Below are 144179 nucleotides of genomic sequence, written 5' to 3'. Positions count from 1 at the left end.
TTATGTCTTGTTGGTCCTTTAGGTACTCTTCTAGCAAATAGTGCTTCAAGTTGCTCAAACTCATCATCTTCTCTTTCATATCTTCCAATTCCTTTGCATATAAAGCTTTCCAGTCTCGCTTGCTGGTTGTAGATGTAGATGCATGAAAACCAGGTTCAGAGTTCACAACTCCAGAAGGTCCAAATTCTTCAAGCTCAAAAGTAGATAGTTTCCCAACCAAAATATCTATGTTGACAGATGTATTAGCCATTGTTCTCAACTCATTAATAGAAGTAGCCTTCATTTTGTAAGCCAATGGTAGGGCTCTCGGGACTTTAGAAACAATTTCATCTTTGCTAGGAGTTTCACCACAACATTGAATTCCCATAACAATCTCATTTACCCTTTCCATGAATGCAGTAATCCTTTCATCTTCTTCCATCTTCAGGTTTTCATATCTCACCCAGTAACCATCAAGTTTAGCAATCTTCAATGTAGGGTCACCTTCATTAAGAGTCTCCAACTTATCCCATATAGCCTTTCCAGATGATTTGTCGATTAATCCCATTATTTGCTGATTAGAAAGTGCACACAAGAGGGCTTCTCTTTCTCTACAATCATTCTCAAGCTCCTTGTTCAAGTTTACCAGAGGAGGATTACTAGATCCCGAATTATAGGGTGTGACACCATTATGTGTGATCTCCCAAATCTCCTTGCCAAGACATCTCAAATGAGTCTCCATCTGAATCTTCCATACTATGTAATTTGTTCCATCAAGCCTCAGAATATCCCTTTGAAAGATAGCTCCAGAATAATTGGATGAACTTGAGCTATTAGTCACCATAAGATCTTCCTCAAGTGGTTAATCTTTTTGCAAAGAGGACCAAAGCTCTAAAACCAATTGTTAGATAGTTCAAATAACTAGAACACAACTGAGAGGGGGGGTGAATTAGTTGTCACAGATTATCGGAACCATAGGAAATTTAAACTTTAGTACCAAAACCCAAAACATTAATATCAAAATAGCATTTAAACCAATTAAGCGTAAAAAATAATCATAGAATAAATACCATCCACATAACACCAAGATTTGTACGTGGAAAACCCGGTAAAGGGAAAAACCATAGTGGGAATCGTACCCACAGTCAGATAATACTTTTGTAGTAAGTATGTGAGTTACAATTGAGGGGCCTACACTTGTAGGAAGTCCACCAGCCTAGAGTGCAATTCTCACCACAAAAGGAGCCTCACTGACTACATATAAATCCAAGCTACGATCGGGAGAAGTGTTGAACTGCAAAAGATAGTATCTCCTATAGTTTCAGTTTAAGCTCAATACTAGAGGACTAAATCCTCTTACATAAACCCAATTCTATCTCCAATGATCAACCAACTCCTTTGCCTGAATGATATTGCATTATTCACACATTACATTCCTTGACCATGACCTCTAATAATAACCAAGATGATCTACAATGAGATCTTACACCTATATTTACAAACCCTCGATCATAAACAATCTGGTCGACCACTAGACAATAAATCAATTACATAATTACAAACCATGTCGGCCTTAGACCAAACAAATAATATCAACACATAAGACATCTTGAAAATACATCAATAGGTCATATCCATACATTACATTAAAGTTGGTCCATAACCTAGATCAATCGGGACCCAGTATAGGTCCACATGCTACAACAATGATCTCCATCCCCCAAGTCTCGAGCATGATCATCAACAACATCCTGAAACTCTACCAGAAGATGCACCAAGACCACTTATGCAATTCATCAAAGATCTCCACCAAAATCTCTGTCGGTGAAACCCTCGCAGGAACCAGAAACTAAGCTTCTAAGCAAGTAGGATAGCATTTGATCACTGCACCAAACCAAACTGTCCAAAAATGAGCATGAGTATCATGAACAAGACAATTCCATCACCAAACTATACTAGAGCCTACCAAATCATGTCAGATCCAAGTTAACCAGAAACCACTCAACCTACTGGGACCAGATTGGTGTTGGTAAAGCATCCAGACAACTAGTGCTGGCATCAACAACAAAACATCAATGCAACACATAATCAATTCTACCAAATGGCCAACAAAACTGAATTGCATTCATGGGTAGAATTAAATCACCAAAGGGAAAGCAACTAAAACCCTAGCCAAAAAAAACCACCAATGGGAATATTCGATTAAAAAATATTCCCCTACTACCAACTTAATGAAATTTGAAAATCTAGTTTCCCATTTTCTTTCATGAGATTTTAAAATAAATCAAAATAAAAAATCGAACATTAGGATATAAAAATAGGACATTTATTTATAATTCACCCCCTTTTTGACATTATTATTCTATTTCCACTTATTAAAATATACTAATAAATAAACTTGATTAAATAGTCAAATAGATCGATTAATTAAATAATTGAACTCCACCATAATAGCTAACTAGAAACTAAATTCAACATTAAATAAATAATATAATTAAAGTAATCAAAGTAAATAATTAATTAAAGATTAAAATTGTCAATAAGTAAATAAAATTAATAAAGCGAAATAAATAAATAACTCAATAAATCAAATCAACTAAAAACATTAATTATTAAATAAAATATCACTAATCCAAATAAATATTACTTTAAACTCAATTGCGAGAAATAATTGAATAGAAAAAAATTGTTAAATCTTAATAAATTAAAATAATGCTACCACAAATAAAATCATACATTATTATTAAACAATTGCTCAATCGCAATAAATCATGTATCACCAATTAAATAAATTAATCCTTTACATCAAATAGGTCAAATAAAATCTAAACATATTCATCATCATAACAAAGCATACATAATCTATCGACACACGAACATTGTATAGAATCTAACAAGTCATATGGTTAGCAGAGTTACACTGTCATCTGTACAATCATCGAACAACATAAACTCGCATAATGTCTAGTGTCACACTAAGCAACTGAAATACACGAAATCCTAGCCTTAGCTGGAAACACCATATTGGAACCTTGCAATGCCCATTGTGAGTGTCACATCGACTAGATCAAGGAGAGGCACTACACCCAACTTTGTATTGTGCTTTTTTTCATCATCTTTTTTTCTCATTGCAAAGATGAAGAAAAACAGCCACAAACAATTACAGTGTGGGTAGATTGAGGACTGCACCTTGAACATAAGGAACCCAAGCCCTAGCACTACATCGTCCACTTTTTTCAACCCACCACACCATCTCAACTTAATAAATGTTTTGACCACCATCCTAGTGCACTCTTTTAGTTCACCCAAGTCTAACACTACTACAACAAACATTGAAGCAATATTTATGTTAACCATAAGTGTATGAGCCAAAGAAATTTAAAATTATCCCAACACCATTCTCACAACCTATAGCACTACCAAAGAATTTTCTTAAAACACCTTCAACTATAGCTCTAAAATTTGTCCCCTAAAAGCTATTTGCCTCTTTTTTGCTACAAGACATATATTGTTGAATCCGTTTTTTTCATTTGGAGCACTTCTCTTGCCATCTCCAATAAATCTCCCCATCTAAAATCAACATTCAACTTCATCATTTTTTCAATATAAATAGTGTACTATCCTTACATTTCTCACAAGTGACCAACCCTAAAAGTGTAATTGTTAAGAAATTGTAAATAGAATAAAGCAATTACAGACTTGTGATTCCAAGAGATGTCGAAATGTCAAGATAACAAGATTGCATTAAGAGCCCAAAGTAAATCTACAAAAGGATGAATGCTTGTACTATAATTCAAGACTATCTCAAGTGAATGCAAGAGTATCTCAAGTCTAGAATAGTAAATGCAAGCTAGGTAGTGAGTTTCTATAGTACTAGGGAGAGGATGGAGGTGAAAAAACTAGGCAATAGCTAGTGTGACCATTGATATTAAATAAAGTGATTAATAAGTTAAATGTTTCATCTTGTAAAGATGGGGACACCTTAATATCATATCCTAGTTATTAATTAATTAAAAAAAGCTTAAGAAAAGTATATGAAAAACCTATGAGTAAGGGAAAATAATAAAATAAAAACCTACACTAACAACCCACACCCCCCTTAAGCATGGTTTAGGTGGGTGAAAAAATGATGATGGATCTTGGTAAATAAATTCATGTTAGGTACTCATGCACATATAAAATAACCCCAAATAAAAAAAATTACCCTCCTACAACAAGGAAGTATGCTTGACTATAAATAGAGAGAGAAGAGAATTGGAAGGACTAAGAAACTCCCCCGACAAGGTAAATAGCTAATGGCGAGTTCTCAAAACTATTGGCATATGATGAAGCGGTGATAATGTATGTTGTCATTGATGCCAATAAGTTCTCAAGTAGGTGAACCGATATGCATTGGTATGAAGATCGGAAGCGGTTATGGTCAACCGGATGGGTGGACCAGTGTCGGGGTTCACTAAGTGTGACTACCGATTGGTAGTCTCAATTCAGCTCTAGGGTTTCCAGTTTGGCTTGTGCGGTGCAACCGATGATGCTCTATGATGAGTTAGTTAAGAACAAGGATAAGGATCAAGATGCCACATCAGTTGTGTGCACGTGAAGGATTTCTTTGAGGATCTTGCGCGTGAAGATCAAATGCATTGAATGTCTACCTCGGGAATGTGCATTTTTCTTCACGATGTGTGAAGAGCACATGATGGGTTACTGTTTTCCAGATGTGGTGAAGATTGGATGATGCAGAATGACTTGAGATCTGTTTTAGATCATTTCAATCTATGTAATATGTTTTGACAGTCAAGATTGGACTGCTTGTAATTGTAAACCTAAAATGTTTAGGGTTTAGGGTCTATGCTACCGACCTAGTTGTTGTCTATAAGGTTGATGAGTTTTGTTATTGGAGTGGTTGGAAAAAGTTGTGTTTGAGTCTGCGTGTTGGAGATTTGATACTTGCCAAACCAGAGTGAGGAATCTACAGAGTGTGGTTGCAGAAGAGAGGAACTGAAAAGGATCTACATTAGAAAGAAGTGTTATTATCAGATTGGAGTGTTTTACCTGTTGTCTTCTAACCATTTCAATAGAAGGTAAATCCCTTGACCGAGTAGCTTTAACAGGATTTGTTGTAAATCCTCTAACCAGGTGGCTCAAGTTCATTGAGTTATTTAAATCCTTTAGTGAGGTAACTCTTAACAGGGTTTCAACCTTTAATAGGGTATATAGCCATCCCTTAACCAGGTGATCCCCAACAGGATCGGTTCCTAACAAAACCTTTATTATAAAGTCTTTAACCAGACTAGGCTCCTAACAAAGTGGACTTCAAAAGAGTTCACAAACAAGCTTGTGGGTATTCATCCCCATCGTGGTTTTTCTTGTTTGGGTGTCCACATGAAAAATATGTGTGTTATGGGTTATGAGTTTTTCATGTTATGATTGTGTAATTCTGATTAAGCTATATATTCATGTAGTGTTAAATGGCTGTGGTATTATTGATACAACTCATGCATGATTATACTGGTGAAGTAGTCATCAAGATCTGAGATCTGTTGAATGTTGTCTAAAGTATTTTTGTTTAAATGGTATAGCTATCTAAAGTATCTATGATTAACCGGTATTTCTATGGTTAAGTATAGTGGTGAAGACAACCAATTAGCTGTGTATTGATATGACAAAGTGTTTGAAGTAGTTTTCTCTATATTGATATGACAAAGTGTTTGAAGTATCTGTCTTCTGCTCTACTGGATCTCCTCCTCACTACTCTATTATTTAGTCCTCTCAACTATCTTCTAGCTAGTACAAACTCCTACCAGTTATCTCCTCAGATGCACTCTAGCTACTATACCAGTTGCCCAAACCATACCGGTTAACTCTCCATTAAACCCTATCACCGGTTTAACCTTCACTCCCTCATTCACTGCTATCCTTAGCTATTTTCCCTCTGACTGATCTATTTCTCTCATGCAACACTCAAACACTTTGTAACCACTCTATTTTCTCCTCTTCAGCAGTAGCAACACTCTCTCAGCCAGCAACACTTAAAAATATCTATACCTTGCATATTTATAGCCCAGTCTTCCCACCAAAAGTCAATTCAAATCATAGGCAGTTAGGGATTTCTCCACTGATCATGAGGCACATTGAATCCAATCAAATCTGATCAGATCACAACTCAAAGATGATTTCCTAAACATATCCACCATTTTCTTGCCTTCCAGAACACGCCTTCCTATTTTAGCAACCTACAATAAATCTGTTGGCACACCCCTTGGTCAATCACCATTAATGGCCTCGATGGATTGCTTCAACAACTTTGATCTACATCCAGACAATCTACATCAATCAATGCATGCCATGGATATGGTTAGATCCATTATGCCTTGAGCCACAACCCCTCTACAATCATCCCTTGAGCTTTGCAGTCACCATTAATGTTGGACCAACTACCAACTACCTCATCGATACTCTACACCGACCTATGCAAGTTTTCCACTTCACCTCTACATGACATTATTGTTGGTATCCACCTTGGCACACTGCTCTGTCAGTTCAACTTAGTCACCGACCACCCACATTACTGGTACACACATACCGATTCACTGACCCTACTAGCACAAATCACCTTGTCAGTTATCCTTCCTGCCATCACCTTTTCTATACGGCCGATGTAACCCTTATGTTTGCACTTCACTGCTCTTCTAGTGAAACACCTCTATGAATATGTTGACTTGCCGACACCATAGAAACTACCGACAACTCTCCTTATCCTTCAGTTTGCTGCACTCCTCTTTATTAAGTGAGAACCTTATCTTCCTTGTCTCTTCTATGATGTTTCACCGGTTGTCATAACATGTCAACTATCACCAATTTAGATTCTGATAGATGTGTCTATTAGTGGACAACATACTTTCCTTCTTGCTAATGAGACACATTGATGACACCAAGTCATCACACTCCAATTGTTTTGCATCAACCTTCATTGGCATCCCCGTATCACCGTGTATATTCCTACAGACTCACTAGCATCCTTCTTCATCAAATCGGTTCTCCTCTCAACTGGTTTGTTAAGATGACAAACACACCATCTCAACATCTCATTCTTCCTTCAATGTCCCGATAGTAGACTTTGTTTCCACATGCTTATCTGTTGTGTATCTTTGATCACACTTTGGAGGCATAACTTGTTCTCATACTCTGGAAGCTTTCTCATCTTTCACTTGTACATCTCATCTCTACATTCAATCACCTTCCTCTCTCAAGGAATCATTCTCCTAGTACAAGTGTGACTTTACCGAGGGGAGGATACATCTTCAACATGACATATGTCTCGGTGGTTTTCCATATGTCATCCTGCACATAGAGGCAAGATACTCTATCAACCTATCACCTAGCTTGTGATAGCTTCTTCATCCAGTGGGAGTCCTGCTAGTTATCCTTACATTAGCAATCTGGTGGCCTACATAAACTTCACCTCTAGTGTTGATGGGATCCAAATAGCATTCCACCTCTTCAGCATAATCAATACCCATCATGTAGTCTCTTCATTTCGATTGTATGCAACACCATATCAACAACCCTTTTACTGAGTGGTCACTTTATTGCACCTCTATCATAAAGTACATGTCAGTTCATCTTCCATTTTGGTTGACATGAAACTCTAATGCCAACAACCTCTTGTTCACAAGTTGACATCAATGTTAGTGATACTGGTAACATCCTATACCGGTTGACATCAATGACAATACAATGCCAACAATCTCCCCCTTTGGCATTGATGTCAACACATGTAGTATCCAATATACTATATGTTGGAATATGGACACTCCAATGAGACATTGTGTGTGTGATTGAAGATTTTGTCATTGATGGCAACCTTGCAATCCTATGGCACCAGTTAGACATTATACCGGCAAAGCATTATACAGGCAACCTTGCAATCCTATGGCACCGGCAAGACATTATACCGGCAAAGCATTATATAGGCAGCCTTGCAATCCTATGGCACCGGCAAGACATTATACCGGCAAAACATTATACAGGCAACCTTGCAATCCTATGGCATCGGCAAGACATTATACCGGCAAAGTATAACACAGGCAAGATAGTGCACTGGCATCAGAAGATCAATGTACATTGGCATCGACACAAAAGATGTACACTAGCATAGAAGAAAAGATGTATATCGGCATAGAGGCCGACAGAATTTTTGATATGTAATATTTTGTTTATCATTGTAAGCTGACTTGGCAAATTATAAAATGACTCTTGTATATAAAAGAGATCATTGTAGGCATTTGTAGGACATGGATAGAATGCAATAAATATATTATAAGGCAGACCTAATGTGTGAATTGTAGGTCAAGGGTATATGTAAAGAACAGAGCAAGAACCGGTACTGAATCTGGCATTGAAGATGCTATTGTAAAGTAGTACAGAATATTGGATTTTTGTAAATCCTCATTGTAAGTCAGTGTGACTTCTTATTGAGTAGTGAGCTCTAGGCAGTTGGCCTTCCTGCATGTGCAGGCCCCTATTGTAAGTAATATTCTCTTATTGGCCAGTAAGTGAATATTGTGGGTCACAAATCCCACCGAGGTTTTTCCCACACCGGGTTTCCTTGTTAAACATCTTGTTTTATGGTGTTCTTTTCATGTGGATGCTTTTGATTCTATTATTTGCATTAATTCTTGCATACCGGTATACTGTTACTTTATATTCTGCATATTTAGTTTTAAGAAAATTACATTACCGGTCAGATACTGATTCACCCCCCCCTCTTAGTATCTATGCAAACCCTAACAATTGGTATCAAAGCCTAGTCCTCTATTTTTAGAAGCCTAACAGCTTGAGGAAGATCTTGACACCGGTAAAGATGGAAAATCTGATGAAGCAACTTGAAGGAGCTCTTACTGACTATGATGCAGAGAAGTTGAAAAATATGAAATTAGAAGATGATTTAAAAGCAGCTCAGGACATTATTCAGGCACTTCAAGAAAATATTACTGTTACAAGAAACAAGAGAAGATAACTTTGTGAAAAATTGCAAAATGAAAATGATGAAAAGGAATCACTAAATGATATGATAAGCAAATTGAAACAAGAGATCATGACAACAAAAAATGAAATGCAAGATATGACTATGAGATTTTGCAAAGGGATTGAGGACAGAAAGAAGAATGAAGAAGAATTGACCAAAAGACTAACTGATGCAGCAAATGAGAACACAAAACTTAGCTATGAAAATGATATATTGAAGACAAATATGATGCATACTCAAAATGATTCGAATGAACTAATGAGACAAAAAGAGATCTTGGAAAGGGAATTGGAAACTGCAAATCAACACAAAGAAAAATTCTAGAGAAGCTCAGAAGAACTTGGTATCTTATTGAAGAATCAAAAACCCAAAGGTGACTTCTGGAGTTGGATTTGAAGTTGGAGAAAGCTCTAGTACTGCAAATACCCAGGATCAAAGCAAACTGGTAAGACCCTCTAATACTTACAAATTCAATGGAAAATGCTTTAACTGTAATAAATATGGTCATAGGGCAAATGAATGTAGATCTAGGAATTATCAGAACATCAATCCTCCCACCAGTCAATGCACCAAATGCAACAAAATTGGTCATAACTCTGAAAATTGTAGAATGAATGTAAGATGTTATGTTTGTGGAAGATTTGGCCATTTATCAATTAAATGCAGAACACAAACTGGCATAGGTTATGGGAAATTATTCAGAAAAATAATGTAACTTGTTATGCATGTAACAAGATTGGTCATATTGCTAAATTCTATAGAAGTAAAGGTACACCGGTAGATAACAAAAGTACTAGCTTGAAAGGTAACGAAAAGGTTGAAGAGGTTAAGCAAGAATTTTCAAAGCAATGGATTAGAAAAGGTGATCTAAATATTGGGGTTACTCCTCCACCGGTAGAATCAACAAATTCTTCATCAGCAGAACAATATGATGCTCCACCGGTAGGACAAAGCAATGCTCCACTAACAAGATGTTCTTCATCAAAATGAAGAAAATTATCTTGAGGGTTTGGCAATTTAATGACACGTGCTATTATTCCCTCAATTAGAGAAAAGAAGTTGAAAATCCTTCATTACTGGCAAATAAAGTTGAGTTAATACATTACCGAAAGACAATTAATGTGGTAGGTGATAGGAAAGACTTTATAAAATAAGGTTTTTGGCTCCATTTCATTTCACCATGAATTCAAACTTTCAGAGAGGGCGAAGATTTCTGAGCTAAGGCATTCCGAGCAAAGAGGCAAAGTACTTCAGCAATCAATCCATCCAAAGGAAGAAAAAGGTATTTATCATCATGGCATCCTCCTTTGCACCTGAATTCGTAGCAAACCCTATAGTAGTTGAGGTTATAAAATGACCTAGGCCCATGTTTCAGCTAGTTCCTGAGGTAGCTAAGAAAGATGACAACACAGGTGCATTTTCCCAAATTCCAAAGGGTGTTGTTTATGCAGAAGACCCTAGAATGTATATTCATTGCAACATAGAGGAATTAGGTGATGAAGAAATCAAAGACGTATATAAATCTGTTATATGTGACAATGCCGGAAATGTGAAACCTGAACATAAAATTGTTGAAACCCTAGGATTCACTGAAATCCTCTGCATTCCTGAATTTCCCAAGGAAGTGGTTAGGATAGTTCTTAGCAGGGTATATGGCTCATTCTTTTGGCTTGACTCAGTGCATAAAATTACCAAGGTAGCTGTGAAAGCAGTAACAAGGTTACCCTCCACCGGTACCCGACCTGACAAAACCAAGAAGGTCTCCAATGACCTAGTAACAAACTTAACTGGTGCAACATCCAACAAAAGATCATTAAGGGTTAATGATGTGACCGATACAAATGTTAGATTTGTTAGCATGATTCTAGGTTACAAAGCAACTCATGCAAATAGGCTTAACTCTATTTCCAGTTTATGCATAAAGAGTGCTTATAACATGGTTAAGGACAATGTGAAAATTGATATCTGTGAATGGTTAAAAGATGAGTTAATTGACAATTTGGCAAAAATCAAGAAGGATAAGAAAGGAACCTTTAGATTTAGAAATTTACTTGTATGCTTGATGCTACATATAACCAAACAGGCTCCCAGTATAGGCAACAAGGATTTTGGATTTGACATACCGGTAGGAAAATAATTGTCTGACTTATTCAACAACATGGGTGAAAACAAAGAAAAGAATATCCATGAGTATTTTCAAGCACTAAAGGTTAAAATGAATATGAGGATTAGACTATCACAGGAAATTGTCAACAAATACAAGGATGATATATGTTTTGTAATAAAAAAGGATGAGATCTGGATGGAAGCAGTCATCCCAAGAACAATCTGGGTTATAGAGATGGGGTGTGAAACAGATGACCACATAGTGGAAACTTATGCCAAAGCACTTCTGGAAGCCCCCCATGAACCAAAGGAAGAAGTATTCAAATTCAATCTAAAAAGAGAGTAAAGAAAGTTGAGGCATTTGTGAGAAGAGGAACCAAGCAAATAAAAGCCTTAAAAGATGATGTATTAAAGAAAACTGGCATAAGAGAAGAAGAGTTGGCAGCCCAACAACCTGAAACTCATCTATCACCGGTAGATACCTCCTCAGAAGGAGATATGCCAGCAACTTTCAAAAGAGTTGTTAGAAAAAGAGACCCCTCATTGGTATCCACTCCTTCACCTAGAAGGACAAGATAGAAGCAACAAGTTGTAAGGTCTCTGGTCAAGAAAGCCACACCTAAGAAAAAGTTGACCCCCAAAAAGAAGAAGAAGACAGACACTGACTTGGCCCCTTTTGACATATTGCTGAATGAGATCATAGAAGAAGGTAAATTGAAAAACATAGGGAAAATCTATGAGACTCTATCAGATGATGAGAAAGGACAAGTTGAGGAAAGTGTTATACTACACATGGACATGTATAAAAAGTTTTTGATACAAGTCCTAAATGAAATTCCTGATGAATTATATAAAAGAATTGAGGCCAGAAGGCAAGGAATAATTGAGTCAGATAAGAAAATTAAGATAGAAAAATTACTTGCAGTATACCTGGTCAACTCACGTAAGGAAATTGATGATTTGATAGCTCAGGCCAACCGAACAATCTTTTCCACTGCACACCGCCAAATATCACTAATGGTAGGTAGAGTTACTGAAGTTTCAAATGAAATAGAAGATGGTTGGGATAGATTCTTGGTTGAAAAAGAAAAACAAGAAGAATATATGAATCCCAAGCCCATTTTGGTATATCAAAAGGACAAAGGGAAAGGTAAAGTTGGTGGACTACCAAGTATTAAGATTAGAGACAACTTACCCCCACCTCCTGTAAATACTCCACTGGTAAAAACAAAAACTACAGAAGATCAACCAGCAGCTGAGAGCATGGACACAGAGGATAATAATCCTAATCCTAAAGTCCTATATACTGTGAATGTTGATACTCAAAAAATCAACATAGTGGTAGATAAGGATACCACAGATAAATCTGATAACAAAGAGCAACCGGCAACAGGTAACAAAGAGCAACCGACAGTAGATTTAGAGAAAAAGATGGTTTCTGGAACACAAATAGAGCAACAAACAAAGCTAAAGGCTCCAGAATAGACGCCACCAGTAAGAAATGATGTAGGAAAAACTGTGCTTAAAGAGATGGAGACACAAACAAACCTACCAGAGGTCAATACTAGCATGGCCACCTCCATTGGCACTCAGTTTATTGGGTCACCATCAAATGTAACAGAGGTATTGCTCAAATCTATCAAGAAAATAACTGATTATAGCTCACAAGCCTATAAAGCGATAGATGATTCAATTCCAGTTTTGAAATTAATAGCTCCAAATAGTAATATAGCCAACAAAGATTCTTTAGGCCAGTTGGATACACTTTGTAAATATATTTCTAGAAATTTTGAGCAAACAAAGGTAGAAACTGTAAAGGAAAGTATAGAAAAAGAGAAACAAAAATTCTTTGAGGAAGGAATAAAGAAGTGTAACAAGGAATTTGACACACTTCTACTGGAACTGTGTAATTTGTTGAAAGAATACAAAACTCTGTATAAAGACACCTGTAAGATAAACTATTTGACCATGGATGTAGACAAAAAGATGAGCAAGGTACATGAAGAGATTAATAAGCTGGTTGATAATTTTGTTAACTTTCCCGATACACTATCAGTTTTTGAGGAAAAGATAACAAATTTTGAGGAAGAATTGCTCAAATTAGAGAGAGAAAAAGAGAAAATAATAAACAAGGCAAAATTTTTGAGATCTAAACTAAGTCCAAGATTGGACTATTTAGCATCTCTACATAAGGAAATCTCAGAGGCACTAACTCAGGGTAGCAAGACACCGGCAGAGCACTTGCAGCATCTCACTGGTACAATATACAGAACTGAGATAGCAATAAAGGAGAGCAAGAAGTTTATGGATGGTATAAACTTAATTTTGGGAGACATTCTTCAGATAATAACTACCCAACTACAAGGTTGAGGTTATGAATTGGTACAACTACAAAATCTACTAACCTTTGTCATTGATGCCAAAGGGGGAGTAGTAGATGAGAAAATTTAAAACACAGGGATCACATGCTCAAGGGGAGCCCTCACATTTTTGGTAACATTTTTTGGTATACACATTTTTGGATATATTTTTGAAATTTCTCATGAGTGTTGCCATCAATGCCAAAGGGGGAGATTGTTGGCATATGGGCACTCCAATGAGACATTGTGTGTGTGATTGAAGGTTTTGTCATTGATGGCAACCTTGCAATCCTATGGCACCGACAAGACATTATACCGGCAAAGAATTATATAGGCAACCTTGCAATCCTATGGCACCGACAAGACATTATACCGGCAAAGCATTATACAGGCAACCTTGCAATCCTATCGCACCGGCAAGACATTATACCGGCAAAACATTATACAGACAACCTTGCAATCCTATGGCACTGGCAAGACATTATACGAGCAAAGTATAACACAGGCAAGATAGTGCACCAGCATCAGAAGATTAATCTACACCGGCACCGACACAGAAGATGTACACCGGCACAGAAGAAAAGATGTATACCGGCACAGAGGCCAACAAGGTTTTTGATATGTAATATTTTGTTTATCATTGTAAGCCGACTTGGCAAATTGTAAAATGACTCTTGTATATAAAAGAGATCATTGTAGGCATTTGTAGGACATGGATAGAATGCAATAAATATATTATAAGGCAGACCTAATGTGTGAATTGTAGGTCAAGGGTATGTGTAAAGAACAGAGCAAGAACCGATACTAAATCTGGCATTGAAGATGCTATTGTAAAGTAGTACAGAATATTGGATTTTTGTAAATCCTAATTGTAAGTCAGTGCGACTTCTTATTGAGTAGTGAGCTCTAGGCAGTTGGCCTTCCTGCATGTGCAGGCCCCTATTGTAAGTAATATTCTCTTATTGGCCAGTAAGTGAATATTGTGGGTCACAAATCCCACTGAGGTTTTTCCCACACCGGGTTTCCTCGTTAAACATCTTGTGTTATGGTGTTCTTTTCATGTGGATGCTTTTGATTCTATTATTTGCATTAATTCTTGCATACCAGTATATTGTTACTTTATATTCTGCATATTCAGCTTTAAGAAAATTACATTACCGGTCAAATACTGATTCACCCCCCCCTCTCAGTATCTGTGGGAACCCTAACACTATAGTATCTTTCTCCCCCTTTGAAAACAATGGCAAAGGGAATTGTCAAGATAACATTCCTTCTTGTATCTACTGGGCACTGACAAAATTATTTCTCCCCCTTTTTACTAGGTGTGTCTCCCCTTTCGAAGATAATGCACAACATCATCTCAAAAATCAACACTTGAGATGGAAAGCTCAGGTACCAAACAACCCTTAGCAACACACATCAGTTTCTCTCCTTCTTTCACTTAGAACCAGTTGAGGAATGAATTTCTTCTCTTGTGCATGTGGTCCTACCAGTTTTCAAAACTTCTCTTACTTTCAACTAATGACGCATAGTCAAATGAGCAATTTATTTTCTAGTATTATTAAGCATCCTCTTGATCTGTTTCTATGTTCATTATATTTTATATCAATTTGAAAATATGGCTCGAACTCCCCGTGAAACATAGACCTCTAATCTTCATCTATTTAGTCAGGCCCTAAGCTGAGACTCACATCTATACCCATGACATCCACCATCATGACTGTAATGGCAACTGCAGGTCACATATCCAATCGGTTGATACATAAAGAAGTATGCTTATAAGATTAGCTACCAAACCAACACATGTCATTTAGGTCCTTTCCTATATCACCTAAGACATTACCTCGGTTAGACACAATGCACCACTGAGAGGGGGAAGGGGTGAATCAGTGGTTCTCAAATCTTTTCCTCTTTAACTAACTTTATGAGCATACTAGTTTATGGATCAAACACAATGCAGACTTACCAATTAGTGAGGAGACTAACTCAAGTACACACACACAAGGGGACATCACATAACACTAGGATGTATGAGGAAAACCCAAGATGGGAAAAACCTTGGTGAGCAATGCTGCTGGAGTCTACTGCTCCAATCCAGCCTCACAATGAAAGCTATTACAATGTTTAGGGCACCAACCCCTGACTTTATGGGCTACAACCCAAAGGAGCTACAACCCCTAGCTTTAGGGCATCTACCCAAGGAGCACCAACCCCTGCACCGAGCTACAACTCAGTGTTCACAATATAAAAATCAAATACATAAGTAGTTATCTTGTTACAAGTAAATCTTGTAACCTTATCATATATCTTACTCTATCGGTGAGATACCATCTCTGCCACATTGACTCACTCTTTTGCTGCTCAATTGTCAGTAAACTCCACTAGTACACTTATCCTCTTCTTCCTCTATGTTGGATCTCCACCTTACTCTCTTCTCTTCACCGATATAACACTTTGTTGGTTCTCTATCTACCTTCTCTCCTACCGGTTGAACACTTCAACAAAGTTCTCCGTCACTCTCAGTCACTTCTCAGATGCTTATTAAGCACTTGGATTATTTTGTCTTACATGCAGAAGTATCACACTTTGCAATAGCACAATATTCTTCTATATAGTAGCAACATCTAACAATGTCTTTTGCCTTCATATTTATAGCTAGGTTTTCCCACCAAAGCCCAATTCAAAATCTAGGTGGTTAGGGCTTCCTCACCATCCTTGAGGCAAATCAAATCTAATCAGATCTTGCTCAATCTGATCTCCCTGAAATCCATCTACACAACTCTTCCATCCTTCTTCAGCAACCTGCAAACAATGTGTCAGCTTTGCTTAATTAGTCGCCATAAATGGCTCAGTTGTTTCCTTTGCCTATTTTGATCCGCACAATCAATATTTCCTAGATCTCGAGCCACACAACTCTGCAACTTTACCTTGAGCTTTGCAGTCACCATTAATGTCAAACAAATCTACAACTACCCCGTCAGTGTACATTCCATCTTCATCCAATGTAGGTTTGCCACCTTGATTCCATGTGGTATCCAAGTCAACTAGCTCTGCCACCTTGACTCTTCATGTTGGTCCACATAGGATCACCGACCAAACATTCTACCAGTTCTTCCTTTCTACTGGTTTACTAACCCTGTCAGCATCTCACATTCTACCAGTTAACTCCTCAGATTTTCCCTTTGCCATACTAAAGGTGGAATACCTAAACTGGTCTTCAAACATGACTAACCTAAGCATGCACATTCCCATCAAGTGGGAAGTCTTCTGCATCTATACCTTGTCCATATTACTGGTAAACATACATACCAGTAAGCACTCTTGATGACATAAGTCATCAACCTTCAATAGGCATTATCTTTAGTCAGGCCACTTCCTTGCTCATCCTTGCCTTCTCCTTGATAAGATCTGACCATATCTCAGCCAGTTTGTCAAGTTGACAAACACATCACTTCTTCTGTGTCAGCATCTCAACATGCCTTCTCTGTCGGTACAGTGCATAACCCTGATCTCATGCACTTAAGGCATTCCCTCAATTCACTGGTAGATCCAGTGTGAACCTTCAAGTACTTGCCTTTACCTCTTCACTCTTATCTCACCAAACTATAATACACACAATGCATAATAGGAGATAAGCTCCACTTACCGGTGGAGTAACACCTTGTCTTTTATATATTGCAGTGCACTTCATGTGGCTTCCTTGTTTGTGCAGCATCTCTTTAGATAGACACATGTGATCTGATGTGAGCACATTCACTGTCAGTCATTGCTTCTCATGATGACCAAATCTTCATTCAGTGGGAGTCCTATTGCTCTACAACCTCATAGCATACCAGTAACCTATTCAATCTTCTCTTCCGGTGTTGATGTGATTCAGATAACATTTTGCCTCTTCATCAAAAATAACCGCTCAAACACCTCTCTATCTCATCACACAAGTTAGGCACTAACTCATGTACAGGTGACTCCTGAGGTCATCTTCCTTACCTTACTAGTGTTCTACGACACAAGGTGATATCCAAGATATCACATCCTCTACTCCTCCATATAAGTGTTGCACATACATCTCTTCTATTCGTGGTCATCCCATACCGGTTGACATCAATGACAACACAATTCTAACAACCTCATCCATCCAAGCTAACAGAGTTACTGTAATGATCCCTCAACATCATTGACTTACATAACTTGCAACATTGATCAACATTCCTACCGGTAACATGCCGCATAATACTGATCTCTTATCTCTACCAGGACACTTTCCTCTTTACCTTTATCTCCTAGTTCCAATTTCCTCTACTACCATTCATTTTACCTGTAGTAGTAAACCATCTTCAATGTGTAGTCAAGGCAGTAACTACACACACACTTTCTATTTCATTTTCTTCCTCTTATAGACAACAACTTGTTTATCTCCTTTGTTCCTTTCAACTAAGGGGTGAATGATTTGGTGAATATGTAACTCCATTTGAACCCAATATCTCCTTTAATCCATAGGAGACATCACCTATGCATTGAGTGCACAATGCCGGTCCATACTCTTATCTTTCAGCTTCTTCCTCCTTGTCTGCTTGATTTCTTTCCTTTCCACATTTGTACTCTTGGGAGCAGTGTCAACCTTCTTCTCCTCATTGGTCCTCTCTTTGCAGGCAGTGCTATAGTAGCATACAACATCCATGACAATCTCATGATTGGGGAACCTTGTGACATACAGATTTGCTCTTCCTTTTTTTATCATGCCATTGTGGCTAGTTATCGATTCCCTTGAATTTCTTGATTGTGCAGGAGAATTTCTCCTTTTGTTCCAAGCAGGTCTATGCTGCTCATATCCCCTGTAACTACTCTCACACTAAGAATGATTGATCCTCTGAATGCCATAGGAATGCATATTCTTCTTCCTGCATTCATAATTTCTATGACCTAATCCATTACAGTTATAACACACAATGTTTACATTTTTAGGAGTAGTGCATGGATTCCTGTTAGCATAGACGAGAAAGGGAACATGCATGTTTCTACTCTGTGAAACATTTTTCTTATATGCATGAAATATATAACCATCTGATTTATTATACCTAGGAAGAACACTCTATCTATTCCTAGACCTCATTTTACACTCTTCTGCCCTATGGCCATAATCTTTACATGCAAAACAATAACCAGATAAAGGAGGCTTATTACTTACAAATTTATTCTGTCAAACATGAGGTGATCTTACCGGTTTGGCATCTCCTTTTCTGCTTTTTCGGGTATGGATCTAGGGTTTTCCATTCTCTACAAGTCTTCCATCAGATCCTTTCTTCTTCCACACTTGAATTGATGTATGGGAAACAACATCTCCTTGTCCTCTACTGGTGGAAGGCCTTCCAAGATGCCTTCTCATGTTCTTTCTTTTGGTGAAGCTATCTTCTCCTATTTTCCCTTTTCCTTTCAGATTTGCAATGTTCCTCCATGTATCACCATTCTTCATCCTCATCTAGATGTCCTCACTGGTTGTAGTCAGATCTATCCTTTTCTTTGGAGCATTTCTAACAGTGAAGGTTTGACCCTTTCCATGCCCATTTGAGGAGAAAAAATTAAATATCTTTGTGGGAGGTCTCCCTGCTTGTAGAGAATTCACCAGTACCACATCCTAATCCTCCATTGTCCCTGGAATGTTTCAGTTGGCTTAAAATATTATCCAAGGCTTTAGTGCCACCATCATACTTCTTTCTTAGTTTGATCTCATCTTGGCACTTTTCAAGTTCTAAAGTGAGCTTTGCAACTTTATCCTTAAGATTAGGACACTCACTTACTTTAGTCTCCACATTTTGCTGCAACATCTCACATATTTTCTTTTGGGCATCCAACTCTGACTCTAAATCATTGCACATACATTTCATGGTGTCATGTTGTTGAGTCTTCAACACTGAGATACATTTCTCAGAATCTTCAAGACATCTGATCAACCGGTTTTTCTCAACAACCGCAACATTCTTAAACAACTTGTATTCATTTCTCAGATTCTCCATTTCACTTTTTAGGTCCTAACATCCTTTGTCCCTAGACTTCATGTCTAGCAGAAATTCCTCCCATCTTCTCTCCTTGGCATCCAAGATTAATTTCAAATTGTTTGCCATTCTTTTTTCCTCATCTAGTTGAGTGGTCAAAAAAACTTTCCTTTTTGTTTGAATCATCAAGGCAAGTTCTCAACTAGCCGCATTCTACATGAACTAATTTCTTGTAATCCTTAAGCTCATTTCTAACATTTTCTAGTTCATCAAGGGAACTTAGCAATTCACCTTCTAGATCAACTTATGCATCTTCTTCTTCTTCATCATCACTTCCGAATAGATCTTGTTGGCTAGATCTATCTACCTTGTCTCCTTCCTCTTCATCTTCTTCATTGTCACTGCCAAACACATCATACCAATGGGATCTATCTACATTATCCCCTTTTGATGTGTGATTCTCAATATCTGTCTCATGAGCCATGAAGAGATGAGTCTCCTCATCACCAATGCTACAACAACAATCTGAACTACCTCTGTCATCTCCACATGTATTTGCTGCATTATTCTTCTCACTCTCACAAGTTGATTTAGTGGTGGAGGGTTCATTTCCATAGAGTTTCTTTAGTCTATCCCATAGAATTTTTGCCAACCTACACTTATCCACCTATAAGGGAACATCACCAGTGAGCACTGAAAATGGCCTTCATGGCTTCATCGTTGCACTTGCATCTTCTTTCTTCTTTAGAGCTGGTGGGAGGAAAGACATTCCTAGGGAGACCATTAACTACTGACATCCATACATCAAACCAAAGAGAGGACAAGTAGAATTCCATCCTAAAAATACAAATAGAATAATTTGAACCATAAAAAATTGGAGTAGGGATTTACACTAAATAGACCATTGTGTCCTTAAGCCAGAATCTACCCAAGCAAGATAAATCTTGATAAACAGGGTACCTAGGCTCTTATACTGATTGTTAGACACAATGCACCACTGAGAGGGGGGTGAATAAGTGGTTCTCAACTTTTTCTCTTTAACTAACTTATATGTGTATACCAATTATGGGATCTAACACAATGAAGACATACTGGTTAGTTGGGAGACTAATCACAAATGCAATCACACATAAAGGGACATCACATAACACTAGCATGTACAAGGAAACCCCAAGATGGAAAAACCTCAGTGAGCAATATTGTTGGATTCTATTGCTCCAATCTAGCCTAACAATGAAATCTCTATTACAATGTTTAGGGAACCAACCCAAGGAGCTACAACCCTTGACTTGTTTATGGCCTACAACCCAAAGGAGCTACAACCCCTAATTTAGGGCACCAACCCAAGGAGTACCAACCCTTGCATTGAGCTACAAATCAATGATCTCAATGATAACTTCAAATATAAAATTAATCATACTATTACAAGTGAATCTTGTAACCATTTCATATACCTCACTCTATCGATGAGACACCTTCTCTGTTGTACTGACTCACTCTTCTGTTGCTCTTATATGTTGCTGCATTGTTGGTAAACTCTACCGGTTCACCTCTACTCTTCTTCTACTCTGTTGGATCTCCTCCTCCCTGCTTTCTTCTTCAGCCCTCTGAACTATCTTCATGCTGGTACAAACTCCTATTGGTTATCTCCTCAGATGCACTCTAGTTGTTGTACCGGTTGCTCAAACCATACCGATTTAACCTTCACTCCCTCAATCACTGCTATCCTTAGCTATTTTCCCTCTGATTGGTATATCTCTCTCATGCAACACTTAAGCACTTTGTAGTAGCTTTGTTTTCTCTTCTTCAGCAACAACAACACTCTCTCAACCAACAACACTAAACAATATCTTTAGCTTGCATATTTATAGCCCAATCTTCCTGCCAAAAGTCAATTCAAATCACAAGAGGTTAGGTTTTTCTCTACTGATCACAAGGCACATCGAATCTAATCAAATCTGATCAGATCACAAGTTAGAGATGACTTCCTGCACATATCCACCATTTTGTGCCTTCTAGAGCATGCCTTCCTATTTCAGCAACCTAATCTCAATCTTTCGGCATACCCCTTGGTCAATCACCATTAATGGCCTCGATGGATTTCTTCAACAACTTCGATCTACATCTAAAAAATTTGCATCTATTAGTGCATGCCATGGATATGGTCAAATGTATCCTTCCTCGAGCTAGAACCCCTCTGCAATCATCCCTCAAACTTCACAATCACTGTTAATGTTGGACCAACTACCAACTACCTCATCGATACTCTACACTGACCTGTGCAAGTTTTCCACTTCACCTCTACATGGCATTACTGTTGGTATCCACCTTGGCACACTGCTCTGTCAGTTCAACTTAGTCATCGACCACCCACATAACTGGTACACACATACCAATTCACTGACCCTACTAGCACAAATCACCTTGTCAGTTATCCTTCCTGCCATCACCTTTTCTATACGGCCGATGTAACCCTTATGTTTGCACTTCACTGCTCTTCTGGTGAAACACCTCTATGAATATGTTAACTTGCCGACACCATAGAAACTACCGACAACTCTCCTTATCCTTCAGTTTGCTGCACTCCTCTTTATTAAGTGAGAACCTTATCTTCCTTGTCTCTTCTATGATGTTTCACCAGTTGTCATAACATGTCAACTATCACCAATGTAGATTCTGGTAGATGTGTTTGCCGATGGACAACATACTTTCCTTCTTGCTAGTGAGACACATTGATGACATTAAGTCATCACACTCCAACTATTCTGCATCAACCTTCATTGGCATCTCGGTATCACCGTGTATATTCCTATAGAATCACTAGCGGCCTTCTTCATCAAACCAGTTCTCCTCTCAACTGGTTTGTTAAGATGAGAAACACACCATCTCAACATCTCATTCTTCCTTCAATGTCCTAGTAGTACACCTTGTTTCCACATGCTTATCTTGTGTGTATCTTTTATCACACTCTTTAGAGGCATAACATGGTCTCAAACTCTGGAAGCTTTCTCATCTTCTACTTATACATCTGGTCTCTGCATTCAATCACCTGCCTATCTTAGGGAATCATTCGACCGGTACAAGTGTAACTTTATGGAGGGGAGGATACATATTCAACATGACATATGTCCCTGTGGTTTTCCATATTTCATTCTGCACACAGAGGCAACATACTCTCTCAACCTATCACCTAGCCCATGATAGCTTCTTCATCCGGTGGGAGTCTTGCTAGTTATCCTTCACTAGCAATCTGGTGGCTTGCACAAACTTCACCTCCGGTATTGATGCGATCCAAATAGCATTCCACCTTTTTAGCACAATCAATACCTATCATGTAGTCTCTTCATTCTAGTTGTGTGCAACACCATATCAACAACCCTTTTACTAAGTGGTCACTTTATTGCACCTTTAGCATACCGGTACATGCCGATTCATCTCCTGTTTTGGTTGACATCAAACTCTAATGCCAACAACCTCTTGTTCACAAGTTGACATCAATGTCATTGATACCGGTAACATCCTATACCAGTTGACATTAATGAAAACACAATGCCAACAAATACACCTTGGAACTCTTAATGAATATTAACCCTACACTTTTCTTCACTAATATAGAATTTAAGAGGGTAGAAATGGTAGACATTGGCAGAAAAGCATTTAAGAAAGACTTAACTGTTGGAAACATAAAATTAGGATTTAAGAGGATAAAAATATTACCATTAATAATAATGCACTTATGGAGGACATGCTTTCTAGTGAAATTTTAGTTCATTGTATATGATGAGATTTGCCCATTGTAAAAAAAAAAATCTTTTAGGAGTTGATTTCTTAGAAGTAGAAGAGATTAAAAGAATAAGTTTCCCAGCCAAGCTAATGTAATCAGTATACCACAAGATCCAAAGGTTTTTTTGCTGTCATCTCATAGATAAAATTAGTTTACCAAGCTATCTAAAATTTATTATATTATCTTACAACTTAGGCTAGTGAAGGATAAATTAATTTTCCTATCAATAACATGGGGACCTTATTCATGCACTCCTGCAAGCTCTCTAGATTATTACCACTCAATGACTCTTCTCTATATGGGGCCTTGATCTCATTTGTAAGATTAATCTTTTAATCTCTTATTATTATCGTCAAGCAGTTAGACTAGCTACATGCAAATAGCTTAAACACTACATTTCAAACTTTTTCACAAATATAAAATTCAACTATCATATTGATAACATATCAAACTCAAAAGAAACGAAATGTGATACATTATTATAATTAAAGTCAAGTTGATACACTCAGAGAATTAATTTTCATAGAATATATAAATAACCCTATGGAGTGTGGTGGACATCTAATGTATGTATTAGATAAAAACCTAGTATGTTTGCTAAAGCCCATTAGAGGGACCTTCATCGTGTCAATAAGAATGTACCTAAACTAGATAGTGGGGCAAACAACTGTGTGTCCACGAGGGGGTTGGCCTACATTGGCACTTTGGTGGGATAAAAATGTTAGTAAATTTTATGTGAAAATTAGAAAAAAATGGTTTAGGTTTATTGTCATTTTGATTAACCACCGCAATGTGACTCGATAGATTGAAAATGGGTTTTTTTGGTTTTAAGTTGTTGATATCCACCACACCATCATTGATGATGTTTCTATTCCTGTTTGAAAACTTGGGTTTGTCATTGTTATTATTAGTGTTATTTGAAGAATTGGCCCCTTCTTTATAAAGTTTTAACACTCCTTTCTTAATCAAAGCTTCCTCGATCTTGATTCCATTTTCTATAATCTTCTCAAAACTTGGTGGGCATTGCAATTTTAGTCTATAGCTCGTTTCCTCTTTTAGGCTGTTAATAAAAATGTCCATCTTTTCATTATCAAGCACTAGATGAGGATATCTTACAAACAATCATCCCCACCTTTGTATAATGGTCATGAATGGTTCTCCATTTTTCTATTTGGTGTTGCACAAGTCTAGCATAGTGATCTCATGTTGGATTTATATGAGTATTAAGAAACGAATTTATTCATCAATTTACTAAATGTTCTAATACTAGATTGAAGTTTAGAGAACCACTCCATGGCTTGTTCTCTTAAACTCTTTGGGAATAACCTCATTAGATAGGTGTCCTCATGGGAAAATTCCATTCTCATTGGGCAAAATACCCTTACGTGGTCTTGCGGATCAGTTCTAACATTATATTTGTCATATTTAGGGATTTCATAGTTTGGATGGAATGGCATCATGTTTAGATTTCTATTAAATGGATAAGGACAAATATCTTGGAACAAGTACCTCTTTGTGGTTCCTCTTTGCATATCTTGATTTTGTGTTTGAAGAGCTTGCATTTCTTGAGTGAGAGCCAAAAGGGGATTATCCACGTTGTTCCTTGTTTCATTGTCTCGACTTCTTTCATTATTTGTCTCACTAGTATCATTTCAATCGCGTGATGTCAAATTTCGGAGGCAACTTAGCTTCTTGATGTGATAACATGAGGAAGTATTTCTCTTTGTTCATTTCCAAAACTTTTTTCATGAATTTACCAAATTTTGGATCTTGTTGTGCTTCTTTGATAGTTTCATCAATTATTTCTTCCTCATCATCATCTTGATTATGGGGTCTATAGAAAGGATTTTCTTTAGCCATCATAGATTTTTGTTTTTGTTTCTATTGTCTCAGTTTCTTCTTTTGATTTATAGTCAAAACCGGCATACAAGTGACTGAAGATGATTAAGTCTCGATCTTTGTTTGAGGTGCTAGTGTAATAGGATTCAACTAAGTCAAATAGGAAAGATCCTATTGATATGACTAAGTTGATATGATTTTAAATCCCTTGTTTCTTAGATAAGGATGATAAATCTTGATGAAAAAACTATTCTAAGAAATCATATATCAAAGATTGAGAATTATGCACTTAGGACATCTTGATCTATGCTTTTAAAAGGAATTCACTCGTGAAACTTGTTTTTACTAGTTTTGAATTAGTTTGAGAGTGATGGGGAAATAATCTACTTTGAAAAGGGTATCCAAAACTATGATTAACTTTATGGAAAAATTCCAAATTTTCTTTTTGTCCAAGGTCTTAAATTGTCAAAACGCTAAAACAGAGACTGAGAATGCTAGACTGCTTCACCAGAGCGCTACTCTAGACCCCAGATGTGCTATGATGTCTTATGAGAACACCACACTGTCCTACTAAAACACTGATTCTAAGTCTTGAAGTGTTATTCTTCTCTATGAACTTGAGAATTCTTTTTTATGATCTCAGAACACTAGATTTTAATCTGAGAATGTTAAAGTTTAACCTCAAAATGCTATAGTTTGACCTCAGAACACTAGAGTTTAACTACAGAATGCTAGAGTTTAACCTTAGAACACTAGAATTTTGAATTGTTGGTGTAAATAAATATTCATTATGGATATTATTACACTTAAGTTAACTTAGGATAATGCATCTCTTCGTAGTTTGGATTTGAGACACTTAGGGAAGTGTGCACATAGGGATATAGCTTGTAGGAGAAATTCCACCTTTTGTGGTCTTATTTTGCTGTTACACTCCACATTTGGTGGGTCATCCACCTCTTGTGGAATATTATATTATTTCTCCTACCTACCCCTAGTATTTCTTACCTATCCTTGTTTCTCATTGAGCCACATGTCATAATTGTGTGCTCATACATCCATATGGCCTTGTCTATATAAGTAGACCTATATTCATTGTATCAGTTAATCTAGTTGATCATTTGCATATTGATGAGAATACAGTTTGTTCTTTTCATTCTTTTGTCTCTCTTTTATACTTTTCATTGTGCCCTTGATCTTGGCAAAATCTCACATGGTATTAGAGCCATTGGGGCTTCATTGATTGGTTTTTGGAGACATCTTAGAAGGCTTCTATTTTTGGATATGAGGGACAACACTTTTTGGAGGCATCTTAGAGAGTTTTTGACCTCACCATTGTGTCCGAGAGGCTATTTCCATAGAAATCGAGTATAAACTCAACCTATTTTGGTGAAAAACGAATTTTGGGTGTTGGAGGAATTTTTTGCCCAATTTGGGCGGTATGGTATGGAATTTTCGGATCTCAAAATCAAAAATCTGAATTTTTTTTTTCTGGTTTTTGAAAAGAAATTAATTTTTTTTTGAAAAGGCAAAAAGGGTTTTTTATTTAAAAAAAATAAAAATAAAATAAAATAAAAAGTTTTTTTGGGGGGTCCGTAGAACCCCCGCCTACCCCACCGTAACTTTCTATAGGCTTGGACATACTCGCAGCTACCCTTGGCAGTCGTGTAGTGCAGCAACCACCCTCGGCCATCGCGACCTGTAGTAGCATCGATGACTTCCCTCCCGTCGGCTTTGGACATGCCTCCCACCACCACCGCCAACCCCCAACGACAGCACCGCCACTAGCAATTGGACCTTGACAACCACACCACTACCGGTAGCAACCCGACCCTTTGCTCTAGCAGCCATCATCATTCCTCCGGCAACCGCTTTCCATCCATCGATAGTTTTCTAGCTGCTACCTACTTGACCTTCGACGATCATCAACAAGGCCCACCTCCACCCAACACATAGATAGCCACCTGCCACCTCTACCTACCTCGTCACTAGTAGGTCCAGTCACCTGCTATGTCAGCAGATCTACCTGCCACATCACCAGCAGGTCCTGTCACCTACCACATCGGCAGATCTGCCCAGTTAGCACCACCTGGCATTTTTTTGCACAGTCAACATTTTTTCAAAAAAATTTTAGACCCCTCTCCATTGAGCAGTTTGGATTTTTGAGTCAACTTTGGAGGCTCATAACTTGGTCAATTATGCTCCTTTTTGGTACTTTTGTTTTTTATTTGGGCTAGTTTTTCATGCTCTTCGTAGTGGTATGGTTAGTTTTTTATTTTGGTGCACAAGTTTTTTGGAATTTTTGGATTCTTTCAGTTGTACATGTCCAATCCTCAAATTTGCAACTTCAAAGGATTCATTTGAGCTCATATGATCTCCTTTTTAGGTGCCATTTTTTTTAAAGTGCGTATTTTTTTGTCTACTTTCATAATCTATGATCGATTTTCAGAGATTTTGAGTGGAGATTGTACTTTCAGATATTGGTCTTATTTGGCCTAATTGGTACTTGTAATTTGATTGGATCTTAGTTTATATATCTTTCATTATTAGTTTGAGTCTCTTTCGGCCTTATTGAGGCAGTTGTAAAATTGAAATCTGAAGTCCACTTTGCCATTTTTTGCAAGTGGCCCATTGTACACACACTAAGTATAAAGTGCCAAATCGTCACTTTTGGGGGGTTGTCTTGTGTGATTGTGCCTCTCTTTCCTTGTGCTCTTTCATTTTTTTTGAAATGAGTCCTCATAAATTTCCACCTTTAACTCCACATAATTATGCATCATGGAAAATTAAAGTATGGAGCAAATTAATGGAAAAAGGTCTCACGCATTACATAGATGGAACAATAGCAGCACCACCCGATCCTAAGGCTGATCCTAATGCTCAGTTAGAATGGATCACTAAGAATTGCATGGCTCTTGGAACTTTGTGTAAGTATGTATCAGATGACCTCATCTTTCATATTGAGAAGTGTACTACAATCAAAGATTCTTGGGATATATTTCAAAAATTGTATAGCCAAGTTGATGAAATCAGAGGTTACAAGATTAACAATGAGCTCACCAAATTGGATCCCAAGAGTTTTGATACAATCCAAGATTATGTCACCAAAGAAAATGAGCTAAGAGCAAAGCTTAAAAATTGTGGAATTGACAAAAAGGATGCTTAGTTGATATTCAACTTGTTGGACAAGCTTGCACCAGAATATGTAGCATTTGTGTCTAGCTTCCAAACTCATTGTTTGACTGTGGGGAGTTCCTACATTATGCCTTCATTTGATGCTTTCACAGAAATGTTGATATTGGAACAATATAAGTTGTTGAACATGGGGCTTCTCAAGTATTCAAAGTCCAAGGCTTTGGTGGCTAATCAAGGGAGTCAAGGGAGTCAAGGCAAAGATTCCAACAAGAAGAAGAAACAATCTAAGTCAAAGCCACAATAGGAAAAATGGCAATCATCCTCTTCCAAAAGGGGACTCCACCTAAGAAGGATAAACCAACTTGTGCATATTGCAAGAAGTATGGTCATGATGAGCATCGATGCCACACCAAGCAAATTGATGAGTTGACAAATCTTCTTAAGAAAAACAACATCAACTTTCCATCTGCCTACACAAAGAAGGATTCATCTCCTTCCTCTTCCTCACAGTCTATGGGAAAAGGGAAAGCATTTTTGTTTATAATAGGTTCTTCATGATAGTGGATACTTGACTCGGGTGCCTCTTATCACATGGGTTCTACAAAGGAGGAATTTTCTTCATTGGAGCCATGTAAAGAACCACACATTTACATAGGTCATGATACACAAGTAGAGGTTGAAGGGAAAGTTTTAGTTGACATGGATGATGGAACATTTGAGAATGTTATTTATGTTCCTAACTTGTCTACCAGCTTTCTCTCTATCTACCAAATCACTCACTATTGGAATGGGAAAAAGGTTGAGTTTACACCTGATTCAGTTGTGGTAAAGGAACTTGATAGTGATGCCTTGGTAGCAGTGGGACAAGTCAATGACAACTCAAGGCTTTATTCATTCTCCCACTTTGTGCCAAGTTCTCATTCTAGGGCCTTGCTTATTCATTCAAATTCAAAAAGTAAGCTATGGCATGAGTGATTTGGTCACCTCAACTACCTCTATCTTTAGTAGCTTAGCACTAAAGACATGGTCATAGGTCTACCTTGAATTAGTTTTTCAGAGGGTGTATGTTTAGGTTGTTCCATGGGCAAGTGTCCCGAGGAGAAGGTTGATAAGAGGAAAGCTTGGAGAGCTTTGAAAGTTCTTCAACTTGTTCACAATGATGTAGTAGGTCCATTTCTAGCACCTTCATTTAGTAAGGCCTGCTATGTCCTCACCTTCATTGATGACTACTCCCTCTTCACTTGGGTCTACTTTCTCATTCATAAGAGTGAAGTATTTGATAAATTTTAGGACTTCAAGACTTGTGTGGAGAAGCAATCCGGTAAGGTGGTCAAGATTCTTTGTACAGATAATGGAAGGGAATATGTGAACAAGAGACTTAAGGATTTTTGTACATTTGAGGGGATTTATCTTCAACATTTTATTGCATACACTCCATAACAGAACGGAGTTGTAGAACGCAAGAATAGAACTCTCAAAGAAATGGCTAGTTGTATGATACATGGATGTTCTCTTGATCTTGCCTTGTGGGCAGAGGCTATCAGTTGTGCCACACACATCCAGAATTGGGTTCCTCACAAAGCTTTGCAAGGTATTAATCCTTTTGAGGCTTGGGTTGGTAGGAAATAGATTGTGAGACATTTTAGAGTCTTTGGGTGTCTAGCATGGGCTTGCATACCTCTGTAGAAATGAAAGGAATTGGAATCTCAGAGTTGGCCTTTCATATTTGTTGGATATTCTGAGGGTGTTAAGGCATATAGATTGATGGATCCTGAGACACATGAGGTGTTTATTGAGAGGAGTGTTCGCATTGAGGAAAGATCTCCTAGCTTAGCCTCTTTACCTCCTCCACCTTCCTCCATTGTGGGTAGTGATGCTAGTGATTCAGATGATGAGACTCCTTCAACTCCAACTCGCAGGGTTACACCTCTGCAGGGTCCACTTGTAGTTGAGGAGCCTTGTTCTCCACCTCCACCCAGACCTCGTTGGGATCAATAGACACTTGATTCCATGTGTTCTCTTTTTGGGGATCCTTCAAATACATAGAGGACTCCATCACAACATCAGGATCTTCCACATGCATTCATTACTACCGCTTCCAATCCACAGAGATTTTGGGAAGCATCTAGGGTTACTGAGTGAGACCACACTATGGAGGAAGAGTATAGTTCCTTGATGAGGAACAACACATGGGATTTAGTCCATCTCCCTAAGGGGAGAAACATGGTTCGATGTAAGTGGATCTATCAGACCAAGTATGCAGTGGATGGTAGTATGGATAAGTATAACGCTTGACTTGTTGCGAAAGCTTTCTCTTAGGTTCTAGGTGTTGACTATACTGAGACCTTTGCACCCATAGCCAAGATGAACTCCATTCGCTTGACACTTGCTATTGTTGCAGCTCATGGTTGGGTTGTACATCGGATGGATGTGAAGAGTTCTTTTTTTCATGGGGATCTTGATGAGGAGATTTATATGGAGAAGCCACATGGTTTCATCTAGAATACTTACTTGGTTTGTAGACTAAGGAAATCTCTCTATGGCCTTAAGTAGGCCCCCAAGGCTTGGTACACCAAGATGGATTCCTTTCTTCTCTCAGCAGGGTTCACTAGGTGTCAATCCAATCTGAATGTCTATATTTTGTGATAGGATGACTCCCACTTGATACTTGTGCTTTATGTTGATGATTTGATCATTACAAGGAGCACCACATCCATCATTACTAGTGTCAAATCTGCTTTGCATGACATATTTTCTATGACTGACTTGGGTCTTTTGCACTATTTTCTTGGGATAGAGATTTCACAGTCATCTTCTGGGATCGCTCTTTCGCAACCCAAGTATGCTCTTGATCTTCTTTCACACTTTCATATGGCTGATTGTAAGTCTGCCCTGACTCCCTTTCTTTCAGGAGTCAAGCTTGAGGCTCAATGTTCTTCTCCACCAACTGATGCCACATTGTATCATCAGCTTGTGGTTAGTCTCATCTACTTGACTTACACACACCCTGATATTTCATTTGTAGTTGGCATGGTTTCCCGCTTCATGCAGGAACCACATGAGCTTCATTGGAAAGCCACCAAACACATCCTTCATTACCTCTAGGGTAGACATCACTATGGGATTCACTATGCAACAGGCATAGGACTTTGCTTGGTTGGTTACATAGACTCCGAGTGGGCTGGCAATCTTGATGATCATAAGTCTACTTCAGGTTACAGTTTTCACCTTGGTTCAGGCCCCATTTGTTGGAAGAGAAAGAAGCAACATGCTATTGCTCTCTCTTCAACTGAGGCTGAGTATCGAGGAGTTGTTAACGCAGTGACTAAGACCATTTGGCTTCAATAGATTCTCACAAAGTTTGGGTTCACCACTTCACGACCAATAATTCTACATTGTGACAGTCAGAGTGCTATTGCAATCTCGAAGAACCCGGTCCAACACCAATAGACCAAACACATCGAGATCCATATGCACTATATCTAAGAGTTGATTCAGGAGCAGGTCATTGATTTGCAGTATTGTCCCATAGCGGAGTAGGTTGCAAACATATTCAACAAACCTTTCATCGAGAGTAAGTTCTAGCATTTGCGAGCTCTCTTGGGGGTGTGGGATATCTCACTAGGGGGGATCAGCTGACTTCTCCTTCCTCTCTTATGGGGGGGACTTTTTCCTCTTTGAGGTTTTGTCCTTATTCTTTGAGAGTCTTTTGTACATTAATCTCTCTTTTGGGGGGCTGTTTTTTCCCATTGGGTTTCCTCCCTTTCTCCGTTTCTAAGAGATTGTATTACATAGTTTTGCTTGCATTTTCATTTTGTACATGGGTACCTATCATGGCCTAGTAGCTGGGACCCATCTTGCATTGTTGAATTGAGTCTTCATTCCCCTAAGTTGCACTTAAGGGAGGGTGTTGGTGTAAATAAATATTCATTATGGATATTATTACACTTAAGTTAACTTAGGATAATGCATCTCTTCTTAGTTTGGATTTGTGACACTTAGGGAAGTGTGCACATAGGGATATAGCTTGTAGGAGAAATTCCACCTTTTGTGGTTTTACTTTGTTGTTACACTCCACATTCGGTGGGTCATCCACCTCTTGTGGAATACTATATTATTTCTCCTACCTATCCCTAGTATTTCTTACCTACCCTTGTTTCTCATTAAGCCACATGTCATTATTGTGTGCTCGTACATCCATATGGCCTTGTCTATATAAGCAAGCCTATATTCATTGTATTGGTTAATTCAGTTGATCATTTGCATATTGATGAGAATACAATTTGTTCTTGTCATTCTTTTGTCTCTCTTTTATACTTTTCATTGTGCCCTTGATCTTGGCAAAATATCACATGAATTGATGCACTATTCCAATCTATCTATATGCTAATGGTTGAAATAAAAGATCTATTTGGTGATAGTGAAACACTATTCTACTCTATGAAATTTGATGTGAGATAGTTTGACAATGTGATATTTAATTTTGTTTGAATCTGAGTATGTTTCAATGGATGATATGTCTAATTAATGATCTGAAAAATGCAAAAGACATAATTTCAAGAAGCTATCTTTGCCCTAAGATCTAGACATCAAGTGTATGTTTGAGGATTTGAATAAAACCCAAGTTTCCATGGGTATATAAAAAAAGACACACTAAGCAGTTATATCCTAAGGAAATTTGGCTTCACTATTATTTCTCAACCTACATCTTGGTACCCTTTCAACTCACACACCCATGTCACTCTCTAAAGGGTGCTCATGTTTTTGCCTTTGCGAGAGCTAGTGGAATCTTGTTAGGAGACTTGCAATAAGTACTCAAAAGGGGAGTTCACACATACACTCAAGAGGGATATATGGTGAGTGTCTTCAAGAGAGATCATTCCCCCTCCTTGCATTGAGAGAATAAAAGTATTTGAATGTTCAAACCGGGTAGCTTCTAGCTAAAAAGAGGTACTATTAAGGGCATCCGTTTGGCGTGTTGGGATATAAACTGAATTAAGAGGTCTCCCAGCCTTGAGAATCAATGTTTGATATACTTGAAGGTACAAAGGAGAGCTATTCCCAAGCACTACCATTGATATTGATTTTTATTGAAATCACTTTTATTTTAGAGTGGAATAGATGAACTTTGTGTTAGTCATTCCCACTTGGGTCATTCCCCTCTCACCCGACCTTATGGGCTACTCGGTATAGTAGGCCCGCTAAAGATATTGCACTAATGAAATGAAAGAACAATGAGTCTATCTTTCTGATCAGCCAATGAAGGGGAGAGCATACTCACCTATCGTCTCAAGCACATAAGACATGGTGTTAATTGATCCCCTAGTTATACTATGTGCCTAACTTAAACAAAAGAAAGTGCAATAATCCCACTAATGCAAACCATTCATTAATCGAAGGGATTATGAACTATATAAATAAATCCTTAGATTTATTTACAAGTGGAAGAATAAAGGTTAATTAATTAAATTACTTCACATTTAATTAATTATCTCTAGATCGATTTTAGCTGGTATATACAATAGGAAATAGGACTTAGTTATTTTAGGCCATAAGCAGAAAGCCACCTTGAGCCCTTTTGCTATAGAGCTACCATTGTGGGTAGCAACCATAGAGAAAATGTCTAGGACATTGACCCTAGAAAGGGTTGCATACCCACCAAATAATTTACATTAAACATAGGGGTTAGTGCAGGATCATGGGTGGCCAAAAAGTGGTGATGTGAAAAAAATAGCCTTCTCCACTCACCTAAAAATGCGAAAATCCATGTTGACTTTTTGCTTGGCCTGGGTGTCAGTACACCTTGGCATGGTAATTACGTAAGCAAATCGGATATCAGATAAAATCAAATATCCGATAATAAAGGATATCCGATTTTTATTTATAATTTTAAATTCAAAAATATATTATATAGTATATAATGTAATATTATTGTAGACACTTAAAAATAATTATTTTTTAATTCCTCACATAATTAATTAATTAATTATGTTAATTAAAATCCTTCTCAATATTAATTAAATATAATTAATATTGTCACTATAGCATATGATTAATATAATTAATAAATCAATCCCTTTCTTTATTCTTCTAAAAAATCAAATCCTCACAAATCTTCCTCTTAGCTAATTAATTTCAATTAATTAGTTAACTTACATGATTCCTACAAATCATCTTCTTAATTCATCATTAACCTAATAAATTCTTCTAGAAACTCCCTAAACTCACTTAACATTATTCTTTTAGTCAAATTCTCCTACAAATATAAATCCCACCTAACATTTCCTCTAATTCCCCTCCTAATGAGTCATTAATGGCTAATCATCATGATTAGCCACAAAGTCAACTCTTTGTCCTTTCATCCAGCCACTAGCTTTAAATGCTCTTTTTCTAGATGAATGTAAGATTTTCGAAATCTTACATTCCTCTAGGCATTTCCCTCTCCCAAGGAATTTTTAATTCCTTTTTATTCTTCTAATCCCCATAATATCCATTTTTGGAGAATTTTTAATTCCTCCAATGCATCTTGTAGGGTGTGGAGATACGAAATGCCTTTAAGGCATATTTCTTGGTCTCCACACCCTCTCTTGGACCTTGTGTGACCTCACAAGTAAATCTTAGCCCTTCATCTCGAATTCATCCTAGCCATCCATTTTCTTCTCCTCTTCCTATAAAATAGGGTTCCATCCCTTCATTCAAAACATCTTGAAATTTAGTAAGCTTATGCTGCCCTTTTGAGCCCAGGAAATCATCTTGGCAATTTGATCATCTCATCCTTATCATTCATCCTTATCATTTGTGCACAATATTGGAGAGCCATCCACATCCAGCAATCAAAGGAGCACATCAAGTGGAGCATTATCAAGGGGCGCCTTCACTTCATCAAGCTCAATCCAAAGGAGAAGGTAAAATAGCTAGGTGAAATGGTCTTTTTATGATATTTTAGCATTCTGCATGTTTATTTCGTTATGTTTTGATCAGTTTACCTTTTAAGACTATTTTTTCCCTCTTCATTTTGGCACGCCCGGTGGGACTCACATCCCTGAGAACTAATGTTGTTGTTTTTTTTTAAAGATTTTTATGAGTTGTGAGAAGCAGGTTCCAGAATAGCACGATTGCAGAAATAAATATATATATATATATATATATATCTTTTTCGCAGGTTCTAGAATCATGGCTCTGCATTTCTGCATGATAGCTCCTCCTTATTCTGTGTTGTTTCTTTCTTTTTTTTTTCTGTTTCTATTGCAGCACGACAACTCTGTTATCTGATTGGTTATTTGATTTGTTGTCTATTCTATTTTAGTATAATCTGTACGAAAGTAGGAGAGTATGCTCTTGTCTATATAGACAATCAGAAATCCAGACTTTTCACTTTTCTATTCTATTTAGCATGACTGTATGCTCTGACTGCAGGAAAGTGTGAAAATAGGAGAGTATGCTTTTGTCTATCTAGACAATCAGAAATCCGGACCTTTGACACTTTTCTATCTATGTAGTGCTACTGTCTGCTTTGTTAATCTGTCTAAAAATTGTAGGCGTTAACTGTAGTCTGCATTTAATTTATTTATTTCCTGTTATCTGCTTTGTTTAAATATAATCTGTCCGCCCACAGGAAAGTGTGAAAGTAGGAGAGTATGCTCTTGTCTATCTGGACAATCAGAAATCCGGACCGTTGACATTTTTATTTTATTCTGTTTAGTGCGACAATTTGCTCTATTAAATCTAGGGTTTCTGTCTGCTCTTTTAAATATAGGGTTTCTGTTTTGTTAAATCTAGGGTTTCTATCTACTCTGTTAAATATAGAGTTTTTGTTTTGTTAAATTTAGGGTTTCTGTTTTATTAAATTTAGGGTTTCTGTTCCGTTAAATCTAAAAAAAAGTAAATTTTTTTCTATTTTTTCGCTATATCTTCTTTATCTTGACTCTATTTCCCTTCAAACTTCACCATATTCTCTACATTGCCATTTTCCACATTTTCTTCCTTGGAGGCCTTATCTCAAAAATCTAGTTTTTGAAGCCCAAAATCCCATATTTCTCTATTTTTAGGGTTTGCCATAACTTCTTCCCTTTTCATCCAATCACCTCCAAATTTTTCCAATATTATCCATCTTCAACTTTTGCTTCTTTGTCCCTCTTGGACAAATTTTCCCATTCCTTCATCTCTCCTCCAAAATCCCCATTTTTTTCACTTGCGTATCCCTTAGAAAGTGGTAAAAACCTAATCAAACCCCATTTACCCATCAAAGCTTTCTTCAAATCCACATTTGTCATTAGTAAAAAAGTTTTTATTCATATTTTTCTATTTATTCCCAAAAAATAAAAAAAATTAATATTTTTGTCATTTTGTTGATTTTTTGCAGGACGCTTGTTGAAGACTATTTTGTCCAAACTACTAATCAAGTTGTTTTGCAGGACGCTTTTTGAAGACTCCATTTTTCAAACTACTAATCAAGTGGTTTTGCAGGTTGCCTAGCTGATTCAACCAAATATTGTGCATTTATTTAAATTAGGCACCTAGATATTAATTAAAATGGAATGAACCATTTTCTTATGTGTCTTTAAGAAAAGCGTAAAGGTAGGAAAGTATGCTCTTGTCTTATTAGACGATCAGAAATCCAAACCCTCCAACCTTTTCTTGTTTGATTGTGTGTTTATCTCTAGCGGGCCTGCCCTCCCAACTTGCTCTTTGAGAAGGTAAGAGGGGAATGACCCAAGTGAGTACACCCGGACCTAGGGTTCCCAACTCACTATAATAAATAGGCCATTGACTACGAAAGGGTTAATGGTTGGGGCTATATGAGAGTTCACTCTCACATTGGGTGCTTAGTAGGATCCTAGAGATCTCAATCATGCTTGTGTGACTACTAAGTTCTTGGTGCTTCGTTGGGCTATAGGCTTCAATTGCGCTTGCACAACTTCGAAGGGTAGCTCCTAACGGGAAGACTTACTAAACACCTTGTTCATAGTGGCCAAAAACCCTCTAGTCATTGGTGCAGGAGGTCGGACCTCTGAAGCAGCCCATATTCTTACGACCCTTAGTAGAGACACAAAGTTCGCCATGAGGAGTTTTAATGGGAATTGATGCTTGGCTGCCCCGAGAAGTGAGTGTCGTGGAGGGGAGCCAGTGGGGTCAAGCATCTAAGTGTTCGCTCTGGGTAAGCATAGATGGGAAACCAATTGGGATTCAATGACTATTGTCCTTGCCAGCCTTAAGAATGTTGTATATGAGCATGAGTGTCTTTGAGATAATATGCATTTAATCATTGTGTTTGCTTTGTTTGATACATACTTGCCAAGAGTAGACTAAAAACACATCACTATCCCCAAAAAACTTTGCAAAAATATTTGTCAAGACACAAACAAATTGTCCAAGTTATTACCCACACCAAGTTCAAAATCGTGTCAAAACTCCATCCGTCCCATTTTTCATAAGCCTAAGAGAGAAGCTAAGAGTTTATCCTCTACGTCAACATTCAAGTTTGTCCCTTGAAACACCTACTATCATCCAAATCAGGGTGGTCATATCCCTTCATACAACTTGCCATTTAAATATATCCTTCATGTTCATGCCAAAGACAACCTAGTCATCAAGTTTTCTTCTAAACCATCACTACCATACCTTCTTCATCAATCATCCTCAAATTTCTTAAGTTCTTTCATCCACAAATTTCTTAAATCCTTTCATCACAAATTTCTTAAGTCCTTTCATCCTCAAATTTCTTAAGTCCTTTCATCCTCAAATTTCTTAAGTCTTTTCATCATAAATTTCTTAAGTCCTTTCATCCTCAAATTTCTTAAGTCCTTTCATCACAAATTTCTTAAGTTCTTTCATCCACAAATTTCTTAAGTCCTTTCATCACAAATTTCTTAAGTCCTTTCATCACAAATTTCTTAATTATTTTCATCCTCAAATTTCTTAAGTCCTTTCATCACAAATTTCTTAAGTCCTTTCATCCTCAAACTTCTTAAGTCCTTTCATTCTCAAATTTCTTAAGTCCTTTCATCACAAGTTTCTAAAATCCTTCCATCACAAATTTTCTAAGTCATTTCATCACATTTTTCCTAAGTCTTTTCATCACAAATATCGTGTATGGTCGCAACTCGATCCCAAAAGAAAAAGATGGCTAATCAACAATATGGCATGCCAGACATTGGTGTCCTATATGAAGATCCCATGCAAGATCATACACAAAGTGGGCAACCAAGCGATCAAGATCAAAGCCAAAATCTTGACATGGTTAACCAAGATGAACTTTGTCTGGAAGAGCAAACTTTCCTAGCGGATTCTTATAACCAAGAGATGATAGAAAAGTTTATTAAACACAATCCTACTGCACTTCTGAAAACTCTTCTTGAACATGGAGCTCAACTTCCACCTGAATTTAATAGATTCACTCTCATCCAACAACCACAAGGAGACCTCGCTCTCACACAAAGTGCTGCACCTACTATTCAAACTCAATCAATTGCAGCCCCATCAATCATCCAAGCCCAATCAATGCCACTCGCGACACCTCCCACCACGATCTCCATCCCACCTTCTTCCTCCTTACCATCCATACCACTATCAAATCCAATCTCATCCATTCTCTAACAAACTTCTATACCACCTCCTTCTATTCAACCACATATTTCTATTCCACAAACTTCCCTTTCTCCCAACAATGTCGCAAATTTTATCTAGACCGCATTCAATTCCGTCACAACAGTTGGCGGATCACAACCATCACACAAACCCCAGCAACATCGGTCATCACATCCCACGTTCCCACTTCCTCATCATATCAATATATTGGTGGTGGTGCACCTTCTTTAGTTCATCCAATGCTTGGGGCAGATACAATTCATCAATATCAAAGTCCACAACAAGACCTCATCAAAGAAATTCAAGACATGAAAGAAAAGACTAATAAAAGGAAAGCTTACTCATTTGAAGAGTTTTGACCTTGTCCTTATGACCCATCTATATCAGTTGCACCATATCCCCCAGGATTTGAGATCCCTAAATTCACCAAGTATGAAGGCAAAGGAGACCCCCACGACCATGTCCGCGAATTCCACATCTTATGCCAAGAAGTCTCCTATAGTGACCTTTATCTTCACAGACTCTTTCCCAAGAGTCTCACGGGAGATGCCTTGGCATGGTTCTCATCTTTACCATGAGGTTCCATTGTCTCTTTTCCAAACTTGGCAGAAAAATTTGTGGCCCACTATGCATACAACTTGGGTAATGATGTTTCTATGATGGACCTATGTAATACAAAACAAAGGCCTGGAGAAACCTTGGCCAATTTCCTACAAAGATGGCGACAGCTTATCAAAAAATTCTAGTGGGACATGCCAGAACAACATCAAATTGAACTATTTCAAAAGAACTTGGTGCCTGAACTTTCAAGACCTTTAATATCTCAATGTATCAAATCCTTCCAAAAATTGACCGATAAGGGCCTCACCCTCGAACATGTCTTGTTGGAGGAAGGAACCTTGAAACATTACCAGAAGTCATCACAAAGTTCTTCCTCTTATCATAACGACAAGCCAAAATTCTGGTCTAAAAATAAAAACATGGTCAATGATGGTGTAACTGATGTGAAGCGGGTCCAAACTGTGGCCACTCCCCCAAAATCCACCACCAATATTCATCAATTCAACAATCAAAATAATTCAAGTCAATCTCAAAAACCTCACAACAATGTCTCAATCCAAGGACGACCACCCCGATTGAATAACAGGACTCCAAGAGATTTCACTCCTCTTGCTGAGCCTATTGAAGTGGTGTTTCAAAAACTTGTCCAAGCAGGTATAGTGGTTTTTCCAATCACTCACCCGTTTGATCCCAATCAACCTAAACCAAGATGGTATAATGAAAATGAGTATTGTGAATACCATCGTATCAAGGGACATGATACACAAAAGTGTATGAAACTGAAGATCTACATACAAGATCTCATTGATAGAGGTGAGATTGAGGTAGCAAATGCAAAACCTAGTAATAACAATGACAAACTCAAAATGTACCAAGAACCCTTCCCAAAGCATGATAAAAGAAAAGGCTCATCATCTAACATAATGGATTATGACTATGCTAATCATGTAACCGGTTTTGATTTTTTAATAAGTCGCATTGAACCTGCAGACAATCATGTCAATGTCATAACCATCCAAGGAGTTAATCCTCCTTCTTCCCAAAGTAGACCAAACCCGACTAGAATAGTCATTCAAGGTGCCACGCCTTCCACCTCCCATTTCCAGAATGACTGTAATGCAACTACACGTCGAGGAAGAGTCACCATCCAAGGAGTTCCTCCCCTACCAAACCCTCCACCCATGTCTTCCACCCGCCGATATGACCTCCTTGATCAACTTGGGAAGACACCCGCGCAGATCTCCATTTTGGAACTTCTCAAGACTTCTCCAGTCCATAAAGAAATTTTGGAACAAGCCCTTCTCCAATCACGCGTTCCTGATAACATCAATGCCATCCAATTTCAAACCCTCATTGGAAACCTTGTTGCCCAACAACACATTGTATTTAACTCCAAAGATGCTCCCGCAGATGAGGACCATAACAAACCTTTGCACATCGAAGCTCTCATCCACAATCACAAGGTCAAACGAATCCTGATAGACAGTGGATCTGGACTTAATCTGTGTACATACAAATTGATAAAAAAATTGGGACTTTCTGAGGATCTGATAGACACATCAGGAAGGATCACAATAAAGGCATATGATGATGCAGAAAGAATTTCAAAGGGCGTGATCACCTTACCTCTTCAAGTGGGCCCCATTACAATTGAAACCCCTTGCCAAGTACTAGATCTTGATCTCCCCTACAACATTCTCCTCGGGAGGCCATGGATTCATTCCTTGCAGGCTGTACCCTCCACCTATCACCAATGCATCAAATTCCCCTATAATGGAAGAGTGATCACTATCAAAGGTAATCCCCAACCTTTTCAATATTGCAAACTATTAGAGGGGAAGCATCCATATCATTGCCCACTAAATAGACCTTCGCCAACGCTTCCATCTGACACATCAAATGTTGCCTCCACATCATCCCAACCAAATAATCAAATCAAGATCTTGGATAATGGCTATGGAGAATACAAATTGGAGGACGTCTTATTAATAGGAAACCTCCCTCTCTCTCCTAAGTCATTTGGCAAACCAAAAGAGCTAAAAAAAGACCCGAAACCAGTCATGCAATGCCAAAGCACCACCTTCCAGCAATGGGGCCCACTTGATAATGAGAACCTTGAAGCAGATATCTTTTCATGGCTGTACCAGGAAGAGGACGATGATCCAACAAGAATATCCAAAGAAATGTATCCAAAAGCATTTGCCATAGTTGAAAAAATGGGTTACAAAGGACACGGTCTAGGACAAGAGGAGAAAGGAAGAAAAGCACCCATAAATCCTATCTCCTACAGATACAACAGAGGCTTGGGGTACACCCCGGTGCCTAAGATTACTATCGCTGGTGCCCCTTCTAGTCCTTCTTTGGATATCGAAAGCGCTGATGAAGAGGAATTCCATGAAATGCCTTATGAATACGAGAAAGATACCTTCTTCGATGCTTACATCAATACCATCACCCCCGTAACCCCTCCCACTTCACATGAGCTACATCTTGTCCATCCTAAACTCATTGACTGGGGCCAACGAGACAAACCCAATTTAGATATCTGCGTCAATGATAATGCTCTCATTGCTCTCCTAACAATGCAAAATATGGAAGATGGTAATAGAATTGAGGGTATTCAACTACACGAAAAGGGATACTTTGGTAGTCAAGTCAATGCCCTTATCCACAAAAAAGATAATAAAAGAAAAAGATATGATTTCCTAGGTGAACACCTCCCTGAGGTGCCTTTGGATGAACAAGAAATAAAAACAAAGGACATACTTGAAAGTGAAAACCTGGAAAAGGCACTTGATGATGAGGGATTTGACCTCCCTACCATTGGTTACCTTCCACAAGACAAATCAAATTTGTTGATAGAAGAAACAGACAGCATCAACATGGGCACTGAAGTCATTCCAAAAAATGTGCTCATTGCCAAATCCCTCACCGAAATTGAGAAACAAGACTTCATCAACTTCCTTACAGAGGTTAAAATCAATTTTGCATGGTCCTATTCCGATATGCCAGGGTTGGATCCTGCCTTGGTGGTTCACAATCTCACTGTTCGCCCAGATGCAAAACCTATAAAACAAAAACTCCGCAAAATGCACCCGCATATTGCTCTCTTGGTCAAGGCAGAACTTCAAAAGTTGTTAGATGCAGAATTTATCAAACCCATAGACTATGCTGAATGGGTCTCCAACATTGTGCCTATCGGCAAACCTACTGGGGGCATCCGCATTTGCACAGATTTCTGAGATCTAAATATAGCTTGTCCTAAAGACGATTTCCCACTTCCAAACATAGATATGATTGTGGATCTTACAATAGGACATGAAATGCTATCGCTAATGGATGGGTTTTTTGGATACAACCAAATCAAGATAGGAGATGAGGATTAGCATAAAACTGCATTCACAACACCATGGGGTACTTTCTGTTACCGGGTCATGCCTTTTGGCCTTAAAAATGCTGGAGCTACATATCAACGGGCAATGACAACAATTTTTCATGACCTCTTACACAAAATTATGGAGGACTATGTGGATGATCTATTAGGCAAATCCAAGACAAGACAAGAGCACATCCCTATTCTAAAACAGATCTTCGAAAGATTGGAAAAATACAAGCTGCACCTAAATCCTAAAAAGTGTGTGTTTGGCATCACATTGGGAAAACTACTAGGATTCATTGTTTCCCGCAGAGGCATTGAGGTTGATCCCACAAAAGTAAAAGCTATTATGGAAATGCCTCCGCCGAAAACTCTCAGACAACTATGCAGTCTCCAGGAAAAACTCCAGTCTATCAGGCGTTTCATTTCACAGCTAGCCGACAAGTGCCATCCATTTGCACATTTGTTACGTAAAGACACAAAATTCAAATGGGATTGCCTCTGTCAAAAGGCCTTTGAAAAATTAAAAGAATATCTAGCATCACCTCCAGTTTTGATGCCACCTACCCCTGGAAAACCCCTTATTTTGTACATATGTGCTACTACAATGGCATTGGGGGCATTGCTAGCGCAAACAGATAATCAAGGGAAGGAACACGCCATTTACTACATTAGTCAGATGCTAGTAGGATATGAACTCAACTACACCCCCATTGAAAGAGCATGTTTGGAATTAGTATTCAGCACACAAAAACTACGACACTATATGCTAAACAACAAGACAAAATTAATTGCTAAAATTGATCCACTTAAATATCTCCTGTCAAAAGCTGCTCTCATTGGCAGAACGGCTAAATGGGTCATGCTCTTAAGCGAGTTTGACATTGAATATGTAGATAGAAAGGCAATCAAGGGAAAAGTCATTGTAGATCAACTGGCTGAAGCTCCACTTCCAGGCGACCATCCTCTTCTCACAAAATTACTAGATGAGTTCATTATGACTGTTACCACATCCTCCACATGGAAATTGTATTTTGATGGCTCCTACACTCAAAATGGATCGGGGGCAGGGATATTATTGGTCACACCTCAAGGAGATGGCATCCCCAAATCATACAAGATAGCCTTTGCATGTACTAATAACATAGCAGAATACGAGGCCCTCATCACAGGTTTACGCTTGGCTATTCATTGGAAAATAAAGGAATTACAAGTCTATGGCGATTCCCAGCTCATCATAAAATAAGTCAATGATGAATACCAGACAAAAGATGATAAACTCCTTCCCTACCATACCATGGTTGAAGATATTAAGCAACATTTCATAGCAAAAGTTTGATCAAATTCCATGAACAAATAATAGGGCTGCAGATGTAATGGCCACCATTGGCTCCCTCCTTCAAATGCCAGCACATAGTCAAAAGTGCGAGTTCTTGGTCGAGCAATTGTTTATACTGGCATACAACCTACCAGAATCTAAAATGGTGTGTGTTCTCGTTGGTCTAGAGTCCCCTTGGTACCAAGAAACCTTTTCTTTCCTCAAAGACAACACCATTCCCCCACATCTCACCAAAACCCAACAACAAACTTTCATCCGCCGATGTGCCCGTTACATCATCCTTGTAGACACCTTGTTCAGAAGGCATTTTGATGGTTCCCTCCTAAGGTGTTTAGATAAACAAGAAGCCGAATGGGCATTACGCGAAGTACATGAGGGCATCTGTGGTGCACACTCAAGTGGACTCACATTGGCTAAAAAAATTTTGCGAACAGGATACTATTGGCCTAAAATGGAAGAAGATGCATACAACTATGTGAAGAAATGCATCCCTTGCCAGCAACATGGTGACAAGATTCATGCACCATCTCAAGAATTGTAGCCATTCATTACACCATGGCCCTTCTCACAGTGGGGGCTCGATCTCATTGGGAAAATCCACCCTTCATCTTCCAATAGACATAAATTCATTATCACCACCACCGAATACTTCACCAAGTGGGTAGAGGCTATCCCTCTTACTTTCACCACTCGCAAGAAAATATCCAAATTCATCTTGAATTACCTAATCTGCCGATATGGCATCCCAAAAGTTATCATCACAGATAATGGTAAACAATTTAAAAACCAGGATGTCAAAGAACTCTGCCAAAAATTCAACATCCAACACCGCTTCTCCACTCCATATTATCCCCAAGGCAATGGCCAAGCTGAGGCTTCTAATAAAACCCTAATAAAAATCCTCAAAAAGATAGTCAATGAAGCGGGCCGTGATTGGCACCTCCAAATCCATCCTGCATTGTGGGCCTACCGCACCTCCATCCGCACTCCCACAGGCGCCACTCCTTATTCCCTAGTATTTGGTTCTGAACCTATCCTTCCCCTTGAAATCAAGATCCCCTCTCTAAGGGTATCACTGCAAAACATCCTACCAGAGGACGAAAACAAAATTGCCCGCTCACAAGAGCTAGAATTGTTAGATGAAAGGCGCCTCAAGGCCTTGAATCATCTCCGAGTATATCAAAACCGTCTGTGCATGAGTTATCATAAAAAAGTCAGAACCTGAGAATTCCAAGTTGGTGATCTTGTCCTCATGGAGAATCAAAAAAATCTACAAGAACAAGAAAAGAAAGGCAAGTTTGAGCCTAACTGGCTTGGACCATATGTAATCACAACAAAATATGGATCAGGAGCTTATCAGTTGGCTACTCCTGAAGGCGATCCTTTGGATGATCCAATGAATATCATGCACCTCAAAAGGTTTTATGCTTAGTCCTCAGAAAGTCTTAAATTGTCAAAAATAAAAATAAAAAAATCACAAAAGAAAAAAAGAAAGAAAAAAAATTTGTGGCGCTATGGGCAAGTATCTTGGTGAAAACCTCTGTGCGGGTGCCAAGGTAAATAACCAGATCCACTGTCTATCAGGTCGATACTACAAATCATCTGCCATCCAGCCCACCCATGCACAACATTCCTTCTTTTCCGCCTCCCAATAAAACATGCGTATGATGATGAGTCTCCGCCTAAGTCATGAACAAGAAATGTCCCAGTGAAACTGAGCTTTCATGTCTCTGTATAAGCTTCAAGAAGTCTTGAGAAACAATCCCAAGTCCATCCTAGTTCTACTCTTGGCAAGAGGTATCATTTGGTCACAAGGAAGAGACTTGTTAGATTTTGTTAGATTTTTTTTTTTTTCATATAGGCTTGCATCTTTTGCCCTACAAATGCAACTATTTATGACTGCCTGGGTTCTTCCATATCTAGGTATGTTCTGATAGGTGCATACTGGGGCATATTTCATAGTATGGCATGTTTGGATCCTTCTTGTATAAACCGGCGGCCTGGTACTAGTGTTTATCAACACTTACCTTCTCGTATACAAGAGGCATCGGTGTGTTTGAGGGTTTCCTTGCACAAACCCACAAATTTGTATTAGTGTTTCTTAACACTTGCATTGTTGTGTGCAAGAAATTCCCGTTTGTCTATAGAGTCAGTCCATGCCCTGGGTTTCTCATGGCATCCTGATTTCTATAAGCAGTGGTGCAAGTCACTCAGGGCAACATCAAACTAGGTTGGCTCTCCACATTTGTTGTGCACAAAATCTCACCATCATTCCATCAAATCCTAAACTCAATAATCTCAGGGAGTTTTCAATTGCCCTCATTTTCCTTCGTGGTCTCGCATCTCTTATTCTTCTTTCCAAATACCTCACGACTACTTCATATATCTTCCTCATTTATCCCTTCCACCCTAATTTTTCTTCCTCTATTTTTTTTTTCCTCACATAATCAATTCTGATTCTAATCATATCTTATACAAGATGAATCCTTCCTAAAACTAGACGTTGTAATTGATCATGTCTTATACAGGATGAATCCTTCCTAAAACCAGACGTTGTGATTGATCATGTCTTATACAAGATGAATCCTTCTTGAAACTAGACGCTCTTATCATGTCTTATACAGGATGAATCCTTCCTGAAACTAGACGAGCTGATCATGTCTTATACAGGATGAATCCTTCCTGAAACCAGATGCTCTGATCATGTCTTATACAGGATGAATCCTTCCTGAAACCAGACGTTGTGATCGATCATGTCTTATACAGGATGAATCCTTCCTGAAACCAGACATTGTGATCGATCATGTCTTATACAGGATGAATCCTTCCTGAAACTAGACGCTCTTATCATGTCTTATACAGGATGATTCCTTCCTGAAACCAAACGCTCTTATCATGTCTTATACAGGATGAATCCTTTCTAAAACCAGATGTTGTGATCAATCATGTCTTATACAGGATGAATCCTTCCTGAAACCAGACACTTTGATCATCTTTGTCTTATATAGGATGAATTCTTCTTGAAACCAAACTGAATCTAGATCTTATCAAATGAATCAAATCAAATCTATTGGGATATCAATTTCGCAAAACTCCAAAGATCAAATACCTCAATTGATCTCCTGAGGGGGCATCACCATACTGTAATTTATAAATCAAGAGCCAGGGCATCCTATCAAACCAATATCAACATCAAAACAAGATTATTCTTTGAATCAATGTGTCATCACACCTCACTTCAAAGAGGAGAAAAATGTAGACACTTAAAAATAATTATTTTTTAATTCCTCACATAATTAATTAATTAATTATGTTAATTAAAATCCTTCTCAATATTAATTAAATATAATTAATATTGTCACTATAGCATATGATTAATATAATCAATAAATCAATCCCTTTCTTTATTCTTCTAAAAAATCAAATCCTCACAAATCTTCCTCTTAGCTAATTAATTTCAATTAATTAGTTAACTTACATGATTCCTACAAATCATCTTCTTAAATCATCATTAACCTAATAAATTCTTCTAGAAACTCCCTAAACTCACTTAACATTATTCTTTTAGTCAAATTCTCCTACAAATATAAATCCCACCTAACATTTCCTCTAATTCCCCTCCTAATGAGTCGTTAATGGCTAATCATCATGATTAGCCACAAAGTCAACTCTTTGTCCTTTCATCCAGCCACTAGCTTTAAATGCTCTTTTTCTAGATGAATGTAAGATTTTCGAAATCTTACATTCCTCTAGGCATTTCCCTCTCCCAAGGAATTTTTAATTCCTTTTTATTCTTCTAATCCCCATAATATCCATTTTTGGAGAATTTTTAATTCCTCCAATGCATCTTGTAGAGAGTGGAGATACGAAATGCCTTTAAGGCATATTTCTTGGTCTCCACACCCTCTCTTGGACCTTGTGTGACCTCACAAGTAAATCTTAGCCCTTCATCTCGAATTCATCCTAGCCATCCGTTTTCCTCTCCTCTTCCTATAAAATAGGGTTCCATCCCTTCATTCAAAACATCTTGAAATTCAGTAAGCTTATGCTGCCCTTTTGAGCCCGGGAAATCATCTTGGCAATTTGATCATCTCATCCTTATCATTCATCCTTATCATTTGTGCATAATATTGGAGAGCCATCCACATCCGGCAATCAAAGGAGCACATCAAGTGGAGCATTATCAAGGGGCGCCTTCACTTCATCAAGCTCAATCCGAAGGAGAAGGTAAAATAGCTAGGTGAAATGGTCTTTTTATGATATTTTAGCATTCTGCATGTTTATTTCGTTATGTTTTGATCAGTTTACCTTTTAAGACTATTTTTTCCCTCTTCAATTATATTACATATTATATAATATATAATACATAATATATAATATAATATTATATTATAAAATATTATATAATAATATATTATATAATAATATATTATGTAGACACCTAAAAATATCTCATTGATCATGTACTATTTATTCATCTAATTAGTTAAATAATTCTTCAATTAAGTTAATTAATCTTATTCTTCTAATTTCATATTTCTTCATCATCTTACTAATTTGCTATTTCCTATTCTATCATCATTTAATCATTTTAATCATTTTAACCATTTTCAAAATATTAATTAAATATTTATTATTTAATTAATTATGGTTAATTCCCCAATTTAAATAATCTTTATTATTTAAATAAATTAATTCTCAATTTCTATCTCTAATCATCTAATCATCAACCCTTTTCTAAAAATTAATTAAATATTTATTATTTAATTAATTGTAATTTAATTCCTTTATTTTAAATAATCTTTATTATTTAATTAAATTCCATTTCTAAATAATTAAATAGTTTCTTTAAATTATTTAATTAACTAATTTATTCTTCTAATTCAAATTCCAAATCCCCAAATTCTAATTTCATTTTATTTAAATTCTTCTAATTTCATTTAATTTCAATTTCTTCTAATTTCATCCAAATTCAAATACATGTGCATGATTTAAAAAACCAAATTGAAAATCAAAGTCAAGTTCTAAATATATTCAAATGCTAAATTGAATTAAAATAAATTCAAACATTTGAATTAAAATCTCATGCAAACATTAAATTGAAAATCTAAGTCTAAATGCAAGCACATGCTAAATTAATTAATTAATTCATTATCTCTCTAGTCTCTATTTTCATCTTCGAGTTCTCTTTTTCATCCTCTTTATTTCCTCCAATCATCCTTTTCCTTCCTTCAGTTAGCTTTTTCTCAATCAGTTGACTTAATTAATCTATTCAATCTATTCTGTTTCACCTCCAAGTCAACAATTCAACTATCAATTTTCATTTGAGCTCACCTGAGTTCCACCTCTTGATCAATTTGTTCCACCTTTTCAATCAATCTCATCCAAATATCTGAGCATCCAATCTCCATTTTCAATAATCATGAATTTTGAATCTTTATGTCACTTGCAGGTTACCAACGCAATATCTGAGAGCCATCATACCACAGAGAAGAGAAGAGCAATGGAAGTTATACGCAATCACGAAATAAGGAGTCTTTAATTGATTTCATTTATAGTTCCTATTTTGTTTGATTGTGTTATTTCATTATCTGTTTGTTAGAATTCTTTGATTAGATAGGGATTCGTGATTTCCCTTTTCTTCTAATTGATATTTTATAAGATGAATTTTACATGCACACATATTATATAATACGTATTATATAATATATTATTATATTATATAATAATATAATATATAATATAATATAATATAATATATTATATAATATGTAGTATATAATATATTATTATATTATATTATTATATTATATTATATATAATTATATGTTATAATATAATATAATATGTATTATATAATATAATAATATATTTTATAATATATTATTGTATTATATAATATAATGTTATTTTAAATAATTTAAGTATAAAAATCAGATATTCAATTTTATTAGATATATGATTTTTTGAGACAATATATTTCGACTGTGACAACCCGTGAGTTATTTTTAACCCATGGGCTATGCGATTTTATAGAAATCCAATATCCGATTGCATTCGATATCCGGTTTTTTGCCCAAAAATTGCTAAAAAATAGATTGAAAGGTAAGATTTTTATTGTTTTCAATCATTTTCATTCAATTTTTGTAATTTTTTTAATGTTTATTTGTTTTTTCATTGAAAATATGGTTTTTTTCATGAAAACTAGGTTTTTTTATATCAAATACAAAATTGTTTAAATTTGTTAACTAAATTCAATTGTTTACATTCAATTAGGTTAAAAATGGGAGATAACAATGAAAACATTGATCAACCACAACCGCAACAACCAAACCCTCCTTTGCCAAACCCCCCCTCAATTCAGGATTTGATTGCACAAAATTTGAATGAATTGAGAGGGATTGCAGATGTATATCGTAGGATCCCTTATCTGAACCTAATGTTTGATCCTCTCATGTCGATCATAAAGAGTATGGAAACCATGATTGAGGAGCACAATGCTGCCCTTTTGTGGCAAGATTCTATGAGGGAACAATATGTGGATGGCTTGTCATATAAGGAGATCAAGGATCTTGAGGTATCGAAAGTTGATGTCACCTCATTGTTTGTGAATCCCCGCACTGGTCAACCCGTAGACCCCCAAAAAACAAAACTTTCTATTAAATGGTGCACAAATGATTGTATTGTGAAAAACTTTTGGGATCGTTGGTGGATGGTTTTCGACAAACCACCCAACAACAATCTTGATGTCCCCTTCTACTTCATAAAAAAATTGTGTGCTGAGTTTGTTTTAGGCAAACATGTGAACTACTTTGACATCCAACCTTTCCAGGGTGTGGGTTTAGGTATGCCCCAAAATAGATCTAGGGAAGTCAGAGTAGTTCAGGGCCCATATGTCCCCCCTCCTCTTGTTGATCCCCCACATCTAGTGTAGCATCCAGATATCATTTGTGAGGCAGCTTCAAAAAGCATATCACCTATTCACTCTTTGAGTAGCCTTTTGGTTTCTTAGGCTGGGTCAGTAGCTCATCTTAATTTTGATGGTAGTGGTGCATCTGGTGGCGCTGATACGTCATCCTTGACTCCACACATATGTGTGCCCCATAGTTGTGTCATGTGTGGGCACGTATGCTTGGGTCCAGTTGGACAGCCTGTTGATCCTCCTACAGACAGTGCAAATTATGAGGTGCATGAGATGCATGATGCACTAGATGTTATGACATGGACTAGAGGATACCCTGGGGAGTCCTTGCATGCTAGAGGCGACGAGGCACCATAATCATACATTGATGATGTAGTGGTAAGATTTGTATTTTCATAGTTCATGCTATATTTTAGATGAATATTTATAATCTAGATAATATTAAGTACTAATTTTTATTTACATGGCCTATTTAATAGTTGACGACTGAGGAGGAGTTGAGACAGATTCAGGAGGGCACCTTGTCAACCATTTCATTTGGCCTTGATAGATTGACGATACATATATTATTGCACCTAGTCATTTGTATTTTATTGTACTTACATGCTTATCATTTATATTAGTATTAATTAGATTATGTAGTAACTTGCATGTATATCTTATTTTACTCTTGTAGGGCACAAGCAACATGAGTGCGGGGCAGTGTGATTTCGGATCTGGTAGTGCAGTTGGAGACAAGGGAAAGGTAATTGAATGCAAATATAATTGAATGAATAGTTTAAATAACTTATAGTGATTATACATATCTAGACATAGATTGATAGTTTCATATACTTGTTGTGTATATGTACAGAGAATTCTTGGCTTCACATCCTTGATGACTACACCTAGTATACTAGAAGATATGCCTCGAGTAGATGTGTGTTTATTTTATTTTGTGTTTAGTAGATATAATTTGTTATTATCAGTGACAATTATATGCTAACTTGTATCAATCTCATATTTCTGAACATATGTAGGTTGTGTATGAAAATATTGAAAACGTACCTCCTCTACCGAAGACATACATCAAGAGTCCTGCAAAGCCGAAGAGAAAACGTGGAGATGAGGTAAACATGAATAGTTCAATTATAGTTCATTTTTATGTTAACTTTTCGAATATGAATTATATAATATACCTAATATTAATCGTGGTTTTTTTTCTTGTGTAGGATCCTTCAAAGCCAAGCAATGCGGTGAAGAGGATCAATTTTGATGATCCATTAGCAGCTTAGGATGTTATAGATAGTTTTGGGGTGCTTACATGTCTAGTTGGCATGTATATTTTGTATATGGACATACATTCACATATTTAGACATACATTTTGTTTGAGTTGGCGTTATGCCATATTTTTGTATGGACATACATTTGTAATCATTTGACATTTTTATATATACAAAAGTTGATATTCGATCATATAAATTGTTGCTCATCTATGCATGGTGTTATCATGGAAATATTTAATCTTCATTCCAATAATTAACAATGGTTAATAATGGTTATTTAATGAGCAATACAATTCATTTCATTTCATCGTAAGTGTTGTTTGTATAATGAACAATACAATTCATTTAATGAAAAATACAATACAATTCATTTAATGAACAATACAATACAATTCATTAGATGACAATTCATTATTAATCTATGCATGGTCCTATTTTCCCCCCCCCCACTCGGTTGAACGCTCGGGGTCATACCCTATCGGCGTCGTCCCTTGAGCACCCTAAGTGCTAAAAATTGTCAAACTTTGACGGGGCCTAACTTGAAATCCGTGGCACCTGTGAATGATTAGTTTGAACCTATGGGGCCATGAAAGGGGTCCCTACAAAAGCCTATCTCAATTTTTCAAGTTTCCCTACGGTTTTATTAGGGCAGCAATTTTTTGGTTGGCAAAAAAATTGTCAGTCTCATATAATTGAATGTTGTCGCATGGCCAATTTCTCATTCTACTCATCGTGATAAAGAATCATTGGCTTTTACATGTCCAATTAGGCATTATTACCCTATGCATGCTCCTATTTTTCCCCCCCACTCGGTCGAATGCTCAGGGTCATACCCAACCGACGTCGTCCCTTAAGCATCCTAAGTGCTAAAAATGGTCAAACTTTGACGGGCCCTAACTCAGAATCCATGGCACCTGCAAATGATTGGTTTGAACCTATAGAGCCACAAGAGGGGTCCCTACAGAAGCCTATCTCATTTTTTCAAGTTTCCTTACGGTTTTATTAGGGTAGTAATTTTTCGGTTGGCAAAAAAATTGTCAGTCTCATTATATCGAATGTTGTCGTGTGGCCAATTTCTCGTTCTACTCATTGTGATGACAAACTGTCAGCTCTGACATATCCATTTAGGAATTATTACCCTATGCATGCTCCTATTTTTCCCCCCCACTTAGTCGAACGCTCAGAGTCATACCCTACCGACGTCGTCCCTTGAGCACCCTAAGTGCTAAAAATTGTCAAACTTTGACGGGCCCTAACTCGAAATCCATGGCACCTATAAAAAATTAGTTTAAACCTATGGGGACATGAGAGGGTTCCCTACAAAAGCCTATCTCAATTTTTCAATTTTCCCTACGGTTTTATTAGGGCAGCAATTTTTTGGTTTGTGAAAAAATTGTCAGTCTCATTCAATTGAATGTTGTTGCATGGCCAATTTCTCAATTAATGATCATTGTTTGAAATCTAATGCATGATAAAAAAAATAAGGTACCATTAAAGCCCTACTACTCAAGTATGCCTGAAGGGTCATCTCTTTGCTGAAGAGTATTCAATATTGCTTCATGATCAATAGTAGTCACTGTCGATAGCTCTTTGGTCTTCCGTTTTGCTTGATTCTTCAACAACTTGACATTTGTATCTATAATAAGGTGTGAATATATTATAATGGTTATGTGTCTCTCATAGTCTTCAAATGTAGGTATGTCATTCTTTCTAATCATGTATGTTCACAACCAAGTTCCCACAACAACAACTGAACCTATAGGATATGTGAGCATGTCATCATCTGTCACCAGTTGTGTTAGCTTTTTTTTTCCTGTACAGATCATGCCAACCAATATTTTGATCTCTCTTCATTACCTTGTAGTGCAACAACTGCAAAAACATGTCTTGGTTGTACAAGATCTGATAGACGGTCATTCTCAAGTGAACTTTCCATGTCATCATTTGACAAGGATATTATTTGAGATAAAATAGTTAGATATTGGGGAAACCACGTATCAACCCACTCACTTGACTTGCACTAATCCCAATCACACTGAACACAACTCTGATAAAAACAAGCCAACACTCATGTCCAAATGGTCCATGTACTTGCATCTGAGCTGAGAAATGAATGCATCTTTGAAGAATCTTTAATTGTTTGACAATCCAATCTATCTCCCACTATTCCCTCCTTAACCAACCAAAAGAATTTGGTCACTACTGAATCAAGAGTACCTCCATGTGACAATTTTGAACTACACCAATCAACAATAGAATGTGCATCAGAGAAATTTGCACCTAAAATCCTCAATTGATCCTTAACTAGAGCTCTCTTCAAACATGCACCTTCTCCATCATGCTCCCCCTTCCCATGCCTTGCCTAAAAAAAACACCAAATATGAGGTATAGGCCTCTCTACATGCATTCTACTCAACCAATAAAATATACGGGCATTCTTGAATTGAACCGTACAGTTATCTGACCATATGATGTGTTAATCAATTGCAATATCTTTCTCATGCAAGAACTCAAAAAAATTATTGAAATAATGTTGCACATACTCGGAGGAGTGTGATCTATCATCACTCATATAAAAATGATACTCCCTAATTATCTTCCTATCCTCTTCTATACTATTAGGAGCATGTCTATATGTAATGTGAAAAAAAATAGCAATATGGATTGAATTGTAGTACTGAGACTGTACCTCATTCTGTGGTTGCAATGTATAGTTCTCTGCAAAATCAACCACCGATACAATAGTGCCAATCAGGAAAGAGTTCTTACACATCCTGAACTGTTGATCCAACCATTGAGACCTATGGGTGTGCCTTGCATACTTGTAGAAAAGATTTTCCTTAAAATCCAAAATAAAATCAGCAATACTCACTTCTCTTGAGACTAATTAGCATCTACAACCTTCACCTCCACTCTTCAAAGTATATTTCAGTGTCTCATATCTTTTTGTCTCAACATAATTCTTTCCAAACTCATGTTTGCTGCCCTCATGAAAACATGAAACAAACTTTGACAACTCACCACATTTTGAGCACTTCTCATTAAAACAATCATTTCTATAGAAATAACAGCCATCATCTCAAGGGCATAAAAATAGATCTTGAAAGTCTCTTGATGATCTCGGAAATAGCATTGCACCACACTCCTGCAACATCTCATTAGTATGCATCGTAGAATGGATATGACATAAAAGTTCATGGTACATTGAAAACTCCACATGGTACTTGCAACAACAAGTATTGTGAATCTTAAGAGGAGCACAATAAAATGGTTTCAAAGATTCAAAGGCCCTTTGTGATATTTGCAAAGTTGGATGTACTTCACAAAATTTTTTGCACAACATTGTTTGGCTTGATTCCAAGAAATGTTTAGGATGCAGTGTGCAGTCTCGGTTGCTGATTCTTAATTTCAAAACATATTTTACATTGGGTGACACTCTAGAATCAGAGTGCCAAAATTGTTGAATCTCCTCGTCCACATTGTCAATCAACTTTATATCAACATGTGGAAGCCTCCCACCAAAAGCCCATGTATCTTGTTGAAGTGGATCGTCAAGTCTTTGTCTTTGTGCAAGTGTTCTATCCAAAGTTTTACAGTTTATGTTAAAATCAACACAAGTTTGTCTCATTTGACGAGCCTTCCTCAATTGATGGCTTACTAAGGATATTGTAATCACTCTTCGAGTGACTCTCTTATCTCTTTCTTTGGTATTCTTTCCAATAGAATTGAGAGCGTCAAATAGATTTTTGGCAATAATAGAATTTATCTCCATCTTCTTGTTCATACGAATATTCAATTTGTTTAGCAATGATCTCATCTTTATCATCTTTATCAATTAAACAAAGAGTTGGCATTGCTCGGTCAATGTCTTATTCGTAAAATTTTGGTCAAAAAGTTGTGTAGCCCACAACTGAATGGTTCTTGTTGACCTCTTGCCTTTAAGATTCGTAATAATGTTCTCATCGATTTCAAATAACCATTTTGAAGTTATTGAAGGTCTTGGATTTGGAATTTGTCTTTCATCCATGAGAGGGTCTTCATTTCTAAAGTAATTAGGTGTTACATATGATTCCCTTGGTTGAGCAATTCCACCTTCAATGTCAAAGTTTTCCATATTTTCACCTCCTATGTCAAAATTTTCCACATGTTGATCATTTTCATTATCACTTTCAACATTTTCAACATTTTCAACATTTTCACTTTCAAAATCTACGTTTTCATTTTCAATAACTTGTGACACATTATCAAATTCAATTTCCTCTTCACTTGAAGTAACATTAGCAATATTTAACATACCTTGTCTTCTCCTCCTATGACCTTCTCTATCTCTTTCTCTATACACTTCAATTTGGTCATTTGAAATTTTTCTTTTTCTTTTAGACTTTCGACGACTACTACTCCCCATTTACCTCCACAAAGATGCTCCTAAATAATTGACAATGTAAGATTTGACTTTAAGAATCTCCCAAAAGCACAAATTTGTCTCAACCTGTTTGAAAACCCGTGATCATCGACAAAAAAAAGAATATGTAGGTTGTGGGCCGATGGAATCCACAAAATGGCCCACAAGGCTCTTTTTTATTTACAAAATTCGAATATCCAATTTTAATGTATAAATTTGTGGTCCCAAATTTTAATGGCAATGACAGAAATTGGATATCCGATAAAATCTGATATCTGATTTTATTACTCATATTTTAGAGAGAGAGATAGAGAGAGAGAGAAGGAGAGGGAGTGAGGGAAATATATATATATATTAGGGAGAGAGAGAGATTAGGGGAGAGAGAGAGAGAGATCAAGGGAGGGGATAGAGAGATTAGGGGAGAGAGAGAGAAGGGAGGAGAGGGGGAGAGAGAGAGAGATTAGGGGAGAGGCAAAGAGAGAGAGATGGGTCATATTGTGTTGTTATGGGTCATAAGGGGTCCTATGGTGTCCATAGGGGTCATATGTTGTTCTACGACCCCTTAGGACACCATATGACCCCTTAAGACACCATATTGGGTTGTTCTGGGTCCTATGGTGTCCTAAGGGGTCATATTGTGTCCTACAATCCTTTAGGACACCATAGGACCCCTTAGGACACCATATGGTGTCGTTAGGGGTTATATGGTGTCTTAAGGGGTCATATGTTGTCCCATGACCCCTTAGGACACAATATGACCCATAACAACACAATTTGGTGCCTTAAGGGGTCATATGGTGTCCCATGACCCCTTATGACCCCTTAGGACACCATATGACCCCTAACGACACCATATAGTGTCATAAGAGGTCATATGGTGTCTATAGGGGTCATATGGTGTCTTAGGACACTATATGACCCCTTAAGACACCAAATTATGTTGTTATGGGTCATATGGTGTCCTAAGGGGTCGTAGGACACAATATGACCCCTTAGTACACCATATGACCGAAAGTGACCCATAATGGTGTCATAAGGGGTCATATTATGTCCTAAGGGGTCATATGATGTCTTAAAGGGGTCACATGACACAATATGACCCATTAAGACACAATATGACCCATAATGACCCAATATGGTGTCTTAAGGGGTCATATTATGCCCTAAGGGGTCCTAGGACAACATATGACCCCTATGGACACCATATGACCCCTTATGACACCATATGGTGTCGTTAGGGGTCATATGGCATCCTAAGGGGTCATAAGGGGTCATGGGAGACCATATGACCCCTTAAGACACCAAATTGTGTCGTTATGGGTCATATTGTGTCCTAAGGGGTCATGGGACAACATATGACCCCTATGGACACCATATGACCCCTAATGACAACATATGGTGTCATAAGGGGTCGTATGTTGTCCTTAGGGGTCATATGGTGTCCCATGAACCCTTAGGACACCATACAACCTGTTATGATACCATATGACACAATATGACCCCTTATGACACCATATTGGGTTGCTTTGGGTCCTATGGTGTCCTAAGGGGTCATATTATGTCCTACAACCCCTTAGGACACCATATGACCCATAGTAACACAATTTTGTGTCTTAAGGGGTCATATGGTGTCCTAGGACACCATATGACACCTATGGACACCATATGACCCCTTATGACACCATATGGTGTCGTTAGGGGTCATATGGTGTCCCAAGCAGTCATAAGGGGTCATGGGACACCATATGACCCCTTAAGACACAAAATTATGTCGTTATGGGTCATATTGTGTCCTAAGGGGTCATGGGACAATAGATGACCCCTTAGGACACCATATGACCCCTAATGACACCATATGATGTCATAAGGGGTCCTATGGTGTCCATAGGGGTCATATGGTGTCCTACAACCCCTTAGGAGACCATATGACCCCTTAAGATACCAAATTGTGTCGTTATGGGTCATATTGTGTCCTAATAGGTCACATTGTGTCATATGACCCCTTTAAGACATCATATGACCCCTTAGGACACAATACGACCCCTTATGACACCATATTGGGTCGCTTTGGGTCCTATGGTGTCCTAAGGGGTCATATTGTGTCCTATGACCCCTTAGGACACCATATGACCCATAACGACACAATTTGGTGTCTTAAGGGGTCATATGGTGTCCTAGGACAGCATATGACACCTATGGACACCATATGACCCCTAACGACACCATATAGTGTCATAAGGGGTCATATGTTGTCCTTAGGGGTCATATGGTATCCCATGAACCCTTATGATCCCTTAGAACACCATACGACCCATTGTGACACCATATTGAGTCGTTATGGGTCCTATGGTGTCCTAAGGGGTCATATTATGTCCTACGACTCCTTAGGACACCATATGACCCCTAAAAACACAATTTGGTGTCATAAGGGGTCCTATGGTGTCCATAGGGGTCATATGTGTCCTACGACCCCTTAGGACACCATATGACCCCTTAAGACACCATATTGGGTCCTTATGGGTCCTATGGTGTCATATTGTGTCCTACAACCCCTTAGGACACCATATGACCCCTAATGACACGATATGGTGTCAGAAGGTGTCCTATGGTGTCCTTAGTTTCATATGGTGTCCTACGACCCCTTAGGACACCATATGACCCCTTAAGACACCATATTGAGTTGTTATAGGTCCATTGGTATCCTAAGGGGTCATATTGTATCCTATGACCCCTTAGGACACCATATGACCCCTTAAGACACCAAATTATGTCATTATGAGTGATATTGTGTCCTAATGGGTCATATTGTGTCATATGACCCCTTTAATACATCATATGACCCCTTATGACACCATATTGGGTCACTATGGGTCCTATGGTGTCCTAAGGGGTCATATTGTGTCCTATGACCCATTAGGACACCGTATGACCCATAATGACACAATTTGGTGTCTTAATCTCTCTCTCTCTCTCTCCCTCTCCTTCTCTCTCTCTCTCTCCTAATCTCTCTCTCTCTCTCTCTCTCTCTCTCTCTCTCTCTCTCTCTCTCTCTCTCTCTCTCTCTCTCCCCCCACTCCCCCCTCTCCCTCTCCCTCTCCCTAATATCATATACTAATTTATTTATAAATTAAGATATTAAAATATTATATATTAATATATTAATAAACATTAGATTAATTATGTGCAAATTTAGTTAGTGAATTTACTTATTAAAATCAGATATCCGATTCATGTTGTAAAATTTTCAAATTTCAAATTTCCACTCGGGAATGCTTTGGGATTTGGCTTGGAAGTGACAAGCCTGAAAGTGAACTGAAAAACGTGTTTTTCAGTATTTCTTGATTTTCTAGAATTTACACTGGTGGCTGACGACTTTTTTTGTAGCCAAAATTGATAAAACGAAAAGGGTTATTTAAGGATGTTCTCAGCTTTCCAACAATATAAGGCTTGTCTTATTTCAACTTTAATAAATAATTATTATTTATTTTATAATTGAAAAACATTCATAACTTTCAAACTGTATAACATTTTTTGAATCCGAAACATGCATCACATCCTATGCTTTGTCTACTATAGGGAAAAATTAAAAAAAATTAAATTTCATAAGGTTTTGACCAAGTTAAGGTGGTTAGACGTAGGAGTTTCTAAATTTATGAAAACTTGTAGTAAAAAAATCATAAATAATTATTTACTTTATTATAAAAAAATATGTGTCACATCCAAAGATGAGTCTAATACTTATATTATAAATATTATAAAAAAATATTATGATTTGATTGTGATTAGGGTGGTCAGATATACGTCTACTTCTTATCTTTTTCTTGAAATCTTAGTACCACTGCATTGAAATTTGAAATTTTCATCAAATAGGATTTTTTTTTTCCAAAAAACAACTAGTAGCTTAGAAACTAAATTCAATTTTCTATATAATCTCTTCTTACATATTTTAAAAATAATGTTCACAACTTATTCAAATTTTCATGTCAAGTTGCATAACTCTGATTTTATGAAATTTCATTGCCACTTAAGGGCCTGTTTTTGTACACCATGATCCTGCACATACCCCAAGAAGCAAGCTGAAAACAAGCTTGACAAACAAAATAAAAATCCATTCAAAAACTAAAACCCTAGCCTCCATGAGAACCAATCAAAATATTCCTTTTTGGAATATATTTTACCAACCCACCATATAATATAATTTTACTCCCATTTCAAATTCATCCAATGAGAGTAAAGGGTAGGTAGAAAATATAATACATGTTTATACAAAATCAAGTGGGGAATATTATTATTATTTACCACAAGGTATTTATACACCCCAATATAATTTAGAAGCTAAACTATATAAATAAATCATAAGCCATAAATAAATAATCCAAATAAAAAATTAATAAATAAATAACTCAAAGCTCAAAAAATAATTAAAGACCCAAATAAAATATTAAACATTAAATAAATAAATAAAACTATAAGCAATAAATAGACATAATCAAATAAATAAATAAATATCAAATAAAGATCAAAACCTCAAATAGGGATTAAACAATAAATATTAAATAAATCTTTAAACAACATAAAATAAATAAATATTTATTATCAAATAATTTAATACTCAAAGCCAATCATTCAAAATATTAAAAATAATGTTCACAACTTATTCAAATTGTCATGTCAAGTTGCATAACTCTGATTTTCTGAAATTTCATTGCCACTTAAGGGCCTATTTTGGCATACCATGATCCTACACATACCCATAGGTAGAAACCAAAACTCCATATTTTATGCCTTGATCTTGTGTGAAAATGGGAATGTAGGAAATCTAGGGACGGAGCTGTACTAAGGTGTTTGGGGATGGAGATTAGGATTTGGTTAAGGATGAATTGTTGGTTTTTAAGTTATGTTTCCCTTCAATTAAAGGATCTAGATAATATTAATTGAAAGATTAAAATTAATTCAATGCATACTCAGAAGGAATCCTGTATGCATTCGTTTGACTTCCCGATGCTTTGGGTCAAATTTCGAGACAAAACTCAAGATTGATTATATAATTATTTTTTATATACTCCTAAGGATGGTAATCTCAGTACACTCCTAGTAGGGGAGTGTAGTCTTTAGAGAGTGACTCAAGACCCAGATGGTCTCGATGAGTATAAGTCTTTGGCTAGAGCATTTCCTATTCTTTATGAATAGATGCCTACCTCCTTTGGGTCAAGGCCTATCCCAAATTGGATAGATGAAACCCCTTGTCCCATATGGACATATGCCTAACCATATGGTTAGTTTCCTATCCCAGTTGGACGGATGCCTATCTCATTTGGATAAAAGTACCTGAGTATGTGAGTGAATCAAACACAAGTAAGAATAAATAAAAAATTTAGTGGAAATTTTGGGTTAAGTTGAGTGGGTCATTACACTCTCTTCCCATCCTGTTTCCCTCACCTGGTATTTAAAAATCCATTTTTCGTAACATGTTCATAATTTTTGTCCTCATAGTCCAAAACATTGATACAAAATAAAATTGCATAGTTATTTTGGAAACATACTATGCTCATCAATATGAGCCATATATTTTAAATGTAATTAAATTTAAAAAAAATTACACTAATATTTATTTCCTAATAGCGTTTACTCAACATCATCAAAGCAACAATCACCATCATCTCAATGTCATAAACCCTGAATTCGTCCTCATCAATGGTCATTTTTATATCTAGTGGTGATATCAATAACCCATCTAACTATTGGACAATTATGATCAATCCCCTTCTTGGAAATCTCTTTGTGAGCATGATAGAACAAAGAATTAGTAGTTGCAAAAAAATGAGGGTAAAAGAATAAAAAGGCAAGCAAGATTTAGACCTAGACACTCTACCATTGAAAACTGCATTACCCTTAGGCACTTCATTGAAAAAAATTGGGACTACCAAGGAGAGGATGCTTACTATTGCTTTGTAGAATTTAAGAATACTTTCAACATGATAACTAGACACAAACTATGGAACAAAATGGAAGAGTTAGGCATCCAAAATGCATTTAGAGTTGTTGTTCATAGGCTATATGAGAAGGTTATAGCTAAAACAAAAACTAGTGAAGGTATGCTTGAGTTTTTTGGTAGCCAAATTGGGGTCAAACATGGATTCCCTCTATCTCCCACACTATTTGAATGATACATTGATAAGTTGGAAGCATGAGTAAGCAAGACAAATGGGGAAGGTATCTAATTGGTAGGTTAAAAGGTGAAGCTACTTATATATGCAGATGACCTTATCTTAATTCTAAAAATAACTAATGGGTTGAGGGAATGTCTGAAGGCCTTAGATCACTTTTGTCAAGAGTTTGAGATACAAGTGAACATCACTAAGACTAGAATCCTAATTTTCTCTTTAAATAGAAAATATTAGCAGATTAACTTTCTATTTAAAGCAACCCCACTTGAAATAGCGAAAGAATACAAATATCTTAGGATTGACTATCACTATAAGATCAGTTAGGAGACTTCTAGAATAGAGAAGATACAAGGAGCCTGAAAGGTCCCATAATTGCTTCAAAATAGGTGCAAAAAAGATAAACTTAAGAATTGGAAATCTAAGAAAAACATTTTTGGCTTACTAGTCACACCATTTGTCCTTTGTGGTTGTGAAGTGTGGGAAAGAAGCATGTCTAACTGTAGTTGGAGGTAGTTAGAAATCCAAAAATATATAATCATAATCAATCTCAAAGTTAGAACCACAAACCCCATATGAAATTATTTTGGCTAAAGCATGAAATTTTCCTTTGGAGGTGTTGGTGATAACCTAGTTGGTAAGTTATTCAAAAAATGTTGAAAACATGGATAACCATCGTTGGGACAAAATCCTTTTGAAGGAGGTTCTAGACCACAAGAAGAAAACTTGGAATCTGTATGAAGCGAAACAACAATTGGATGAACAAGTGGGGCATCAACTTTCAAGAATGTCCTAACATTAATAAAGAAATAAAAAGTTATGTGACTGAAAACTTTAAAATTGCCATGTGGACAAAGTAGAATGGGTGAAAAAAAGGCATACGACATTAAATAGTTACCCAACTAAGGACCATGGTGAAAAAACATATTTAGTGATTGCTATTAATGGGAAAGAAAGGATGTTAACTTTTCAAAATTGAGGATGGGATCACAGCATCTTAGGTGTAAGATCGGTAGGTGGAAGATACCCAAGGAATCTTGAAAAGAAAAGCTTTACATATTCTACAATAAGGGAGTGGTAGAAATAGAATGACACTACATCATGGAATGCACATAATATGAATAGAACCATACTTTTTACAAAGAGGGATAGAAGGTCAATAATATGCATGTGGAAAAGAGCATTAAGATAAATTATGGATGTTTTTCTCAATCCACTAGGCTGTTTAGTCTCGTGGACAACTTTAAAAAATTGCATTCATTCATTTATACCCTGACTCCTACATAAATTGGATGGTATAAAGTAGAAACTAATAGCTTCACATAAATACATTTGATTAGACAAATATTCTTTTATTCAAAACCCTCCTTGTAAGAATTGTTCTAATATAAATAGAAAGACTTAGAATGAACAAAGTAGGGAAAAACTTTGTACGTTTTAATACAAATATAGAGAACAACCAAAAAGTACTTCAAAAGAATGAACACATTAAAAATTGCACACAACACAAAATAAATAGACAACCAAAACTTTATCGATATAGGGTAAGGGGTCCAATTATTGTTCATGTTCTAGTAATCATCTATTAGATTTATCTAATTAAACACCCACTAAAAAATCATCTAGTGTGCTAATAGCCACCCACTAGAAAAAAAGAGTTAATAATTAGAAGGAACTTTGCATCTTTATTAGGACCAATAGCTCATGATTACTAGGGCATTTGTGCAAAAGTATTATATCACTTGTGAAAATTTTGTGATGGTCAAAGAAAAAGGTTAATGGGGCAATAAATAATATGTACTAAACATCTTGACTCTAAATGATCATTTTATGAACCTGTGTATAATGAATTCGATTGTGTTAGTCCTAACTACCAAAAGACAAACAATAATTGAATGCAATTAAGTTGTATATGAATAAAACCAAAAAAATTATTAAAATTTATTATCTCTATAATTAAAAGTGATTTTCATTTAAAAATGGATCCATTTAATTTTGAATTTGTTTGATCCTTAACTCCTTTTTTTTAATTATAAAATAAATATAGAAAAATAATTTTTTAAACATTAAAAAAAATCACATTACCAAAATTCTAAGATGTATAGTTTTCAAATAATTGTATTGTTGAAATAATTAATATCACAACCTCAAAGGATAGTGATCATATTCATGAGATTATATAAAACAAATGGAACTAAAAAGATAATTTTTAAAGAAAATTTATTGAATGCTTCTACAAAATTAGATGTAGGGTTTGTAATGAAGAGGTTCTCAGAGGTCTTACAACAATCAGGAGTCAAATTATAAACCCCACCACCATTTGATCATTGAATGCTCAACCAAGACTATAGCCTAGACAACGCTTCACATAGGCCTAATGAGACATCATAGCAAAGGGCACAAGAGGGACTTTGGGAAGGAGTTACAACATGTCCTCTTCCCTATTTGGAATCAAAAACACCAATCAAAACCTTTGTATCAAGCCCTGCTAGACCATCCAACACCAAATGCACCCTATGGGCCTAGACTCTAGTAGCCCTGTTCCGAGAAAAAAATACCTCATATCTTTTGACTCACTGACACAAGGGTTGAAATGAACTTTTTTTGAGATACCCTTTTGGAATTTGTTCAACATATGTGAAAACCAAGGTGGGATACTTTGGACCAAGGTGCTCAAAATCAGATTGTTACAGTCCCACAAAAGTCTAATTAGTCGTCCAACAACACTACAACCGCCTCTTAGACTCTCCACTACCCTACACAACAAATTTGGAAGGTAAGGGGATTTAAAAAATTAATGTATAAAATAGTTTTCAAGGCCTCCTTGGCTGTTTTGATACCTAAACCAACAACAAATCACTCAACCTTGTCAAACCGACCTAATACATGGAGATATTAGGCCTTCAATTGCTCAAAACCCCACTTTAAATCCTCCTTTGCAAAAATTCTTCAAGACCAACTTGCAGCACCCTAATACCCATCATTCCACCAAGTCTTGAGTCAAGTCGTTAGTGGAATGAGTGGATATGCATAATTCTTGATAAAACCCTCCAAACCTAGGGTTTTGGACCAGTCTGGACATAATTGCTTGTAGAATGCACAAAACCCATTGAAATAAATCCAAAATGGTGCCAAATTAAAGGTAACTCAGAGACCTTTCTAACAAGTCCAGGAATCAAGGTGATATAAAGGAACGTGAGCTGGATGATTTGAAGACCTTAACAGACAACATGAAGCAGATGGTGGTTCACGCAGAAGATATAATGAAAAATATTTAGCTGTCTTGGTCTCTGTCCTTGTCTTTATGTTGTCCTTTTGCTTTCCTTTTACTATCTTTATGCAGCTCTATGTGTTTTGAGATCCCTTTTTGGCTGGGATGGAATCTATTTTTTTGTTAAGGTGATCAAGCATGGTTCTATTATGCTTTAATGCTTTATCTATTTCTTGATATGTAAAAGGTTCGAGTTCCTTTCAAAAACCTATTTTTACTTAATCAAAACAAGTCGAACTTTAAGTTCTAATTCATTCTAAATAGAGAGTTATGAGACAAAGAGCAGTATTTTTTCTGGAAATTGCAGAGAAAATGTTCATGAATTGCCTTCAAACTTGGAGTTCTGAATACAAAATAATCAACCAACCCCTTCCAAACATTTGAGGGGTCTATAAATACCCTAGACTCAACAAATATAACCACCATTTGAATTGGTTAGCCGTACAACCATGTTTTGAGTGCTAAGTGTCTTGACAACTTTTACAAAATTGCATAATTTGCATTATTTACACCAATGACCCCTAGGAACTTTTAAGACATATCAAATAGGGTATATAAACACCAAATACATCAGATATACCCCCATACCACACTTTGGGAGGCATTGACCTAGTTTGACCAAGATATCCCTATTTGAGTACATTCAACAAATTGGCACCAAGGCCTTACAAAATGAGGCAAAAGGACTTTAAAATTTTGAAAATGGTCCTTGAGACCTTATTACATCCAAAATGAACAACAAAAAATGAAACCAAGAACAAATATCTTGAATATGTCCAATGGACCCAACTATGCCCCTGCACCATGCTCTCGGGGAAGAAGATTCTCAAGTCCCACTTGAGACACCATGCTATTTAATATCATTCTCAGTCATCCAAGTAGCATCTTCTTCAGGGGGATCTTGCCACTTGATCAAATAATCCTTGTATGTCTTTCTTCTAGTTTTATTCACCTCCTTAGTGTCAAGGATACACTCAAGCTTCATTGGTTGGATAGGGGGCAACTCCTTCACCCAATCATCATCCTTATTTGATGTTGTACCTACATTAGAATCTACAACCATATGGAAATAAATCAAATACATTAAAGATGGGAGACATGGCCACCCCAGGGGGTAACTCAATCTCATATGCATTGGAACCAAACTTGTGAACCACCTGACATGGTCCTATCTTCTTCATCATCAGTTTGGTGTACTTTCCTTTGGGAAGCCTTTCTATCTTTAGATGTTCCAATACCAAATCACCAACCTTGAATTGTAGGTCTCTCCTCTTCAAACCCGCCCTTTCTTTATACTTTTCCATATTGTTTTGAAGGGTTTCTCTTACTTGTTGATGAATGTCCTTGATTGCCACAACAAAATCTTCTCCTTGAGAACTCCTCTTGTGAATACCTTGTAGATCTATCAATTCATATACACCTCTAGGGTGCATCCCATAAACAACTTCAAATGGTCTCCTTCCAATGCTCCTATTCATGGAATCATTATAGGCACACTGCGCTTGATGTAGGACTAGATCCCAAGCCTGGCCATGTTCTTTGGTAAGAAATCTCAAGAGATTTCTCAATGATCTATTAACTACTTCTATTTAGCCATCTATTTGTGGATGATAGGCTGATCTATAAGACAATTTTGTGCCAATTTTCTTCCATAAGGTCCTCCAAAAGTGACCTATAAAATTGAAATCCCTATTAGAGACAATATTCAATGGTAAACAATGAATTCTCACCACTTCTTTGAAGAACAAACCTGCAATCTAAGATGCACCATTAGTAATTTTTCATGAAAGAAAGTGTGCCATCTTACTAAACCAGTCAACAACCACAAAAAAAATTTCAAAACCTCTTGGATTTCTAGGCAGTCCTAGTACAAAATCCATACTTACACTCTCCCAAGGCCTATTGGGAAGTGGTAAGGGTTGATAGAGCCTTGCATTTAAGGAAGTACCCTTGGCCTTTTGACATATGGTATACCCTTCAACATACCTCCTTACATCAACCTTCATTTTTGGCCAATAATAGAATCTCCTGACCAAATCCAAAGTCTTCTCAAGCCCAAAATGACCCCCCAAACTCCCACAATGATTCTCTTTAATAATATTGTCCCTCATTGAACATCTAGGTATGCATAACTGACTCCCCTTGAAGAATAAACCATTTTGAAGTAAAAAATCATAATACTCAATGTGGAAGGTATTAGAGGATTGTTCACAAACCTCATAAATCTCCTTCAAATCTGCATCATCATGGTATATGCTCTTGAGTGCATCTATCTCCATGCTTTTCAATTGAATTTCTTGCACCATGAGGGCTCTCCTACTTAGAGCATCTGCCACCTTATTAGCTTGACCTTTCTTGTTCTTTATAGTGAAGGTGTAGGCTTGCAAGGATTCAACCAACTTCATATGCCTATGGTTAAGCTTATCTTATCCATTCAAGAAACTAAGAGCATGGTTATCAGTAAAAACAACAAATTCTTTGGGTAGCAAATAATGTCTCCATTTTTTAAGAGCTTGCACTGTCACATACAATTCCAAGTCATATGAAGAGTACTTCCTTTTTGCATCATTGAGTTTCTTTGAGAAGAATGCCACTGGTCTTCCCTCTTGGATTAACACCGCCCCTATGGCCTGATTGCTAGCATCACATTCAATAGTGAAAATCTTATCAAAATCAGGGAGAACAAGTATAGGATGATGTGCTACCCTTTTCTTCAAATACTCAAAACTCCTATCAGCCTCATTAGTCCAAGAAAACTTACATTTACTTCCTCCTTTAAGAGTATCTATCATAGGTGCATAAATCTGACTAAAATTCTTTATGGACTTTCTATAGAAATTAGCAAGCCCATGGAAACTTATAACATCACCAAATGACCTTGGGGTTGGCCAATTAAGAATGTACTCTACCTTGGAAGGATCCATTTTCAAATTTCCCTTAGAGATGACAAAAGGTACTAGGAGCATTGGATATCCCAAAGGGAATCACAATCCATTCATATAGGCCTTTCTTATTCTTAAAAGAACTCTTCCATTCACCCCCCTCTCTAATCCTTATTTGATGGTAACCACTCTTAAGATCAATCTTTGAAAAGTAACATGTTCCCCACAAACAGTCCATTAGGTCTTCAATCCATGGCATTGGGAATCTATATCTGATAGTGATCCTATTAATGGCTCTTGAATCTTTACAAATTCTCCATTTACCATCCTTCTTGGGTGCTAAGACAATGGGTACTGCACATGGGCTCAAACTATTCCTCACCAAACCCTTATCTAGCAATTCTTGCACTTGCCTAGCAATTTATTCATTTTGGGAAGGTGTCATCTTATAGGCGGCCTTGTTGGGGAGTGTGGAACCTAGAATAAGGTCTATATGATGATTGATATCTTTGATTGGAGGCAGATTATTAGGCATTTCATCAACTACTATACCTTTGTATCTCTCCAACAATTGCAACACCTCTTTAGGAGTGTCTTTCCCCTTATTTATTAACAAATTCGATTCACCTTTTGGCTTCAAGATCAAGGAAAACCCTTGTCCATCCTCTTCTTTCAAGTTTCCCAAAAAATCCTTCTCACCTACCACCATGACACTAGAGAAAACTTGCCTATCTCCACTCTCATCTGGCAAAAGGTTCAAAGTGAAAGACTCACCATTTTTTGTTATGGTGTAAGTATTTTTCTTCCCATCATGTTGAGCATTAAGATCATACTTCCATGGGTGTCCTAGAAGCAAATGACAAGCATCCATTGGAATCACATCACATACCTAACTCTATCCCTATACCCCCCAATCTGAAACTCTACCCAAGATTGTTCATTTACAAGCACTTGTTGGCCCCTACTCAACCAAGATGCATTGTAAGGGGTAAGATGAGGAATTTTCTTCAATCCTAATTTCTCAACCATTTCTACTTACACCAAATTATCTATGGATCCTGAACTAACTATGATTTTACATACCTTCCTTCTGGATTTACAAGAAGTCCTAAAAAGTGACTTCCTTTGTGGTGGCTCCTTGGTGCTTGGCACCTTCAAAAGTGTTCTCCTCATCATTAGGCTCTTCCCATATTCTAGATCAGTGGGTTTGGGTGGTGCATCAATACTTTGGCTATCTTCCTCTTGCACTAGCTGATTCCTCTTGTCTCCTCCATGAGAACTAGAGGCTTTCTTTTCAGGACATTTGAAGGCTAGATGTCCCACTTGGTTACAATTGTAGCATCTATCGGTAAAGGTACTTGATCCTCTTCTTGAACCACCATTCCTTCCTCTTCCATTGGGAATTCTCCCCCTAAAAAGTCCAGCCTTAAGTTCTAATTCATCTGAAATAGAGAGTTATGAGACAAAGTGTAGGGTTTTTTCTAGAAATTAAAGAAAAAATGTTCATGAATTGCCTTCAAACTTGGAGTTCTCCATAAAAAATCATCAACCAATCCATTCCAAACATATGAGGGGTCTATAAATACCCTACAATAAATTTATATAACAACCATTTTAATTAGTTAGCCATACAACCACCTTTTGAGTGCTAAGTGTTTTGACAACGATGAAAAGTTGTCAAGCAACTTTTACAAAATTGAACAATTTGCATTTTTGACACCAATGATCCCTAGGAACTTTGAAGACATCTCAAATAGGGTATATAAACACAAAATACATCAGAGATACCCCCATACCACACTTTGGGAGGCATTGACTTAGTTTGACAAAGATATCCTTATTTGAGTACATCAACAAATTTTCACTAAGGCCTTACAAAATGAGACAAAAGGACTTAAAAGTTTTAAAATGGTCCTTGAGACCTTATTACATCCAAAATGAATAACAAAACATGAAACCAAGAACAAATATCCTAAATAGGTCCCATGGACCCAATTGTGCCCCTGCACCAGTTTGAAAAATATAATTTTTTTTATCCAAAAGTAATAAATCTTTGGGAGATAATTGTTAATTCTAATTGAATCAAAACATCTATCATAAGGGAAACTAATTACTTGTATGGAGTATGTGTTATAAATTGATTGCATATCAAGATTCTTATAATATTGACCAATTTGAAAAGGGATGGTGACATAGATCACTCAATTTTCTTGAATCACTATTGTTATGTCCCTAACTCTAGAGTGTGTACATAGACTTATGGTTAGTCACCTTGTTCATATCTTAAACATTATTATATGGTTATTTATTTATTTAGGTAATCCTAGGGAATATATATTGTTATCTAAGTTGTTCTAGTGATAATCATTAACATAAATACAATGTATATAGATGGTAGAGGTTAGTTATTATCATCATGTTGAGTATTGTATTATTGGTGAAGACTATTGGAGGTATCCCCTCAAAGGGGTCTGGAAGGTTGCCCCTCAAAGTGGCATATTAGATAATCAAGTATTTGCAACATACTTATATTCTATTCTCTTTTGTGTTCTTTACGTCATAACAACCATGACCTAGTAATATATACATAAGGGTAAATTGCTTTCCTTTGGAAGATTAGTCATCATTTGAGAGAGGTAAGGTAATCTTATAAATCTAACTACCCTATTATTGAGCATGTTAAAATGACCACAAATAGATTCAAGATTTTTTAAATATAAAATTAGCTTCATTTGTATTTCACACAATAGGCTAGTTTAGTAATTATACAAAACCATTTCTTCTGCATGATATAATATTGCAATAAAGCACTAAAATTAAGGTAGACTTGAATTTTTTTTTAATGAATTGATAGGATGACATTTAACACACATAGTTGAGATAATTTAAAGCATGAATGTCCCATGCAAGCATATAACAAGGAACTAGTGTTTTAATGGATAGGTGAACCTCATAATATCATAATGAAACATTTGAAAATCAGGTTTATTTCAATTATATTTCATTAAATTAATTATTTGAAGATTCTATAAACTTGGAATTTTTTATATTTTGAGTGTAGATTATATTTATATGTTTTTAAATTGTAAATTATTTATGGCTGAATCTAGAGGAAACTTAACAGTTCAAAGGGTAATAAACATTTCTTCATTTGTAACAACTTTTCCCATTTTAGCTGTGGATACTTTTTACTTTCCACCAATCCAAATATATCTAGTTGCAACTCTACATGAGACTAGTATTATATAAGTTAGTAATGAACAATTTTGGTCTCAGACTATTAATTTATGATTTAGTTTCACTCTACAATAATTCTTCATAAAAATTTGATTCACATGCTAAAATTATTAAATGACCACCATCTTGGTTTTTTAGAGTTCAAAGTGTAAAGGAGTTTGAATCCACCCTCGTTAGCCAAATTTTTAACCATTGAATGATATTTTGCTTTTAAACTTGACTTTAAACATCAAAGTTTTCTAGAAATTATTCAATGAGCATCATAGAATTATTGTAAGTTTGTCATTTATTACCAATATGACATTCATTTGAACTTTCTAATATATGTGGCCCTTAGGTGTTTCATTCATCCCATATTTGAGAAAATGTCGATTGGGAGCACGTATTTTACAATGAAATAAAATTGCAATGACACATTTCTTAAAATGATCATATCCTTAAACATAATCTTTTCAAAATGTATAATTTTTATAATAATTATATTATTTATTAACTATTTAATAGTGAATATAGATTTTTAGCCAACCATAAAAATGTAATAAAAAATGAAACAAAAATTATAATAAACTATGTACTCCCTAGATATTAGTGTTAATGGCATATGTTTAATAAATTAGCTAAGTCACGCAATATGGAAAAAAAATTATTCATGAAAGATAAAATAACTTGTCTATGAAGCAATTTATTAACAAATATTTCAAAGATAGCTAATTTTAAAACTATATAAATAGAATGTAGACTCAAAGTATCAAAAATTACAAGTTTATAGCATCTTCAAATTCTTAATAGTTTGCTTGATATAAGTGAGAAAGAGTGAAAATGTTAATTTGAGTGTCCCACTTAGACAAAAAAGTGGGAAACACCTTTATGCTTCCACCCAAAGGTTCCTTAGGAAAAACAATTGCATGTGTTGAAAAACATCTCATTATTTTGTTTCTATGGAGCTTAAGATTTAATAACACTCATTCTTCTCTATTTAATTATCAATAATATTTATTAACAATATACGAGTCAAGATTTACCGATCCTTGTGCTTGTAAACTATTAATATTAATAGAAAATAGAAAGACCAAACAAAAAGGTATTATTATATACAAATCATCAAAGATAAATATTTACTAGCTCTTCCTCTTAAATATGACCTATCATTACCAAATGATGGTACAACAAGAAATGATATATGATCAAAATAAATCAATTCAACATCACATTGAAATATTAAAAAATCTTAAAATTATAATATACAAATAGTTGAACAATTCTCAACCAAAATTTAGGAGAATTTGTCACACTATACTCCATTTTTTTACAATACATTGCAGAACATCAAAATATGACAATATATGTTACATTATTAGCTTACTAATAAAAAGTATAATACATATGAGTCCATCTTTAATAATAAAATTTCTCTCTTATCATTTGAAATAGAGAAATGACAATGCCATCCATGAATTTGAAGCATGGGACACTCCATGTTTTGTTGAGCCACAAGTTTCCCATTACAATTGAAAAACTAATCACATAGCCTATTGCCATTCCTATATCCCACCATACATCATCCTCTAAATCTCCATTATTCTCTTGATGTGCCTTTGGAGAATCAAGAGGGTTACTTAAGCATAACACATAGATTTGTAGGCCACATAGGTCTAGATTGTTTGAGAAGTATGCAGAATCAAATGTCATCATCTGTCCTCCTTGTGGTATCAACCCTGATAGGTTATTGTAGGACACATCAAAGTAACTTAAGGATGTCAAAAGTTGTAGCTCAGTCGGAATAGTCCCAACTAGTTTATTATGTGAAAGGTCAAGTGATTGTAGTAATATCATATCTCCAATGGATGTAGGAATCTTGCCGCTGAAATGATTTCTTGAAATATTGAGAATAACCAAACCTTTGAGTGATCCGATATTTTGAGGAATGTTGCCTGATAAACTATTGTTGGAGAGGTCAAGACATTTTACCAATCTTAAAAATTTCACATACTCCAAATCTTGTCCTTTATTCTTAACTATTACTTCATCTATATACAAATAACTTTCATACGCAAATAACACATCTTCATTAGTAAATTGTCCAAGGGTTTTTGTGTTTTCTATTTGATTTTGCATTGCAATTAACTTCATAAAGTCATTTGGAATAACCCCTGAAAAATTATTGTTTGACATATCCAAAATTTGAAGATTTTGTAATTTTGTTAATTGTAATGGAATTTTACCCTTAAAATTATTATTTTTCAACATTAAAATTTGAAGATTGTGCAAGCTTTGAACCCAATCTGAAATATTCCCTTGCAAATTATTGTTTCTCAAGTCAAGGATTTTTAGATTCTTACATTTTCCAAGTGATGATGGAACTTGCCCTTCAAGTGCATTTTCTCCAAGTTTTAATACCTCAAGATAGTTCATTTTCTTACATATATTTGGTATTTTACCAATTAATGTGTTATTTTCTAGATTTAAGGTAAGCAACTTAGGGCAATTCTTTAGACATTGGGGAATCCTACCACTTAACCTATTATTAGACAAGTCTAAAATATTCAAACCCTCCCATTCAAAAATAGAATTTGGAATAGAGCCACTAAGATTATTTTTGGCCAATGAAAGAAAATAAAGATGTATATATTTTGGGATTGATCCATAAAATAAGTTATTAGATAGATCTACATGTACAAGGTCTGTGATTTTCCAAAGCCAATTTGAAATAAAACCAGTAAGAAAATTATTTGATAAATCTAAATAACTAATGAAATATTGAGTTGAAATAAATGCAGGAAAATTTCCTCCAATATTACATTGATGTAAAGCTAAATACTCAAGCTGAAATTTGGGAACGATAGAGGTGCTAATTTTGACGGTCAACATATTGCCTGAGAGATCCAGAGCATTAAGTTTGGGGCAATTGTTTAGAATAAAAAATGAGAAAGTTCCATTTAACCTATTCTTGGCCATAAAGACAACCTCTAGTTTGGACAACTTGGCAAAGGAAGTTGGGATCGGACCACTCAAAGAGTTATTCTGTAGATAAAGAATTCTCAGGGCTGAGAGATTACCTAGAATAGACGGAATGCTGCCATTCAATTTGTTTGAATAAAGATAGAGAGACTGCAATTTTGAGAGGCCACCTAAAGAGGAGGGAAGAGAACCTTCCAAATTGTTGGCAGAAAGAGCAAGATATGACAAAGGAAGAGGTGCACCAAAGGCAGGGATCTTACCTCTTAATGAGTTTCCTGAAAGGCCCAACCATTGAAGCCGTGAGAGATTCGCAAAGGAGGGAGGAATTTCCCCTGATAGTCCACAACCGTACATGCGAATTGTGGTGAGATTGGTGAGAGAGGCGATGCTCCCCAGCAGAGTGTCTCCTGCCATAGTGAGATTATTGTAAGAGAGGTCCAAGTACTCCAACCCTCTCAAATTTGTTATCCAGTCACCCAAGTTGCTGCTCTGCAAACCTTCATTGTAGGAGAGGTCAAGGAATTTCAAGGTGGACATGTTACCAATCTCTCTTGGAATTTGGCCAATAAATCCACAATCAGACAAGCGCAGATTCTTGAGTCTCCTCAGCTCTCCAACTTGTGGAGGGATGGATAGAAGGTTAAAGGAACTGAAAGAGAGGTCCAAGTGCTCCAAATGCAGCAGTTGGAATAGGCCCCCTCGAATTTCACTCCATTCGTAGCCAAAGAGATCTAAGGAGAGGACATGGGCAGTGCGTGGGTGGCAGCAAATCCAATATGCTCGCTATAATAAGTAAAATTAAGACCTTTCTTGAAATCCAAGAGAGACATTCTCTCGTCCTCCGAACATGCAGAGCAGCTGATAATAGGCAACAGCAGCAACACCAGCCAAATGCCCAAACCCATTTTCATTGCGGTCCAAGACCAGAAAAAGGCCGAGCTAATATAATTCTCAGTATGAGAGAATAGAAGAAACAGCTCACTTTGTGAATCCCAAAGGCTTCTGTGAAATGAATGTGCAAGGTGAGGCAGATTTATAGGGCAAGGCAGTGGGCAAGATAGAAAATTTGAAGAAAAATTAAGAGGAAAGTGAATGTAGAGAGAAGGAAAGAGAAAGTTCATCTATCGGTCAACACGGCATACGGAATGTTTGGTGAAGTCATCTCAAATTTTAATAAAATCACAAAATAAATAAATAAATCATTGTCACGCTAATAAAGGATTAATCATAGCAGTTGATTAAGAAAATTATTCATGCTAAATTGTGGCATACTAAAATTAATGTGGACTCAAAATTTATTTATTTGAGAAGATATTTTATTTTTATCAAAGCAATTTGGATGTGTGTTATAAATTTAATTTTACCAAAGTTAAAAAATTAATGTTCCAATTTTCAACAATTTATAATGTAAAGGAAGAACATAAGTGCATTTGATAAAAATAATTATATTCTATTAGCTAGTATATCTATTTTTAGAAAATCTATATAAAATATCATTACGAAGGTAGCTATTTTAATTGTACTTTTTTTTTATAATTGAAATTCTTTCTTATTTTTTATTTTATTTTATTGAAATGGTTACTTTTACTATTATAATAAATAAATTAGTAAATAATTATATACTTAAACAAATAAAAATAAAAATTAGTAAGTATTATTTTTAAATAAAAAATTTATATCACAAATTATCAAACATTGAAATGATAGTTATATTTATATTTTACTTTTTTTGAGATGCTTATGTTCAAAGAAGGGTCATTTTATTTACTTAAGATTTATTTTATAGTTACTATTTTTTAAGAGTTGATATAATAGTTGTAATTTTGAATTTATTATTTATTTATTTTGTTCATCATTTATTTATTTATTTATGAGTGAATTGGCATAAGGGATTTGTATCTCATAAATTATTTCATAAAAGAATTAACAATTTTTTAAAATTGCTATTTTATACAATGATCAATATTCATTATATATCATGTATTACATATCAACATAACAATTCTATCTCTATAATATTTTAACTATAATTTAAGCTTCACTCTTATTACTTTTATCATTCCAATGAAACCTCTACAATTTATTCCTCCATGTCAAAATCTTCATCCATGAGAAATGACTAGTCCACACCATCATTTATTTATTTGAAGCCCCAAGAACCACCTTTACAAATTCCAAACCCAACATTGTATTGTTCTCATGTTCATCATTTTTTTTCTCATTGCAAGGATTAAGAAAAGAACCCACATACAATTATAGTGTGGGTACATTGAGGACCAAACACCTTGAACATGAAGGAACCCAAGCCCTAGCACTACACCATCCACTTTTTTCAACCCACCACACCATCTCAACTTAATCAATGTTTTGACCATCATCCTAGTGCAGTCTTTTGGCTCACCCAAGTCTAACACTTCTGCAACAAACATTTAAGAAATATTTATATTAACCATGTGTGTATGGGTCAAAGAAATTATTTTGTTTTCCCAAAACCATCCTCACAACCTATAGCACTACCAAAAAAAATTCTTAACACACCTTCAATTACAACACTAGAATTTGTTCCCGAAAATCTATTTGCCTCTTTTTTTATTCAAGACATATAGTTGAGTCCATTTTTTGTTTTCATTTGGAGCAATTCTGGCCTACCATCTCTAATAAATCTCCCCATCTAAAGTCGACATTTAAATACATCATTTTGTCAATATGAAAAGTTTACAATCCTTACATTTCTCACAAGTGACCAACCCAAAAAGTACAATTGTTAAAAAATTATAAATAGAATAAAGAAATTATAGACTTGTGATTCCAAGAGATGTGCAAATGTCAAGATGACAAGATTGCATTAAGAGCCCAAAGAAAAGCTACACAATAATGAACACTTACAACAATTTAAGAGTATCTCAAGTCTAGAATAATAAATACAAGCTAGGTAGTGATTTTATATAGTATTAGGGAGAGGATGGAGGTGAAAAATATAGGTAATAGTGTGTAATCATTTATATTAAATAAAGTGATTAAAATAGTAGGTGTTTCTTCCTTTAAAGATGGGTACACCTCAATATCATATCCTAGTTACTAATTAATTAAAACCACTTCAATGGTTTTAGAAAACATAAGAAAAGTACATGAAAAATTTGAGTAAGGGAAAATAATTAAATAAAAACCTACGCAACAACCCAAACCCCCCTTATGCATGGTTTAGGTGGGTGAAAAGATGATGATGGGTCTTGGTAAATGAAGTCATGTTAGGTACTCATGTAGATATAAAATAACCCCGAAGAAGAAGAATTCACCTCCCACAAAAAGGAAGTATGCCCCAATATAAATAGAGAGAGAAAATAAGTGGAAGGACTAAGAAACTCCCTCCACAAGGTACATAACTGATGGCAGGTGCTCAAAACTAGGTGTAGAAGATAGTCCATGATTGTTGAATAATATTCCTCCCCTTAGGAAGAAATAATATTAAATGAGTATGTGTGAGATATCCTCATTCTTCAAAGGAATATGCAGAAAGAAAAATAAAAATGAATGATGTTTATAAACTCCACTCAGTGGTCTCCATGTTAACATGTTAAAAGTTGTCACAATCAAATCACCTGTGTTTTAGGTCACATTATTGAAGATGTAAACCTAGAATATTATAGAAATTGACTTAGAGCACAATCCGAAGACAAAGATATCTCCTCCAAAGATAATTATGTCTTCTGAAATGTAGGAGTTGTTTTCAAATATTATAGGTAAGGTGGGAGTAGGATTAAGACATCCAATATGCTCACAATGTTTGTCTCCATCAAGCTATCATCTACCATCTTGATACACCTTGGAACTCTTAATGAGCATTGAACCTACACTTTTCTTCACTAATATAGAATTTTAAGAAGGTAGAAATGGTAGACATTGGTAGAAAAGAATTTAAGAAATAATTGAATATTAGAAACATAAAATTAGGATTAAAGAGGATATAAATATGACCGTTTAATCTTAATGTATTTGTGAAGGATATGAATCCTAGTGAAAATTTAAGTTCATTGTATAGGATGAGATTTGTCCATTGCAAAACATTTTAATTCTTTTAGGAGTTGATGTCCTAGACGTAGAAGAGATAGAAAGAATAAATTGTTCGTCCAAGCTAATGTAATTAGCATACCACAAGTTCCAAAGGTTTTCATGTTGTCATCTAAGAGAAAAAAGTAGTTTACCAAACTAAATGAAAGCTATTATATTATCTTACAAAGGCTAGTGAAGGATAAATTAATTTCACTATCAGTAACATGGGAACCTTATTCATGCAGTCCCGCAAGCTCTTTATATCATTACCACTCCATGACTCTTCTTTCTATATGAGGTCTTGATCTCATTGGCAAGATTAATCTTTTAATATCTTATGGTAATCATCACATAGTTAGGCTGACTACATGCAAATAGCTTAAACACTGCATTTCAAACTTTTCACAAATAAAAAACTTGATTATCATATTGATAACATACCAAACTCAAAAGAAATGAAATATATATAAATAACCGCGTGTGGTGGGCATGTAATGTTCGTACTGAATGAAAACCTGGTATGTTCACTAAAGCTAGTTAACGAGCATGTACCTAAACAAGATAGTGGGGCCAACAACCATGTGTCCATGAGGGGGTGGGTCTGCATTGGCACTTTGGTGAGATGAAAATGGATTAGATTATCTACCAAGGGACCAAACAAGAAGACAAGACCATTGGAGCTTGTGCACTCGAATGTATTTGGCCCGATGGAGAATACATTAATTGGTGGGTCTAAATTTCTTCATTAATTTTTTAGATGTCTACACAAGAATGTATTGGTTTTATATAATGAAAATAAAATCTGAAGTATTTAGCATATTAGAAAAAAATTGAGTTTCTTGAAGAAAATTAGGCCAGCTGTAAAATTAAATGCTTAAAAATGCATATTATTGGTGAAATTACTAGATGAAAGATTCTTTAATGCACTAAATCATTTGCAAGCTTATCAAAATTACCTTTGTGATATTTAAAATAAGATCAAAACTCATAAATTTGAAGTGGGTGACCTAGTATTAAGATAAAATCAAACGAACTAACAAGACCAACAAAAGAAAGAAAAATTGGAACCTAACTAGTTAAGACTCTTTACATTACAATTGGCTATGGATTTGGAGCTTATCAACTTGCCACACCTAAAGGGGAACCTTAAGATGATCCTATCAAGAACATTTTTATTTTTGAAAAAATTATGCTTGACACATACTATAATAAAAGGAGATTGCTTCCCTAACAATTCCTAGAACATCTGTCAATTTCTATCTATTGATAGCCATAAAAAACTAATTTAGTAAAATCTGTAGTTACATCCAATATAGGTTTGAAATTATAGTAAGGATTATATGTGTGTGTGTGTATGTATATATTTATACATACACACACATATAAAATTAAAACTATATATAGACAACTAACATACAAATTTGAGTTGTACAAGTAAGGCAAGACCTAAAAAATGAGAAGATAGAAAATTGAAATATTCTTGTCTTTTGGATGCATGTATTCTACCCTAAAGAAATTTCTCTCGATAAGACATATGCAATTGTTTTAATGTGGGGGTTGTTGAATGTTGCTGAGAGTTTGTTGGAATAATGTGTTGTCATTGATGTCAACATATTCTTCTGTGTATTCTAGTGTTGCAGTCAGATTAATTGAGTTGGTTTGGTCAATGTATTGTAGTTGAGTTGATGTAGTTTAATGAGTTTTGAGATAAGTATTTGCAGTTGATTCAGTATAATTTTTAGTGGTCTGCATGATGTTTTGATTGAGTTATGAGATCCAGTATTGAGACTGATATTCAATTGTTCGTGTTATTCGGTATTCTGGTTTGTGCTTCAAATTTCTTTTGAATTGTTATATCTTTAGTTGTGGATGTATGCGATGTGTTCGGGACGTTGGTGTGTATCCTCAATTCAATTTGTTCATGATTTGGATGTCCACAAGTGTATATTTTATGTTGTCAGCCATTTTTTATGTTCTTGAGCTCTGGTGGTGAGATGGTGATGATTCTAATAATCTGAGTTGTAGAAGTTGTTGTGGTGCAATTTACGTTGCTTTTGAATATTTCTAGATCATGTTATCTACATATTGGTGGTCGACATTGATCGTTATGCATGTTATTGAAGATTTTATTGGTCTGATGATGTTCTTCATGTTATGCGACATTCTTGGTGGTTGTAGTGTGTTGCAGATGATCGAGGCATAATTTTTGGAGGTGTTGCATGTTTGTGGTGTTTATTTGGGTCCAGACTATCTCTTAGCCAACATTATTTTGGTCCACATATGTTGTTGTAGTGTGTGAGGTTATTATTTTGTAATTTATATTTAAGGTTTGGCCGACATTGAAATATAGGTAAATGTCTTGTATAAATAAATGTAATAATCATGTAAGATTCAAGGGCTACGATTCTTGAGTGAGTGTATGATCAATTTGTATGTGTGAACAAGTGATTTTATCTTTCAAAAGTGAAGGAGAGAAGAGAATTGTTGCAGAGTAGACTGTGTACTTAACCAAAATTCTATCCAAGTACATGGAGATGCTATTTTCACAGTTAATGTAACCTTGATTGTTGTCTGCATGCTTTTGTAAGTTAGTGAGACTTCCTGTAAGGCAGTGATCCTTCCCTTAAGGTTGTAGCCTTTTCAAGCTTCTTGTTTGAGCAATGAGCTCTAGGCCGTGTGCCTAAAAGCATGTGCATTCCCCATTGTAATATTTCATTTACTCATAACAAGTTATTATCTCATTATGGGTAGGTTCCCACCATGGTTTTTCCCTTAACCATCTTTTCCACATAAAAAATCTTGGTGTTATGTGTGATATTGTTGTGTTGTTGTTTCATGTTTTAATTGTTAATTATCAGATCTGATTTATGGTATAAGTTGCAGAAAGTTTTTTAGCAAACTAATTCACCCCCCCTCTCAATTTGTTGCTGGTTGCCAATATGGGCATACACTTTTCTCTTTGTTACAATTTATACAAACATTGCTGATCAATTTTTGTAGTCATTTTTTTTCAAGTTACTAAGCAAATATGCCTTTTTCTTTGTAACTTTCTCTCTTAGTGGATTTCCATGGATATAATGCTTTCCTTGGTAATTCTTAAGGTGAATTAACTAGCATAACACAATTTGATAGACTATTTCAATTATTCTTTGCATTATTTTTTTACATGACTTATAGTAAGTTTTAACCTTACTATGATAGTATGGTCATGCTCTCTCTCTCTCTGGAATGCGTTACTCCTTTTATCTTGGTTTTAAATTAATAGGGACCTAAGTCACTTGGGGGCTTGGCAATCCTTATCTCTTTGACCCTGATGAAAGTTTCATATGTCTTGATCCTCTTTATTGTGAGTATGAATGTAGGTTCATACTCTTTCTAAAGTGGGGACTAAATATAGTGTTATGAAATTGCACCCTTATGACAATTCATGCTTATCTAGAACCCATTTTAATGATCTTTGACTTCCATGCTCAACATGCTTGACCCAACTCAATTCAGTATATGTTTTAAACTTCCTTGCCCTAGTTAGGACCTCAAGTTCCAATTTGGGCTTTCTTTAGAGGGAGCATCGCGCCTAGGGTGCCCCACTCCTTTTAGTTTGGCCCCAACTTGAAATCACACAATGGTCAACTTTATTTAGTAGGAAATATTTTCCCATGTCAACCTAGTCTATGTTTTATACCTAAAAATAATTGGGAGAGGTATATAATTAAGGCATCCTCCTCATTTTGGGTAACCTACTCAAGTAATATGATGCCATGATATCAATTTTGCATCTCGAGTTCTCAAAAGCAAGAGATCAAGCATCAAGGCATTGAAGACCAGGATTTTATGGTATATATATGCATTTGTGATGGCCTCCATGATCTTCTCTTTCTAAGTCAATTAAAAGTCAACATCAAGCATCTTCATGAGAATTTTGACATAAAAAAGGCCTATGAAGGTATAAGAATTTTATTTTCACTTCTAGCCTTTTTTGCCTAACAAGACACTTTCAATTTTGATTCCAATTCAATTCAGTTTCAAGGTTAATTCATAAATCAAGATTTGGCATAGAAAAACCCCTATCTATCCAACATTTTATCTATTTTCTATGTGCAGTAATAGGTGACGAAGCTATAGAAAGAGGTGCAAAAACATTAGACAAAGATGTATAATCTAAAATTCATCAGAGTTGAAACTTGTGGGAGCAATCTGAGCTGAGCGATTTAGTCTCGAGAGTGGGTTGAGATGGGAAACTAAGTCTGTGCACTTTTGCCTCAAATTTTGACAACGGGTTTGTTATAGTCTATACTTTCACATACTTTTCTAGAATTGGGTTTTGAGTCTGTTGTCTTCCCATACATGCAAAAAAATATCATTTTAGCTTACTTTCTCCTAATTCGTGCATTCTTCCTTACATTTTTTATTGTCACTTTCAAGTCAATAATGAAGGACCACTACATACACTTTGTGCTTGATCCATCTTGAGCCTAGTGGATCATTCTCCTTCAAAATATAATCAAACTGGAAATAGGTGAAGTTTCCTAATTTGCATGCATTAGACTAGTGAGCCCCATTTCCCCCCAGATTACAGTAATTTAAAAATTAATTAAATATTAATTACATCAAAAGAGTTATATTTAAAATAAATCAATTAGTTTTTGAAAACGACAATCCATCTTAATGGAGATAGATAAAAGATGATTGTAATATTTGAAGTTGTTGGATATATTTTCATATTGGTCATTTTTTTTTCACCTACAAGTAGGATGATTCTTTTAATTTGCACGCATTTAAATTTTTTAAAGTGAGCCAACATGCCTACCTTTATTGTCTTTGCAAAACCTCCATTGCTAGGAACATAGAATGTATACAAGAATTTGGGTGCCCAAATCTAGAGAGACAATATGATCTATATGCACCTCATTGACTAGATCCTTGTATTGTTCAATATCTTTACCACCCTTTTCTCTCTTCCATATCCATCTATACATATCTATCTTCCTCTATCTTTCTCCCCTATATATATATCCTTACCGCTCTCTCTCTCTCTATCTCTCTCACTCTCTCTCTCTATTGATGTACTCTTTATTTCTCCATGCCTATCTTTATTCTACCTCTCTATCCTCCCCTTCTCTCTCTCCCTCTATGTCTCTCCCTCTCTATTATTTGTTTCTATATAAATTTCTTTCTCTCTCACTCTTGTACCCTCTATATCTATCTCTCTATCTCTCCCTCCCCTCTCTTATTTACTCCATCTCTCTTGCACTATAACCATATCTCCCTACTTTTCTCTCTATCTCCCTCTCATTCCTCTCTCTCTTTGTATCTATATCTCTCTACCTCTATCTCCCTATCTATTTCTATCTCTCTCCCTATCATTCTCTATCTCTCTATGTTTGCCTCCATCTATATCACTTCCTATCAACTTATCACTCTACCTCTCTCTCCCATTATCTTCCCATTTATTCTCTCTTCTCTTCCCATGTATCTCTATAGCTCTCTCTTTTTATCTCCCTTTCTCTATCTCCCACTATTTCTCTCTCCCTCTCTTTCTATTCCCAGGTATCTCTATCTCTCTCTTTTTTTCTCTCTCTCTTTCTCTCCCCATGTATATCTAGCTCTCTCTTTCACTCTCCCTTGCTCTATATCCCACTATTTCTCTCTTTCTCTCTTCTTTGTTCTATCTCATGTGAGTGAGATAGATGTAGAGAGAAATTTATATGTTTTGTTTGTATTTTACATATAAAATAGTGCATGACCATCATATTTAGGTTCTATTTCTTCTTCCAATAAAAAATAAATAAATATTTAGGCCCTCTTCACCATCACAATCTCTTATGACAAAATCCCAGAATTAAAAATAATTTTTTTTTCAAATAATAGGATTATATATATATATACACTATTTATATATTATATATTTAGTAATATAATAATTATTGAAATATTTAAATTAAAAATAATATTTAAAAATTTCTAAATATAATGTTATAATTAAAATAAATCTAAAAATGTAAGTTTAAAAGATTTAAAATAATTTTATTGAATAAATTACTTCTTAAATAAATGAAATATTTAAAAATATATTTTTGAAATAAATATGAAGATATTTAATAAAAACTGTAAATAAACTCCCAAAACTCTTTAGGGAAAATTCATAAACACTACTTTCAAAACTTAAAAATAAGAAAATACCTCCTACCTAAGGAGTACAAAATTCCATGAACCCTTGACAAATATCTCATGTCTTTGAAATCAAAACATTGTAGCAAACATGAATATGCATTAAGCAATGACTTTTCCATATAAATATTAAAAGCTTAAGAGCGAAGGTAAATTTTCTAGAAAATAAAAAAGCAACAAATTTAAAAAAAAAAAAAAAAAAAAGAATTCACTAACTTGAAACCTAAATAAACCTTGCGTAATAGGCGGTATCAGTTATGTAAAAATGTCAATTGTACCACAAACTAATAATAATGTGTCTAAATAAATCTAGATAATCCAATTGTTTATGTAGTGAAGGGAGATGTCACATATATAAAACTATTAATCGTAGTTGAGAAACAAGTAAAAGATAGAAAGAGATAGGCCAATTCAAGCAACAAGTAAAGGATAGGGAGAGAAAATGCACAACTTCTACTGTAGGAATCTAATATTACTGACAATGAATTAAATGCATACAAAGATTGATTATTTTTAGGAAAATTAAGTGATTTTTAAGAAAATTATTTTTTCCACTTATTGCTTTCAACATAAATCAATAAAAATAAAGAAAAAATATATTTATAGAATTTTTGCTCAAAATTTTGAATTATATGTAATCACTGGTTAAACTAATGAAAAAAAAAAATCAATAAATGCAATAGTATCTTGCCTTGAAATTTGTATTTGTTGTGATGAAGCAAGACGTCAAGGTGAACATGCAACTAAGGATAATCCATGAAGACAACATTTGATTGATGTTCAAGCTTGCAAAATTTATCAAGTTGCTAAATCTTTGTAGTGATTTATAGGTTATATATTTCAGGCGTGTAGTGTGCACAAATTTTATCAATCATTCAAGAATGCACATCAATAATTAGTTGTTTGATGATGATTTTTTTTTATAGAAGTTACATAACTAATTTGTTTCTATTGTGAATTTAGAATCATCTCTTTGAAAATTCAACTCTATCTCTTTATTTCTAATCTCTTTTGATATTTACTTGATAATTGATTAAATAAACTAGAATTAAATAATGTTAAAATTTAATAATATCCATTTTATTTAAATGTTAAAATAATATAATTTTATTAAAACCCAAATAATCTTATAATTTTATATTTTGAAAACAGAAAATATTAAAAGAATACATAACTTCTAAAGAGTCTTCCCTTCAATGAAAATTTAGATGTTGAAATAGATATTTAAGGATGAGCACAATTGAATGAATGGGCAGATGGACGATCACGTGAGTTTAAACAATTTATGTGATTCACGGATAAGTCTAAAACAAGCGGACTGTTTACTTGAATGTTTGGTGATGTCAAGCATGACATCTCAAATTTATAAAAATATTAATTTTAATCACTTTCCATAGTAAAATTTTATTAGATCAAAGAGATTATTAAAGGGGGATTTTCTTAGGCATTCCTCTTGTGGATTTTGTTGTTGCTAACATAATGCATCTTAGTTAAAAAATATGGATCTCATCTGTACTATAATTCTTATAAGACATAGTATATAATGTTCGATAACCAGTTTTAATGTATTCAAACGTTCTTATGACTATGGTGGCTATTACCTATGTACTCTCCTATACTGTAATATAAAATATATTGGCGATGTCACTTGAATCATTTTAAAAATTCATCTCAAGTTGTTAAGAGTCTGCTTGTTGTAAGTGACAAAGAGTGAATATTTGGATAAAAATTTCAACTTTAATGCCCCACTTAAACAAAAATGTGGGCAACACCTTTATGCTTCCAACCCAAAGGTTTATGAGGGAAAATAATTTCATTATCTATAAGTGTGCCATTATTTTATTTCTATTAAATTTAATAAATTATTAGCATGCCTTCTCTAATAATTTATAATTTGTCAATGTTATTAGTTGGCAATAGATAAGTGGAGTTATACTATTTCTTGTTCTTGTAAACCTTTACTATCAATAATTAAGAGAAAATATAAAGATCAAATGAAATATATCATTACATGCAAATAATAAAACTAAATATCTACTAGCTTCATTTTAAAATTAGTATCACCATTAAGTAAAAATAATACAAGAAATAATATATGATCAATATAAATCAATTCAATCTCATGTAAAAACATAAAAAAAAAGTTAAAATTATAAATACAAATACTTGAACAATTGTCAATAGAATTTTATGAAACTTGACAAACAATATGATTTATAATTTGAGCTTATTAATCAATGTATAATACATATATGATAACTAGATTTTAATACATGTTACATGATTAGCTTATTACTAAAAAGTAAAATACATATATGTGGTAACTAAATTTAATGCACGTTACGTGCTTTGCTTATTAATCAAAAGTATAATACATATGATCCATGAATTTGAAGCTTGTGACAAGTTTCATGTTTTCGTGAGCCACAACATTCCCACTAAAATGGAAAGTTAATTACATAGCCTATTTTCATTCCTATATCCCACCATAGATCATATTCTGAATCTTCATTATTCTCTTCACTTGCCTTTGGATAATCGAGATGATTACTTGAGCATGACATATAAATTTTTTGGGCACATAGATCTAGATTATTGGAGATGTAGAATCAAATGATATCATTTTTCATCCTTGTGGCATCATCCCTAATAAGTTATTATAGGACACATCAAAGTAATTTAAGGATGTCAAAATTTACAACTTAGTAGGAATAGTCCCTAATAGTTTATTTTGTGATAGATCAAGTTATTCTAGTAGTATCATATCTTCAATGGATTTAGGAATTTCTCCATTGAAATGATTTCTCGAAGTGTTGAGAATAACCAAACCAGTGAGTGATCCAATATTTTGAGGAATGCTCCCAGACAAACTATTATCAAATAGGTCAAGGCATTTCACTAATCTTAAAAATTTCATAAACTCCATATCTTGTTATTTATTATTACTCATTACTTCATTTATATACAAAGTTACTTCATATATATATCATTATTGCTTCTAAATTTGTGCAAGGATTTATGTATTTTCTTGATTTTCTATTGAAGTTAACTTTGTAAATTTATTGGCAACGAATTTAATGTATATAAAGGTGTATTTTTTTAAGAAAAATAAATTTTGCACTTATTGTTTTCAACACAAATCAATAGAAATAAGGAAAAATGACTTTTCTAATAATCATTTAAAATAAAACTTAAAGTTAAACTATATAAATTTGGTTCAAAAAATGCAATCCTATGTAATCATTGGTTAAAATTCAATGAATGCAATAGTAGGCTGCCTTGGTAGGAATTAATAACATGGCACTTATTTCTAGAGAATTGATGAAATTTGTATTTGTTGTGATGAAGCAAGATGTCAAGGTAGAAATGAAACTAAGGATAACTAATGAAAACAACATTTGGTTGATGTTCAAGCTTGCAAAATTTATCAAGTTGCTAAATATTTGTAGTTTTTATTTAGTAGACGGTTATATATTTGTCACTTGTAATGTGCACAAATTCAATCTTTCATTATTCCCTTCAAGATTGCACATCAATAATTAGTTGTTGTACGATGATGAGTTTTTTTAAGCTAGAAGTTATACAAATAATTTGTTTGCATTGTGAATCTAGAAACATCTCTTTAAAAAAAATCTCTCTCTATTTCTAAGATCTTTTGATATTTACTAAATAATTGATTAAATAGACTAGAGTAAAATATGATTATATTAATATTCATTTTATATAAATGTTAAAATAATATAATTTTATTAAACTCAAATGATATTAAAATTTCATGTTGAAAACAGAAAATATTGGAAGAAAACATAATTTTTAAAAAAGAAATTTGTAAGACAATTAATCTAAAATCCTTGAGAAAACTATTGAGACAAAATAATTGGCATATAGCTTTGAGCTTTACGAGTAAGCAAAGACCTTACAAAAGAAGAGACAAGATTTGAAGAAAAAATGAATGGAGAGAAAGAAAGGGGAAGTCATATTCTTCAGTCAAGCACGACATTATCTGAAGTCAAGCACAACATGAAATATCATGTGAACAACTAAATAGAGAGCGTGAAATTTGAATCTTTTTGAAGGAAAAAAAACAAGAAGACATGTGAAGGAGTAAGTAGAGAGCGTGAATGAGGCGCTACAACTCTCTCTCTTATTGTTCACGCCAAAATCAATCATTGTCGTTCCACGAAACACCAAAGTGCTAAATAATATATCATCTTCACTTTATAGCTTTCTACGGTGCAAAATTTTCCTATCAGTTTACTGAAAAGTGAACGAATGGGGATGAACGGTCACATGAGTTCAAATGACTCACGAATAAGTATAAAAGTCTAAAAACAAGCCAACTGTCAAGCATGACATCCCAAATTTATAAAAATAGCAATTTTAATCTTTTCATAATTATCTCTAATATTCAACAATTCAGAGAGTAGATAAAAGTAAGTGTGTTTTATAAATATATTTGTATTTTATTAATAATTGTTATTGTGAAATTTATATATATTTAATTTTCTATAAATTTATTATGTTTATATTATTTAAAGTAGATAAAGTGAGTTAGTTTACAAATACTATTTCATTATATACATCTATCATATATCTACTTTCAAACACCTACAAAATTAAGAAATATTACAAAAGATATTATTAAAGGGGAGATTTTATTAACCACTTCCCTTATCAGTTTTGTTGTTGCTGACATAATACACCTTAGTTAAAAACTATGGATCTTATGTGTACTATAATTCTTATAAGATATAGTATATAATGCTTGATAACCACTTTTAATGTATTCAAACGTTACTCTAGCTATGGTGGCCATTACCTATGTACTCTCCTATATTATGATATAAAATATATTGGTGATCTCACTTGAATCATTCTAAAAATTCATCTTCAAATTGTTAAGAGTTTGCTTGTTGTAAGTGAAGAATGAATATTTGGATAAGAATTCTAATTTCAATGTCCCACCTAAACAAAAAAAGAGGGTGACACATTTATGCTTCCACCCCAAAGGTTTATGACGGAAACTAATTTCATTATCTCTAATTGTGCCATTGTTTTCTTTATATTGAATTTAATATATTATTAGCATGCCTTCTCCAATAAGTTATTATTTTTCAATGTTACTGGTTGGCAATGGATAAGTGAAGTTATGCTAGTTTTTGTGCTTGTGAACATTTAATATTAATATTTAAGAGAAAATATAAAGATCAAATGAAATATATCATTACACACAAATAATCAAAACTAAATATCTACTAGCTTCCTTTTAAAATTAGTATCACAACTAAGTAATAATAATCCAAGAAACAATATATGATCAACATAAATCAAGTCAATCTTATGTGAAAATATTTAATAAAAAAAAACTCAAGTTATAAAATACAAATACTTGAAAGATTGTTAATTAAATGCTATGAAGTTCGGCGCACAATATGCTTTATAATTGGAGCTTATTAATAAAAAAATTATAATACATATATGACAAATAGTTACTAATTTAATACATGATTATCTTATTAATCAAAGTTATAATATATATGATCCTACCTTTACTAGTAAAATTTCTCTCTTAGTGTTTGAAATAGAGAAATAGTAATTCCATCCATGAATTTTAAGCTTGTGACAAGTTCCATGTTTTGTTGAGCCACAACATTCCTACTCAATGGAAAAGTTAATTACATAGTCTAATGTCATTACTATATCCCACCATATGTCTGTAGTGTCCTAAAATTGCACCCTTGTACAATTTTGACTGCATTGGGTCCCTACCTTAGCATTTATGCCCCTTGGCTTGATTGGGACCTAATTATGGTCATGCACCTAAAGTATTACATCATTTTTTGACTTCTTCCATGCATTTTGCACTTGATCCTAGCCCTAAAAAGGTGTAGGACCGCGACACGCCCTGGCCCCCCCTCAACCCTACTTAGGCCCCCCTTTAAACCCATTGTCCTATTTCAAATTTGAGCAGGATTTCTTGCTCCGTGTCATCTCATGTTGGGAAATTAGCAATTTATTCGATAGGCAGTATAAAAGGAGGATATCTCCTCTCATTGGAATATATATTTAGTGAAAGTCAGAAGAGCTTTGAAGGTGATATATTTAGTGAGAGAGTGTGTTGTGACAATATAAGTTTTTAAAGGTGTTTGTCATGTTGGTCACTTGATCCAATTGTTCAAGGGCAATTTCATGTTTAGGATAATCCTTCTTAGTTTCAATTTAGCTATTTCCTTTGTTGCTGATTGACAATGATTCCTTTGGCAACAATGTGTATCTTGTCCTGAAGCAATGAGCCTCAGTTGTGCAAGTATTTTTTATCTTTCCCTAAGGAGGTGTGCCTTAGCCTTGCAAGTCTTTCAGCTATTGTTGCTCCTTGGTATTAAGCCTAACATGTTGTAGTCATTATTGTTCATATTTTGAGTTAGATTATAATCATTTTTTTCCTTGTTTGGCTTTTCCATTTAAATCTATTTTTCATGTGTTGATGATTGTTGTGTTGCTGTTAAGTGAGTTGATGTTATTTATATTTAATCTATTTTGAATTTCTAGACTGATTCACCCCCCCCTCTCAGCCCTTCTATGTGTTCAACAACACCATCACCAGGGCCATAGCATAATCAATTAAGACTTGTAAAAAAATGGGGTTCTCACACACATAGAGTGGACCTATTGGCACCATCTCCTCTTGATGCTCCTCCATCATCATGATGAGTTGTCATATTAGTAGTCTGCTTGCTAAGATTAGCAAAGAGAACACTCTATATGCTCCTAATATCGATATCATGGAAAGCTGACGAATAGGAATAGGAACAATGACAGAAGCATGATCCACAAAAGGTTGATGAGGGATGGGTCATTTGGGGTCAACTCATACCCCCAACCTCTATTGTGGCATGCTGCCACCAAGACCCTAGAATGATATTAAAGATATCTTACTACAAGTTTAAAATACATTTACATACTAAAAAATAAATGCACTCTTGATGTTTAAGTGGATAATGACTGAGAATTATCAAACTTTTAATAAATGCATGTTAGTAGTACTCATTCATGTCTTAAGGGGTCTTCTTTCAGCTAGAGGTCCTAATGAAATCTTGAATGTCAAGTACACACATTGAAAGTATAAGGGGTCATGTGATAATTAATATCTTAAGGAGTCATGTGATAATGAATGTCTTAAGGGGTCATGTGATAATTAATCTCTTAAGGGGTCACATTTCAGCTAGAGGTCCTGAATGTCAACTACAAACATTGAAAGTACAAGGGGTCATGTTACAATTAATGTCTTAAGGGGTCATGTTTCAGCTAGATGTCCTAATATTGAATGTTGAAGGTATACATTGAAAGTAAGTTTTAGTATGAAAGCTCGCTTAAGGGTCATGATCGAACTTATATATTAGTACATGATGTCAAGTATATGGAAGCTTTTAAGAGACCTCCTAATTGGTGATATAATTGTTAAGTATATCAAACTTATAATCCTAGATATTAATGATGTCAAACCTAAGGATGACAAGTAAGGGGAGTTCAACATGATTGTAGGTATAAATGAAAGCTTAAATAAGGGGTTGTTGTCCTCAATTTCAGTGTGGCCAAAATCCTGAAGCAACCCTATGAAACTGGTCCATTTCGTACCTTACGACCTCCAGGAGAGCTTGATTGACTCCGTCGGTTAGCTCGTTTTTACTTTTCGCTTTTCTTTTTATTGTTTTCTAGGTTTTTAAGATTTGTAGTTTTTCTTTAAAGTCTGACTTGTAGGGTTCCTTCTTTCCAAAGGGAATTGCACCTCGGACTTTAAAGTCTGATGCGCAAAGGTTTGATTTTCCCCTGCAGATCGGACTTTAAAATCTGACCTACAGGTAATCCTTCCCTTGCAGTTCAGACTTTAAAGTCCAATCTGTAGGTTGTTTGGCCTTAAAGTTGTATGTTAGACTTTAAAGTCCGACTTTCAAGTGTTTTACTCATGCATATCGGACTTTAAAGTTCGACATGCACTGCGTGATTAGTAATTAATGGCCGCATTAATTGTTAATTTAGGGGTAATTTATTAAGTTTTGGAGTTTATTTCTTCGTTTTCGTTTTGTGAATTCTCCTCTACACGTGCCCTCTTCCTTCCTCCTCTGATTTCACTTGCCGTCCTTGCAGATTTGTTGGATTTTCATCATATTTTCATCTTCGACCGCTCGGATTCATGTAGGGTTTTTATTTGTTTTCCGCATTTTTCCTTTCCTTTCCGCTTTCGTTTTTGTTTTTGTTTTGTCATTGTCTTCGAAGGGAAATCGGATTTTAAAATCCAATTGCTCTTAAACCTTGTCGATCTGGTTGAGGGCAATCAGATTTTAAAATCTGATTACCCTTTTAATCCTTGTTTTTCCTTGTCTGCATGACAAGTTTTAAAACCCAATCCATAGGTTGTGTGTAGAGATCCCCTCGCATATCGGACTTTAATGTCCGATATGCAAGAGGGTAAACCTAGCGTATCAAACTTTAAAGTCTGATATGCGTGGGGAGATTGTTAGATTGACATGTCAGGCTTTAAAACCCGACATGTCAATTGGTTGATCTTCCCCAGCACATCAGACTTTAAAGTCCGATGTGCTGGTCTTTTTGCAATGTTCTACACCTACACATCAGACTTTAAAGTCCGATGTGCTAATGATTTTTTCCCAATGTGTCGATGATCTTTTGCCAACTTGCACATCGGACTTTAAAGTCAGATATGCAAGAAAAGATGTTTTATCTTTGCACATTGAACTTTAAAGTCTAATATGCAAATTTTGACTCCTCAGGTGCAGATCAGACTTTTTTCCCCGACCTGCTATTTTTGACAATTTTGCTCTCAAGCCTGTTTTGAGTCCAATTTTTTGATCCGATTGATAAAATTTGATTTCATTAATGATCATAAATATCAAAGAAGCTAATGCTCAATGTTAAATATAGTCATTTGCAAATTTCAAATCCCTCCCATGACAAATCAGAGCCTTCTTCGAGTCACTTGGAATCTTCTCCGGGTAAAACAACAGCAAAAATGATGAAGTACAAGTATGATAAGTACTTGAATTTGTACTTGGAAAGTTCAGTAGACTCAAACATCAAGGAGATCAAAGATATATAAATTGGACATGTCAGTATGTAGGAGTTTATTGATCAAGTTGAGAAAGCTCCTTCCCACCTAACAAACCTGATCAAATCCAAGTTGCATAAATATGCATCCTTCGTAGTTGCACATCATGATCTGGATTTTGTACTTGCAGTAGCGGATCACTTTGATCTGAATACAAGATAGGTTAGGGATGTTGATCAAAATGTCATCATGACTCTAGATAGTGTTTTCTTCAATAGTGTTTTCAATGGTTCTCTAGTTGAGGAAGTAGCTAACATTTCTCAAGAAAGTGATCAAGAGTAATATGAGAAAAATGAGGTCAAATGCAAGAAAGTGATCAATATTGTGTACCTCTCTGCTGCCAGAAAATCTACCACCTTGCGATGGCCCAAGTGTTTTCACAAGAGTGACTTCAATGAGGAGTACAACGACATGGTCACCATGTTATCAAGAGTGAAGGGTTTAAAGAACTCTCACTACTTTCAAAGATGGATGTGTTATTACATGAATATAGTCAAGAAAGGAGCTGCTAGGATTGATTGGGGTGAGCAGATCAGTGATGCACTTTGCGCACAGTTCAAAGAAGTCAAAGTGACATTGAAATTTTATATGACTTCTTACCTAGTTTATGCGGTGCTTCCATGAGGCAATATCCAGGTTTGTCTACTAAAGGTGACAGGAGATTAGTTCCTATCTAGGAGTACTATGATCAACTCACGATCAAGAATTAAGGTAGCCACTTTAGAAGAGTTAATAATGCCTTCTTTGTTGTGTGGAAGTGCATGTTTGATAAGAGCCTGCAGAAGAAAAGATTATCAGAGGCTACATATAACAGGGTGTCTCATGTTGGATGCGTTTTCCTTCAGTTCCCAACATTCACTTATATCCAGATCAGATGTTTCTCAGGTGAACCCTTCATTCTACCAATGTATCCTTCTGACAAGATCATTCTCATGGAGTTGTGTCGACAAATAATCTATGTGCATGAAAAACAATTGCAAGCACATAAGATCGGGTTAAAGTTCCCAGAATCAATTGATAGGTACTTCGTTCTAACTAACCCCAAAGCCAAAAACATGGAGGAAGAAATGCAATGGAATATTATAAGAAGATTCAAGGCACGAAACAACTTTGATTTTCATGGCATGAAGAACAAGCTCAAGAGGAGTTACACCCATTTCTATAGGTTTGAAGATGTATGGGTAGACTATCAAAATGAAGAAGATATAAGAGGGATGGATTTCAGTCGTCTTACCCTGGAATAGATTGAAAACTTGGATTTTACAAAGATCCCAATGACCATGGAAGACACTAATGACATAATAGACCCTGTCTATTATGAAAAGAAGATTGCCAACTCTTCACTCCCACCAGTGCAATGGTCAAAAAAGGAAATTAAATCTATCACTCAAAGAATCTCTCCTATTTTGGCAAACACCAATGCATGGTTGCTAAAAAAGAATCTTAGAATGAAACAACTTCCGGCTAGTTCTTGAGATGATGATAATAGTGATGGCCTAGTTGGTAAGACAACTACGGTTGAAACAAGAACCAAGGCCAAAGAAAATTCACTAGCATTATCCTCAGCTCCTACAATGCAATCCAAGGGGAAAGGACCCAAAATCAAGTTCACAATTAAAGGGTCCAAGAAAGCTGAATCATCTTCAGTAGTACAAGAGACAACCATGAATGAACCAGAATATCAGACTACTAGAGATACTGGAAAAGAGAAAGAGACGAAAGGAGGTGAAATTCCTCAACAAGAGGAAGCACAGGTTGAAAAAATGTCACATCTTGGTGAAGTTAATGTTAGAGCTAGTTCACAAGCACCAACTCATTCACAAGTGATTATCCATTCCATGGATTCTAATTTTGATCAAGAGGAAGAGGATTTCAATGATGAGGACCCGGGCATGGGCATGACACAATTAGAGACTGCTCAACAATTCTTCGCACTATCCAACTTTTCCAACTTGGATGATATTCCTTCAACCACCATTGAATCTTCAATATTGGAGTTTTTTGAAGCTATGGAGAAAGTGTTCGCGGAACAACAAATGATGACTTTGCCTTCTACGATGGTCGTAATAGAGATTCCTTCTCAAGTAAGCATTGAAGTTATTTCTACTATGGTAGTTATAACATAAATTCCACCCCTAGTTACTACTCAAGTTGTTTCAACTGCACCTTCCACTTTCTCCTCTATGGCCATAACTGAAGAAGGGTCAGCAACAATAGCTATTGCTACATCAACAGGCATATCACTAGATACTTCAACATTGATATTAGTCACCACTGCTAGTTCAAGTGAGTATGCTCTTGAAATACCAACTGACAGTTAGCAAGAAGCTACTACTCCACCAGCCAATCCTGAATTACCACCTTGGATGGAGGTAGTAGCACCTAAGAGGAAGAAACAGGTGGTTTCGCCTAATGAGTTTGACTTTGAGCAATTGGTTCCTCCAAAGCCCAAGGGAAAAAAGAAGTCGAAGACTGTTTCTCGGGTGTTAGTAGACCCGACCTCTAAAAGGAAGTATGCTAAGGTCACGGTGCCATCATCAGATAAGATTAAGGAGGATATATGACCTAATGATTACATCATGCAAACCGTAGAGCTTGGGGAGGAGACACATGAGAGTGTCAAGCGGGATTCTCAGATGGCTTTAAACTCTTTGTTATGAAGACTTGACCAAGACAAGGATGAGAAGAATGAATTAAAATAGAAATGTGAACAATTGACTAATGTTCTTCTGAAAGTTACCCAATCCTCTCAAGAAGTTGAGCCCATAGGATCCTCAATGGATACTGAAGCGCTCAATAAAATTTAACAGGTAGGAGCCAAGGGCCGAGTGGTGGACAAGTCGATAGCATGACTGAAGTCAGAAGGGTCTCATCTCCTAAGTTCAAAAGTTGGGTTATTGACAGATTTTGAAGTGATCCAAAGTGAGATGCAAAGTGTTAAAACTTCACTATGTCAAGAGATTCAAATATTGAAAAAAGTACAACCCTTTGGAACGAAATGGAGGACTTCAGAATAGACGTCCTCATTGAAAATAAATTAGTTCCTTCAAGGGAAAAAGATATCCAAATCTTGTCGCTACTTTCTTACAGGAAAGAGACAATAAAGTTGATGATAGCAGAGCTGGATCAAGAACTGAAGGAAGGTGATGATGAGTTTGATCTCATTTATGCTAGGATTGTTGACCTTCCTTGTTATCTGTATGATGACAATTAGAATCTAATTACTAGTGATGCCATCACACGGGAATTTATGTCCTTAATGGATCACTGCACTTGACAAGACTTCTCACTTGGTGCATTCGATAAATTACTGGAAATCCAAGTCAGTTTTGAGGTCCTCGCATCCATGCTAAAGGACGGGAAAAAGAAATTTGTAGAGGCTGAGGATATGATCTCCCATGTTCATGTGATCACAGATTCTACCCGAGTGTCAAACCAAGCAGAGATGGAGGCCATCCTGACTAGGTTCAAGGAATTCCACAAATCAAACGAGGAGGAGAAAAATGAATAAAGTGTCCCTTTTTGTCATTTTCTTTCAATGTAGTTGCATTGTTAGATGTTGCAAGTTTTCTCGCAACTGCATATTTTCTTTCTGCTGTAGTTGTAGTCAAGTGAGACTGTGCAGTTGAATTAGTCAATTGTGCCCACATTTTTCTGCAATTTTCTTATATATAAGGGGGACCCTCATTTGTATATTTTTATCTTGGATTATGCTAAGCAAACCTCTGCTAAATTTTTGCCTCAACTAAGACTTTGAGCTTTGTTGTGAAAATTTGATCAAGCAAATAAAGAAAGTAATTTTATTTGATCCCAAACTTTGTGTTGTGTTTAAAAAAGAATTTGTTATATTAGTTAATGTTCTTACGTTCATGACTTATATATGTTCTTGAATTTCTTGATATAGGAAGTATTGTTAAGCGGATTAAAGAGCTCTTGAATTATGAAAGTAGACTTTGAGCTCCTTTTATATTTAAGAAATTTTTTATTGTTAAGAAATTAGTAGTAGGCTTTGTATTGCTACTATTGCTTGTAGTTTTTAGGATTAAGGAATTATACTTGAGGACTTTGAGCTGCAAGTTGAATTCCTTTTTATTGTGATAATTAGTTTAGTTGGTGTTATATTAGAAAAAGACTTTTGTAGCGTCCTAAAATTGTGACACTTGCAATTTTGACTGCATTTCGGTCTTCACGATGGTGACGCAACACGCAACCTGAATGGAGACCCCAAAACTTGCTCACGACACCAAAAACTGCATTTTTCAAGTACCCTGGCCTGAACCTCCTTGCACCCTGATGTCCCGGGAGGTGGGACTAGAGCGCCCAGCGCCCTGGTCCCTGGGTCCTATTTTGGGCCCGGTCTCCTAAGGGGTCTCAGGTCTTTTTGTTTGCAATTTGGAAATTACATTCCCTGGTCGGCCTAAGGTCGGGAAAATCAGTGTATCAGCCCTAAATGACAAGTATATAAACTACATTTTCCTCTCTCATTTGGGAGATAGATAACACATACATGACGGAAAAAAGCGTGGAAACTATACTCAAGCATTCAAGCATTCAAGCATTCCTTCAAGCAATTAATCATTTCAAGTCTCCATTCAAGGCTAAGTGTTGCATTCAAGACAAGGATTCAACCATTGAAGAGGAGATCACATACTACTACAACATACAACATACAACATCTAAACCTTTGCACATAAGGATACAAACATCCTTAGAACAAGGCATTAGTACTTGTTTTACAGTCATTTACATTTACAGCTCTTGCTCATTTCTTGGTTAATTCCAAAACCGGGGTTTGACCTAAAGGCAAACCCCTAATCCCTAACCCCCCAATCGTCTTCGCTTTTCTATGTGTAGGTTGCAGGTACGTGGCTGAGATTGAAGATCTGGAATCCTTGTGCAGAGACGAACAGATCCCCCTTCGTTTCGCGGATTTTTCGGAGGACCGTGGCGTCGGGCGCCATCGTCCCGACAACTTTTGCTCAAATTTGCAGGACAGCGCCGTATCGACATTTTACTGCTAATTCCAGGTCCGCAGCTTCATACTGTATTCCTATCTCAGTTTATAAGAGAATCTTTGTCACTCTCTATGCATTCTTAGCTCAATTCTTCTATGCACATTCTTTACAAAAGAGGGTAGCCTTACTGTCTTAACCCTTGAAACTCATTTAGCATCCAATCTTGCATTGCGTGGGATTGGATCTTGTGCGTTTCAACCCCTCTTTTGAATGTAAAGTCTCCCCCCTAAGTTAAAACCATCGAATCCTAGCGAACCTCCCTTCTCTCTCCTTGGAGTTGGAAGAGGGGAGAGCAACTAGGGTTCGATCGCGATTTTTCCACTTTACATTTTGGTGAACCCGACGTGAACATCCTTTCTGATTTTTCATGCTTAGATCTGAAAAAATTGATTACATTTCCATGTTTGATCTTTTGCAAAATTTTAGAGGTGATTGCATAAAAACCCTAAAATTTCTTTTTAGTAATTAAGCTTGTGAAATATTTAATTGTTAATGCTTGTTTCAGATCTATCCTTCTATTACAAATTATCAATTCATATCTATGTTTTAATTTTGAAAATTAAGTGGTTAAGTGTCAAAACCCTAATTTTTGAAACCCTCTTGATTCAACCTTTGTCCGACAATTTCACCGATCAAAACATCTCCAAATCAGCTGTAACTTTGGATTCCGCAATAAAATCACAATATCTTTCATCCCTGAAAATTTGGAAAAAAGTTGCGAGGACCGTGGCGCCGAGCGCCATCGTCCCCGACATTTTTTCTGAAATTTTGGGAGCGAGATCTTACTGTATTTTCCTGCTAAAATCCAGAATTTTGGCTGATTTTATCAATTATAACACCTTCAAAATTACAGTCAAAGTTGGTCTTGTGATTGCTTGGATTAAGGCTTTTAAACATTCAAAAATCATTGAAACTGAAATTTTGTGTCAAAATTGTGTTCTTACTGTCCTAAATCTGAGAAGTGCGTTAACATTCATTAAAAATTTCAGTGCTTTATTCAAATTCTTGCATTTTGTGACTTTTGAAATTAAGTGCTTAATTACAACAACTTTGATTTCCGCTTTCAAAATTGAATTTTGCATGAAATTGAGTCAATTTTTGAATTTCAAAGCTTGCATTGCTTTTCACATTCCCTCTAAAATCATAAAATTCAAAATTTCAGTTTCCCTCTTTTTTTTTTTTCAAAATTCAAATTTTGCATTTTTCGACAATCTGGGTAGGGTTCAATTTTGAGATTGCAACTTTAATTTGGCCTATCTACAGATCGTAAAATCACTCAATTTTTTCAGATTGGCTTTAAAATCATCATACCTTTCATCCCTGCAAATTTCAAAAAAAGTTGCAAGGACCGTGTTGCACTCCGAGCGCCACGGTCCCAGACATTTTTTCCGAAGTTTCGGGAGACTGTTGTGATTGCATTTAACAGCTTAAATCCAGAAGATTGGCTGATTTTACTGAAAATTGCTACCTCTAAAATCAAAATTTCCTCTCCTTCTCTAGTGCATGAGTTTTACAACAATAAGCCCTACTTACACTATTCCCGTTAGACGAAGCCGTAGAATTAAGTCTTTCCGAGGTTTAACTATTGAGGAGATGGAACCTAATTTGAATAGCCTTTTTAACGAGGACATGGGTAATTCCTCTAATCCTCCTAATGATGAAGAAGCTCTCCATGAGGTTTCTGAAGAACAATTTTTGAAATTGGATAACCAATTTGATGATTTTCGACAATGGATGTCTCAAGAATACCCTGATAGTCAAGCTCTTCCTTTAATTGAGGGTCTAAAGCGTATGCTTCAAAGTGATAAGAATGGAATTGATATTTTGCGTGGTATTTCACACATTGTGAATTCGAACGTGATGCCTATGAAGAGTTGTGCCGAAACTTTAGGTTATACACAACCTCCTACTCAAGTCAATCATTCTATTCCTTTGATGACTTCTATTGCTAGCATACCTACCTTTACATCAAACATAATGGATACTTCTACACAAGACATTCCTCCTGTGATCACTAGTCATGGGGGCAATCCTTCCTTTTCAATTAACCCTCTTCCTTCATTCAATCCGACTTCTTCATTCACTCCTTCAATGAGTGTTCCTATTACATCTTCACAAATGAACATGACGCAAGGGGGCAATTCGTTTAACCATTCCATTCCTCCTTGTAGTGTTCCTCCTGTCCAATCATCTCCTATGAATAATTATCATAGGGTCCCACCACCTTACTCTTTACCTTCTTTCAATAACATAACACCTCCATCTCAATCTAACACATCTAATATGAACTCTTCGACTGAAGCGACCATTAACAATCTTCCACAAACTGTCTCTTCTTTACAGCAACAAATTGCCTCTATGAATCAATCTAAGTTTAGTGTGCCCACATTTGATGTTGCGAGCCCACTTTCTCTTGACATTGTTCGAGCTATCCCCCCTAAACATGTTGAAATTCTGCATTTGGAGCTTTATAATGGTAAGGGTGATCCTCTAACACATGTTAAGACCTTTCAAACAATATGCACTGATTTTGCTTATGACCAAAGGTTGCTTGCAAAACTGTTTACTAGAACATTAAGAGATAAAGCCCTACAATGGTATTGCTCGTTGCCTTCCTGTTCTATTACATCTTTCGAACAACTTGCAAATGCTTTCATTCAACAATTTCAATACAATATAAGTCCTAAAGTTACTTTGATTGATTTAATGCATTGTAAACAAGGTGTTAAAGAAAAAGTGACTGATTTCATTGGTCGATATAAGCATTTGTATGCTCAAATTTCTTTTCCAGTGCCTGACAATGATATTCAAAGAATCTTTATTTCTAATTTACAAAAAGATATTAGAGAAAAACTCCTGTTTTCTGAGTTTACTTCTTTCCAACAGTTGTGCGCAACTCTTCACAATTATCAACTGACTGTGAGTCAAATGGAACAAGCAAATCCTATGGCTCCGAGTGATAAGGGTGATAGCAGTCAACAACCATTTGGGAAGTTTAAACCGAACAGAGAGTCCATTAAATTCAATGAAAACATTATACTCCTTTGAATGAATCCTATTTCTAAATTTTTCAAGAAAGAAAGAAAGTATACTCCTTTGAATGAATCATTGCATAGTATTATGAATAAATTATTGGAACAAAATGTGCTTACTCTTCCTCCTATAAGACAAATTGATCCTGCAAAGATTACTTCACCTTATTTTGATAACAAAGCCTTTTGTCAATTTCATCGTCAGCCTGGCCATGATACTAAAAAATGTTTTTCTTTAAAGGGTAAAATTCAAGATTTGATTGATAATAATACTATTTTTGTTTCTAGAGTGAATGATAAAGGCAATACATCTGTAGCTCCTCCTAATCAAAATCTTCAGATTTTCACTGATCCATTACCTTCTCATACCTCTAATGTGATTGAGACTAATGATTCCTCTCTTTCATCCGATGGTCTTGTGTCTATGACTCCAAATGTGATTAACTTTGTAGAGCAGCAAGAAAACCCTAAAGAACCTTCCATCACATTTGATTCCAATGAAACCATTAGGGCACCTGATGGTCCTTTATACATAGTTGCAAAAGTCAAGAATACACCTTGTCGTGGAGTGCTTATCGATCCTTCGTGCATGGTTAATGTTATTACTGAAGAATTTCTTTTTACTTTGCAATTGAATCAAGTGATTTATGACAAAACAGATGTGATTGTGAAACTATTTGATGCATTTTCTTCTCCTGCAATTGGTTCTATTACATTGCCTATTGAGGTCTATAAAAAATCCCTTGATGTGAACTTTGCTATTATTCCATCTTCCGAACAATTTCGTGTGAAGCTTGGCTATCCTTGGCTATCTTCCATGAAGGCTATTGCTTCTCCTATTCATAAGTGTTTGAAATTTCCCCATAATGGTGAAGTTGTTACTGTCAATCATAGCCTCTTTAAACCAGCTGAAAGAACCTCTAGTGTTCCTCTGGATTACTTTTGGCCTAAACAATTCCAATCCCTTCCTCCGCGAAGTGATCATCTTTTCAAATCTTATCAAAAGTGGAAAACAGATATGATCCTATCTTTAAGTGAACCTAGAACACCTAAACTTGACATTCCTATCATTCTTGAGAAGGAAGTTCTTCCTTTGAAAGATAAAACTAATGTCTTTCCTCAAGAAGATTCCCAACCCATCCCTATGGATGTGACTATGTCTATATCTAATAAACTTCCTAAAAGTAGACCTATCCCTCCTCGTCATGATGGACTTGGTCTCCTTCCTAAACCAGAAATTCCTCCTTTATATGGAGCAGTTCCTCCTCCTTCCTTTTATAGAGAGAAGAGACCTTCTTCTTCTCCTATTATTCAGCCTAAGAGACCACAACCTAAACACCCAAGTGATAAGGATGAGAACATTCCTCCTCCTCAATCTTCTTCACTGCCTACTAAGACTAGATGAAATCGTTCTGCACGTGAACGCCGACGAAAGTGTCGTCTTAGGGCTCAAGTAGCTACTTCTCAAACTTTGAAATCTCCAAAAACACCTTCAACAAGCATTATTCCATTTTCTCCTCAGCCGAACATTGAGCCTAAATCTCCTAAACATAAGATGCATGATGGTCTTGATCCTGTGCGAGTTAAAGATCCTATTTTTATAAATCTTGATGATGATATAGATGAAAATGTTATTCATGATGAAAATGTTACTCCTCTTGCTTCTGATAGTGAATATGAACTTGTTGATATTGATAACCATTTATCTAATGAATTTTCTAAAGCACTTATCCTAGCTCCTAGACAAGAACAACGTGGCTCGGAATATGAACATAGCCCTTGTTTGGATCTTGTGATAGCTCCATCTGCTGTGTTGGATGTTCCTCCTCTAGCGTGTTCCCTGCCTTCCCGAAACATTGATCAGCAAGATCAGGGGGTAGATGACGTGCTAGACTAGTTACATTAGCATAGCAGATTCTCTCCTCCTCTCTTGTGTTACTTCTTCTATATGTTATTCTCATTCTTCTATTTGTTGTCCTTAGTGTTGTCTACTTGAGGACGATGCAAAGCATTGAGATCTCTCGATCTCTCTCATGTTGACTCAAAAGACACATGTGTTCCCTTCTTCTAGGTAACCTTCCTTGATTGGGGAATGAAGAACAATTATGCATACATACATATGATATATATAGATGACTCATCATACATCATACTGACCCCAAGGAAAGCGAAGTCACCTCGTGCTTTGTGTTTTGTGTCTATTATCCTTGGGCTTATCTCACACTTGGAGGCTAAATCCTTGCTATAACGTGCTCCTTTCCTTTCTCATTCTTATGTGTGTCACTACGTTAAAACAATCACCCCCGGTGAGGCGTGTGCGATCGCTTTAACGTAGGGGGGCATACATCCCGTTCATATCTTTTCAAGATACTTGAGAATTTCTTGGCAAATTTAGCTTTGCCTTGAAAATTCTTGATATCTTTCTTGCATGACTCATAGTGAGGGAACCTTACTACTGACAGTCATGGTTCTCCCTCGTGATCTTCCCTTTTACTTTGTCAATCCAAGTCGTAAGATCCTTAGTCCACTGGGGGCTTGGTGTGTCTTGCCTCCTTGACGTGGTGAAAGTTTTTCAATGTTGTTTCCTTGTAGTTTACCGGAAGTATGAGCATACATACTCCCGCTAAAGTGGGGGCTAAATGTAGCGTCCTAAAATTGCGACACTTGCAATTTCGACTGCATTTCGGTCTTCACGATGGCGACGCAACACGCAACCTGAATGGAGACCCCGAAACTTGCTCACGACACCAAAAACTGCATTTCTCAAGTACCCTGGCCTGAACCTCCTTGCACCCTGATGTCCTGGGAGGTGGGACCAGAGCGCCCAGCGCCCTGGTCCCTGGGTCCTATTTTGGGCCCGGTCTCCTAAGGGGTCTCGGGTCTTTTTGTTTGCAATTTGGAAATTACCTTCCCTAGTCGGCCTAAGGTCGGGAAAATCAGTGTATCAGCCCTAAATGACAAGTATATAAACTACATTTTCCTCTCTCATTTGGGAGATAGATAACACATACATGACGAAAAAAAGCGTGGAAACTATACTCAAGCATTCAAGCATTCCTTCAAGCAATTAATCATTTCAAGTCTCCATTCAAGGCTAAGTGTTGCATTCAAGACAAGGATTCAACCATTGCAGAGGAGATCACATACTACTACAACATACAACATACAACATCTAAACCTTTGCACATAAGGATACAAACATCCTTAGAACAAGGTATTAGTACTTGTTTTACAGTCATTTACATTTACAGCTCTTTCTCATTTCTTGGTTAATTCCAAAACCGGGGTTTGACCTAAAGGCAAACCCCTAATCCCTAACCCCCCAATCGTCTTCGCTTTTCTGTGTGTAGGTTGCAGGTATGCGGCTGAGATTGAAGATTTGGAATCCTTGTGCAGAGACGAACAGATCCCCCTTCGTTTCGCGGATTTTTCGGAGGACCGTGGCGCCGGGCGCCATCGTCCCGACAACTTTTGCTCAAATTTGCAGGACAGCGTCGTATCGACATTTTATTGCTAATTCCAGGTCCGTAGCTTCATACTATATTCCTATCTCAGTTTATAAGCGAATCTTTGTCACTCTCTATGCATTCTTAGCTCAATTCTTCTATGCACATTCTTTACAAAAGAGGGTAGCCTTGCTGTCTTAACCCTTGAAACTCACTTAGCATCCAATCTTGCATTGCGTGGGATTGGATCTTGTGGGTTTCAACCCCTCTTTTGAATGTAAAGTCTCCCCCCTAAGTGAAAACCATTGAATCCTAGCGAACCTCCCTTCTCTCTCCTTGGAGTTGGAAGAGGGGAGAGCAACTAGGGTTCGATCGCGATTTTTCCGCTTTACAACTTTGTTCTTCTTGTTTATAAAATCTCGATATAGTTTGTTGGATAAATTTGTTAATTTCCTTAAGTATGAAAGTGATAGGGAAATTGTAACAAAGTGAAGGGAGAATACATTACCACTGAAAAAAGATAGTTATATGCCCAACACTAACCCATAGATTTAAATTTCTTATTAATTAGAGAAGAGATTTCAAAGGGAACCTCCCCTTGATGAGAGGAGAGATTAATTTCTCAATATAGCTGTGAGTGAATCATATATTTTGTCAATGGTATGCTAGTGACAAAATATTCACCCAATAGTTTTTTGGCGACTCTGTTGGGGAGCGACGTGCAACCGGTATTTTTCCCTTTGGGTTGCAGTGCTCTTTTCATTGTAATATCCATTTTGCTGATTTTATCAAAAATCATAATCTAGTTGATCGAAGTTACACTCATGGGCAACGATTAGCGGGAGTTGTTGATCCTACTTTTGAGTTTTTGCAACAACATAATTTTCCTTTTGTGACACCTCCACGTGCATGTACTCCTTTGCAGCGGACACAAAGTTTTCCTCCTTCTGCACGGCGATCTCCCATACCAAGTGAGGCATCAAGTTTGCAAGTCTTATTTGTTCCACTTCCAAGTCATTGTGTAGTACCACCATATAATCTGTTAAGGATGGCTGCTGCTGGACCTTGGGGTACCGCTTTTGGTCCCTTGAACTTGACTGGACCTTTGCATGAACTTCCCAAAGGCACGCGAAAAAATTTACCCAATTTTTTGGGGGATGGTTCTCAACACCCGGATGAACACATTGATGCCTTCTACATCACATGTGGAGTCCTAGGTGTTGAGCATGGAGACGTTTCAATGAGATTGTTCATTGAGACTTTGCATGGAGCTACTGTTGATTGGTTCTATCATCTTCTGAATGCTTGTATCACAAATTGGGCAACTCTCAAAACACTTTTTGAAGCAAGGTTCAAGTTTGCCAAAGACGATCACGTGTTGCTGGCTCAGTTAACTTAAATGAAGAAAGAACCTTAGGAAGCTATGCGTGAATTTGTAGCAAAGTTCAACAGATTTCACAATCACATTCCAGTTGCTTCACGACCAACCATTGGAAACTTGAAATGCTTCTTTATCAATGCTCAATTTCCAGAGGTGAGCTTTCTTTTGCAAAGGAATAATTCTACAGATTTGGCCACTGCACAATAGTTGGCTATATCAGTCGAAGATGATCTTATCCTCACCGGTAAGATAAGGAGAGATCCTAACAAGGTTAGGAATAATCAAATTGCTGATTCACCTATTCCTTCAATGAATTATGTTGATCCCATGATACAAAAGTTAGCAAATGAGTTGTTAGTACTTAAGAAGAAAATTTCCTCACAAGGAAATACTTCTTATCATGATGTTCCAAGAAGGACTTATCCAAATAATGCTTCCAATTACACCATGCATAATCATAATAAATTGCCTCCCACTCCAGAGAGGCTTGCGTTGGAAGCACCACCCTAAAATTCAGCTACATGATATTATGAAGCTGAACAAAATGATCTTCCCCCTTTTGGTGAAGAAGATGCCAATTTGCATCAAGAAGATGATGCAGAGCTAGCTAGTGACTCTAATATCACGTTTATGCAATATCAAGAAGATGATACGTCAGACACACGTGATGGGGATGTCTTTGAAATCTTCACCTATTCGCAAGCACAGGCAGCCTAGCCACCTGTCATTGCAAAGAGTGATGATCCTATTCAAATCAAGGATTCTCAATGTTTGCCAATTTATATAGCAAAGTGTGGGACTCCCATACCAAATCCTACAAAAGATAATGTTATCTCAATGGACATCATGAAAAATAAAAGCGTAAGTGATTCTTCAACTATTGTCAATTTTTCTGCACCTATCAATTCTTCTACACCTGCATCAAAGACTAGTGTACCTAATATTTTAAGTTCTCAAAATGAGAACCCAAATCAATCTTTGATTAATTCCTTTCAGTCATTTGATATTTTAGACCATGCTAAGAAAACCAAAATACAAATGTCTGAGGCTAAATTTTTGAGATCTAATCTAGATCAATTTGACCGTTTGGTCAAGTTTGTTAAAGAAGAAGATACTACCCCTAGTAATTTTCCTAAGTCTAACTTACTTCAAAATAACTTAGTAACTTCCCCTTCTCCTATAGAGAAGATAGAACCATTCTATATCTCTTTGTTGATAAATGGTTATAAGCTTAGTAACTATGTAATTAATTCTAGGGCATCTGATAATGTTATGCTGCAAAAGTTGCCAATGCCCTTGGCTTACCATTGACCAAAACATTTGGAAGATGTTTCTCTATGGATAACAAGCAAGTCCCCTTGATGGTTCAGATCAAGGATGCGCAGTTTGCTTTTGCTTCAATCCCAAAAAAGAAGATTAAGATGACAGTACTATTAGCCGATGTGTCGGCTTCCTATGGTCTATTGTTGGGAAGAAATTTTTGCAGAGATGTGGGGGGTGAGTTAAACATGGATATGACTGAGTCTTGTATTCCTATTAAAGGAGTTATCCAAAAGTTTCTTCCAAAAAAAGAATCAAAATACATCGTTGTCAAGTCTGATGATTAGCGAGCATAGATTATTTTCGAATCATCAGGTATGGGTAATTATTGCCTGCATGTTGATGATGGTTTGGAGGTGGTTCCTGAGAGTGAAGATGCCATTCCACTCAATGATGTTCCATTTGATTGTGAAAGTATTGTTACAGAATCGGAAAGATCTTCAACTTCACAAGAAGAAATTATTGATTTTGATACCATCATCATTGGTAGTCCAGATGATGTTTGGATGCTAGAATTTGATGGCAGTTTTTCTTCTACTAGATCAGGAGTTGGTGTTCTATTAGTTTCTCCTAATGGAAATTTCTTCCCTTTCTCCTTCAAATTACAGTTTGGCAACACAAATAACACTGCCGATTATGAATCTCTTCTTTTGGGGATGAATGTTGCCCAAAGGAAGGGGATTGAAAATTTACATGCTCAAGGAGATGCCGAGTTGATAGTTTTCCAGGTCCAGAACATATATTAGACGAGGCGCAATAGGCTATAACACTATCGTAACCTTTTATGGGATCTAATAGAGGCATTTGATGCTTTTGATATATTTGTGGTTTCTCGTGAATTTAATGATAAGGCAGACTCATTAGCAGTATCAACAACCTCTTTGGTTCCTCACAGAGATTTTTTGGGATCAGCATACATTGTTGAATTGGTCTTTCGACCAAGTTTTCCTGACAACTCTGATCATTGACAAGTGTTTAATGATGATCATCATGTAATTATTTTTTTGTAGATAGCTAACAATTTTGATGATCTATATTTTGAAGGTAGTTACTGCCCTTCAAAGGATGCAATTGAAAGTATTGATGCAGAAATGGGAGAAACATTTCTGCAATTAAAAGGGAACAAGATCCCTAAGGGTCTAGTTTCTTTAGAAAAGCTTTTTGACAAACATGACCGTTTTGTTAAAAAGAAACAAAGATCAACTACAGGATCAATGAAATATGAACAAGTAAACATCGAGACTGAAGCCAATCCAAAAATGATTAACATTGGAAAGTGTTGTTCACAAGAAGAAAGGCAAAAATTTGTTGCATTATTGCAGCAATATGTTGATGTCTTTGCCTACTCATATGAAGATCTAAAGTCTTTTCATTCCAAAGAACTTCATCATGACATTCCATTAAAACTGGGTATTATGCCTTTCTATCAGAAGCAAAGGCAATACAACCCAAAGATCTCCGATACTAACTTTGCTGAAGTTCAAAAGATGTTGAAAACAAGGATAATCTTCCCCATTCATCATTCTTCTTGGATAGTCAATATTGTACCTATACATAAGAAGAATGGTGAGATTCGGATATGTGTTGATTTTCAAAATTTGAATCAGGCATCCTTAAAAGATAACTACCCTTTACCTGTCATGGATCATGTCCTACAAGCTATTACTAGATCAGAGATGATATCCATGTTGGATAGGCTTTTAGGCTACAATCAAGTGAAGGTTCTTGAAAAAGATCAACATAAAACTGCATTTACCACACCTTGGGGCACTTTTTCATATCACATAATGCCTTTTGGATTGATAAACATAGGAACAACTTTCCAATGCGCAATGGACTTGGCCTTCCGCAGTTTCCTTGGTAAGTTCATTGTAGTCTATTTAGATGATTTGACTATTTATTCTACGAAATGTCAAGATCATTTCTATCACTTGCAACAAGTTTTGAGTAAGTGTCGTCAGCATGGAATTTCCCTCAATCCCAAGAAATCTATTTTTGGGGTTACCGAAGGTAGGTTACTTGGGCATATCTTTTCAAAAGAAGGTATAAAAATTGATGTCAAAAGAGTGAAACCTATTCATGATCTTTCTATGCCAACAAGTAAGACTGTTGTTCATTCTTTCTTCAGCAAAGTAAATTTCTTGCGAAGATTTATCCTAGACTTTGCTAAACAAACTCGTCATATAGTTAACATGATGAAAGGAAATTCTCTTTTCAAGTGAACTCCCAAAGGAAAGAAAGCTTTCCGTCAAATCAAGGAGGCCATGGCTAACGCCCTAGTCTTGGTATGCCTTGATTATACAAAAGAGTTTTTCATGTATAGCTATGCATCAGATCATACCTGCTTGGCCATACTAATGCAGAAAAATCATGATGGCATGGAATCACCTATTACATTCATGAGTTATCCGCTAAAGGCTCATGAGTTGAAGTACTCAGAAATGGAGAAGAATGCTTTTGTCATGGTAAAAGCAGTGAAACATTTTGGGTTTTATATTTCGAATTCACATGTCATCGCTTGTTCTTGATGATGTTGTCAAGTCAATTTTGACGCAACAAGAGTTTCGAACTAAAAGGGGCAACTACGTTGCCAAGATTCAGGAATATGATATGGAAATGAAGCCCACTAAGTTGGTTCATGGAAAAGGTCTATGTCAGTTGATAGTTGACAACAAATCAATTGATGAAGTGGTGCTAGAAAATGAAGGTATGAATCAAGATCTTCCTAAGGTTCTATTTGTCAGCACCATTGATGAGTGGTATTCTAACTTGGCATATCTCTTAACATATGGAGTCTATCTTGCACACCTGTCACATAATGAAAGGCGAACCCTAAAGCTTAAAGTAGTAAATTTTGTCCTATGGGACAATGGTTTGTATAAGAAAGGTCTAGACAACAATTTCTTGTGCTTCGTGGACAAACAACAACAAGTAAGATTACTTCAAGATTTTCATGATCTTGCTTGTGGTGGACATTTTTCTGCCCCTGTTATTGCACACAAAATATTGTGTGCTAGATACTATTGGCTGACATTGTTTAAGGACACATACAGTTGGGTTCGCAAATGTGAGCAATGTCAACAATTTGTGGGTAAGCCTAAACCAATTGTAATTGAAGAGCCCTTTCAACAGTGGGGATTAGACTTCATCGGACCTGTCAATCCAACATCTATTGTAGGTCACATATACATTCTCACAGTGATAGATTACTTCACCAATTGGGTGGAGGCAATCCCAACCAAGCAATCTACCTCAGCGGTGGTTTGTCAATTTTTGAAGGAAAACATCGTTTCAAGGTTTGGTGTTCCTCATAAGATAGTAGCCGATAATGCTTCATGTTTTTCATCTTATGAGATCATTGACTTTTTATTTGATCATGGTATTACTCTTTCACACTCATTTGACTATTATCTGCAAGGAAATGATTAGGCCGAGTCAAGCAACAAGAATCTAGTTACTATTATGAGGAAGCTTGTTGATGAGAGACAATGGACTTGGCATAAAGCTCTTTATGATGCGCTATGGGTAGATCGTATAACTCCAAAAAGAGAAATTGGTATGTCACCTTTTCAACTTCTATATGGGTTGAATGCAGAGATTCCAATCACTGTGGAACTTTCAGCATTAAAGCTTTCCAAGGCCATTGAAGATGAAACCTATCAAGATTCACTGGATAAGTAGATTATGTTTCCTTCTCAGTTGGAAGAAATAAGAGCAGAAGTGGTTGATAGGATTGTTGCACACCAAAGCCAAGTGAAGGTGTTGTTTGATATGAAAACAACTTCCTATGAGTTCTCAGTTGGCGATCAAGTCTTGTTATGGGACAAGAGGAGGGAACCAAAGGGTTTGCATGGAAAGTTTGACTCCTTATGGAGAGATCCCTTCACTATTCATGAAATATGTGGCGAGCATAGCTACTTACTTGCATATGTGGATGGTACCCTATTTTTGCTACCTCATAGTGGAGGACATTTGAAGCTCTTTACTCAATAAAGAGAAATGTAAAGGGAGTTGTACTTATTTTAAATTTGTATAGCCTTTTCTTTTTAAGTATTTTCATCGCTTGACTCTATAGCCCAATGGATACAAGCACTTAGAGTTCTGGATTCTACAAGCTTCAAGTGGTGTAGCTTGTTCCCTAGTCAGAGCCAGCTGTTGAACTTGATTTTAGCGCGACCAAAATCGTGAGGCAACCCTACGAAACTGGTCAGTTTCATACCTTATGACCTCCGGGAGAGCTTGATTGACTTCGTCGGTTAGCTCATTTTTACGTTTCACTTTTCTTTTTATTATTTTCTAGGTTTTTAAGATTTGCAGTTTTTCCTGCAGGTTGGACTTTAAAGTCTGACCTGTAGGGTTCCTTCTTTCCAAAGGGAATTGCACATCAGACTTTAAAGTCCGATGTGCAAAGGTTTGATTTTCCCCTGCAGATCGGACTTTAAAGTTTGACCTGCAAGTAATCCTTCCCCTACAGTTCAGACTTTTAAGTCCGATCTAAAGGTTGTTTGGCCTTAAAGTTGCATGTCAGACTTTACAGTCTGACTTGCAAGGGTTTTACTCATGCATATCGGACTTTAAAGTCTAATATGCACTGCGTGATTAGTAATTAATGTTTGCATTAATTGCTAATTTAGGGATTATTTATTAAGTTTTTGAGTTTAATTCTTCATTTTCATTTTGTGAATTCTCCTCTGCGTGTGCCCTCTTCCTTCCTCCTCTGATTTCTCTCACTGTCCTTGCGTATTTGTTGGTTTTTCATCATATTTCCATCTTCGGCTGCTCGGATTCAGGTAGGGTTTTTATTTGTTTTCCGCATTTTTCCTTTCCTTTTTGCCTTCATTTTTGTTTCTGTTTTGTTATTGTCTTTGAAGGGCAATCAGATTTTAAAATCTGATTTCTCTTGAACCTTGTTGATCTAGTTGAGGTAAATCGGATTTTAAAATCTGATTGCCCTTTTAATCCTTCTTTTTCCTTGCCTGCAAGACGGGTTTTAAAACCCGATCCACAGGCTATGTGCAGAGATCCCCTTGTATATCAGACTTTAAAGTCCGATATATAGGAGGGTAAACCTGGTGTATCAGACTTTAAAGTCTGATATGAGAGGAGAGATTGTTAGATTGACATGTCGGGCTTTAAAACTCGACATGTCAATCTGTTGTTCTTCCCCAGCACATCGGACTTTAAAGTCCAATGTGCTAATGATTTTTTCCTAATGTGCACATCGGAATTTTAAGTCTGATGTGTCGATGATCTATCCCCAACTTGCACATCGAACTTTAAAGTCTGATATGCAAGAAACAAATTTTTATCTTTGCACATCGGACTTTAAATTTCGATGTGCAAATTTTGACTCCTAAGGTGTAGACTGAACTTTTTTCCCCGACTTGCTATTTTTGACAGTTTTGCTCCCAAGCCTATATTGAGTCTAATTTTTTGACCCGATTGATAAAATTTGATTTCATTGATGATGACAACTATCAAAGAAGCTAATCCTCAGTGTTGAATGAGTTGAGAAAGCTCTTACCCACCTAACAAACTTGATCAGATTCGAGTTGCATAAATATGCATCCTTCCCAGTTGCAGCTCATGATCTGGATTTTGTACTTGTAGTAGCAGATCACTTTGATCCGAATACAAGAGAGGTTAGGGATGTTGATCAAAATTTCATCATAACTTTGGATAGTGTTTTCTTCAACAATGTTTTCAAAGGTTCTCCAGTTGAGGAAGTAGCTGACATTTTTGAAGAAAGTGCCCAAAATTACTATGAGAAAATTGAGGTCAAATGCAAGAAAGTGACCAATACTGTGTACCTCTCTGCTGCCAGAAATTCTACCACCTCGCGATGGCTCAAGTATTTTCATAGGAGTGACTTCAATGAGGAGTACAATGACATGGTCACCATGTTATCAAGAGTGAAGGGTTTAAAGGACTCTCACTACTTTCAAAGTTGGATGTGTTATTACATGAATATAATCAGGAAAGGGGCTACTACGATTGATTTGGGTGAGAAGATCAATGATGCACTCTGCGCACAGTTGAAAGAAGTCAAAGTGACATTAAAATTTAATATGACTTCTTACCCGATTTATGCAGTTGCTTCCATGAGGCAATATCCAGGTTCATCTACTAAAGGTGATAGGAGATTAGTTTCTGTCTGGGAATACTATGATCAACTCACGATCAAGAATCAAGGTAGCCACTTTCAAAGAGTTAATGATGCCTTCTTTTTTGTGTGGAAGTGCACGTTTGATAAGAGCCTGCAGAAGGAAAGATTATCAGAGGCTGCATATAATAGGGTGTCTCATTTAGGATGTGTTTTCCTTCAGTTCCCAAAATTCACTTACATCCGAATCGGATGTTTCTTAGGTGAACCCTTAATTCTACCAAGGTATCCTTCTAACAAGATCATTCTCATGGAGTTGTGTCGGAAACTAATCTATGTGAATGAAAAGCAATCGCAAGCACATAAGACTGGGTTGAAGTTCTCAGAATCAATTGGCAGGTACTCAGTTCTAACTAACCCCAAAGCCAAAAACATGGAGGAACAAATGCAATGGAATACTATGAGAAGATTCAAGACACGAAAAAACTTTGATTTTCATGGATGAAGAACAATCTCAAGAGAAGTTACACCCATGTCTATAGGTTTGAAGATGTATGAGCAGACTGTCAAAATGAAGAAGATATAAGAAGGATGGATTTCAGTCGTCTTACTCTGGATCAGATTGAAAACTTGGATTTGGCAAAGATCCCAATGACCATGGAAGACATTGATGACATAATAGACCCTGTTTATTATGAAAAGAAGATTGCCGACTCTCCACTCCCACTGGTGTAATGGTCAAAAAAGGAAAGTAAATCTATCACTCAAAGAATCTCTCCTATTTTGGCAAACACCAATGTATGGTTGCTAAAAAAAAATCTTAGAATAAAATAGCTTCCGGCTAGTTCTGTAGATGATGATAATAGTGATGGCCTAGTTGGTAAGACAAGTATAGCTGAAACAAGAACCAAGGCCAAAGAAGATTCACTAGCATTATCCCTAGCTCCTACAATGCAATCCAAGGGGAAAGGACCCAAAATTAAGTTCAGAATTAAAGGGTCCAAGAAAGTTGAATCATCTTCAGCAGTATAGGAGACAACCATAAATGAACTAGAACAATAGACTACTAGAGATACTAGAAAAGATAAATAGATGGAAGAAGGTGAAATTCCTCAACAAGAGGAAGCACAGGTTAAAGAAATGTCACATCTTGGTGAAGTTAATGTTCCAGCCACTTCACACACACCAACTCATTCACAAGTGATTATCCATTCCATAGATTTTGATTCTGATCAAGAGGAAGAGGAATTCAATGATGAGGACCCGGGCATGGGCATGACACAATCAAAGACTGCTTAATAATTCTTCGCACTATCCAACTTTTCTAGCCTAGATGATATTCCTTCAACCACCATTGAATCTTCAATATTAGAGTTTCCTGAAGCTATGCATCAAGTGTTCGTGGAACAACAAATGATGACTTTGCCTTCTATGATGGTCGTAATAGAAATTCCATCTACGGTAAGCACTGAAGTTATTTTGACTATAGTAGTTAAAACAGAAATTCCACCCCTAGTTACTACTCAAGTTGTTTCAACTGCACCTTCCACTTTCTCCTCTATGGCCATAACTGAAGAAGGGTCAACATCAGCAACTATTGCTACATCAACAGGCATATCACTAGATACTTCAACAATGATATCGGTCACCACTGCTAGTTCAAGCCAGTATGATCTTGAAATACCAAGTGACACTCATCAAGAAGCTACTACTCCACCAGCTAGTCCTAAATTACCACCTTGGATGGAGGTAGTAGCACCTAAGAGGAAGAAATAGGTGATTTTGCCTGATGAGTTTGATTTTGAGCCATTGGTTCCTCCAAAGCCCAAGGGAACAAAGAAGGCGAAGACTATTTCCCGGGCATTAGTAGACTCGACCTCTAAAAGGGTGTATGCTGAGTTCATGGTGCCATCATTGGATAAGAATAAGGAGGAGATACAACCTGAGAATTACATCCTGCAAACTATAGAGCTTGGGGAGGAGATGCATGAGAGTGTTAAGATGGATTCTTAGATGGCTTTAAACTCTTTTTTACAAAGACTTGACCAAGAGAGGGATGAGAAGAATGAATTAAAATACAAATGTGAACAATTTACTAATGTTCTTTTGAAAGTTACCCAATCCTCTCAAGAAGTTGAGCCCATAGGATCCTCAATGGACACTGAAGCTCTCAATAGAATTGAGTAGGTAGGATCCAAGGACCGAGTGGTGTATGAGTGGATAGCATGGCTGAAGTCAGAAGGGTCTCATCACCTAAGTTCAACAATTGGGTTATTGACAGAATTTGAAGTGATCTAAAGTCAGATGCAAAGTGTCAAAACTTCACTATCTCAGGAGATTGAAAATATTGAAAAAAGTACAACCCTTTGGAGAAAAATGGAGGACTTCAGAATAGACGTCCTTGTTGAAAATAAAGTGGTTCCTTCAAGGGCAAAATATATTCAAAACTTGTCGCTACTATCTTATAGGAAAGAGACAATAAAGTTGATGATAGCAGAGCTAGATCGAGAACAGAAGAAAGGTGATGATGAGATTGATCTCATTTCTGCTAGGATTGCTAACCTTCCTTGTTATTTGTATGATGACAATCAAAATCTCGTTACTAGTGATGCCATCACATGGGAATTTATGTCTTTAATGGATCGCTGCACTGGACATGACTTCTCACTTGGTGCATTCGATAAGTTATTGGAAATCCAAGTCAGTTTTGAGGTCGTCACATCCATGCTAAAGGATGGGAAAAATAAATTTGTAGAGGCTGAGGATACAATCTCCCATGTTTTTTTGATCACAAATTCTACCTAGATGCCAAACTAAGCAGAGATGGAGGCCATCCTGACTAGGTTCAAGTAATTCAACAAATCAAATGAGGAGGAGAAAAATGAATAAAGTGTCCCTTTTTGTCATTTTCTTTCCATGTAGTTGCATTGTTAGATGCTGCAAGTTTTCTCGCAGCTGCATATTTTCTTTCTGCTATAGTTGTAGTCAAGTGGGACTGTGCAATTGAATTAGTCAACTGTGCCCACATTTCTCTCCAATTTTCTTATATATAAGGGGGACCCTCATTTGTATATTTTTATCTTGGATTATGCTAAGCAAAAATCTACTAAATTTTTGCCTCAACTAAGATTTGAGCTTTGTTGTGAAAATTTGATCAAGCAAATAAAGACAACAATTTTATTTGATCCCAAACTTTGTGTTGTGTTTAAAAAAGAATTGCTTATATGAGTTGATGTTCTTACGTTCATGACTTATATATGTTCTTGAATTTCCTGATATATGAAGTACTGTTAAGCGGATTAAAGAGCTCTTGAATTATGAAAGTAGACTTTGAGCTCCTTGAATATTTGAGAAATTTTCTATTGTTAAGTAATTAGTAGTAGGCTTTATATTGCTACTATTGCTTGTATTTTTTAGGATTAAGGAATTATACTTGAGGACTTTGAGCTACAAGTTGAATTTCTTTTCATTGTGATAATTAGTTTATTTGGTGTTACATTCGAGAAAGAATTTGTGCTTCTTGTTTATAAAATCTTGATATACTTTGTTGGATAAATTTGTTAATTTCCTTAAGTATCAAAGTGATAGGGAAATTGTAACAAAGTGAAGGGAGAATACATTAACTCTGAAAAAAGAGAGTTATATGCCCAACACCTACCCACTGATTTAAATTTCTTATTAATTAGAGAAGAGATTTCAAAGGGAACCTCCCCTTGATGAGAGGAGAGATTAATTTCTCAATATAGCTGTGAGTGAATCATATATTTTGTCATTGTTACACTAGTGACAAAATATTCACCCAACAAGGGTCACATGCACGATTGAGAATATAGAATAAGGGGTCCTATTTTAGCTAGAGATCCTAATCATGAATATTTGTCAAGTATACATGTAAAAACTATGAAAGAGATTAAGTGGTCACGATCAAGCTTATATAAATCAAAACTTTAAAGTTGCATACATCAAGTATGAAAGCCTAAGCCTAGAACATGTCAAGGACCATCCTAGAATGCAAATACTTAAGGGGTTAAGATATAGTTCATGCATCCTAAGGAAATCATTATAGGATGGCTTAAAGGGATTTCAATGTGATTAGATAAATAAAATCTTAAGGGGTCCTTGTTCAACTCTAGGTCCTAATCCTAAATATTGAAAGTACACATTGAAGGAGCTTGAGGGGTTATGATTGAATTTATATGTCTAATTGTTAAGTACATGTCAAGTATGAAATTTTAAGCCTGGGTCATGATTGAGAATGTCAAGAGGTACTATTTAATAGTGTTGGAAATTGTTGTCACTTGGATATGTTGTTGTCATTGATATCAACATATTCCTTTATTCTTGTGTTCCAGTACTGGAGAGAGTTGGTTTGGTTGTTTTAGTTGATTGATGTGCTTGTGTAGATTTGTGATTTCAGTAATGAAGTATCTCTAGTTGATTGAGTGATGGTTTCATGATGATATGCGGTGATTTGATTGAGTTATGAATTCTAGTACGAGGATTGGTTTTTTAGTGTTCAGTGTTGTAGTATTCTGGTATTTGATCCGTTGTGCTCTGGAATGATTATATCTTGAGTTGAGGATTTGGGAGAGTGTTTGGGATGTTAATGTATATATTCAATTCAGATGGTTTATGATTTGGTGCTTCGCAAATTATCTTTCTAGTTCCAGTTACTGTTGTTGAGTGTTCTTGAGTGTCAACATGTTGATCGATGAAGATTTGTTTAAGTGGTGTTGGTGCAACTATTGTGGATGGTTCTAACATTCCTTTTGGTGTTTCCTAATCATGTCCTATTTTTCTTGATGGTCTACACTAATCATTGTGCGTGTCATTGATGATCTTATGGGTTTGGTGATGTTCATCATGTTATGCAAAAAATTTCAGTGGTGTAGCATGTTGTGAATGATCTTGGGGAGATTTCTGGTGGTGTTATGTGTTTGAGGATTTTATTATGTCATCTTAACATTGTATTGGTCTGGTGGTTGATCTATATATCATGTGATGTAATTTTGTAATTAGGTTTTAAGCGCTGAGTTGAAATTATACTCAAGGTTGATGATTTGTATAAACAGGTGTTATATTCATGTAATTTAGATATTGGTGTTGTGTATGAATTATCAAAGAGTGTGTATTTGCAAAAAAATGAATTCATCTTTCGATGAGATGTGTAGAGAAGAGAGTGTTGCAAGGCAGGAAAATGTGCTTAATTGGAACTATCATTAGGCATTTGGAGATGCTATTCTTTCAGTTCATCTAATCTAGATTATTGTTCGATCTTTGTAAGGCAGTGAGTCTTTCTTAGGGTTGCAGCCCTTCTTATTTTTTAGCAATGAGCTCTAGGAAGTGTGCCTAAATGTATGTGCATTCCGCATTGTAATATTTACACCTACTACTGTAGAGTATCATCTTATTATGAGTAGGTTCCCACCGTGGTTTTTCCCTTAACCGAGTTTTCCACATCAAAATCTTGGTGTTATGTGTGTTGTTATTGTGTTTATCTTTATTCTTGTTGCAGTTGAACAAATATGAAGTTGTTCTTAAATTGCTAGATCCGGTTAAAACTGATTCACCCACCCCGCCCCCCCCCTCTTAGTTTTCCTTCATTGTTGTTTCTAACAATTGGTATCAGAGCTAGATCCTTTGGAAGAAGCTTGACTGCTTGAGGAGATCTGGGATGGAAACCTATATTTTCAAGAAAGAAATTTTGAGATTTGATGGAAGAAATTACATTGTATGGAAGGACCGAATGGAGTGTCACTTGAAGTGTCTTGGAGATGATTATTGGAAGATTAGAAAGAATACCTACAATTTTCCTTAGAATGTTCTTGTTACTACAAATGAGATCAAGGATGTAGAACATAATATAAGAGATAAAGAAGCATTGTTGAGTGTCCTGACTGATTTAGAGATGACAAATGTGATGGGGTTTCAGACAACACATGAGATCTAGGAAAAGTTAGAGACCTTGTATGAAGGAGATAAACATGTCAAAGTTCTTAAACTATAGAGTTTGAAAGGAAAATATGAGATGCTGAAGATGGGAGAAGATGAGAACATGTCATCCTTTATGGCTAAAGTGAATGAACTTGTCATGAACATCATATGTGTCGGTGGAACTCTTGAAGAAGATGAGATTGTTGCTAAAATGTTGAGATCCTTTCCTCCTACTTATAAATCTAAAGTTGCTGCTATTGATGAAATCCGGACTATGACCACTGTGACAAGAGACTTGTTGCTTTTGAGTTGAGTGAATTTGGAGAATCACATGGTAAATCTGACACTGCATTTAAAGGCTTTGTATCCAGGAAGCATAAGTATGATCTGAGAGAAAGTTCATCTAGGGTTTCCAGATATGAAAGAGAAATGAGAGAGATGGAAAAACATGAAAGAGAGTTGGAAGATCTTGAAGCACTTATTTCTCAGAGATCTCCTAAGGGATCCGGTAAGTATGATGGGAAGTTACCTTTGAAATGTTTCTCTTGTAATAAGATAGGACATTTTGCCTCTATGTGTCCTGAAAGAATGTCAAAGTATGATAGGAATGATAAATTTGATAAGCATGATAGATATGAGAAGCATGATAAGCCTTATAAGCCTATCTGGAAGTACAAATATCAGAAGAAATGTTATTATGCTATTGATAAAGGTGTTACAGATGAAGAGTCTGAGAATGGGAATTCAGAAGATGAACTTGTATTTATTGCTATCAAAGAAGATAATCTAGTACAAGTGGATTCTACAAGTTGCATTATTGAGGAGAAAGCTTTGGATACTAAGATTGACAAAAAAGATGAATGGGTAATTGATAGTGGTTGTTCACATCATATGATAGGTGATAAAAGTAAATTTGTGAATATGGAGAAGTATGATGGTGGTATATAGTGAGATTTGGAGATGACAAAGCTTGTGTAATTCATGGTAGCGGTTCTATTTCTCTTGATGGTAAGCATAATACTAATGATGTCTTATATGTTGAAGGTTTGAAGCATAATGTTTTGAGTGTTGGACAGATGGTTGATAAGGGATATGATTTGCAATTCAAGAATGGTAAATGGAAGATCTTGAATGCCTTCGATATAGAGGTTGCATCAAGAACTAAGACTAAAGGTAATATATTTCATTTGAATGCTGGTGAGAAAAGTTGTTTGGTTGCTCAAATAGATGAAAGTTAGTTGTGGCATAGAAGGACGTGTCATGTTAATTTTGAATGCATGATTAAGATAAGTTCTACTCAAGCTATTAGAGATTTGCCTAAGATAGTGAAACCTTCTAATCCAGTATGTAAAGAGTGTGAGTTGAGAAAGAAAACAAAAATTTCATTTAAGAGTAAGCAGTATAAATCTAATGGATTATATAATATTGTACATACTAATTTGTGTAGTCCTACAAGAGTGAGAAGTATGTAGGGTGACAGATATCTCATGTTGTTGATTGACGACTATTCGAGAATGATGTGGGTTACTTTTCTAAGGGAGAAATCAAAAGCACTAGAGAAATTCAAGATATTCAAAGCTAAGGTGGAGACAAAGACAAGATTAAACCTGAAATGTCTGAGATCTAAAAGAGGAGGAGGATTCACATCCGGTGAGTTTGATTCATTTTGTGAAAAACATGGAATTGAAAGACAATTATTTTCTCCTAGAACCCCTCAACAGAATGGAGTTGTTGAAAGGAAGAATAGAACTATTTTGGATGTTGCTAGCACTATGCTGATTGAGGGGAATATTCTGTAGATCTTTTGGAGAGAAGCTGCTAGCACTGTTGTATACACATTCAACCAGGTGCATATAAAAGGTGATTCCAGTAGGATTCCTTATGAGTTATGGTCTGGTCATGTTCCTATAATAAGATATTTCAAAATTTTTGGAAGCAAATGTTATATCAAAAGAGATAAGGATACATGAAATTTTGATGCAAGATGTGATGAAGGAATATTCTTGGGTTATTCTACTAAGAGAAAGGCCTACTAGTGTTATAATAACAGGTTGAGAAAGATAGTGGAAAGTGCAAATGTGAAGGTTGATGAATTTCATGGAAAGAAGATCAGAGCATGCAAATATGAGTATGAGTTTGATGATCGGGATGTTATTTCAAAGAAAGTGCATACTGAGAGCCTAAAGAAAAATGATTCAGTAGAGATAGTTAATCCAGATATTGTTGTTATTGGTGAGGAAGTTAAAGCACCTAAGCATCAAAATAATCAGAAGACTCTGAGGTATATGAGATTAAATCATTCATAAAATCAGATTATTGGTGATAAAAATAAAGGTGTGATGACTAGGAGAAGGATTGTTGCTGAAGAGGTATGTTTGATTTCCAAGATTGAACCTAAAGATGTTGTTGAAGCTTGTAAAGATGAGAATTAGATTAAAGCTATGGGAGAAGAGTTAAATAAGATTGAGAAGAATAATACATGGGAAGTTGTTTCGAGACCAAAAGACAGGAATGCGATTGGTACAAAATGGGTATTTATAAATAAATTGAATGAAGTCGGTGAAGTGGTTAGAAACAAAGGAAAATTAGTATGTAAAGGATGCTCACAAATGGAAGGAATTGTTTATGAGGAGAATTTTTCTCTAGTAGCTACAATTGAAGTTGTTAGATTACTTCTTGCATATGTTGACTATAAGAATTTCAAGGTATATCAAATGGATGTGAAGTCAGCCTTTTTGAATGGTGATTTGGAAGGAGAAGTCTATATTGATCAACTAGATGGGTTTTCATTATTAGATGAAGGAGACATGGTATGCACATTAAAAAAAGCACTGTATGGACTTAAACAAGCCCCTAGAGCTTGGTATGCTAGATTGGACAAGTATTTGATGAAGTTGAGATTCTGTAAAGGTAGTGTTGATAGTAACTTATACTTTAAGATTGATAACTATTGGTGTAAATAAATATTCATTATGGATATTATTACACTTTACTTAAGTTAACTTAGGATAATGCATCTCTTCGTAGTTTGGATTTGAGACACTTAGGGAAGTGTGCACATAGGGATAGAGCTTGTAGGAGAAATTCCACCCTTTGTGATCTTGTTTTGTTGTTACACTCCACATTTGGTGGGTCGTCCACCTCTTGTGGAATATTATATTATTTATCCTACCTACCCCTAGTATTTCTTACCTACCCTTGTTTCTCATTGAGCCACAAGTCATGATTGTGTGCTCGTACATCCATATGGCCTTGCCTATATAAGAAGGCCTATATTCATTGTATTGGTGAATCTAGTTGATCATTTTCATATTGATGAGAATATAGTTTGTTCTTGTCATTCTTTTGTCTCTATTTTTATACTTTTCATTGTGCCCTTGATCTTGGCAAAATCTCACATGGTATCAGAGCCATTGGGGCTTCATTGATTGGTTTTTGGAGACATCGTGGAAGGCTTCTATTTTCGGATCTAAGGGACTGCATTTTTTGGAGGCATCTTAGAGCATTTTCAACCTCACCATTGCATCCGGGAGGCCGTTTCCATAAAAATTGAGTATAAATTCGACCTATTTTGGTGAAAATCAATTTTTGGGTGTGGAGGAAATTTTCTGCCCAATTCGGGTGTTACGATACAAAATTTTTGGATTTTTTTCAAAAAAAAAAAAAAATTGAAAATTAGTTTTGGGATCCATACCTTCTACCCAATGAACTTCTGCTCAGTCAGTAGTGCCTAGTCAGCAGCACACAGTCAGCATTTTCTTTGGAAATTTTTAGACCCCTCTCCGTTGAGCAGTTTGGATTTTTGGGTCAACTTTGGAGGCCCATAACTTGCTCAATTTTTCTCCTTTTTGGGTGCAATTTTTTTTTGATTTGGGCTAATTTTTTGCACTCTTCATAATGGTGTGGTTATTTTCTAGTTTTGGTGCATAGGTTTTTCGAAATTTTTAGATTCTCTTAGCTATACCTGTCCAATCCTCAATTCTGCAACTTCAAAGGCCTCATTTGAGCTCATACGACCTCCTTTTTAGGTGCCATTTGTTTTGAAAGTGCATTTTTTTTCATCTACTTTCATAATCTATGATTAGATTTCAGAGATTTTAAGTAGAAATTGTACTTTCAAATATTGGTCTTATTTGGCCTATTTGGTACTTGTAAATTGCTTGGATCTTAGTTTAGATCTCTTGCATTATTAGTTTGAGTCTCTTTTGGCCTTATTGAGGCAGTTGTAAAATTGAAATCAGAAGTCCACTTTGCCATTTTTTACAAGTGGCCCATTGTACACACACTAAGTATAAAGTGCCAAATCATCACTTTTGGGGGGGTTCTTTGATTGAGTGAATTTGAAGGGGTGTCTTGTGTGATTGTGCCTCTCTTTCCTTGTGCTCTTTCATTTTTTTTGCAATGAGTCCTCATAAATTTCCACCTTTAACTCCACATAATTATGCATCATGAAAAATTAAAGTATGGACCAAATTAATGGAAAAAGGTCTCACACATTACATAGATGGACCAATAGCAGCACCACTTGATCCTAAGGCTGATCCCAATGCTTAGTTAGAATGGCTCACTAAGAATTGCATGGCTCTTGGAACTTTGCGTAAGTATGTATCAGATGACCTCATCTTTCATATTGAGAAGTGTACTACAATCAAAGATGCTTGGGATATGTTTTAGAAATTGTATGGTTAAGTTGATGAAATTAGAGGTTATAAGATTGACAATGAGCTCACCAACTTGGATCCCAAGAGTTTTTATACAATCCAAGATTATGTCACCAAAGAAAATGAGCTAAGAGAAAAGCTTAAGGATTGTGGAATTGACAAAAAGGATGCTCAATTGATATTCAACTTGTTGGACAAGCTTGCACTAGAATATGCAGCATTTATGTCTAGCTTCAAAACTCATCGTTTGACAGTGGGGATTTCCTATGTTATGCCTTCATTTGATGCTTTCATAGAAATGTTGATATTGGAACAATCTAAGTTGTTGAACATGGGGTTTCTCAAGTCTTCAAAGTCCAAGGATTTGGTGGCTAATCAAGGGAATCAAGGAAGTCAAGGCAAAGATTCCAACAGCAAGAAGAAGCAATCTAAGTCACAGCCACAACAGGAAAAAGGACAATCATCCTCTCCATCACAAGGTGATTTTTCATCCTCTTCCAAGAAGGAGACACCACCTAAGAAGGATAAACCAACTTGTGCATATTGCAAGAAGTATGGTCATGATGAGCATCGATGCCACACAAAGCAAGTTGATGAGTTAACTAATCTTCTTAAGAAAAACAACATCAACTTGCCATCCACCTACACAAGGAAGGATTCATCTCCTTCCTCTTCCTCACATTTTAAGGGAAAAGGGCAAGCATTTGTGGCTACAACAGGTTTTTCACAACAGTGGATACTTGACTCGGGTGCCTCATATCACATGGGTTCTACAAAGGAGCAGTTTTCTTCATTGGAGCCATCTAAGGTACCTCACATTTACATAGGTGATGATACACAAGTAGAAGTTGAAGGGAAAGGTTTAGTTGACATGGATGATGGAACTTTTGAGAATGTTTTCTATGTTCCTAACTTGTTTAACAACCTTCTCTCTATCTACCAAATCACTCACTATGGCAATGGGAAAAAGGTTGAGTTTACACTAGATTCAGTTGTGGTAAAGGAACTTGATGATGATGCCTTGGTAGCAGTGGGACAAGTCAATGACAACTCAAGGCTTTATTCATTCTCCCACTTTGTGCCAAGTTCACCTTCTAGGGCCTTGCTTACTCATTCAAATTCTAAAAGTAAGCTATGGCATGAGCAGTTTGGTCACCTCAACTACCGCTATCTTCAACAGCTCAGCACTAAAGACATGGTCATAGGTGTACCTCGAATCAGTTTTTCAGAGGGTGTATGTTCATGTTGTTCCATGGGCAAGCATCCCGAGGAAAAGTTTGATAAAGGGAAAGCTTGGAGAGCTTTGGAAGTTCTTCAACTTGTTCACAGTGATGTAGCAGGTCCATTTCTAGCCCCTTCATTTAGTAAGGCCCACTATGTCCTCACCTTCATTGATGACCACTCCTGCTTCACTTGGGTCTACTTTCTCATTCATAAGAGTGAAGTATTTGACAAATTTCAGGACTTCAAGACTCATGTGGAGAAGCAATCCGGGAAAGTGGTCAAGATTCTTTATACAGATAATGGAAGGGAATATGTGAACAAGAGACTTGAGGATTTTTGTACATTTGAGGGGATTGATCTTCAGCATTCTGTAGCATACACTCCACAACAGAACAGAGTTGCAGAAGGCAACAATAGAACTCTCAAAGAAATGGCTAGCTGTATGATTCATGCACATTCTCTTGATCCCGCCTTTTGGGCAGAGACTATTAGTTGTGCCACACACATCCAGAATCAGTTTCCTCATAAATCTTTGCAAGGTATTACTCCTTTTGAGGCTTGGGCTGGTAGGAAACCGATTGTGAGACATTTTAGAGTCTTTGGGTGTCCAGCATGGGCTCGCATACCTCCACAGAAACACAAGGCATTGGAACCTCAGAGTCGGCCTTGCATGTTTGTTGGATATCCTGAGGGTGTTAAGGTATATAGATTGATGGATCCTGAGACACATGAGGTGTTCAGTGAGAGGAGTGTTCACTTTGAGGAAAGCTCTCCTAGCTTAGCCTCTCTACCTCCTCCACCTTCCTCCATTGTGGATAGTGATGCTAGTGATTCAGATGATGAGACTCCTTCAACTCTGACTCGCAGCGTTACACCTCTACAGGGTCCACTTGCAGTTGAGGAGCCTCCTTCTCCACCTCCACCTAGACCTTGTTGGGCTCGATAGACACTTGAGTCTGTGGGTTCTCTTGTTGGGGATCCTTTAGATACATGGAGAACTCAATCACAACATCAGGATCTTCCACATGCATTCATTGCCACCGCTTCCGATCCACAGACATTTAGTGAAGCATCAAGGGTTCCTGAGTGGGACCAAGCTATGGAGGAAGAGTATAGTTCCTTGATGAGGAACAACACGTGGGATTTAGTCCATCTCCCTAAGGGGAGAAAGATGGTTCGATGTAAGTGGATCTATTAGACCAAGTTTGCAGCAGATGGTAGTGTGGATAAGTATAAGGCTTGGCTTGTTGCGAAAGGTTTCTCTCAGGTTGCAGGTGTTGATTATACTGAGACCTTTGCGCCCATAGCCAAGATGAACTCCATTCGCTTGACACTTGCTATTGTTGCAGCTCATGGTTGGGTTGTACATCAGATGGATGTGAAGAGTGCTTTTCTTCATGGTGATCTTGATGAGGAGATTTATATGGAGCAGCCATAGGGTTTCATCCAGGATACTTCCTTGGTTTGCAGACTAAGGAAAAATCTCTATGGCCTTAAGCAGGCCCCCAGGGCTTAGTATGCCAAGATGGATTCCTTTCTTCTCTTAGTAGGGTTCACCAGGTGTCATTCTAATTTGAATGTCTATATTTTGTGATAGGATGACTCTCACTTGATACTTGTTCTCTATGTTGATGATTTGATCATTACAGGGAGTACTGCATCCATCATTAGCAGGGTCAAATCTGCTTTGCATGATAGATTTGCTATGACTGACTTGGGTCTTTTGCACTACTTTCTCAGGATAGAGATTTCACAGTCACCTTCCGGGATTACACTATTGCAGCCCAAGTATGCTCTTGATCTACTTTCATGCTTTCATATGGCTGATTGTAAGCTTGCACCGACTCCCTTTCTTTCCAAAGTCAAGCTTGAGGCTCATTGTTCTTCTCCACTAGTTGATCCCACTTTGTATTGTCAGCTTGTGGGTAGTCTCATCTACTTGACCCATACACGCCCTGATATTTCATTTGTAGTTGGCATGGTTTCCCGCATCATGCAGGAACCACATGAGCTTCATTGGAAAGCCGCCAAATGCATCCTTCATTACATCCAGGGTACACATCATTATGGGATTCACTATGCAGCAGGCACAGGACTTCGCTTGGTTGGTTACACAAACTCTGATTGGGCTGACAATCTTGATGATCGTAAGTCTACTTCCGGTTACAGTTTTCACCTTGGTTCAGGCCCCATTTGTTGGTAGAGAAAGAAGTAGCATGCTATTGCTCTTTCTTCGATTGAGGCTGAGTATCGAGGTGTTGTTAATGCAGTGACTAAAACTATTTGGCTTCAGCAGATTCTCATAGAGTTTGGGTTCACCACTCCATGACCGACAGTTCTACATTGTGACAATCAAAGTGCTATTGCTATCTCGAAGAACCCAGTCTAGCACCAACGGACCAAACACATCAAGATTCATATGCTCTATATCCGAGAGCTGATTCAGGAGCAGGTCATTGATTTGCAATATTGTCCTATAGCGGAGCAGGTTGCAGACATATTCACCAAACCTTTCATCGATAGTAAGTTCCAGTAGTTGCAATCTCTCTTGGGGGTGCGGGATGTGTCACTAGGGGGGGTCAGCTGACTTCTCCTTCCTCTCTTATGGGGGGACTTTTTCCTCTTTGAGGTTTTGTCCATCTTCTTTGAGAGTCTTTTATACATTCATCTCTCTTTTGGGGGAGAGTTTTTTTCCACTGGGTTTTCTCCCTTTCTCTGTTTATGAGAGATTGCATTTCATAGTTTTTCTTGCATTTTCATATTGTACATGGGTACCTATCATGGCCTAGTAGTCAGGACCCATCTTGCATTGTTGACTTAAGTCTTCATTCCCCTAAGTTTCACTTAAGGGGGGGTGTTGGTGTAAATAAATATTCATTATGGATATTATTACACTTTACTTAAGTTAACTTAGGATTATGCATCTCTTCGTAGTTTGGATTTGAGACACTTAGGGAAGTGTGCACACAGGGATAGAGCTTGTAGGAGAAATTCCACCCTTTGTGGTCTTGTTTTGTTGTTACACTCCACATTCGGTGGGTCGTCCACCTCTTGTGGAATATTATATTATTTCTCCTACCTACCCCTAGTATTTCTTACCTACCCTTGTTTCTCATTGAGCCACATGTCATGATTGTGTGCTCGTACATCCATGTGGCCTTACCTATATTCATTGTATTGGTGAATCTAGTTGATCATTTTCATATTGATGAGAATACAGTTTGTTCTTGTCATTCTTTTGTCTCTATTTTTATACTTTTCATTGTGCCCTTGATCTTGGTAAAATCTCACAATAACGATAACATTTTTATTGTTGAAGTTTTTGTTGATGACATTATTTTTTGAGAAAATGATGATTTGAGTATGAGGTTTGCTGATGATAAACAAAAAGAGTTTGAGATGTCTATGATAGGTGAGATGAAATTCTTCTTAGGATTTCAGATTACACAGACTGATAAAGGCATTTTCATTTCTAATTCTAGGTATGTGAAGGAATTGTTGAAGAAGTTTGGGTTAGATGACTCCAAAACCTATTGGAAATCCTATGGTGACTGCATGCAAGTTGTCTAAACATGATGAATATTTGAAAGTTAATCAAAACTTGTATAGATATATGGTTGGTGGATTGCTATACTTGAATTAGACTAGACCAGATATTATGCATGTTGTTTGTCTTTGTGCAAGATTTCAAGTTGATCCTAAAGAAAGTCATGTTACTATTGTGAAGAGGAGTTTTAGATACTTGAAGGGGACAGTTGAATATGGCTTGTGGTATTTGAAGAATGATGATTTCATGTTATGTACTTATACTGATACTGATTGGCTAGGTGATGTTGGTGACGAGAAGAGTACCTCCAGTGGTGCATTCATTTTGGGAAAGAAGTTGGTTTCTTGGGAAAGTAAGAAGCAAGATGCTATTTCTCTATCTACTGCAGAAGTTGAATACATTGTTGTTGCTAGCAACTATACTCAAGTAGTTTAGATAAAGCAAAAGCTGAAGGAGATTAGAGTTATTTATGATGAGCCTACTGTTATATATTGTGATAATTTAAGTGCTATTAATATTTCCAAGAATCTGGTACTGCATTCTAGAACAAAGCATATATCAATCAAGTATCATTTCTTGAGGGAGAAATTTAGTGAAGAAGTCAAATTGGAGTATGTATCTAAAAAGGATCTGATTGTAGATATCTTTACTAAGGATTTTCCTATAGATGCATTTGTATATGTGAGAGATAAGTTAGGGGTCTCTACCTCTCCTGATGAGAACTAGATGCATTGAGATGCATCATTCTGGTGGACTCCATACTCTTATCTTCTTATTTGTATTGATGAGTTGGTGTTGCTGCTCTGGGGGAGTAGTTAGTGTGTGGTTTAGATGTTCATATTTGTGAGTTTATCCTAAGGGGGAGACATTGTCCTTCTTAGAGGGTGAGATGCATGTTTTGTATGTGTCTTTGGCATTGTTGTTAAAGAGGGAGAGAAGCATGTGAAAAAATGCATTACCTTGGAAGCTTTGTGTGCATGATCTCAAGGGGAGAATAATGGTGTTTATTTATTTCTTTGCATTGATTTTTTTTCACATTCATATGTTTCCATCAATACCAAAGAGGGAATTTGTTGGATATTGTTCATACTAGGCTATGTTTTTGTCATTCATGTCAACATATTCCTGTATCCTGTGTTTCAGTATTGCAGAGAGTTTGTTTGGTTATTTCAGTTGATTGATGTGCTTGTATGGTTTTGTGATTTCAGTAATGAAGTATCTATAGTTGATTCAGTGTTGGTTTCATGATGATGTGGTGATTTGATCGGGTTATGGATTCTGATATGAAGATTGGTTTTCCAGTGTTCAGTGCTGCAGTGATCTGGTATTTGATCTGTTGTGCTCCAGAATGATTATATGTTGAGTTGTGGATTTGGGAGAGTGTTTAGGATGTTCATGTGTATCTCCAATTCAGATGGTTCATGATTTGGTGCTCTGTAAGTTATCTTTCTACTTCTAGTTGTTGCTATTGAGTGTTCTTGAGTGTCAACATGTTGATCGATGAAGATTTGATTAAGTGGTGTTGGTGCAACTATTGCGGATGGATCTAACATTCTTGTTGGTATTTCCTAATCATTTCCTATTTGTTTTACTGGTCTACATTGATCATTGTGCGCATTATTGAGGATCTTATGGGTTAGGTGATGTTTTGCATGTTATGCAACATTTTTGGTGTTGTACCGTGTTGCAGATGATCTTGGTGAGATTTATGGTGGTGTTGCATGTTTGAGGATTTGATTTGGGTCAATGCTATGTCATCTTGGCATTGTATTGGTCTAGTGGTTGATCTATGTATCATGCGATGTAATTTTGCAATTAGGTCTTAGGGGTTGAGTCAACCTTGTAGTGTAAATGGGTCTTATATCCATGTAATTTGGATATCAGTCTTGTGTCTACATTATTAGAGAGTGGTGTATGTGCAAACAAATGAATTCATCTTTCGGTGGGAAGCATAGAGTAGAGAGTGTTGCAGGCCAGACAAATATGCTTAACTAGAATTGTCATCAGGCATTTGGAGATGCTATTCTTTCAATTCATCTAATCTAGATTGTTGTCTAATCTTTGTAAGGTAGTGAGCCTTCCTCAGGGTTGTATCCCTTCTTCTTTTTGTGCAGTGATCTCTAGGCAGTGTGCCTGAATGCATGTGCATTTCCCATTGTGATATTTACATATACTAATACAAAGTATCATCTTATTGTGGGTAGGTTCCGACCGTGGTTTTTCCCTTAACCGAGTTTTCCACATCAAAATCTTAGTGTTATGTGTTTTTTTTTATTGTGCTTATCTTTTTTCTTGCTACAATTGATCAGATATGAATTTGTGCTTAAATTGTTAGATCCGATGAAAACTAATTCACCCCCCACCCCCCTTCTCAGTTTTCCTTCATTGTTGTTGCCAACAAATAGGATATCAAGGGACCCTATCTAATAGGGATATTGATTTTGGTTTTCATTTTAGTTGTGGTTTTCATTTTGCTTTTGGTTTTCATTTAGACTTTTGTTTTCATTTTTTATGATTATGCAAAGAAAATTATTTTACAAAAAAATATAAACTACATAAATTTTAAAACATGAATAAACGTAAAATTATAAATTACTTTAATATTAAAACCTAAAATCAAATTTTTAATAAAAACCTAAACAAGATAATATTTTTTCATTTAAAATTAAAAAATACTAAAAAACTAAAGCAGAGAAAAAGGAAAAAGCCTACTTGGAGGGCTTGCTAGGTGGCTGTCTTTTCTCTAAATCATGATCCCAAGTTGTTGTAATGGTGAAAATGAACTGGATCCCTTTTTTTAAAAAAATTTAATGTTTTCAAAATAGGATCCCGATTCATTTAAAATGGGATCCTGATTAGTTTGAGATGGGATCTTGTTCCTAAATTTTAGGTTCATGATCCCACTGCTAATGAGATCCCATTTTGTTTTTCAGATCAAGATCCCAAAGAGAAATGGGATGCCAATTCATTTTGGTCAGGATCCCATTGCTGTCCACGCAATTTGTGAAAATTGGCTATGTAAAAATTTCACTATAAAGTGAACTCAACTTCTTGCTCTTACCCATTCAATATTTCCTCTTTGTGTATGAGTTTTGTTACCCTTAGTCCTACATCTAAAAATCTAGTGAGAAAAATTTATAGACTTAGGGATTCTCAAAGTTTAAATACCAAGGATATGGAGCTCGAGTTGAATAAAGTAATCCATGTGAGTATTGGTACTTCCTTTAATCCAACACATGACCTACTTGTTGACGGGTATTTTGACACACTCACCAACAGACAGGTAGAACATGAATGGACATACCACCTCTCCTGAAAAGAAATCAATCTTGAAAGATAGACAGCTCCAACGTATTTGTAGTTGGGTCACGACGGTGTTGGGTAACTCAGCGGCTTGACATAGCTATACCTATTAAGGGGCCTACCAATTCGAATATTTTTTATTTATTTGGAAAAGTTAGAAAACTAAAACTAAGTCTAAACTAACTAGCTAGGAACAAAGAACAAAAGAGAAAGGGGATGCAAGATGATGATGAACATTCAACACACATTTCATCTAACAATATTAACTAAACCTAGAGGAAATCAGAACATGAACATACATCAACATGCAAATAAAAAATTTAACATACTAAGGAAGCTAGATTCGATGGAAATAAAGACTAAATCATATTGTCATTAACATCAATCACCATATGCATGTGTAGATTGAAGCAATACGAACATATCTCTCTCCATATTTAGGAAGTTGAATCAACTGAAATGATATCAAATATTCATCATATGAAAGAAAACATCTCAAAGAAACATGAAATTGCATTAAAGTTTATAAATTCGTCTTTGAACAAGGCACTTGTCCAACAAATATGTCACACTGAACTACTAATTATTGCCTTCTATTAGTTTTTTCTCAGCTACATTAACATGAAAATGCAATGGAAAAGAATCTGAAATGACCTTTAGCTAAGTTCCTAAAAATTTCTATCTCCTAAGCTATTTCTAGATCTAAATTCCTAATTTTGAAAAGTCTAAATTTCAAGTATCTAACCCTTTAAAATCAACTTTCAGCTCCAATTTATAGATATTTCTCCAAAAAATCCACTTTGGAAACATAAGATCAAAACTCGCCAATGTGTGCATGCAAACACAAAGTTTCCTTTTGCAATTCAAAATTAACTCCAGTTGACTATGTAAGCTTGTTTGTGAAAAGGAGCTTTCCAATTAGTCTGCTCCAATTTAACTCAATTTCAAATGCAGTTCATCCGCACATCAAGCCCCCAATCTTAACACTTTCTATTTTGAGATCGAGTTCAACTTCAACTTGAGTCCAGTTTTTTCTTTCCCCTTTGAATCCATTTTGAATCTGCACATTAAAATCAAGAATAAATCAAATCCTAATTATCAAAAATATATCCATTCATTTGATAAATTCACAAATTTAAAATAAAACACATTTTTTACTTTAATGTGAATTTAATAAGAATAATTTAGACTCCTATGTAAATATCATTAATCATTTGTCTAAATCACTATAAAGTTTATTAAATTTTAAATAAATCAAAATTTAATTTATTAAACTTTACAAAAAGGTTTAATTTTATTTGATTTCCCAAATTAATCATAATTTTAACTTTTAAATTTAATCTTATTTAATTTATAAGGAATTTCAAAATTTAGATAAAATTTAAATTTCAAGATAACTATGAAATAAATAAGCTAAATTTAAACTTTAACTTAATAATTAACTTTAAATTTATTGTAGCTTATTTAAAATTTATTGCAGCTTATTTAGAACCTCGGGATCTTGGGGTTCCGAGGAGTGAGGAGGTCGAGGTCACCACAAACCTTGAAACCTAGAAGTCTAGATTTCTGAGATTCCGGAAAATGAAAGAAGAACTCTTCCAAACTCAGAAGTCCAAGATTCCAGAATTCTAAAGAAAACAAAGGGAAAGAATGAGCAAGGGCACAAAGGAAGCACAAGAGTCTGGAGATTCGAAGGAGAACTTCAAGACCTCGGAGTTTCGAGACTCCAAAACACAAGACAAATAAGAAGACAACAAACGCGAAACAAAGAAAACAAAGGAAAATGAATGAAAACAAAGTGAAGCAGAGGGGGGCTCCTAGCTCAAGAAGTGAAAACTTAGGGTGTGTTATGCAGGGCATAACACTACCTAACATGATGGAACCTCATTCACCTCACACTTCTCATGATGAGGATGTGACTCTCTAAATAGGGCTACTACTAATCAATTGGGGAAGCTTCACCATGAGTTGGAAAGACATCAATGATGGATGGGTCAAGAACACCCAAATAGTGAGGCAATCACATTGATTAAAGGATTGAAGAGATTGGTTCAAAGTGATGTGATTGGTGTTTAATATTATACCTATAAAAAGTTGTGCCAAAGCTCTTGGTCATTCTCATCCTACTGGTCAAGTTGAGCATTCCATTCCTCTACCTACATCCTTTCCTAGTGTGCTTACATATACATCTCCTTTCATGACTACCTCTACAAAAAGTGTTAATCCTATACATGTTATTCATGGGGGCAAGCCTACTAATCAATATTCTTACATACCTCCTTATGTTATTCTACCATTTGTTTCCCAACCATCTCCTATACCAACATCTCATATTGTTTCCCCTCATCCTCAACCTCCAACTACCTATAATTATTAATAACATTACTCCTCCATCACAATCCAATACTGCCAATTCCAATCCATCCACTGAAGCCACTATTAATAACCTAGCTAAAAGTTTTTCATCCCTACAACAACAATTGACCTCTTTAACCCACTCAGAAAATTCAATATTCCAACATATGATGTAGCAATCCTACTATTTGATGCGACTATTTTTGTAGTTGCTCCTAAGAATGTGGAAATCCCTCAATTAGAGTTATACAATGGAAAAGGTGACCCCTTGACTCATGTGAAGATATTTCAAACCTTGTGTAGTGATTTCTCTCACAATCAAAGACTCGTGGAAAAATAATTTACTTGAACATTTAGAGATAAATATTTGCAATTATATTGTTCTTTGCCTCCTTATTCAATCACTTCTTTTCAACAATTGACTAATGCTTTCATTCAAAATTTTCAAAATAACATTGGTCCTAAAATTACTTTAGCTAATTTGATTAATTGTAAGCAAGGAGTTAAAAAAAAGTGACTGATTTTATTGGTAGATATAAATATTTTCATTCACAAATTGTTTATCTTGTGCTTGTTCATGATGTTCAAATAATTTTCATTAATAATTTACAAAAGGATATTAATTATAACCTTCTATTTTATGAATTTACCTCTTTCACACAATTGTGTGCAATGCTTCATAACTATAGCCTTCAAAAGAACCAATTTGAATCATCTACTTCAATGGCTCCAATTGATAAGAATGGGAGAAATCAACAATTGTTTCCAAAATTCAATAAACACAACAAAGGTTTCAAAAATTTAATTCAATATCTCTTCCTACAACATAAACACATGAGTGGCAGCCACAACACTAGGTGTGACCCATTTATCCAAATAATTTAAGAAATAATTAACTCCTCTTTCTAAGTCTTTGCATAGTATAATTTTGAGGTTGATTAATGCTAATGTGTTGTAACTTCCTCCCATCAAACCTACAAATACCTCTCAACATTTATCACTTTCCTTTGACCACAAAGCCCTTTTCCAATACCATCTAAAGAAGGTCATGATACTAAGAAGTGTTATAAGTTGAGATATAAGATTCAAGACCTTATTGATAACAATATTACATCTATAGATGGTGTGAATGATAAAGGGAACAAATACATAGCACCTTCTAATCAAAACATCCAAATAATCACAAATATTTTGACTTCTTATTCTACCAATGTTGTTGAGTCTAAGCCACTTACGTTCATTCCTAATGACTTTGGTGTAGAGCAATAATGTTGTGAACCTCATTGTAAAACCTAAACCTAAACCAACATTATGTATCACCTTTTATCCTAGCGAGACTATCATTGCACCTGATGGACCATTACACATTATTGTGAATATTAAAGACAATAGATCACAAGGAGTGTTCATTTATTTAGTATGTATGGTGAATGTTATTACTAGAGAACATAATTTTACTCAACAATTGGATCAAGTTACATATGATTAGGGTGTATGATGGTTTCTCTTGCTCTACTTTTGGTTCTATTTCTCTTCCTATTGAGATTGATACCAAGTGCTTAGATGTTACCTTTGTCATTATTCCACATATACATTCATGACTAATTTCTGACAACCTATTGTCAGAATTTTGACTACTTTTCATCAGACTGCCGACAAATGAAGCTGTCAAAAACTCATCATCAGAATTATCGATGATGCCATTTAATGTCGGAATTCCGATGACATATTGAACTCTACCGACAGTGGCCATGATCGCTCCTCTAGCCATAAATGTCATCGGATGGACGTCGAAATTCTAACGCTCCCCACGATATGCATTGACAAGCATCCGACAAGAAAGTGTTGTCAGACATATAGCATCCTCGTCGGAGGTTTCTTCAATTAGCATCGCAATTCCGATGGCTGCCAGAAACTTTGCACTGATGAGGATGCTATTGGTCCAATGGTTTGTTCATCGGTGCAAAGTTTAGTGGAACCTCTAAGTAAAATACCTGCTCACATTGGCTTGGAAGAACATAGGGCTCATCCCCAAGTAGTTCAAATGACCTTGTATTAACCATTGTAAAACCATTATCATTTTCAATAACAGTTCTATCGGGATCATTTTTATTCAATCGTAGCCTGTACCATTTGATGACAAACAAAACTAATTTGAAGGAACTAAAGTCACACTCAAGTATGTCATCCAAAATGCCATAGTATCAATGTTGAGACTCTTGAGGATGTATGTCGTTGCTTGATGAAATATTTGTCACCTCAAAGATTGCAGTTATCCCAGAATCACGAGTTTTCTTTGTGTCATCCAACTTTTTGATGCAAAATTTATTTCCATTGTAGCACATAGCATTGTTGTGTTTGACCTGTGATATGTCAAACATGTAAAAACTATTGCATCTTGAGTTGATAAATATATGGGTGATTAATTGTACCTATTTATCTCTTAAACCATATGCTAAATCAATTTCCCTTTGCATAACATTGGAATCTCCATTACGATGAGCTTCTTTAACCAATGAAGCCACACCTTCCCATGTTAATGTGCAGGCAAAATGTTGATAACGTTCAATCCATACTGTCATCCAATCAAGATTGTTTGCAATATACAATTGTAGTACATCCCACTCTCAACCAAGTGTACAAATAATAAATAGATGTCTTACAACCGATGTATTTTGAAGATTAATAATTAATTAACTACAATAACATGTTATAATTACCTCTCACTTTCCTAAAGCTACCTTTCCCCATCAAGTAATCCCCTTCGATTTTGTTAATGGGGTTGGGATCCCAAATGCGATCCACATGGATATTTTCTACAAACTTAGGAAGATATTCATAAATGTATGTGCCATAGTCTAGTATACCATATATCCCTCCACCATAGAACCCCCAAGATGTGCTCTTTGTTGAACCAAAGCCTTCAAAAATTTCAAGTGCCTCTCAACCATCCACATTGACCTAGTGTGTACAGGTCCACACAATTCAATCTTCTCAACATGGTTTATGAGGTAGTTTTCTTATGCATTGAAAAAAGATGAAGGTAGACATTTTTTCATTTCACACATTAGATGAGGAATTTTTCTCTTCCAATATTTTATATCTTCTTTATGAATTTCTTTACATGACAACCACCTACAAGATATTCAAGACAGAAAAAAATATATTACATTGTTGGTATTATGGATGTGTTGCATTGGTTTTGTCATTGATGTCAACACTTATCAACACTTATCAGCACTTATCATTCGAAGATCTTTGGTTATGTTCACTGACAAGTTCAGTGACTTATGCACAGTCACCGGTATTTGGTTCACTGACAGGTTATATTTTTCACCAAAATTGAGGATGATATGTTATCATCTAGAGATTACTTGGTTATGTTGAATATATGGTTTGGACACTTGGTTTTGGTGATTTGGTTATTGGTCTAATCGAGTCGGCATATTTGCTATTACCGGTAAATTGGTCTAGGTTATAGACCGACATGCGTTATCTATTCCAGATCAGCATGACACATTATGGAGAGGATTTATTGTTTGGTTATTATTGTAAATGCATTGAGCCAACATGATGCATCACATCTTGATTCATTTGTAATTGATTTAATTGTAATATTCTTAATGAGTTGACCTACACATTTGGTCTTAGGTTTTGGTATATATGTAAGATCTCATTTGTGAGATTATGTAAGGTTTGGAAGGAAATATTGTATATGCAAATATAAGCAGAGCTATTCACATAGACATCATTTGAAGATTCAATGAAAGTATGAAGAAGACAATTAGAGCTTAACTGGTACTGAATCCATCATATGAAGATGTTATTTTGAGCAGTACATTATCATTGGATTTAACTATCCAATTGTAGTTAGTGTGACTCCAATCTTGTGATTAAGCAGTGAGCTCTAGGAAGTTGGCCTTTCTACATGTGCAGACCCCATTTGTACACATATACTATCTACAGTATTATCATCTGATTGTGGGTAAGGTTTCCCACCGTGGTTTTTCCCCTTACAGGATTTCCACATACAAATATATGTGTTATGTGTTGTGGATGTTATTTGTCTTTCTGTTTCATGCATTAAGCTTCACCAGTATTGTTATTAACTATTAAACTGTCAACCGGCATTAAGTTTGGTTTACCGGTATTATGCATCAAGTTTAATTAAGTTGTATTTGGGTTGAAATTAATAGACAACTGATTCACCCCCCCCCCCCTCTCAGTTACCTCCGGGTCCTAACATACATAACAAGTAAAACAAATCACAAATATAATATCTATACAATGAACTGAACAAATATCACTACTTACCTCATATATTTTCCAAGATCATATATGACTTGCTTGACATTATTGTTGAAGTCATTTGGGAGAGATAGAGGTAGAACATACTACAACAATTATACAATTATCTTTTCATTTTTTTCTAACATAATACAATGAAAAGTATATGTGCAGTATACAAATATATAGTAAAAACACAAGAACATGAATTACCTTAATGAAGGTATGTCAATCATGCATTTTCATCCCTGGCTTAAATTCACTTTTCTTTGATATGAGATTATTTATGTTCGTAGAAAATCCTGTGGGAAATTGAATTTTTCCTATGACTTCTTTTATAGCATTGCTTTGCTGGTCTGTTAATAACCAAGGAAGGTCACTTATATTAATCTGGTCTCCATGGATATTTGATTGGATGAAATTTTTCATTGCATGATTGGAATCTTGAATGTCACTACAATTTTATCTTTGTCACGCCTTCGATCCAATATTTTCCATAATGTCTCTATTATATTCTTTCCAATATGCATAGTATCAAAATGCACAATTTGTAACTGTTCATAGTAAGGCAACCTAATAAATTGTCAGTGATAACATTTTAGTCCCTTAGGAAGGTGGTCATTTATGCATTGACGACCTTCATGATCATCAATCACGTCATCAATAAACAAAACACAATAGAAAAGATTTTTATGACATAAACCATTAGATGAAATGACATTACCTTGACGATTAATTCTATTATATTCCAACTTCCACAGGCGAGGTTTCATTCTTCGTGGCTTTGATGTATTCTCTTCTTTCCCATTGAAAAGATGTTTTTCAGTATTTCAATACTTCTAATTTTTGTGGAGAAAGTTCCTATACTCATCAAACACCTGCTTTCCTAAACTTTTTGAATGATGAGATTTCATCTTTCGACCATAAATTGGACATGCGAATTTTCCCTTTGTTTGAAGACCTACAAGATAATGTATAATTGGATTAAATATGTTAATTTTTTTAATAAAATTATCATGTGCAACTTGAACGCTATAACATACCACAAAAATGTGTTAGCCCTAGGGATTAATGTATTGTCCATACAAGTATCGCATGGAATTGAAATTGTCTTTTTCCTATTGGTCTAGAGACATCATACATAGTGACACCATTCCATAACTCCAACAACTTGTTGATAAGAGGCTCAATATATACATTCATATCTTTAACTTGGTACTTACCTAATTGAATGAACAAAAACATTACATAATTATTATGACCATTTTACTGCAATATTTATAATTAAATCTAGATGACTATTAAATGATAAAATACCTGGAACAAACATTGCCACCATTATGTGCTCCCTCTTTATTGAAATCCATGGAGGAATGTTATTTTTGATAACAAAAACAAGCCACACTGAGTAAACAGATCTCAACTCTCCAAATGAATTGACACCATCCGCTGCCAATGAAAGCCTGAGATTACAAGGTTGTTCTTTAAAGTATGGTCACTTTTCCTCTGTCCATAAATGTTGAACCATACATAGGCATTCAAATAATGCCATCCCAACTTCTATTGCATGCATGGTAATCCATAAATTGTGCCAAGCTAGTGCACTTGAATAATCGTTGCATACATGGAATAATGGGAATATAGCGAAGAACATTGTGAGGAACCCTTTTTGTTATTTGATCTATTCGATATCTACCGATATGACATGTTCAAGATATTCAGTTTGAGATTCATGTTGTTTGTGATATATAATATGATCATTGGGACAAGCATATATTGCTTGATACTCCATTCCAATATCTTTCATAATAGCAGATAATTCTCGGTATGAGCGGGGTAGAATATTTGATGGTGGTAACAAAAACTCACCTATCAATCTACAACCAAAAAAATATAATTTGTTAATATAAAGAATATTAATGGTACAACATGATTCACCATTTATTAACTATAATGAAATATATGACATACCTTGACATACATGAGATTGCTATGTTGGATAAATCATTCATAACCTTCAAGTTCACCAACAACAATATAGTAGAGAGAAGAGTTGTCTGGGAGCCTTCGTAAAGGGCCTCAGATGCTTTCTCAAGTAAAGGGACATCATGAACAACATCAAGGTCATCTTCATCATCATGATCAGTTGTGCCAGTATTAAATGTGTCATGGATCAATGTATTTGTACCATCATCTTCAATTGTGTTTTGTGGCTCATGATCGTCATCTTCCATGTGATCGTTATCTTCAGCTTTGATATTCACACCTCCATGTTCCTCCACTTCGAAAACCATATTCATCAGGTTGTTTTGATCCATATCATGTGCTCTAGGGTGCTCGACCTATATAAAATTGATAAACATAAATAAACCATGATCATGATCTCATCATCAAATGATTTCTTATGTATATAAATTGTTAAAACGATATAATGAAAAACTTACCAATGGATGATAATCATGTCCACCTTCAATGTGACCATGCAGCCTACAATGTTTCTTAGGTGTTTTGATTAGAAATCTTCTAGTCTTTAACCTCATACAAATTTTGCAGGGACTATAACATTTTACATCACCCTTTATTTTCAAGTTAGACCATAATCTAGCAATTGTCTCCTTATTTTGTTGTTCGCTGATATTGTCTGACATGGTCTTTCTTCATAGCCAAAAAAATCGGGCTATAGAACTAGTTATATAGAAGTTGAAATGTTAGTTATGAAATCACGTTTCAGTATAATATACCAAATTAAATTACTTGAACATAGAAATTATGGAAACTAAATCGAAACCATTTAACTCTTCTTTTTCATCTCAAAACATATATAGTGGCTTTGTGGTGATTTAGAGTACGTGATATGCCCATTGAGAGTCATAGACCCGAGTTAGTCATAGACCCAAGTTATAGAGAGTCATAGACCCAAGTTAGTCTAAAAGGAAAGTAACTATCCATTCCCATGCTCATGCACACTTACATGACTAATGTTGCCCTTGTGTATCCTAAACATTAGAGAGACCTTATTTGACTTGTCAATCAATGTGGTTGTTATCCTAATATGAAATATTGAGTTCTACCCTTGCCTCTGCATCAAACTTCTCACATCATGTTTCTTCACCAAAACACACTATTCCCAATCTTCTTCAATACCCTCAATGGAGAGGTATGTATAATAGTCTAAACATACAAAGTCAATGACCATACACTCCATTATTCTAGACACCCTTGGATACATTACTTGGTTTCTAGGCTTGGGAAAACTAATATGAATTGAGCTAACACCATGAGGATAGGGTCAGGTTTCATGGCAACTAATCATAATTTGTGAAGATAGGGTTCACACTTAAGTGTTGGCTCTCAACAATGCCACACTTCCAAAATTGCCAGTCTCAAGACATCTCCTATTGGGTCAACACTCATTGATGGCCACAAGGCCAAATCAATGTATCTATGCTTCAAACTCCTTACTCTAGGCTTGAAGGACCCTACAACATGTCTATTAATTTTACCACTATAAATTTTACCATTATAATTATTTTTTAATGGATGAGGATCTATATTATCATTTCCAAAATAGTGTTATGCATATTCACAAAAAGAAAGGTAAGTGGAAAGAGTGATATCCTGTTGTGATGCATTCACACATCGCCCCATTGCAAATGGGGACCCCCACTTTTTCGCTTTCTAGGTTAGTAGTCTTAGCTTAGTTGGTTGTTGTCGAGTCTTTGTTGTTAACCTTTTGTTCGTAGTTGCTTAGGAGCTGTCCAAGTCTTTCTCTTTGAAATGAAGTGAGGTTTAACATTCCCTTTTCCCAACCAAGGCATAATCCCTTCCACTTTCGCCAATCCTATCAGTGGGTGCCCAAACCCAATCACTCCCGTTTCCATTTCCTCCCATTTCCACCTCCCCTAACACTCTTCACTTGAATTTACCATACCTTCTAACTCACCTACCTTCCTATCCTCTATCCTTTATCCACCTTTCATACCCCATGCCTTAACCTCCTTCACATCTTAACTTAAACCTACCCTTCCATCTTACACCCTTAGCTCCCT

General features: G+C 35.9%; 1 protein-coding gene across 1 annotated transcript; it reads right to left on the bottom strand.

Annotated features, from left to right (window-relative positions):
- Positions 1-27068: 27068 nt before the first annotated feature.
- Positions 27069-95679, bottom strand: LOC131875829 (receptor-like protein 34). The gene is made up of 4 exons (XM_059220515.1): positions 95563-95679; positions 75986-76119; positions 75187-75829; positions 27069-27134 (listed from the first exon to the last, which is right to left on the bottom strand). The coding sequence occupies exons 1-4, from the start codon at positions 95677-95679 to the stop codon at positions 27069-27071; spliced, it is 960 nt and encodes a 319-aa protein (XP_059076498.1).
- Between the last annotated feature and the right edge of the window lie 48500 nt (positions 95680-144179).

This window comes from Cryptomeria japonica, chromosome 5 (genome assembly GCF_030272615.1).
Source record: "Cryptomeria japonica chromosome 5, Sugi_1.0, whole genome shotgun sequence".
NCBI lineage: Eukaryota > Viridiplantae > Streptophyta > Pinopsida > Cupressales > Cupressaceae > Cryptomeria > Cryptomeria japonica.
This window is presented reverse-complemented; position numbering and strand designations above follow the sequence as displayed.

What these genes read in the sequence shown, in the direction of transcription:
- LOC131875829 (XM_059220515.1), bottom strand. Translation starts at nt 95,679, where the DNA reads ATGGGTGTAACTCCTCTTGAGCTTGTTCTTCATGCCATGAAAATCAAA. An exon ending in TCTCTTGGATTTCAAGAAAG is followed by an intron (nt 75,830 to 75,985) that starts GTCTTAATTTTA and finishes CCTCTCTTTCAG; the next exon opens with TTCCTTTAACCTTCTATCCA. An exon ending in CCAAGTTGTCCAAACTAGAG is followed by an intron (nt 27,135 to 75,186) that starts GTTGTCTTTATG and finishes CCGATGTGGTAG; the next exon opens with GTGACAGGACCTGCTGGTGA.